At 36.9% G+C, this 123,300-nt stretch overlaps 2 protein-coding genes across 2 annotated transcripts; one reads left to right on the top strand and one right to left on the bottom strand.

Annotated features, from left to right (window-relative positions):
• The first annotated feature begins 48,766 nt into the window (after window positions 1-48,766).
• LOC101741743 (homeobox protein vab-15) lies at window positions 48,767-83,481 on the top strand. The gene is made up of 3 exons (XM_038020690.2): window positions 48,767-49,430; window positions 81,784-81,968; window positions 82,757-83,481. The coding sequence occupies exons 1-3, from the start codon at window positions 48,869-48,871 to the stop codon at window positions 83,009-83,011; spliced, it is 1,002 nt and encodes a 333-aa protein (XP_037876618.1). The 5' UTR covers window positions 48,767-48,868; the 3' UTR covers window positions 83,012-83,481.
• Window positions 83,482-119,632: 36,151 nt separating this feature from the next.
• LOC105841881 (uncharacterized) lies at window positions 119,633-120,394 on the bottom strand. Its single transcript, XM_012691611.2, has one exon. It carries the CDS (start codon window positions 120,392-120,394, stop codon window positions 119,633-119,635), a length of 762 nt encoding a protein of 253 aa, XP_012547065.2.
• Between the last annotated feature and the right edge of the window lie 2,906 nt (window positions 120,395-123,300).

The following is a 123,300-nucleotide window of genomic DNA, read 5'->3' as shown; positions in this document are numbered from 1 at the left end:
CCAAGCCGCTGCTAATAGCTGGTAATTAAATAATAGAGCCTTAGACACGTCCTTACGGATCCATCAGATCCAATAACCTTTGCATTAGACGTGAAGACGTCTAAAAGTGTAGTGTTAAAGCTGAAGAGCTTTAACACTAGGAGCAGGCTTCGGGACAAAGAGTTCGACGTGCAACCTAACCCATGAATCAACTCGCTGAGTTTCTCGCCGGATCTTCTCAGCGGGTTGCGATTCCGATCCGATAGTAGATTCATTCGCGAAGCACTGCTCCTGAGTTGTTAGGTCTCCTTCGGAGGCGCTCGGGCAGCTGTTAGCAAATCCCACCCCTCCTGGCTGAGCCTTTGCTCGCCCACCTGTCCTGGTGAAACTGGGAAGGCCTCCGGGCCACCAGTAATCCTTCAAACCTAAAAAAATTAATAATAATAATACACTCGGTCAGTGACTAACTCGCTACGCTTGAACGTATAAGTGAGATAGAAGTATCTCTCAATTTATAATTCTTATGTTTAATTCCGTATTGCCTATTATTTTATTCTTTATCATTTCGTGATGCTTTTATTGGGTATTAACGTGTACTGATTCGAATTCTGAACTTTATCTCTGGAACGATAATTCATGAAGAGATTTTTGATGTTATCTTGTCTATCTATCATAAAATTCAGTATACAAGGGATTTCGGGGGCGATAAATCGATCTAGCTACGATTTATTGCCAGAAAATGTTGTTTTATTCGTGTTTTCAATAATCAACTCTTCCCGACATCTCTTGGCGAATAATAATACTATTTTTCTTAATTGAGGGCAACTAACTGCTTTAAAGACACAACAAGATAGCGTTATCAAACAAAAAACCGAGCAAACCTTGGTCATCATCTAGTTTTCCTTACGCGAACAATTCAGTTTTATAAAATACTACTAGAAACGTTTAAGCTTGAAACTCCATATTTATCTTTAAGATTTGGCACTATAATTTATAAATATTTTTTTAACAAATACACAAAAGAAAACTCTTGCCCGAAAGTAGCGCCGTGTATTTAAAATTTCCTATATCATAACATACTTAACCTAAACTATTTCATGGATTTGACTCGTGAACATTTGTAGAAATATCCGTGGTATGAGCATATGCAAAATATCTTAACTGTCACGGGCCATTACGACTCGGTACTATTAAATTTCTTCAGATGTTTCGGGGGCGTTTGGAAGTCAACTGACCTGTGACGGGTGGCGCCATGTTTTTCTACTGTCTGTCTGATGATAATATGGAATTATCGGATTAATAAATGGATAATAATTACGTAGCTTTGGTATAGCAAATAGATTATTAAATCCTACTGGTTTTAATACCTACTGGTGGTAGGACCTTTTGTGAGTCCGCGCAGGAGGTACCACCACCCTGCCTATTTCTGCCGTGATGCAGTAATGCGTTTCGGTTTGAAGGGTTGGGTAGCCGTTGTAATACTGAGATCTTATATCTCAAGGTGGGTGGCGCATTTACGTTGTACATGTCTATGGGCTCCAGTAACCACTTAACACAAGGTGGGCTGTGAGCTCGTCCACCCATATAAGCAATAAATAAATAAAAGAAAACAATACGGCCAAATTATTCAGTATGTTGTCAGGATTGGAGGCATTGTTAATTGTATACCAATCTATACCAATTAAACACCATCATGACCTTAATAATAGTACCCTCGATAATTGCGAACAAAATGGGTATATTTAAAAAAAATGTTGACCGCGCATTATTCGATCGCATTACCATTACTCATTCATTTAGAGCCTTCGGGATACGCGACAAAAGATTAGCCGGCAGCGAGCTCAACAGCTCCAATATTTAACAAGTTCAAAGTAATATTTACGATTTATAATGCGGTACGCATTTAGGTTAGAGCATTAGGGGGTCGGACCCGAATAAATTATTATTTTTTTGTTCTAGAATTTTTATGGGTGTTTGTAAATGAGACTATAGATGTTTCTAATATCGTTAACAATTTTTACCGATTTTGACGGTATAGAAGAATACTCAGAACGCTACGGGGGTACCATCACTACATAGTATAAAACAAAGTCGCTTTCTCTGTCCCTATATCCCTATGTATGCTTAAATCTTTAGAACTACGCAACGGATTTTGATGCGGTTTTTTTTAATAGATAGAGTGATTGAAGAGGAAGGTTTATATGTATAATAACATCCATTAAATAGTGGAGAAATTAATAATAAATTACAGTTTCCGAAGCGAAGCGAGGGCGGGTCGTTAGTTGAAAATAAAACGCGAATATTATCTCCCTTGAGAAATGGGTAGGAATATTAACTAATTGCTCTTCATTGTTTGGTTAGGACTACGATATTTTATTGTACGTATTAAAATTCCTATCCGTAATTGGGTAAATTTAATCGCCTTGGTCCAAGTCCGTTCCGTTGGCGATATTTAATTTTCGCCCACAAAGGGTTGCCGCTTTATGCTAACGACGGTGTAAACTTTTTATAGCTTTTTTCGGTGGAAGCTAATCCGCTGGCGTCGTTAAGTGATTCCGCGGATTAATGGTGCTTTAATGAGGTGCCCTTATTGTGTTCGCTCGACGAAATTAAAATTACTAATATAAATTACATTTTATAAAAATATTACGATACCTTTCTTATGGATTACAAGAATGTTTCATATTTTGTCGGCGTGTTGAAATGCTCTCGTATTTTGAATTTATTTAATACGGCTTAGTTGTAGCTTAAGGACGATTAGTGGATTTTATTTGAGTAAATAAATGAACTCGTGGCTCATAAGGATTAGAGGTTATCGGAGTCTATAGAAAATCGAAAATGACGTCACGGATAGAAAAACATTTTTTTTTAGCTAGAATGTTTTCGAAAGGCTTGATCTGGTTCTGGATATTAGAACGAAGATCGAATGGTGTTAGCGGCATATGTGGGCTCCTCCCTAAAGAGTATTTAGGGATAATTATGTAACAAAACTACTATAAACGATGCGGCAATAAAAGTGGTCAAACAAATTTGTAAGATGGTATAGATGAATACTGATTATGTTACAGGCATCGAGTATGTTTTTTTTAGGAAAACGCGCTTAACACGTGCTCACTGATGACAATGAAGAAATAATATCGTTTAAATAAGACAGGTTTAAGTACCTACTCGTATAAAAAGTGCTCGCCCGAGTTGTCAACCAGATTATATATACTTTACGACAAACCGAAAGGCATGCGTTTTTTTTTTTTTTTTTAAATATTAGGGTCACACAACTGGATGAAATCTGCACACATACACATTGAACTTATTTACATAAAATAATACATTATAGAATTCACCCTTTTGGGTGTGAACACATTTTGCTTAAGAGCGTTTGTGCTTAAGATAAAAAAAAAAACAATAAAAATAAAAAATCTTAACCCTTATCATTATTAAAAGTACTTCTAGGTTTTGATCTCTCGTTGATTTTGACGTTTCGAATACTTTACAGTTTTTGGCTATTTTTTTCCTAACTAAGCTGATAGCCTTGAGAGGCTATTTCAGCGTAACCTTAACTAGTAGGTGAGCTCATGGGGCTCAAACCTGACGACGTTGCTAACACGAACCCTAGCAAGAGTCGTGCTTCGCAGAATCTACCACCGGATCGGAAACGCGACCCACTGAGAAGATCCGGCGAGAAACTCAGTGGGCTGTGTCTGTGGGTTAATTTACTCGTCGAGCCCTTCGTCGCAATCAATGAGTTCGACGAGAACGATGACTGGTGCTTGAGGTACCTAAAAGTACTGTTAGTGGATCGGGAGAATGACGTGTTAAGTTTTCGTGGTCACGGACGAAAACCGAAGAAAGCGCAAGTCATTGTCATTCACAACAGTACTTTTCTTCTGATTCAGACTCGCACTAACATTTCATTTCATACTAGCTGCTTATATACAGTAAAGTAGTGATGTGGTAGGTACAAATAAATAGTGCATAGGGAGCCGCGAACGTTTAAGTGTCTTCCTACGTTACGAATACCTTACAGTTTTCGTGGTCACGGACGAAAACCGAAGAAAGTGCAAGTAAATGTAATTCAAAACATCACTTTTCTTCTGATTCAGACTCGCACTCACATTTCATACTAGCTGCTTATATACAGTAAAGTAGTGTAGTGGTATGTATGTATGTATAAATAGCGGATAGGGAGCCGCGAACGTGTAAGTGGCTCGTTAGCGGACATGCGCCACGCTCTTGCTACATCTTAATTAAGGACAGACGGTGTACAGAACAAGGAAGGGGCGGACGAAAGTGCCCTAAACCATTTTCTGAGTATTTACGTTTTAATTTTACAGTTAAATACCTAATTGAAGTGACAACTATACGCTTAGAATTGTCTACGGCTTTCGGCGAGTCGTTGACATAATTAAAATTGCTTTTACGGTTTTCATTTCTGTAATTTTTTTATTATTTCTTTACTGGTGGTAGGACCTCTTGTGAGTCCGCACGGGTAGGTACCACCGCTGTGGTACCACTTATTTCTGCCGTGAAGCAGTAATGCGTTTCGGTTTGATGGGGTGGGGCAGCCGTTGTGACTATACTGAGACCATAGAAGTATATCTCAAGGTGTGTGGCGCATTTTACGTTGTAGATGTCTATGGGCTCCAGTAACCACTTAACACCAGGTGGGCTGTGAGCTCGTCCATACATCTAAGCAATAAAAACATATCACACGTTTCGAATACTTTACAGTTTTGGTGGTCACGCAGTTACGCAATGCTTTACAGTTTTGGTGGTGGTATTACAGTTCAAACTACTTTTGCGGTTACGGATGACTCATCCGTGACCACGAAAACTGTAATGTATTTGGAACGTCGGAAATAATAAAATGAAAATAGTAAGCTTGAGATTAGGCTTAAAGGTCAAGTTTTAATTACGAATGCGCCTCGTGGATACTGAAGGAAAAAATGCCATACAAATCCCAGTATAAGGTGGACGTTTTTTTGCAAGTTTGTATGTCATTTGTCCGTTTACTTAAGTTGAACAGTACAATTATTGTTGGAATCACAAGGTTTTTTATATATTTTTACAAAATATAAAAAAATAATCAAATTTACTCTAAAGATAAAAGCTTTTTAGCACTTCATCACGAAAGAACGTATTTTAGCAAATATTTTTTTACAGCTTATTCAACGTTATTGCGGTGCAAATATTTGTTTTTCTGTTGTTGTTTTTTTTTATTTGCTTGCGCTGGCAAACGTGTAGGTTTTAAACGTTCCTGTGAAAGGACAAGCCTCTGTTTGCAATTTTAAGTGCCTCCCGAATATTAATTATGTGGATGTCAGTGTTTTTCGTTTAAATTATCTTATAATTTTTCTTCTTGTTTAGTACCTTCTTATTTATTTATTTATATAAAAGGCATACAATACACATTAGAAGCTAAAAAAAGATACACATAAAAAACAACAAGTAAAATATCTGGTTTGTAACATAAGCCGTGTGTGCACGACTAATCAAAATTAGTAAGCTAAGTACACAATGTTCCTAATAACTAACTATAGAATAAAATAATATGATAACCAAAACTAATTCAAGTTATATGTTATGAAACTAATTCTACTTACAAAAGATACTACATAATCTATTATTATCGTAATAATAACAAAATAAATAAAAGAATCGCGTTTAGTTCATTTGTTATCGAGAAAATACGAGCTCATTGTATTTTGTGACATTCAAATAAGTCTGTTGGACTTTTAATATAATTTCAAACTGAGTCAAAGCTTAGTCTTAGCTTAGTCAAACCTTTTCATTCTTCTCTTTCTTTGATCTTTTATTTCGCTTTGATCTGATCGTTACCAAAGTTCACCAAGGTTAGAAAATTTCATCGAAATCAGTTTATTCTATACGTATATAGATTCGAACAAAAGTTCCAAGGCTTAAGGCTGCTAGAATGCAATTATCAGTCGGCTTGGGATTAGTGTTGGTTTTATTTTAACAATTTAATTATAAGGCGTAACTAACTTGCTCCCGTGCCGTCTTTTCAGTCCGTATATTGATGACCAATTAAGAGCGGTGTTCGAGCAATCTGGCCGGGTAGCCGTGAGATAAGGGTATTTGTTGGTGTCCCAGCTATACAGCCTTATGCTAATTCAGCGAGCACTGGCTGTACGACACGAGGTGGCCCGTTGCAATGAAAAAAAAAAAAACCAGAAAATTCCAAGCAATTCCATTCCAAATTTTAAAATTTCATATACCTATTTTATACAGACATAGAATAAAGTATTCTTTTAAGCATTTGTTTTCAGTGCATGCTCACAAAAAAGAACAGTAATGTAACATTCTGCACTCCTTCTCTATATTCTCTATAAGTGTGGGAAACATACTTCTCCGTCCGCGCAATTTTCGTAAAAAGGGATGCAAAGTTTTTGCTTCACGTATTAATATATAGATTTTAAGTTCGTTTATTAATTAAATTAATTCTTAGATTGCAAATCAAGATTCCTTAACGTTTTTAAGATAAAAATATACGATCTTAAAAGCAATCAACTCTAATCAACTCTAAAACTCCTATTCTAAGGAAATTTCTTTCAACATTATACTTATAATTTCGTGTTCGTGTAAAATTTATAATGATTGACAATTATCTATCTACTCGAGAAATCAATGGCTCAAAGGTATAGTCGTGGCAAAGATTTATTAGTCACCATTCGAAAGTAATCTCAGTTGAATTCACTGTGGAAAAAGCTTCGATTTTACTGCCAGATGTACAATTGTCCTTTTGTCGTTCGTCTCAATATATCTTAAATGACTCGGGAGACCGCTCCCGAGGGCGATCCTATTGTGACTGAAGGAGGCGAAGGCGCGTTCTTTATACGAAAAAAAAAAAAAAAAAATCAAAGATATTCGTTTTTGAGCCAACCGAAGTCTGCGGTTTTGTCCGAATGAAAATTGATTTTAGAACAAATTCAAATATGTGGTCGAAGTGGTTTTAATGAGGATCTGAGAGAAAAATATGTCCGGATATGTTTCAGGGCCATGTACATTATTATTTTGTATTTACTTGCTTATTTTTAGTATTTATTTGTATTTAAGTAAGTCTATCTTATATTATTTTTATTTTTCACATATGTATGTAAGTATATATTTTTATGTAAGTTTATTAAGATATAGCACCGTCCACGTTGCTTATTCCTCTCCCTGCAAGGCTGCCTGGAAGAGATCACTTTCAGCGATAAGGCCGCCAATTTATGTCACTGTTTATTATTTGTTTTTTATGCTCACTCTGTACATGTGGTGTTAAATAAAGAGTTATATTATTATTATTATTATTACATTTTTAATATATTGAATTTTGACACTTGGGAAATTGGCTCAGCTAGCCTTACGAAACTGTCATAAAAAAATTTAATGATCGTTTTATATTAAATGGTATACAGATTTTGTTGCTAGCATTTTTTGTTGTATGTTTTGAAATTTTTAAATTGAGAATCGTTTTTTTTTGGGCTGCCGTCTAAGGGACGTGTGCCGCGCATTAGCTGCCTTTGTTGAAGTTGTATTTAATGAACGCGGGATATCCTTTTGGAAATGGACTACCACGTCGGTTGGAAATTTAAATATGAGTGTGTTTCGGTGTCGACTTTTTATTTATACGCGTAAGCGGGCATTAGATCACATGACCCACCTGATGGTTGAGCGATCATTGCCATCTTAGGCACGAGAAGTAAGTTTCAATGTCATTGGAATAATAAGCCGTTTTTTTCAGCTGAGCGGGGACATATGAGATACTTGCGCCCAGAGGTACCGCATGTATGTAAGACTTCAGATGCTGGAAGTAGACCTCAGCCCCAAAGTATTCTTAGGGCCCTTACTCATTGGTGGAGGCGATCTTCGACGACCAACTACGCAGTACGCAGCACGCAAAGACGCCTTTTTTATTGCTTAGATGGTTGGTCGAGTTCACAGCCCACCTGGTGTTAAGTGGTTACTGGAGCCCATAGACATCTACAACGTACGCCACCTACCTTGATATATAAGCTATAGAACTAAACTCTACAAAATGGTTGTCTGTGTGTTTAATTAATATATGTACCCGTCTTGGCGACGCCGGTAGAATGGGGCCGGGTCAGAATCAACCTGTCAGATCGGAACACAATGCATCACTCACTGGGCTGCTTTTCAAGAGTATGACCCATACTCCTAGTGCCTGTGTCCTGATGACGTTAGCGTGTTTCTCGTTCGGTAAGGCTGGCATAGCCCTCTAAAACTACCAGCATAGGTAGGAAAAAAAGAGCGCAGCTTCAACCTCCGCAAGTCATTCTGTGACCGTCACTGAGAAGAGACTGCCTCCTGAATAATAATTAGCCTGCCATCAAGACTAGGAGATGAAAGCGACGAGAGATGCGGTAATTTGTAGGGTAGTTTACCCTTGATATAATTTATTGTCTTTGTATGCAGATGAGCATACGGTCAACCTAATGGTGGTCCAACCTGAAGTCAGCCAACAGCTAATACAAGCTATTATGCATTTTCTTAGATATCATATCTGAAATTTCATGGTTAAATGATATTATTTTCGTATAACGCACAAAATATCAAATTCTTAACGCTATTAACATACAACTAAAGCCTCTTCGAGAGAGGGGCGTAATAAATCAGGCCTAATGCTATCACCTTCGAGAACTCAACGCGATAACACAAGAGTATATTTCAAAACAGAATAACAATTAATAAAAATCCTATTAGCAGTGTTTTTATTGTCTATACTAATATTATAAAGAGGAAAGATTTGTTTGTTTGTTTGTTTCGAATAGGCTCCGAAACTACTGGACCGATTTGAAAAATTCTTTTTCCATTAGAAGCCGACATTGTCCCTGATGAACATAGGCTACATTTTTTTATTTTTTTTTATTTTTATTTTTTGTTTTCATATGTGTTTTAATGTTTCCGAAGCGAAGCGAGGGCGGGTCGCTAGTTAATAGATAAAAGTAGCAGTTAATTGAACTTTCTGCTTAGATTATGAACCCTTTTAACAGATTATTTATTTTATACTTTCGTGGTTTCTGCGGTTGTCGGGAGTCGTACACATATTTAAGCACACTTTTTGATTTATGATGATCTGAGTAATATGGGTAATATCTATGATTAATAAATAAATAAACAAATAAATCCAAACGAACTGTTTGATAATAACAATTTGTTATGTACAAGAATCGGAAGGAAAATGGAACGAAGTCGAGGATGGTAAAATAAATTTTATATTTTTTTGCAATTACCAGTCTATTGACATCGGAATAGTCGCTTGAGGACACTCGTGATAAGGAAGGAAAAGAAAAAAACTGACTATTAAAGCTTGTAACTACAGCAAAAAATCGTGAGCACTGCTATCAATAAATAATTTAAATCAACTACATAGGTATGTATTTGACGGTGTTAACACGATATTTCAAAACTCAACGAAATACATACGTTCGAAACATAACCAATAATAATAATAATAATCAACGCAAAATTAAACCGTAAACGTAGTTATGATTATAAAGTATTTCGATAACATCTAAAAAAGATAAGAATCAAATATAATACGTAATATTAGAAAATTAGTTAATACGGAAAACGCGCTCTTGATTATTGCGAGAAGATTTTTATTTAATATCTAAAAAGTTTCAGGACTCTGTTAATTTTTTATTCAAGCGACCGTGGCTTCAGTTCGCATTAATTAAACTCAAACGCATATCTAATTGCCGTATGCAAAACAGCCTTTGTACCTTCTGAGATTACTATAACAGATACGCCGTTTTCACGGATAGTTAATAGGGAGAACAGTTGAGGCGTGCTTGAGGCGTGTCAATTGCGAAATTACAAATAAGCTTATGCTAAGATTTTTTATCTATATATTAATACGTGAAGCAAAAACTTTGTATCCCTTTTTACGAAAATTGCGCGGACGGAGGAGTATGAAATTTTCCACACTTATAGAGAATATAGAGAAGAAGCGCACAATGCTAATTTTTTTTTTAAATAATGCATAAAAGATACATTAAATCAATAAAGAAAACATTACACACATATACTCTTTGTTTATTGTCAAACTTTTGTTATTTCAAGTCTGTAGTCAAATTGAGAATAGGTTAGTATTGTTTATCTTTAATATTATGAGTATTTGTCTATAGTGTAGTCTTGGCGAAATCTGTAACAATAGGACCATAATAATGTTGAAACTAATAATTTCAATTAATTATAGTCGAATTTCGACTACTGCGGGACCACTAGTAAGTATTAAATCCAACTTTTTATATATTATTTATATATTAGTATAGATTTCTTCTGTGCGTATATTTGTCACTGAATTTCTGCTAAACGGCTGGACCGATTTTAATGAAATAGGTGGATTCGAGAATGGTATAAATTTACAAATCAGCCCGGCAGAAGGCGCTGCAGTCGGTATCTATCTTATTTATCTTTCCTAGAAATAATTTATATGGCAAAACAACGTTTGCCGGGCCAGCTAGTTATTAATAATGAAAGCTAACAAAGAAGGTGTAAGTGAGCGGTCTAATTCAGTCTAATTATACTTAATGTTCGGTCGTGTGATCCCAGTGGCTGGTTCGTTCCGAGACCGAGCATTGAATGCTTTTATCGGTTATTAGCGCTTCCTGTGGGAAATTTCCGATATTCCCGACACTATATTTAATCGCACGGTAATCTAATTTTCAAAATGGGGCCCATCTGCTAAAAGCTTTTTTAAGGACCTTAAAAAAAACTTTTGGAGGCCTCGGGAGACCAGAAGGCCGGTACGTATTTTGCACAAAGAATTAGCATTGCTATCCAGCGTGGAAATGCTGCCAGCCTTCTGGGAACTCTGCCAACCGGCGGTGAGCTAACGCAGATTTTCTATTTATAAGTAGCTTTACCTAAATAATAATTATTTTTATTCATTTATTAGGTTGTTTGTATATACATTATTGAGTTACTAGTATAAAATAAATTGTTAATAATGTCGCCATAGATATAGAATTTACTAAAGATAATTTTCAAAATATATATAAATTTCGATTCTCGTTATTACGACAACTTAATATTTTATTGGGTTCTATAATCTTTACATATTACTAACTTGTAAGTATCATGGTTGTAAGAGAAAATTTAAATTGAATTTTCCACTTGTTTCTGTATGAAGCATGTTTTTTTGTATCATAAATTTTTAAGTTTGAAGTTGTCAATCTGTGTTTATGGAATTCTATGAGGAGGTCGTAGTTATGTTCAGCAGTGCTTGTACGGCTTGTGGTTGGTAGTATTGTGATGGGATTTTACGCACTTGTGGTTACTTGTGATACGGAAGCAATTATACCTACTCATTTTCATGTAACCGTGTAATTATTTTAGAATTATAATGAAATTAAATGTAACTTTTCAAACACACTGAAAAAATCATCTTTTATTCTATTTTATTAGGTACATTCGAGTCGTAACCATCATAATAATATATTGTAGTTATTTATATAAAACTATAAATACAGTTTTGTACGTGACTCGGTTTAAATTTATTTTTTATTGCTTAGAAGGGTAGACGAGCTCACGGCCCACCTGGTGTTAGTAAGTGGTTACCGAAGCCCATAGGTATCTACAACGTAAATGCCGCCACCCACCTTGAGATAAGAGTTCTAAGGTCAGTATAGTTACAACGGCTGCTCCACCCTTCAAACCGAAACGCATTACTGTTTCACGGCAGAAATAGGCAGGGTGGTGTTACCTACCCGTGCGGACTCACAAGAGGTCTTACCACCAGTAAAGTTTGTCTTAAATGAAGAATTTGTTATTTATTCACCGTGAAATGTATGTTTTTGCAAATCATGACTCACAAGCGGGACCCGTATCGGTATTCCTGTGAGAAAATTTGTAAAACAAACATTTCCCACATAACCCGTACCGGAAGATGTGGCTCGCTAATGCGGACCATTACTAGTTTGTGTGAACATCCTACAGTGGACGTTTCCTATTGGCTAGACTGTATATTTCGGCATAGACTAATACAGAATAGAATATGCTTTTTTGTATATAACATACAAAATGGGATGAGCCGTTTTCACATTTAAGTAATCATCTAATATTTACAGATTTTACAGACTCAGATTTATACTAACCTGGAATTTTTTTAAAAATCAAAATATGGAAAGAAATATTTCATGAACTACTATTTTTTAGGTTCTTAAAAGATTAAAGAAGGAAATGATAAAAAGAAAGACAGAATCGACCTTGTAAATTTCAAGTCAACTGCAGCAATTCATAAATGATATTCTATTATCAGTGTTTAGTACGATTTTTAGTTTAGATATTGTGGCGGGTAGCCATCATACAACGCAAGATATTTGACAGATGCCTGAATCTCGCTTACGACATTTTCAAGATAAAGCGCATATATACAAGTTCCAAACAACAACATTCGGACCGTCGGTCTGCCGAGCAATATCATCCGTTCGGTGGAAGATCTTCCCTTTGTCGTATATATCCCTACAAACTGGTGACCCCGACGTGATGTGAACAACGCAGCCTTCTGATTCATCATCAGCGCATCAAGAACTTCGGCTACCACAATCCCCGCATTCTCGCAGATAAAAGCAAGTCATCGACAGTCGTCCCACAGCAAGCCAGCATCGCAGCCTCAACAGGACCATCGCAGCCGACTCACCGCGCTTCCTGGCCCTACGGCACGCACCTACACTGCCTCATCGCGCAGTATTCAAGCTCAGTCTCGACTCACCGCAGACTTCAAGCAGCACTGGCGACAATCACGCAGCATTCAAGCTCAGTTTCAACTCACCGCAAACTTCGAGCAGCACTGGCACTTGCAAGCTAATCTCAGCACGGACAACGCTAACTAAAATGACACGACCTCCGGTCTCGGAGGGGAGTGATGTGGCGGGTAGCCATCATACAACGATCTCGCTTACGACATTTTCAAGATAAAGCGCATATATACAAGTTCCGAACAACAACATTCGGACCGTCGGTCTGCCGAGCAATATCATCCGCTCGGAGGAAGATCTTCCTTTCATCGTATATTCCCAAAGATACTAACATCATGAAGGCTACGAGTAAGATATTTAGAGCAGATAATTGTATCCACTATCTTTTTCGTTGATGTTAATAATAGAACTGGACGATTGTTCGATAATATCCACTATATTATGAGTGACAGTTATTTCAGGAAACTTTGAAAACATACATACTATTTTCATAGCCTAAGAGAGGAGGAAGTTTTACCACAGCATTATTTTGTAGGTGAACCGTTTTGGTGATTATTTTTTTATTATAAAGTTGTTGATGATTCCAATGAAGATTTATGTAGATCCGATCATTAGTTTTTGAGTTATCCATAATAACGCATATTGAATTGAATCCGACTAAATTGATTAGATTCTCAATTTTCTTAAGTCGCCTTTCTCTTTCGCTAAAATTTTGTATTTTTGCGAAGGTGTAAGGGTAAGGGAGGTAAGGCATATTTCGATAAAGAATGTTTAGAGCCCCACACTGTGAGTTTATTCTTAGACTAATATTTTAGGATAACTGATTTATTGCTGTATAGGCGGCTAATAATGGTTAATTAAAATTAAAGCTTGTTTGAGTAAAAGCTTAGAGTATTAATCGTACACTTACGGTCTTTTTACGCAGAAGCTAAAAATCTGAAAAACAGATGTCGATTGTATAAATTTAACCACGACAATTCTTCAATGCGTTCTTATTATTCAAACTGTAAGTCATGATTATTACACTGCAGATGCAGAAAAGTGGTACCGAACCACGTTTAGATCAGTAGTTCGCGATTGCAAATTGGTGGTAGATTCTACGAAGCACTGCTCTTGCTAGGGCTAGTGTTAGTCAAAGCAGGTTGAGTCCGTGAGCTCAGCCTACACATCAGCGCGTAGCTAGAATCGCCGCTTAGGCTACCAGCAAATAGGTAGAGAAAATAAAATGACGTACCTACTACCATTGAAATGGTCAAGTACAAAACACTGAACACCCTTGACGCGTCTATTTGAAAACATATTCTACTTCACAGTGCCGTGGGTAAACTAGGTAAATTATATTAGCAAATTGTGTTAACGAACTCCGTGAGAAATTCGTTTGGGAAATGAAGATGAATAGAAACTGTGTTTTATGTTTGTTTATTAATTGGTTAAAAGTGATTGTTGTTAATTATTGAACTCTGGTTGAGTTCCTTGTTGGAGAGCTACCTCAATCAACCTGTTCTAATTTATGCTTTTAGCAGTTTTTACACGCTTGTGACTCGGCTGACAGAGATGCCCTGATGCAGTGAAAAAGATTGTTTCTACTGATGTTTTTATTCATTCATTTTATCTTTCATCTACATAATCGTGATTGAGTAAACTAAAAATTAAAAAGTCTTGACATATTGATTGATTTAGAAGAAGAGGTAGACTTAAGAAAAAACGGATGTATTGCGTGAAAGACGATATGTGTAAGAGGGGAGTGAGCGAAGAAATGGTATATGATATAGGAGTATGGAAGGAGAAAACATGTTGCGCCGACCCCAGGTGACTGGAGGGACAGGAGAATGATGATGATTATGGTCATGTAGCATTGGAAAGGACAGACTAGACACCACTCACGTGGTCCCGCCATCTCCCATCTCGAAGTCATTTAGCACATATTTAGTTAATCCCCCACTTCCCCTCTCCCATCGTAAGTTTAGATTTTGAAATAGAATCTAGTATTTTATTCCCAAAATAATTCTTTAAATGCCACACAAAAAAAACTTTGTACCGTTTATGTGTAGGCATTAATTTTATGGTTTACAAATTTGTTATGGTTTTTTGCTTTTAGTTACTATTACGGCGCATTAATGTCTAGACTTTAATGGTTCAGGTAAACTTATAAATATATCAGACTTTATAAACTCTCAGGGTTCACACTTAGAAAAACTTTTTTTAATATTGATAAAAGAAAACTACTTTTAAAAGCAGATACTTAGATATTGGATCACTTCGAACTGATGACGATGAAACATCTGTTTTAATCGATCAGTCAAGGTAAGTTACGACAACACACCCCTCCTTCCCAATTCCTGCCCTGAATAATCCAAGCCCAATGATTCAGTCGGCCAAATAACCACCATCCAAGTCACATTACAGCTTGGGAACATCTTACACCTGTTCAGTGGTATAAGAGCACAGAGACAAAAAAGATTAATGTCATATTTTAAAACTCATAAGTGCCAACCCTAGGTGAAACTGCTAAAGATTCTACTAGAAACGTGCGCGTTCTCAGAAGGCTTATTCTAAAAAGTATATCTTTTCAAATTAATTTAATTTTTGGTATTTCTTACATTAGCAAAATTTACGCGATACATAATAATAAAGTTAATAAGCCATTCTCCATTAGTAACCGGTAATAAATGTTGATACCAAAGTAAAAATAGTTTTTTTTCCTACCTAAGCTGATTGTCTACTAGTAGGTGAGCACACGGGGATCAAACCTGACGACGTTGCTAACACGAACCCTAGCAAGAGCCGTGCTTCGCAGAATCTACCACTGGATCGGAAACGCGACCCACTGAGAAGATCCGGCGAGAAATTCAGTGGGCTGTGTCTGTGGGTTAATGTACTCGCCGAGCCCTTCGTCGCAAGCGACGGGTTCGACGAGAACGATGACCGGCGCTTGAGGTGGATCGGGAGGATCCGTAATGACCTGTTTTGGGCGACTTCGACTGTTTACCATTTGGTTCGCAGGATAGGCTATGTAGTTCCCGGCGGTCACGATGAGAGGATTCTCGTGTCGTGCCCCTTTATCGAGATGGTAAAAAAATGGATAGGAGTCGATGTAGGTATACCAAAATGTACTGTAAATGTATGATATGTATTATGTCTTTATATAACTAAACATATGAATTTCCCAATATCTATGAAACGAAAACTATATTCGCAATTTTCACAAGCTTAGATTTTTAAAATCTGTGACATTGCGTTTTATGTAAAATGTATTGCAATGTATGCAAGGCATGCAATATTCCATTACAATATTTTATTAGTTTAATTGGAGAGTTAAATATATCCAGTGGTTTTATGATTTCCAAATGTGATATTAAAATTACTTAAGGCCTTTTAAAACTATTTTATGGCTTATGAATCAAAAAGACATTCTTGTCAAGCGTGCCAATAAAATTTTATATCTCTTTTAGTTTTATCTTTTAATGCAGAATAATCCTTTAACATTGTAACTATCTTGGGACTAATCTTCGGCATTCAAGTACCGTCTAATTTGTAATTACGGCACGAGGGGCATTGATTATGTTATTAAGTTGTACGACATTGTGTAGTCATTACAGAACGCAGTTCCTAACTAAATCACTTAATGTTTAACAGCAAATAAATGAGAAATAAAAATTTATTATGTATTAAAAAAATATAATAATAAGGAAGAGATTTTGTATAAAGTTTTACGCTTTACTAATAACATTAAAATTAAACAAACATAGAAAGTTGAGGGTTGGAGTTTTTGAATTTAAAACAAAAACGTGTTTATTGCGCTTTTTAAGAACATTGTGTTCTGTATGCTTATGCAGTAAACTATTTCTTCCCTCCTGACTGAACCTTTACTCGCCCTACTATCCTGATGATACTGGAAAGGACTTCGGGTCCCCAAAAATCCTTCTTTCATAAAAAAAAGTAAGTTGTATGTGGTCGTTAATTATTGTTGATTGCATATATGAACCAGCTATATTTTCCAACATGCGTGATGATAAAAAAACTTATTTGGTATTTTTCCTTTTGTCTATTCGTAAACTATTTGTTCGAGCATCGTTTAACCGGTTTGGTTGGGTCCTAGGAACATTAGGGAGTGACAGAAATCGCCAGGGAATAGCTGTAACATTTGACGACATAAATTATTGACGTCTTCCAGTAGTGGAGAGGCATTTTAGACAAAGCAATAGTGGCAATAATGCTGTGGGTTTTTTAGTCATGTGTTGCAGTCTAGAATAACATCATCCTACCTCTTCCAGAGAGTATCGTAAGAGGGGATGGTTTCAACCAAAATAATGCTAGCTTTATCTGAGTACTAGTCAGAATATTGCTATCACCTACTGTCATTTATTAGTAGTACCTATGGATAATTACTAAGCGGGTATAATATGTTGGTTTCGTCTTTCTGGCTGTTTCCGTGACAAATTAAAGGGCAGGGCAGCCATTATCCAATACAGAAGAGACTTCGACTTAGTGTTTTAGATTGGGTAGCGGGATGTATTTGCTCCGAAATGCATTTGCTCCAAAAACCAGTTAATACTAACTAGGCAATCTTAAACTATAGGAACTATAAGGGCGGTGTTGTGAATTGAATTTTTGATCGGTCCAAAGTATCTCTTGTCAACGTTGTGCTAATACAATCGAGAATTCAATCTTATGTCTTGAGATTATGTCTTGCAGCTGAATTCAGGTTATGACGTTTACAAATGTAGGATAGGTTGTGACCTCGTCTGACCTTTTCAATGAATAAAGCCCATATAGATTTATACACCATTGTCTTGTCTTCGTTGACTGTACATCTCACGGTCACATACACGTTCTTTGTATTAGTAGTAGGGTGTCTATAGGTGTCTGGTGACTTCCTCAATAAATAAAACTAGAGATCCCGCAGTAGTCGAAATTCGACTATAATTAATTGGAATTGTAAGTTTGTACACTATTATGATTGTATTTTATACTTCTATAATCACAAATTTCGCCAAGACTACACTATAAAATGATTAACAAAGACAAACAATATTTAATCTATTCTCAATTTGATCACATACGTCAAGAACAATAGTTTGACAATCAATAGTATGCATGCGTGTGTGCGTCAAATACATGGTATGTAGTGTGTTTTCTTTATTGATTTAATGTATCTTTTATGCATTATTTTAAAAAAATATTAGCATTGTGCACTTCTTCTTTATATTCTCTATACCTAAGTGTGGAAAATTTCATACTCATCCGTCCGCGCGATTTTCGTAAAAAGGGATACAAAGTTTTTGCTTCACCTATTAATATATAGATAAAGATTTGGATCTTAGTTCACGTTTGATGTACACGATGTGTTACTTAAAATTGTAAATATTATTGTAAATATATACACAAAGGAAAACCTTTATTTAGTAAAATCTTTAAAACTGTAACTATACTTGAGACCTTAGAACTTATATCTCAAGGTGGGTGGCGCATTTGCGTTGTGGATGTCTATGGGCTCCAGTAACCACTTAATACCCGGTGTGCTGTGAGCTCTTCCACTCATCTAAGCAATAAAAAAATTATTTAGTTTAAAAAAAAATACTTTCTGAGACAGATTCACTGATCTGTCTTTCATTGAAAAAAAAGAGGAGTTCAATTTGATATAATTCAATAATACTGTTTATAATGATAATTTAAAAATGAGAGCTGTAAATGTTGCTTTCTTAATATCTTACAGAAAACCCAATTAAGTATTTTATTGTTGTTCAATCATTCTAGAATATGCCATATCTATATATTAATACGTGAAGCAAAAACTTTGTACCCCTTTTTACCAAAATTGCGCTGATGGAGGAGTATGAAATTTCCCACACTTATACAGAACATGGAGAAGGGGTGCAATGTTAATATATTTTTTAATTATGTATAAAAAATACATTAAATCAATAAAAAAAAAACATTACACACACTACCATGTATTTGACACAACACAGAATATACTCTTTATTTATTGTCAAACATTTGTTCAAATTTAGAATAGATTAATATTGTTTGTCTTTAATGTAATGTTAATTGTCTTACATAAATGTAGTCTTGGCAAAATCTGTGATTATAGAAGTACGAGTATAATAATGTTCAAAGGACAATGCCCATTTTCTATGGGCGTTTGGGCCCCTAAAAAAAGTTGTCCTGTCATGATGGTTTTAAGTTAATTTGATAGACAAAGAAATATCGTTTCATATTCAGAAAACGATTTTTATATTCTCACCCAGGTTTAAGAGAAATCTGTTTTTTTCTGCAGCCAAAATTAAGTTGTTAATTGTTTTCTTCGAAATCAATAATCGCTCTCATAATTATTTACAGTATTAAATAAGTTAATTGTGGTTAATGTTGCTAGAAATAAGCTCTTACGTACATTTTATTATTATTATATCCTCATAATAATAATAAAATGAAATGAAAATCCGGAAGCCGGCAACGATATTGTTGTTGTTGTTTTTAAATTCACCAATAAGCAGGCAAAGAGCGTAGCCTATACAGCCTAGTCTGTCGAAGTTATATATTTTTTTATGTCAATAAAAAGCCGGTGTATCTCTTTTTATTGCTTTTTGGGAGTTTTGACGTCAACTCGACGAATACCACATTGACTGAGCATGAGTTTACGCAGACCTTTTATACACAATATTACAAATACAAATAATACAAATTACACAATAAACTATTAAAAAAATATTAAAATAAAAATTCAAGTGACGCTTCACTCGGGTTGCTGCCAAAACTCTCTGATCATATATAATAAGAATAGAGTAATGGTAGGCCATTGATATTTTTACTAATGGAATCATTAATATCTAAAAATATTAAATAATTCATGGTTTTAAGTAATAATTATTATTACAATATATAAATATTGAATTGATCAAAAATAAACTAAGAAGCCTGTGAATTATAAGCATTAGCTAATTTTTTTAATTTGTTGTTCAAGTCACAAACAACTCTTTCGTTTGACAGTATATATAGGTTTGCTATAAGGCTGTATGGGCTAAGCCCTTTGCCTATTGGCGAATTTAAAAACTATGGCATGGATAGTTTTGGGATGTTATCAAACAAGTAATTTATTTTTTTGGAAAACAATGCCAGGTTGAAAGAAATGTTGATACATAAACTAAACAACGTGAAAAAATAAGGCATAGTTTTTCAAGTACAAATAGTTTTGACATAAAGTTGGCCCACTTTTGGGCATTGTCCTTTCTTTATAAATTCAAATAATTACATAAATTAAATAAAACAACATTTAAAGCCTTTACTATAGACTAAATGCGTTTCAAAATATCCATAAACGTTTTCTAAAATTCAAAAAGACAATAACTTGGATTACAGTGTAAGCGTGTTGGCGGAGCTCGCAAGCGGTCGTGACTGTTCGCTTGACGCGCACTAATGAAGCCGTAAGCTCACATTATGGCACAACTATGGAGAGAGTTTTTGTCACTTTTAAATTTTGTTTTTTTCAAGCAACCATGCCCAGCAGGAACTCTGTGTTCATTTTTTAATCACTCTCTTAGGCACATGAGCATACGGTCAACCTGATAGTTGCTCATGGACGTCAGCAATTCTGTCAGTTAAGCCTATCATTAACCCTTTATTAGTTCCAAGTAACCTGACTATGCGAGAAATCGAATTTTACAGCAAATACTGATAACCTAAATACTTACTTGAAAGAATATTATTGTGCCCTAAGCATTAGAAAAATAAAATTAGTAAATGTGCTTAGTGAAGTAAAAGTAACTCAGAAGAAACAGAAAGAGTCCCCAATGGCAATTGCAAAGCAGTGTATGTGGATGTACTGTTAGAGATATAACCCAAGGCAGGTTGATATCAGGCAGGATAAGAGGACATACTCCGCCGACCTCACACAATGTAGGATAAAGAAAAAAACACGTGTGGCACTCGGGGACTGCTGCGGTAAAGCTATTGCATAGCATTTTTTATCAATTTATGCAATTATAATTAGACAATAATAAATATTAAAACAATATTAAAATAAGACCACGCTATATTTATAAACAGTTAACAAAAGCAAAACATTAACCTTCTCCTTCACACTCATAAGCTAGACCGCGCGAGAGAGAGATGGACAGGCTTTTCATTATGCACATGCAGTGCGACGTCACGCCGCGTACTTATTCACAAAAACTACACAAGTGCAACGTGTGAATATTTGAACTTTTTAGGTTTTATTTTCATTACGGAATTTTTTGATTCGGTCGCCGCACTCACTCACGGCCGCGATAAAAGCTATGCAATAGCTCAATAAACAAAGCAATTGAAAATATTCATTCTTTGTAACTTGCCAGTAATTAGCCACACATAAATAATTGCATTAATAAAAAACTCCAATATTCCTATCGTTTTAATTTTTTCTACCGAATATAAGATATAAGTACTCAAATAAAAAAAAACTATTTATAAATATATATTCACTAATCACTTTTATTACATAGTAAATTCTATTTAAACTATCTTTCTTTAAAAATATGTTTCATTCGCAGTACCAAAGTTAACATATGTCGTCAATAGATGGCGTTGAACGTTTCCTGAATCGCGCCATCGTAATATGTAACTGTGCTATAAGAGGATGCTGATACTATTTGTCCGTTGCAGAAATAGGCAAAGACTTATGTCTTTTGAAGACAAGTCTTATTTTTAGAATCGACCTGGGCGACTGTTAATGCAGTTGCTGGAGGTGATCATAAATACTCGATTTAATAATAAAGGCAGAGTAAGGGCGACTAAGTCTTAGCCTTGTTCTTGCTCGGACACTGAACGGAGCGATCCGTACTAGGACAATTTGTCAGATGTCCTAATTCAGTCTTTTAGTACATTTAGTACAGTTTAGTACACTGAACGAATAGTGAATTATATTTTGATTTTCCTTCATAGTTCATACTTTGCAGGTTTAGGACTGTCATTCTAATCAATACCCGTTTATTTTTTTCATTAAGTTATTTAGATATTAAAATATCTGTGATATTTTTTTCTTAATGCATTATATAAGATATCGAAATTTTATAGATATTTGTCGGGTTATTTTAGAATCAGAATGGCGTATTTAAAAATCAAAATAATTACAATGATTTAATTTTCAGATAAATCATGCTTTTTTTTATTTTATTTTTTTATATTTATATTTAGTTTTGTAATATGATAGTTTTTAAGACTTATCTTTTTTTAAATCTAATAATCGTTTCTGTTCTATAAATAGTTGTTTTTTTTTAATGTTTGTTTGTACTAAAATATTACGTAGTGTACTAGATTAATGTTTAACATTTTAGTTCATTTCATTCCGGTGTCAAATTTACTGATGAAAATCTCTAAACTAATGTAAATAAAGCTAATTATGATTTAATTTTACTAGCTTGGAAATCGAGTCCTAAAAACATATTTGAAATAAAACCGTTTAAAAATTTGTTAAAAAATAAAGACAATTTCGCAAAATGTTTATACAAAATTAAAAATTAAAATAATCAGTAAATATATAAGCATAAAGTTCAAAATCGCTTGATGAATCAGAATTATCAGAGATCAAATTTGGCAAATGAATATTATCATGCGTCTCACTCTTTCATGCACCGATACCATATCGTTGCCGCTCATTCAGTCAAAATCAGTCGCGCTCGCGTTCCGTGTTTCACGTACGACAGAGTACTAAATGAACGATGTCCTAAAAAGGAAAAGGAATAGTTCGTTCCATTCAGTGTCGGGAATTTATTCCTTTTAGTACATAGTACATGTACTACACAAGCCTACTAAGTCTTGCTTCAAAAATTACAGTCATTAAAATTTCTGCTATTCACCAAAAGATGGCAAAACTAAAAAGTGTCACCGCTGTGCCGGCCGGAGTGGGGGTGTTAGGTTATTTTCGTTACGGGATTTCTGGATTCGGTCTCCACGCTCAAGGCCCGCATAGAAGCTATGCAATAGCTTAAAAAAGAAGAGGAAGATGCGAAGGAGAAACTGGTTAAGAAAAATACCGTTAGAGAGATTAGGTGACGTGGCCTATAAAAAAAAACTACCAGTGTATTCCCGATAAGCATTGCGAATATGTATAGGTACAAATCTCACAGTCTATTCTAGAAAATTAATAGTGATTGAAATACTCGAACAGTCAATGATTACTATGAATTTTGAATTAAAACGTCTTAATAGACTAACTCTATACTGTTATATAAATCCTTGAATCCATTAGTATGACGTGTATAGTTACGACATCGCATTGCATTAATATATTTGGAAATGAAATTTAAATGTACAAGTATAGATTATAGTTGATTTTTGAAAGATCGCTTGTAGAAAAGCCTGGTCCATATAAACTTCACCTGTGAGTCAAACTCTCTTTGGGTGGCACTTATTATAACTCATTAGTGCACGACATAGCACATAACCACACAAATTATACCACTTCGAGTGACCTTATGTGACCCACACCTACGGATTTATTTACACCTAAAGATCCATTTAAACGCATATTAATTGGAAACTTTCATTCGCTTATTCGTTCATTCGAAATAATTAAAAATATCCAATTTTATCTTTCACGGTTTTTATGTCCTACAGTTTAAAGAGCTGATTATATCTAGTACAGTGCTATTGAGATCACCTCAAGAAAGCGAAAAAGTGAATTATGCTAATGAAATCTAACCTTAACTGTCTTAATAATTAAATCGAGTTTTAATTAGTAACTAATTCGGTGAATAGTTTTTATTTATCCTGAGCATTAGCCAGCAGCTCGAAACGGTATTTAATGTATTAGTATCTCGCATCTTTGTCGCGCACCTGTACTTGGTGGCGATGGCAGTGACGTCATACAACGTAATATGCATATACTTTTTTAGCTGGTGGTGGGCAAGCCTTGAGATCGTTCTAAATTATACAATTAATATAATAACTGTTTCTATGAACCATCACTGTAGAGTCTCCATTACATTAAGTCTATAGCTACCCTTTCAAACAATGCTTGGACAACTTTTTGGCATGGAGACAAAAATCAGCACTCGAGAGGAGTAGAAAATGCCTTTGAAAAGTTTGATGGCTCCGTACACCTTACTTCTTTGAGAAGAGAATTGAAAAAAATCCATCTTCAGCATCGATACCATAAGAGAGATACATCGATACCATGGCTGTATATTTTGATTGATAAAAATAAATAACATTTTTGGGGGTAACAACAAAAGGAAGATCTTCCATCGAGCGGGTGATATTACTCAGTAAACCGACGGATCCATTTTTTTTCCCTGCCTAAGCTGATAGCCTTGAGAGGCTATGTCAGCATAACCCTATAAGTAGGTGAACTCTCGGGGCCCAAACCAGAAGGCGTTGCTAGCACTGGCCCTAGCAAGAGCAGTGCTTCGCAGAGTCGACGGTCCCAGGTTTTTTTTTTTTTTTTTTTTTTCCTACCTAAGCTGAGAGCCTTGAGAGGCTATGTCAGCGTAACCCTAACTTTTGTAGGTGAGCTCACGGGGCTCAAACCTGATGACGTTGCTAACACGAACCCTAGCAAGAGCCGTGCTTCGCAGAATCTACCACCGGATCGGAAACGCGACCCACTGAGAAGATCCGGCGAGAAACTCAGTGGGCTGTGTCTGAGAGTTAGTTTACTCGTCGAGCCCTTCGTCGCAAGCGACGGGTTGACGGGGCGACGACAACGGTGACCGGTGCTTGAATTACCTAAAAGCACCGTTAGTGGATCGGGAGGATCCGAGACGACGTGTTTTGGGCGACGTCGACTGCTTTCCATTCTGTCCACAGGATCGGGAATGTAGTTACCGGCGGCCACGATGAGAGGGTTCTCGTGTCGTGCCGCTTTATCGAAGTGGCGCATGGACGCCGACTGCAGATACTTACTGATGGACTCTAAGTCCAGGTCGTCATGGAGGTCGACATTCCTGACGAACCACGGGGCTCCGACGGCTATCCTGCAAAAACGGGATTGAATGACTTGGAATGATTTCAAGTGTATGCGGGCCGCGTGAGCGAACACTACACTTGCATAGGTATTGAGGGGGCGTATGCAAGTTTTGTAGAGTGTCACCTTATTTCTAAGGGACATTTTACTTCGCCTACATATCATCGGGTAGAGACGTCCTAGGATGAAGGCGGCACGATCGCGTACCGTCTTGATGTGGGGGCGGAATGTCATCCTACTGTCGAGGGTGACGCCTAAATATTTGACCTTCGGGGCCCACGGTATGGGCTGGTCGAACATCGTGATTGGGCGAACGGCGGGGGCGGAGGTGTTGACGTGCCTAGTCGGGAGGGGGATGCTCAGCGTGGTGTTCGAAGGGCGACCCCTTTTGAAGAGCACCGCTGTGCTTTTCGTGGGGTTGATGTCGATGCGCCACTTCCGGAACCACTGTCCCATGGTGGTAGCTGCGGTCTGAAGTCGTCGATGAAGCAACGCCTTCTTCCTACACGAGTAGTAGATGGCGGTGTCATCGGCGAAGAGCGCCAGATGGGTCTCCGGAGACCGGGGTATATCATTGATATACAAACTGAATAGTAACGGGGAGAGGGCGGAGCCTTGCGGGACTCCGGCTGTGACGTGACGGGGCCGGGAACGCGTTCCCTCGACTCGATATCGGAACGAACGGTTCGACAAGTAGTCTCGTATGATGAGCACGAGTCTGTCTGGCACTCCCATGTTATACAGTTTGTATATCAAACCGTTGTGCCAGACTTTGTCGAACGCCTTCGCTATATCGAAGAAGAGGGCTCCTGTCGGAATGGGGGTCCCAGGTGTTGTTCTTCGGTACTTTTATATATTATTCAACTTTATCTTGAAAATGTCGTTAGCGAGATTCAGGCATCAGTTAAATATCTGGTGTTATATGGTAGCTACCCACTACGTAGTATAAATTTGTATGCTTTTCGCAGAATGCTTTTGTTGATAGATTGCGAAACGGCCATTTCATAAGTAAAGTTCCTTTTTTTTTTATTGCTTAGATGGGTGGACGAGCTCACAGCCCACCTGGTGTTAAGTGGTTACTGGAGCCCATAGACATCCACAACGTAAATGCGCCACCCACCTTGAGATACAAGTTCTAAGGTCTCAAGTATAGTTACGACGGCTGCCCCACCCTTCAAACCGAAACGCAATACTGCTTCACGGCAGAAATAGGCAGGGTGGTGGTACCCACCCGCGCGGACTCACAAGAGGTCCTACCACCAGTAACACAAATTATAATTTTGCGGGTTTAATTTTTATTACACGATGTTATTCCTTCACCGTGGAAGTCAATCGTGAACATTTGTTGAGTACGTATTTCATTTCAAAAGTTTCTTTATGGACCGCTCAAAAATAACAAAACACATTAAAAACCTGTTTCCAATTATCGATTTTAATGCGATTTAAGTTCCTCGCGATTTATGTAGGTAGGCATTCCGAATTTGATCCCTGGGATCATCACGATTATGGAAACGAATGCGATTCGAGTCTTCCCAATGACTAGATAACATTTGACCCGAGAGGTGTGTTCTACCTGCACCTTCATGTTTTGGCATCGAGCCATTTAGATTCGACTTCCACAATTTAAGATAGAATTAACAATTATAATAGCGATATCGATATCACTGTTTGTCTGTGTTTCCTAGAAACTTACACAATAGACGCAATCCAGAAGGTAGATTTAGGGATGGTAGAGCGTATTTTAAATCTGTACGTGTAGTTCGTAGTGGCTCAGTCGATCATCCCAATTCGAAAAGACAATCGCTAGCTAGTAAAACTTAATAGTTGGAAAAACTGATGGCTACTATAACCCTCTTGTCGTATCGTTAACTACTTATCCGACCTAGGCGATAGGGTAACGCAATGCCGCCCTCGCCCTAAGCATTGCTTGTTGGATCCTCAGGTTCCACTCTCGTGGTCTGCTTCACAAGACGTCACCATTCCTCGCGTATCCCGGCCTTTCTTGTGCCCTCGTTGGCGGGCCCCTTTAGAGCTGCCTTTATTTGGTCGGTCCATCCTAACAGTGATCTGGCTCGCGGTCTTGTACCCTCTGTTATGCCTTGCACCATAAGGCGCTCAACTGAGTCGTCACCCCTTCGCAACACATGTTCAAAGAAAGTGGGAACGTGATGGAGGATAGACGCTGCTTGATGCCGAGTTCCTGTAGCATTGACTGATTCGTTCTGAACTCCGTCCACGATATTTGCAGTATTCTTCTCCAGCACCACATTTCGAGAGAGCATCTCCGCTTTTTCTCACTTTATCTCAATGTCCAACTCACAGCAACGTAAAGAAAAATGGAGAAGATGAAGAAATCGCTCTTACAATTCAAATTTTAGGGTTTTGGTGATATTTCGATTAGTCCATATTTTCTTCAGCCTCTCCGTGGCTGACCTCGAAATAGTCAACCAATACCAAACTGTGCGTAGTACGAATAGCCCCTTAAGCTACCAACGAAATAATATAAACTTCGACATTACGTCATGAGGGATTCGTCTACCTACCTTGTGCAGAAATGAATAATACAGTGGCATTTTGTAAACCGCTTCAGACAAAGTATATCGAAACAGCGGAAATATTATTATCTCGTGTAAAAAAAAAAAACATAACATTTGTTTTTTTTTTGCGGTAGGCAGCGGCTTGGCTCTGCCCCTAGCATTGCTGAAGACCATGGGCGACGGTAACCACTCACCATCAGGTGGGCCGTATGCTCGTCTGCCTACAAGGGCAATAAAAAATAAAATAAAATAAAAACAATGTTCTTTAACAATAGTTTTTATTTCGAATAATTTGTTCCTTTTTAACTATTAGAAGAAAAATCAACTTATTCTTTCATAATCACCGCACATACAGTGGTGGTACGAAAACGTACATTTCTCAAGAGCTCAAGCTTCTTCGTGGTTTGTATATTACGTTTTTTAAAAGTGGACAAGCCAAGGAATAATATCACGAATAAAATTTACTAATACGGCACACTTGTATTGTCAAAGTTATCGGGTCTCACATGAGCCGGTCTTAAAATTAAATGAAAAACAGCTTTGATTTAGGTATAGGCACGCTTATCAATAGATACGGCCTGCGGTTTTGCCTGTGTTTATTTTGAGATAGCCTAATGGATGTCCGTTAGAAGAGAGTTTACGTTATCAGTCGCGAAAAATGAAATTTGATCATTACACAGGCGTCATGTATTTTTTATTTATTTGTATTGCTTAAATTGTTGGATGATCTGATGTCTCACTCGGTGTAAAGGTGGTTGCAGATAGACATTAACAAAGTAAATACCGCGACCGACCTCAAGAGATAATATGTAGATTTCAGGTTTTACAGTACAACAGTAGCTGAATAAGTAAATTTATGTTATAATAATAAGGTATATATATAGAATTGCTGTTCGTTAGTCTCGCTAAAACTCGAGAACGGCTGGACCGATTTGGCTAATTTTGGTCTTGAATTATTTGTAGAAGTCCAGAGAAGGTTTAAAAGGTAGATAAATATGAAAATTTCTTTTATTTATTTTATACAAAAGCTTAGGTCTTTTATTTATCGATTGAGGCACTACGAAGTCTGTCGGGTCATCTTGAAAAAAAAAAATCACCAAAATGATTTCGAGCGTTTCTTCTACCAAGGGAATCCGAAGGAAAGTGCTTGTGTTATTGTTGTTGTACCTAAAAGTAATATTTATAACGCACAGACACACTTCTGTTGCCGTGTTTGAATAGTCTTGTACCGGCTAAAAGGCTCAAGCAGTTAGAATATATCAATACATTAATAAGGTGTATCAATTTAAATAATGGCACCGCGGACATAGCGCTGCTATGAATACTTAATTGGTTAATTGATTGTAAAGAATTCATTCATTATACTAAAACGCATGGTTATGGGAACGCACAAAGTGTGAACTTGAGACTTTTTTCTCAGACGTATGGAACTGATACTTTTTTTTTTATGGTGGATAGATTACTGGTGGCCCGGAGGCCTTTCCAGTTTCACCAGGACATCTGGGCGAGCAAAGCCTCAGCCAGGAGGATTGGGATTAGCTAACAACTGTCCAAGCGCCTCCAAAGGAGACCTAACAACTCAAGAGCAATTGCTTCGCGAATGAATCTACTACCGGATCGGAATCGCGACCCACTGAGAAAATCCGGCGAGAAACTCAGCGGGCTGATGCATGGGTTAGGTTGCACGTCGACCTCTTTGTCGATTTCGATGAGTACGGTTACCGGGGTTCCTAAGCCTACTCCTACTGTTAGCGCTGAAGACGTCTAATGCAAAGGTTATTGGATCTGATGGATCCGTAAGGACGTGAGGAACTGATACTACAAACATAACCCGCATTATAAATAAGGTACCTGCTGCTCTTAAATAACTCGAGGCAGTAAATAATTAAAATTATTTATACGATTTAATCTCGCGTTTTTTTATTATCATTAAATTATTGCAGATAATTTGAATACTTTACAGTTTTGGCTTAAACGGAGTCGTCCGTGTAAAAAAATGTGAGATTAAACCGTTTTTTTTTTTTTTTTTCGTTTACGATTGGTTGAAACCAAAGAAACCAGCAGAGTAAATATTTGTTAGGTGTGAGAAAGGCATTTGGAAAATGAAAAAAAGAATTGTTTTTTTTTATTTAATTTTATTAATCCATTAGGATACCTGATATCCTCCAAATCCGCGTGCGTAGTTATTTCGCGGTAGGAATAGAAGGATTAGCATTCCACGTGAACTCATAATACATAGTATGGTTTTAAAATATTCTCACCGTGACTAATTCCCTAAGTTTGGAATTGAAACCTAACAAAAACTGTTCATTGTAAAAACTTTTAAATATTTAATTTAAAAGACACGTGTGGCACTTGGAGACTGTCACGGTAAAGTTTTTTTTTTTTTTTTTTTCACGGTAAATCTATTGCATAGCATTTTTTATCAACTTATGCAATTATAATTAGACAATAATGATTTAATATTAAAACAATAATAAAATAAGACCACGCTATATTTCTAAACATTAACTAAAGCAAAACATTAACTGTCCCCTTCACACTCATAAGCTAGACCGCGCGAGAGAGAGATGGGCAGACTCTTCATGATGCGCATGCAGTGCGACGTCACGCCGCGCGCTTACTCACACACACTACACAAGCACAACGTGTGAATGTGTTGAACGCGAGCTACATGGTAGGCGGAGAGGTGTTAGGTTGTTTTCGTTACGGAATTTCTTGATTCGGTCGCCGCGCTCAAAGCCCGCGATAAAATCTATGCATTAACTTAAAAAAAAATCCTTAGCTTAGCTTAGTCAAGGATAAAAGCAGCTTAAAGATTATCTGTACGTGTCTATTTTGTTTTGATTTTGTTTTAATTTAACAACATACTTCTTTATTGAATAATTATTGACTGACAAATCGTGAATTGAACATCGTTTAGAAAAACTGTAAAGTGTTTGAAACTTCGGATATAATTAATGAAAAAAAAATGTTTTACTTACGTCTATGACTTGGAAAAGCGAAGAAAATTCTAACCATTTTCTGAGCGTAAAAATGATTTTATTTCATAGTTTACTGGTAGTGGACCTTTTGTTAGTCCGTACAGGTAGGTACCACCGCCCTTCCTATTTCTGCTATGAAGCAGTAATGCGTTTCGGTTCGAAGGGTGGGGTCAGAACTTATATCTCAAGGTGAGTGGCGCATTTAAGTTGTAGATGTCTATGGGCTCCAGTAACCACTTAACACCAGGTGGGCTGTGAACTCGTCCACCCATCTAAGCAATAAAAAAATAAAAAAAACCGCAAACAGACAATTGAATGGTATTTATTGTATATATATATATTTCTAAGTCCATATTGTAGTGGTTTTTCGTGCGGTCATCAAAGAACACGCGTCGGCGTCTAGCAGGTCACGCCGTCTCCCAGAAACTAATTGCCGTGACCGAACCAATATTTGACATCAATTAAATAACATATTTTTTAATTATTTATTCCTTTGGAATGCGCCGACACGTCTTGTTGGTTTCTTGGTTAGTATTACGGAATTTTACGCCGATAACAGTGCTTTCATTTATCCACTAAATAGTATGAGAATTCATTTTTAAAGGCGCATTTTTAATGATATTTTATATCATAAAACTTATAGAATTGGAGGCCAGACTAGCATGTATACAATGATGATTTTGGGATAACGAATATTTCCTTCAAGAATACATTTTTATTATCCTTTGATTCTTTTGATTTGTATATTTTATTTAAAAAACCAAAAAACGCATACTGAGGTATTGTAAATAATAATATTTTTTAAAATAAACTACCATACTGTCTTTTTTTGCCGCTTCTTTTAAGGCCATTTTAGACTACTGGTAGACAGGTTTGGCATTGAAGAAGAATGTAAGTTTTTGAAACTAATTAATTTGAATTTGACTACAGCTATGTTAGTCGAGTGATTAGTGACTCTGACTACTGTATTACAGGGTACCAATTCGATGCCCCGTTTGTATTCGTCAGAGAAACTTGGTCATCGGGTTACGAGTGTAATTGATTTTGGTTTGAATGTATTTTCGACAATCGCGGTAGATTCCAGCTTAGTGCCGGCGAAAACGTTAAAAAATTGGATTAAAGATTACATTAAGTCTAAGTATTCATAGGCCTAGAAGAGCATCTCTTCCTGTGAGTATCGTAAAAGGCAACTCAGAGATTTACCGGAAAATGTAATGGCTCTGAGTATTATAGACATATACATATCTACTGCGGTCCTCAATCGGCTTATATTGTTGATAGGGTGTATTGTAGGTACAGCCGTATGTGTAGGTATACCAATCTATCTATTTCTTCCGCGAATCAGTCATGCGATTCGGATTGACGAACTCATGTCTCAAAGTGATTATCGGCATTCACGTTTGGATGTCTCTAGGCAACGGAAACCATTTAGCACGAGGTGAGTCGTAATCACATTTACCTATCAACGCTATCAGCAAACAAAGCTATATTTTTCACATTATTAGTAGATTTGTTACTTACGGTAGGCAGGCAGAGGCTTGGCTCTACCTTTGGCATTGCTGTAGTCTATGAGCGACGTTAATCGCTCATCATCAGGTGGGCGTACGCTAGTCTGCTTACTAGGGCAATAATAGCTATTTGTGCAACAAGAGAGCTTTGCTCTCGTGTATCACACATAACTTTTCATCTCAGCAGTGAGAACACCATATTACTTAGGAGAAATGTAAGATAATTATAGGATAATTATAGGAGAAATGTAAGATAATTATAGAAATGAACAGGAATAGATTGAAATAACTGTTAAAAAAAGGAATTTATTACAAATATCTTTAAATTTTAGGGTGTTACGTGTTTCCGAACGTGTTTTCTTCGAGGTCAAAATCAAATTTCAAAGGGGTTTGTTTTTTTCACTTGCTTTTTTATATGCATGTGAAAGAGACAGAGCACAGTAAAATTCGAATGTTTCAAATGTATGACTGAACAATGTCAATTCGTGACACTGAAGATTGAAAAATTAAAAAGCAGCTACATGTTTGCGTAAAAGCGGCATATTTGAGTTAAAAAAAAATTACTTCATTCAAAGTAAGTAATTTCATTTGTTATCACGTATTTGTTAGCCCAACTGTGTCTATGGAAACTCTACTCAAATGGCGATTTGTACGTCACTAGCAACAACAGAAGCCCATAAGCACGGGCGCCGTTTAGCAAACACTCGAACCAACCATTCCTTTATCGGAGCCGCCGACTGCCGACAGATTAGTCGATTCTCTCACCGCTCTCTCATTACTGTTTACCCAAACGCCGAGTATAATATACGCAGGATAATCCTGACTGACATTAATTTGTTTTTACAACAATTTAATATATGAATGGAGTTAATGGCCGCCTTAAAGTGATTTCGTAATTAGAACGCGTGTGTTTATGTGTGTGTGTATGTGTGTTTTGGAACGACGTTTCTTATGGGACGATGCGGAGGGGTACCCTAACCGGGAAAAAATGTCCGTAACGTAAGATTTTTATTAGTAATACACACAGTGTACGACTTAACTTTGTAATAACGTACAAAAAATAACATATTTTTTTATCATTCATTGAACACCATCTCAGAGCGTTCGTTTGCGCAATACACTAACTCCTATGCAAACAACCGTGAATGAAGTGTACCACAATAAGTTCGCACGTTACCGACTGACCGTGGGTTGTCGCGAAACCTCCAGTTTTATTTTCTTTATACCTCGAATAGAACTTAAAATTAATATTTTTATAATAAGGAACTTCGTTCCTATCCGGTGTCCCACGACACCACACATCTTTTTTTAAAATTTTGCTGACATGAGAGAATTCTACTTGCAAAATGTTTGGTGAGCAATTGATAATTTAATTGTCAATGTATAAACCATGTGTTAAAGAAGTGTTAGGAAAAGGAAAGTTGATTTCAGTTATCGTATTCGCGATAATAGTATTTAGAAATTTTGTTGGCTAGCTGCGGCCGCTTAGACCGCGGCCTATATATCGAAGGTTGAAAAGCTATTTGTTTTAACCGACATTTCACCACATTTTGTTTTTATTGCCCTTGTAGGCAGACGAGCATACGGCCCACCTGATGGTGAGTGGTTACCGTCGCCCATGGCCTTCAGCAATGCCAGGGGCAGAGCCAAGCCGCTGCCTACCGATACGATACATTTGTCTTTGTAATTAAAGGTGCGCTTTATTTTGTATTAATTCGTATTAGCATCAACAGTTCGATGTTTTTAATTGAGCTTCAATTAAGTTTACTCCACTGAAATAGCTGAAGAAGTTTTTTTTTATGATATTTTTTCCAAATTTTAAACTTTATATTAGCTCTCTTCGCTTAAGCCAAATTTCTTTTTACATCTCGATATGGACTTCTTGAAACGGCAATAGCGTTATATTCCGTTTGTAGATTCAGCGAAACACTGTTTTTGTTATTGCTAATGTTGGCAAGTCCTCCCGGATTGAGCCCCGTGAGCTCACCTACTGGTTCGTGAGGGGGTAGGATAGCCCCTAGGCTACCAGCAATCATGTAGGGAAAAATACATTATTAGCTCATTTTCAGTGAAAATCTGGCGAAAAACGTCCTTACTCCACTTTGCAGTTAATCCTCAAGCATTCGTCTAACCATCACTCATCTTTAAAACACTTAAATTTATTATGAAACAACAATAATGACCCGTGCCCATAACTTCGTTTGACAAAGACCCCACCTGCACTACACAAAAGTAGCTAATTCACATTTTATTAGGCTCTTCAGGCGGTCAAGAATTGCACAATGAGACCACCACGATACCGGACCAAAATAACGCTTTTGTGGTCAGAAGACTAAAGGTGATTCGTTATTGCTATTCGCAGGTAACAATGGTAAATTTTGACAGGCTGTTATTAAGGAACTGGCAGCTGAGAATGGACTTTAGGCAAGGACGACATCTCAGGAGCTGTAACACAATAGGTTCAAGCACGTTTTGATAGATAGAGTATGTTTGAACAGACAAAATATACAATTCGCCAATCCTAAAGTTTAAGTGTGATGTGTGATTGTGTTTTTCTTAAGTATCTGTCGAAACTCATAGGCGAAAGTCGACCCGAATCTTGAGTTTGCTTTTGATACAAAAGATAGATATGAACGTACGTTCCATTAGCTTTCCATTATCCATATATATCCATTATCAATATCCATTAATTTGAGTGGAAATCTGTGTTCTAATTTTTTTTAATTCTACTATAGATTGTTCGAAATTTCGATCCAATTGAATATTGTCGTTCCATCAACTCTGACGATTGTCATAATCTGAGCCCACAGTTGTCCAGTGCAGGAGGTAGCCACAATCCAAACCACTGAGCCCAGCCTTCGAATCCTCCTCATCTATTTCTTGCTGGTCACCCGTCGAAGGACATCGTGTTGGACGGTTAAATTAGAGGGGACTGGGTTTTGGAGGTGAGGGGCTATTTAAAAACACTCTGCTTCATGGTTAATATAATTATATTGCAAACACTTTGTACACTATTACACCATTACAATATTTTATATTTATAAAACCCTAAGATGTTGCTCTGTCCGTGTCTAGATGACAAGTCATTGTCATCACTCGAGATGACAATTATCTGTTTGAAACTTTTAAATAAGCATTCCAATATTCTAAAACTGTAACCTTACAAGTGTTGCCTGCCATTGCTTACATATTCAAACTCCAACACATCGCACCATCTAACTAGGTGCTGCGTTTACCGGTACGCGGTTTCCACTCATGAAAGGGGTATCCAAGTTGAATTAGTACAATTCTTTTTGCGATTACATTTGGCGTTTCGTGTCTTAGCAGATTTGTACATAGCAGCCTCTGCCCACAATATCTTTCTTCTGTTTGGGCGCGGGCTTTACCATCTGAAGATCCATGCCTAATTAGACGAAACATTGACTTTTTTTTCCTACCTATGCTGATAGCCTTGAGAGGCTATTTCAGCTTCACTCTAACGTTTGTAGGTGAGCTCACGGGCTCAAACCGGAGAGTTGCTAACACTGACCCTAGCAAGAGCAGTGCTTCGTAGAATCTACCACCGGATCGGAAACGCGACCCACTGAGAATATCCGGCGAGAAACTCAGTGGGCTGTCTATGGGTTAATTCGCTCGTCGAGCCCTTCGTCGCAAGCGACGGGTTCGACGAGGACGGTGACCGGTGCTTGTGGTGCCTAAAAGAACCGTTAATGGAATCAAACATTGACAAGTGCCCAGTAAAACGTCAGAACTATAGTTGTCACATTTGACAGCTTAAACAAATCTAATAGCATAGCTAATAGCTATATTTTAGAAGAGCTTCTTCCATAGATATTACACTTAATATTTAAGACCTTCTTCAAGTACTTTTCCTATTAAGATTATGTTCACACAATTTATACTCAAAGTTTTTATCCGAAACAGCTGTAAGACGGAACTTCAAAGAACTTCAATTTCGACTATAAATCATTAGTATGCTCTTTCAATAGTTCTCGAATGCCCATTAAATGGGTAAGGTCTTGTAACATAATAGTCTTCTGTCCTAATTCATTATACCGTGAAGTTGGCGCCACGTGGTGGGTCAGAAGTGTCCTTTTATGAGTGACTTACGTAGTAAACACGAAATTTAGAGATGCCCTATTTTAGATATATTGTAAGGAATAAGAATATTTGAATAGAGCTGACCTAAGTTAACTAATATCTGTATAATAAAATTTTAAATTTGCTTTGACACATCTATGTCATATATGATCTTATAAAGTCTGTCGGAATCTTTTTAATTTTAAATTAATTTTTATAACTAAACAGAACAAATAAACCAGAAAAATACAAAACGATAAAAATGCTTTTTACCAACATCGCTCATCAGTGACCTTTATCTTGATTATTAAAAACTTCCAATCAACACGTAATTGCGTATAATATTAATCTTTATTTGCAGAGTATAATTTAAAATCTTTTTATCTTTGTTTTTATATACTTTATTTTATTTGATATACTTATATTTGCTTTAATTTTAAAAATATTTTTATTTACTAACATAGTTCTTAAGTTATTTTTAATACCCACCACACACCCTATGAGACTATAATGTCTCGAAAATATTTTTATTTAATTTATTTATTTTATATTCGAACTCACACAAAATACATTAGTCATGGATTACATCTGCTGTCTTACAGTATACTAAGTTGCTTAGCGGCATTTTGGCACAGAACAGCTACGTGTCGGCACACAATAGTCAAATTTGTTTCTAATGTACAATCTGACACGCCTACCGGACCTGTTCATGGAACTATTGTGAGTTAAACCGCTTCGTTCTATCTTATAATAGATTGTGCCTTTAAACCTCGAGTTGAATTAATCAAGTGTTTTTTAATTGCTAATACGTGTACGTGGGTTATAACCCACTCCACAGACACAGCCCACTGAGTTTCTCGCCGGATGTTCTCAGTGGGTCGCGTTTCCGATCCGGTGGTAGATTCTGCGCAGCACTGCTCTTGCTAGGGCCAGTGTTAGCAGCACCTTCGGTTTGAGCCCCGAGAGCTCACTTACCCGCTAGGGTGATATAGCTTATCAAGTCTATCGGTATAGGCAGAAAAAAAAAACCTATTCTGGGCTACCAGAGCTAAAGATATCAACACTGTAAATGCCGCCACCCACTTTGACACATGACGGCGAATACTTAATTCTATCCAACCCGTCTACGCTTCGACGACATCCGACTATTATGCGACAAAAACCGGATAGTAACTAGCACCTTCAACTACTCGGGCTGTCAATACGCCCTACCATCGGTAGCCACGCAAATCTACAATATTACATGTTACATTTTAAAAAGAGAATGTTATTTTTGGTGGGATTGCTTGTGAGTACGTGCCAAGTACGTTATTAAATTAAAATCACATAATATGACGTTGTTAATAGGGCGGCAATGTGAAAACTTATTAAATGTAAGAATCGTGGTGAGAATCCGTTAAAATCTTTTAATAAAACTTGAAACACATTTTTTTTTGTTAAAACAATTCTAGTTAGTACCTTAATCGCATTAAAAAAAAACCACGCAATTTATTTATTAAACAGGTATTTGTTAATAACAAAATTGAAGTGATAGAAATTGAGAAATTAGCGTTACATTTAAAAAACTGCAAACTTTAGTAGCTGTTGCAAATGTAAGTTTTGTTTTCTAAAATTTCGTAAATAGCTTACATGTAGTACATATACACTTACGTGCATTTCAGTTTGGAGATAATAAGTCCACAGTTAATAAATTATAATAAGATAATGCAGTGAATTAAGCCCTCACAAATAACGTATCGAATTAATGCCTTCATTTATCCGTCTATAATGATTTATATCAACGAATATGACAAAGAGCTTCGTGCCATTCTGAATATCGTACAAAAGGCTTTGCAAGCAGCAGTACTGTCATAACGAGCACGCGGCCCTCAATGGATCTCCTGCAGTAAACAGTGCAGACTCAGGTTCCAGAAATTATTATTTTTTCTGCCAATTAAGATATATATTGAAGTTGTTGTGGCCTAACACATAAGACGTCCGATGCATTTGTGTTGAGCGATGCACCGGTGTTCGAATCTCAGGCGGGTACCAATTTTTCTAATGAAATACGTAGGTACTCAACAAATGTTCACGATTGACTTCCACGGTGAAGTAATAACATCGTGTAATAAAAATGAAACCCGCAAAATCATAATTTGCGTAATTACTGGTGGTAGGACCTCTTGTGAGTCCGCGCGGGTGGGTACCACCACTCTGCCTATTTCTGCCGTGAAGCAGTAATGAGTTTCGGTTTGAAGGGTGGGGCAGCCGTTGTAACTCTATACGTGAAACCTTAGAACTTATATCTCAAGGTGGGTGGCGCATTTACGTTGTGGATGTCTATGGGCTCCAGTAACTACTTAACGCCAGGTGATTTAGCACAGATATCTTTTCTTATGCGGTCTAGCATAAGTTAGATTATATAATGAATGCACTAGTTAAGAATAATTAAGTGAAAAAGGCGATTAAAAATCAATTATTTTCCAAATAAAGATCTATAGAGTCATCGACAAATTTATATATATATTTTTTAAAACAAACGCCTGAATGCGCTTCTGTATCGGAATAAAATAGAAATGGAAGTTTTAATGATATCTTTATGTAGGTGGACTCTCGACTTTATAATGTTGATATTCACGAACCTGACAATAACTAAAGAAAATACCACTTATAGTTTCTGAACGATTCAATTAAAATGAGTCAAAGTAAAGTTTTTGAGTGGCGACCGCGTACCGGAAGACGTAGCGTAGGTAGGCCTCCCACAAAATGGATTGACCTATTGAGATTCGCGGAGTTACGCTGGATGCAGACAGCGCAGGACCGATCTTTGTGGCGGGCTTGGGGAAGACCTATGTCCAGCAGTGGCCATTTGTGGGCTGATAGATAGAGTCATCATTTTGTTAAAATCTATCATGTAATGTGGACATAATAATATTAATTTTGGATTTGAATTTTTCAACTGTCATTACAGTCGACCGTAAAAATGACGAGTAAGCCTATTTATTATATTATTAAAGGTAGGAAATTGTAAAATGAAATGTAAAAAAAAGAAATGTGATTCAGAGTCGCACAGTGTTGAAAATTTTGTTAATAATAAATAAGTATATATACATAATAGTTATTGTTGTTTTGTTTTTAAATAATATTCCTTTTTTTTGTTTCACACGCAGTACACGAGGAATAAGTTTAGGATACGACCAGATAAGAACATAAGAAAACTTCATTGTTGTCTTTTTTGTACCTTCTAAGCTTATTAAAATGAGGAATCCGTCGGAAGCTATTTTAGGTTTTCGCATGAAGAGTTAATAACGGTGATCATTATAGGAAGTACCATGATTGTACTATCCAAAATATATTTTAATATGAGACAATTTTAATTAATAAAGTAGTTTTGATGTTAATTTTGAGTTTTTGTTTTATTATTATTATTATTTGATTTTTTGTTTTTTATTATTATTATTATTATTGCTTTTGTTTTATTCCGAGATTGTGGTTATTATTTTTATTTAATTCTGGTATACTACGATATGAAATATTAATGAATGTAATATGGATGCAAAATCTGAAGTAAATGAAATACATAAATAAAATAAATAAATAAATAAATATTATAGATCCGTGAATTAGTTTATTACAAGAAAATGCTTTTCATGATTTATATTATGAAGAAATCGGTATTAAAGAACAGTTAAGGCTTCGAGCTAAATCAGAGCGAACTGAGTCGAAAGAAATCCTAATGCGATCAGCTGCTTAAGGTCGACGACATCCCGGTTCCACTGTCTCGTAACGAGCGCATCAAACTATTGTATTTTAATGATACAAGACAAAAACAAACAGATTCGCGGTGAAAGCAAATTGCTAATTAAAAGTCTTTTGTTACGATCCGCCATTTTGGAGACGCCATTAGCGAGACGGCGCGTCGTGCAGGCGTGGTCGCCGAAAAAACATCTATTTGTTCAATTCACGATCGGTATTTTAATCGATGGACGATTCGAACGTTTTTTGGGAGCACTGCCACTGTTTCAACGTATGTTAAACAAATATTCCACGAAGAGCAGACCTTTATCGTTCCAATTAAAATTTCGAACTCAAGATGGCTTCTTCGTTCCACCATTTTGTTTTGCTTTAACGTTACGAAGCGAACAAGTTTTTGTATTGATGAATATTTATACTAGGGGTCTCTTTAACATTTGATTAGGCGATTGATAATAACATTTTTAATTTATTTCAAAATTTTATTTCGCGAGTATTCATTGGTTAAAAACGATTTAATTTTATTTTATTATCTCACTATAATTATTTAGCGAAATTTCATTGGTTTCATCTTTAAAAAAATTCTAGCCTTCAGTCTGTTTATAATTGAAAACGAAAAATGATGAATGTTGCACAAAAGTATCAATAACAAATTCCACAAATACTAAAACACACCTGTGGACGATTAACACGAATGTCAAAATAGAATTTTCGAACTAAAATATTTCCTCTCCAGATCCAAATTAAGCAGAAGTCCTTTCGAAATCCGAAACTTAATACCTTTCCTAATGAACCCAAACAGGTTAGACATAAGGTCTGTTCTACCATGTTCTCTTGTAGACTGAAGATTTTGTATTATCGTTCTGCAATGTCACTTAATTGCTAGTGATGTGAGTTTAAATTAGTTATCATTGCCAACGATTCGTGTGGTGACACTTCTTTATCTACAATATAAATAAATGTGAGCATTTGTTTGCCTTCGTAAGCCATTCAACCGATTGTATATAAATGTGGTGCATTTGTTATTGGTACTACAGTGAAGGTTCATATTTGAGTCGTCTATTATCAAAGGTGGCAATCTGTGCATTTGGACAAAAATTTTTTATTGATATGTCAATACAGATTTATTTGAATATAAATCGTCTCCTTCAAAGAATACGGTTCAAAACCTGCATTAAATAAAGGTTAATAGTTAACCTGTTATTTATCTAAGATGTCGTTCCGAAGAGTTTTGTGACTGCCAATGGAATACAAAGTCAATAATTCGTTTTTCTGATTTACCAATCATTGTCCAAAAGTCAGATTGCCGCCTTTGATAATAGTCGACTCATTTGTAATAAAGAATGATTGGCGATGCGTGAATGGCTTCAAGAAATCAATAATTTTCGCAACATTAGTTATCAGATTTCACTTGTTCTAATAATGATAATTCTTTAAGTGCTAGTAATAGACACTTTTTTTTTTATATTGCCGTATAGGCAGACGAGCATACGGCCCACCTGATGTTTTTTTCTGACGCTTTATTTGAGTATTGCCTTGATTTCGCCTCGAACGTCCTACCTCTCCTAATCCCACTCTCCCAACAAATCAAAACTAATGACACTTAGGTACTTTGATTTTATTTTTATGAGGTTTCACATATACTCGTAAAAGTCAGTTGCTCTCTAATGAAAGTATGTCTCAGTGTTTCAGTTGGAATAATAAATAAAACAAAATTTTATTACAATTAGCAGTTACATTCAAATCGAATATAACCGTATCGATAAGCTTATTCAAATATTGTCGCGTCCCTATTTACCAATCGGAACTAAAATGAGGCACAAACAATTTGTAACATCTATAACGGCTCATGTTACGTTCCGTCATAAATCATAAAGTTTTATTAAAAAAAAAACCAACAAAAAAATACAAACGGCAAAGCGTCTGCTAATTGACGTGTTCCTGGTTGCATTACACTCATTAATTCTGGGGAACGCGATCATCAGATGTTCGTCACAGATTCAAAATGTATAGAAATGATTTACGCTCTTTACTGCCTGTCTCATTGTCTCTAAGAAGACATCTTACAGTATACGTAATTGTAAACTTACCTAAAATGAAATACAATAAAAGTTACTGCCAAAGATTAATGTATTAAATTTTGTGTCTATATTTTTATTTCATAGACCGAGTTCACGGCCCGCAAGGTTGTTAAGTGGTTACGGGAATTATATAGACATAGCAATATGAAGGACGCTACTTAATTGCCGCCAGATGCAAAGCTTAAGCTTCGACCAAGTAGTGTTCCAACCCTTAAAACCATTACTGCTTCGCGGCAAAAATAAGCTGAGCAATACCTAGAACTATCTGTCCTTACAGCACCTCTACCACAAGAATGTCACTACTTTTTTATACTGGGCAGATAAACCCACATGACATTATTAGAGGCTACAATAATCCACGGACATCATATCGTGGTTTCCATCGCTTTAAAACATGTCATTCAAATCTCAATTATATTGTAATAACGGCTATTCTGGTCTTTCAAATCGTTCTGTGTGATTAAGTATTTAAAGGCTATAAATAATAATATTAATAAAGAAGTAAGAAGTGCTTAAATATACAGATAAAAATTTATGACAAAAACAGTGTCGACATAAACAGTCTAGACATAAAAAAAACAATACTTCACAAGTCTACAGCTGCTTTTTCTCATTATAATCTAAAGTTATCGTAGAAGTATTGTGAGCACAGCTTAACCTATTTCCAATGTCTGAAGGTGTAGGAATAAACGTTGTGAACTCGACTTCTTAGATAAAAGAAAACATTAAAAAAGCAATCTTATTATTCACACGTATTAGACGTAAGCTGTTAGAAAAATAATTATGCCCTAAGCTTGTCTGTTCAAATTTTGAAATACACAAATAAGCCAGCTGCTAAAATTAATTTTTAAATGAGCGCATTAAGAAGATTTCTTACAGAGCAGCGGAGAAGACATATCTATATTTTCTACTCTGTGTCACCGCCCACATTACACAGTAGCAAATACAACAAACAGATTTATATATCTATTTTAATAACCTCGTTAGTATTTGGTTGGTGTTAATCGGCCACTTTATGAGTTAGATGATCTCTTTATGGTTTACGTTTTATGATAAACTGCTCTATTTTGGTTTAAGCATACTTAGGGTTCCAACCCACGGCAGTAGGGGAAGGCAGAGAAAAGAATGAGCATGAGTTAAAACTAATGAATACCAATTAAAAGGAAGCGTTTTAAAGGAGACCGTTACAGAATTTCCGGTTTATTTAATTCAATTTTTTATTTTTAAATCTTTCTATTTTACCTCCAAAGTAATCATCGATTAACATAGGACTGGATAACAGTTCTAATTCAAATGTATCTATTTTTACCTACACCTCTACCTCTCGCCTAGAAGCCTCGATGGACTATTCTGACTTCTTTGGTAGGCGAGCACATTAGGGTCAACTAAAAGTATAATTAACATTTGACCTAGCAATATCAGTGCTCCGCTGAATCTGTGGCGGTAGCCAATCATACAATACTAGATATTTGACAAATGCCTGAATCTCGCTTACGACATTTTCAAGATAAGCTTGCATATATACAAGCTCCGAACAACAACATTCGGACCGTCGGTCTACCGAGCAATATCACCCGCTCGGTGGAAGATCTTCCCTCTGTCGTATGCCTACAGAATCTACCACCGATAACGACAAAGACTTGATAATAATATAGTGAACTAAGAGTAGTCGCGTTCAAGTATTCGTCTATGAAACATGTTAAGTGCTATTAGGCTGGTAATAAGGTTCAATTTAAATAGTTTAATAGAAGTTATTTTAGACATGATCCCTATTTTTAATACCATATTTGAGTAATTGAATTTCCCTTGTGAGTCCGTTATTCATATTTTTGCTACTCAAAACGGCTTCAAAGATACTGTACTGCCTCTAAAATCGTATCTCTATTAGTATAACACATACAACGAACATGTACCTAGTGTTTAAATGTGAAAAATGTATTTGAAAATTGTTATCTCTGCCGTATTTGTAACATGTATCTATCTATATATTAATATCTACGTGAAGCAAAAACTTTGTATCCCTTTTTACGAAAATTGCGCGGACGGAGGAGTATGAAAATTTCCACACTTATAGAGAATATAGAAAAGAAGTGCACAATCCTAATATTTTTTTAAAATAATGCATAAAAGATACATTAAATCAATAAAGAAAACATTACACATACTACCATGTATTTGACACACACACGCATGCATAGGTACTACATATTTATTTATTGTCAAACTTTTGTTCTTGACGTCTGTGGTCAAATTGAGAATAGATTAAATATTGTTTGTCTTTATTAATATTTTTCTATAGTGTTGTAGTCTTGGCGTTGAAAATACAATCATAATAGTATACAAACTTACAATTCCAATTAATTATAGTCGAATTTCGACTACTACGGGATCTCTAGTTTATGTAAATTTGTGTATTAGATGTCATGTGTAGTATATTAATCTATTTATTTACGTATAAATAAATATACTTATTTATCTAGATTTATTAAGTTCCCACAAAAATTATATTGGTCAATTTATTAAAATTACATTTGACTTAGGTAAAATTTTTGAAGCTACCGTCCTCTATACCTAGTAAATAATTTCTTTCCATACGTGATTATCTGGAACAGATTGCTATAAGTGATAAGGCTGCAAATATATATTTAGTTAAGCCTTTACTGTTGTTCATTATTTGTGACGTTTCAATAAAGAGTTATTGAATTCGAAACACTTCTTTTCTGGGCATACGAGCATAGGGTCCACCTGATGGTGAGTGGTTACCGTCGCCCATGGACTTCAGCAATGCCAAGGGCAGAGCGAAGCCGCTGCCTACTAAAAACGTTATTTGTGTACAAAAAGCTTTCTCCCATTTAAAAGCGGATAATTGGTTATATTAACATTAATAGGCTTATTAATAATTAATAGACTATGCCTATTAACATAAAACATACTTCGAACTGAATATTGTTTTAGATTGATTATTTAATTCTTTTTTTTAATTAGCTTAAGTTTATTCAATGAAAAAGCCTTCTATTGTTAGTTCTATTCTATTGTTTTTACTGGTGGTAGGACATCTTGTGAGTCCGCACGGGTAGGTACCACCATCCTGCCTATTTCTGCCGTGAAGCAGTAATGCGTTTCGTGTTGAAGGGTGGGGCAGCCGTTGTAACTATACTGAGACCTTAGAACTTATATCTCAAGGTGTGTGGCGCATTTATGTTGTAGATGTCTATGGGCTCCGGTAACCACTTAACACCAGGTAGGCTGTGAGCTCGTCCGCCCAAATAAGCAATAAAAAAAAAGTTCTACATATTAACTCCGGTCTTGTGTTTTCCTGGCGACTATAAATGACTATTAAATGACTATTCTAGTGAAGCTGAAACAGCCATCCATCCCAAAAGACCCGTGAAACAGGTGCTAATTTATAATCAAATTTATTGAATACCAAACCACGGGAACTAATTCAAAATTGGAATTTACGCGAAACGTAGGGAAATAGTTGTTGTTATAGGGAAATGAGTATATAATGTACCGTAATTACCAATTCGTTCGTATATAACCAATAAATTGATTAACGTTCTAATTTTGGGCCGTTTCGATAAGCAACCGGGAATCCCGACCACGTATGTGTGTGGATGTACTGGTGCCAGATACATTAAAATGGTTTTTAATTATAAATGGTTACCATGAACATTAAAAAAATGTGAATTAAGCCATCCAGCTTGAGGCTTCATGGTGATGTGGATGTGGTGAGTTGGATGCTCCTCTCGCCGGATCTTTTCAGTGGGTCGCGTTTCCGATTCGGTTGTAGATTCGGCACGGCTCTTGCTAGGGTTAGTGTTAACAACATTGTCAGGTTTTGAGCACCGTGAGCTCATCTACCATTTAAGGTTACGCTGAAATGGCCTCTCAAGACCATCAGATTAGGTAGGGAAAAAAAGAAGAGTTGGATGCTAATTTAATTAATAACACAAATTACAATTTATCGCAGTTTTTATTTCTTCTTGGTATTGTTCTAGACGGAGTGGTCATGGTCGTCTCTTCAGGCGTTGGTGTTTAGCTTCAGAACACGCCGCCACTCTTTTATTTAAGTGGAAGTAATTCGTGAAAGTGACTTCAGTACGCATTTTATTAGAAAAACCGGTAGCTGCCCGCGGAAATCGAACACCGACACTGTCGTATCACTCGATACGAGTTCCTACACCGGGCGTCTTATCCTCTAGGCCACGATGACTTCTGTATGTTACCGTAATCAACTATAATCGCAGAGACATCAGAACATCTATTTGTGTACGCGTTTCAAATAATGCGATAACGTCTTGATTCAAATCCTGTGTGACCTCTCGCCTTGCGATTGACCTCTGTGATGAGAGGATAACGTGGCGTAATTGAAAGTTAATTTCCGTAATTATGTTTGCAGTGAGCTTGCACGGGTAGGGATGCCAATCCTGACTGATTTTGTAGCGGCCTAGTTCTCTGTGCTGGAAGCTTAAGGCAACCGTAGTAAAATAGAATGGAATATCTCAAGGTGGGTATCGTACAAGTTTCCGTCCATGCTTATAAGTCTGGAAGAAAATATAAGTTTTAGTTCTTATGGAACTTATTTTCTTAATTACCTACATTGAAATAATTCTAAGACACAATTTGTCGTGCTAATATTACTTAAAGCACAAACAATATAAGTTGCTTTCACCACTTTAAAGCTTGTCTTATCAATAGTAAATATTTTTCACGATTATATACGGAGCAGAATTGGAATGAAATGTTAATTATGTATAAATAAATAAAAACTTAACACATTTTAGTTTTTTAATAAATATGTAATCCAAATAAAAGGTCAATGCCACATAAAATCTTTGAGTTTGCTAGAATTTAACGAAACCGTTATTATTCTAAATTTATATCAACGCATTCACATACCGCATTTACGCATAAGGAAACGAATAAAATAACCTAATAATGACAAAGGAATTTTATTCTTACACCTTCGTGATAAGGCACAGAGTAATAAAATAATTATAGCAGATTTTTCTGTTCACCCCACGTAATTAACAGGGTACCCTTCCGAATACAAAATACCTATTTGAGACCAACCATAACTGGAAAGAGACAGATTTATATAATTGGACGTAAGTATGAGAAGGAAGAGGTTATTGAAGCAGGGATCCCCTAGTAACGGCATCTTGCAGTCTAAGGGCGTTGGTATAAGATGTCCCCTATTATTTGGTATTTTTAGATTGTCAATTCAACTGTAAAGTGATAAGATATACCTAGGCTATTAGATATATGTATCTCTTATTTATACTGACTAGTGATCGCCCGGTAGTCGAAATTCGAAATCGAAATTATAAGTTTCTACACTATTACGATTCTATTTTCAAACACTATTAAACTTCTATAATCATATATTTCGCCAATACTACACTATTAAAAATATTAATAAAGACAAACAATATTTAATTTATTCTCAATTTGACCACAGACGTCAAGAACGAAAGTTTGACAATAAATAAATAGTATGCATGCGTGTGTGCCTCAAATACATGGTAGCGTGTGTAATGTTTTTTTTATTGATTTAATGTATTTTTAGGCACAATTTAAAAAAAAATATTAACATTCTGCACTCCTTCTCTATATTCTCTATAAGTGTGGAAAATTTCATACTTCTCCGTCCGCGCAATTTTCGTAAAAAGGGATACAAAGTTTTTCCTTCACGTATTAATATATAGATATTTCCCGTAGCATACTCGGTATTTATCGAAAAAATGACGCTGGTAAAACACTCAACAATTTTTTTAAATTATCCTTTTTAAACTAATTATTTTCATAACAGGTATAGCGGACGGTGACCTTGAAAACTGCAAAATTTTTGAGAATATGAAAATAAAGATAATTATAAGCCCGAGATTAATATTTTAAAGTATGTTTTAATTATGTCTATGACTCGTTAAATAAGGATAAAATACTACATAGGCGTTCTGGCTTAGTGAATAGATTTTACTGAAGAATTGTAAACAGATAAGGAATGTCTACTGTAGGTACCTACTCTCACTATGCTCACTGTATGGCAAATGTAAAAGTTGTCAAGAAAATAGTGGAAAACTAATAACTGGCCTAGTGGCAGCACTAAGCTCCGCTGTCTGCCTCAAAGATTAAAATTTCAATAGAATTTGTATAATGGCTTTTACTACTTTTTGGGTTCTAGATAATCACAACCCAGACTCGAACCCAGAATCAAAATCCAAATTTTGGTGTGCGAAGGATACTGTTACTAGAAAAGGAAGATGAAGACGTGAAGTTAGTCGCTACAAAAGGCCAGCGTCGTTTTGCATTCTGACCTTCTAATTATCTTCTAATAGACAATGATAATATAATGTGTCAACGAAATAGCTGGATGTATCTAGGTATATTAAAAGTAAGAAATATACCCTGGTATACTTCACAGAAGTATCTAAGCGAAAACGTAAAATTTTGATTTATTTATCTAGCTATATTTAACCCTGACTCATTCAAGTTATAAATTAAATATCACGCATAACTATCGTTCATCAGAAATTAGGCTTAAATTGTTCTATTCATGAAAATGATTATAACCAACCCAGATTTATGTATTTAAGCGTATTGTGTTGTTGTTTTTATTATTTGTAATCTCGAGACGACGCGGGGCCTTCTTTAGGAGCCGCTCCTAATTATCATTGAAGGCGACAAAAGGTAAATCTGAGAAACGAGGATTACCCACCGCAAAATGTCAGAACGTAAATAAATCATCGTACAAATAATAGTGGGCATGTCACATTAAATCACTTAGGCTAATTTGAAACGGATCTGTAAACATCGAGTCCCGAAACCCATCGGCGCGGTGCCCCCTCGGCGCTAATCCCACAAACGTAAACTCGAGAACCGCTCAAAGGGATTTAACAAGCGGCATTCACGATTCCTCATTATATTTTTATACTTTATACCTCGGGTGGACATAAAGTGCGCGATCAAAACGCGCGAGCCCCTACAAAAGGTAATTATGTTTTGATTCCTACAAAAAAAATCGAGTATCACAAAAGAGACTAACGAGATAAGAGCGTGCTAAATCGCTCTCCCCTCGGCCCCCGCTCGGATCAAATCGGCACCGGACGGTCGATTGGACGAGAGGGACGGAGAGAGAGCGGGGCGGAGCCCTGAGGCCACGCCCGGAGCCGGCTCGAGGCTCCCCAGACCCCGTCCGCCCGCACCCACGCCAGTTAGCCTCCGACCGCGCCCGCATGCGTACACGATCCCTCGATCGCGAACTGTGACCGAATGTGATAAATGGAACTGACCAGGGTTCAATGTTAAAGAATCAAAGTTGCGAGGACAAGGAAGTTAATATGGCTATAGAGAGTGTGTCGCGGTATCCGAGCAGCCCGGTCGAGGCTACGGAACCACCGAAGCCAGCGAGAATAAGTTTCAGCGTAGCCTCGATTCTCGCCGATAATAAAGTGGACCGCGCCGAGCTCATCAGACACCACAGGACGATCCCCGAGTCTCCGCTCAGGCAGTCGCCATCAGCGCAAGTCGAGTTGCCCGGCGGTAATTACATGTCGCCGAGACCAGCTTCACAGACACCGCCCCTGAATCACAATGCATCTGCCGATGAAGATGAGCATGAAGGTTCAACAAACGATGAACATTCGATAGTCGACGTGGAAGATTCTCAGAATGGCACTCAGAGTGAAGACGAAGATAGACCGTCTGTTAGCGATAAGGGGAGATTAGTGAGGCCAATGGCTTTTAGCGCTCTAGCGGCAGCGGCGGCAGCGTACCACGGCATGGGCTGGTCTGGAGCACCTCCGGTAGTACCATCATTTGGACCTTTGTTCCAGTCGCATTTTCCTGTTGGCCATATAACAGGTTAGTTAAAATCTATCAATCTAATTATTTCTTTACTGAGCACGTTGTAATCTTTGGTTCGTCCACCGATTCGTTCGCCGGCTAGATCTTTTTTGTCATCACGTCTTGTCGTTAGTTAGTAAAGTTGTGTTCTCGTATTTCAACAAATGTTCCAAGTTATTTTTTGTTTTAGTAGTTAATTAGTTAACGTTTAATTTCTGTCCTCGAGATAATTAAGAATCGATTAAAGTTACAAAGTCAGTCTACGCGTGGACCTTTTCATTTTTAGCACCCTTCAACTTCATATTGAGTTTGTTGAGAATATTTCTTATAGTTATAGCCATAGTTATAGATCAGCTAGTTTTTACGAACATTTAATTATGCCATGATAATTTTTGATGTAGCTTGATTATGAAAGAAAAAAATTGAACTCATATTTAAACTCATAAAATTGTTTGCTAAATTATGAAATAAATAAAATATGAAAGTTGTTAATGGTAGATAAAAATAATTAATCATAAAATAATGCAATATCGTGAACACCAAAGAATAAGAAGATAATGTAGGTTTATAAGCAAGATAATGGTTGGATACTATGTATGTTGACTGAAACACGATTGGTAATTTTAGACTTACACTAAAACTATACACAAAATGAATCAAAACTAATTAAAGTTTCTTTATTTTTATCAACGGTGTTCGAAATACAAATCCGAATTCATAGGAAACCTACTGAATGTTTGAATCATACATACTCAATGAATGTCAGTTGAAGTCCTAAATCATTGTAAATACATTTATGTAAACTAGCAAAATGTTTTCCAAACACTTCATAATTATAGTAATGAATTAACCACAATTAAATAACACATTCTTTATTTACAATCAATACTTTGTTAATTAACCACTAAGTAATTAATTGTGTAGTTAAAATTAAATTAATATTCTAATAAAATATACATCCCAGCCAGACTTGAAGTACTACAGATAAGTGCATAATAAATAAATGGAAATAATTTAATATTTAATAATTTGTAAGTTTTTTTAATAATGATGGCACAAATATTACTATTCTTTGGACGAGCCAATTGGTTCTTCGCGGAGTCGTGCCTTGCTGACAAACAGTTCTGTTTCACTGTTAGCTTTAGATATTAACATAATAGAGAATCAACAGTACCTAAGCGCCCGATAATTCATCAAAATCAGGAGTATACTTTAGATGAAAACTGAATACTCTGAATGATATAGGAATACCTATATTCAGTAATAAGCGTAATGAAGCTCAAATTAAATAATGTAATGACAATAAAAACGCGAGTATAAACCGTAAAAATAGTTTTTTTTAACGGTAAATTTTTGAATATACAAAATCGGTTTTGTTGGTGAAGATCAATGGCTGTGCCATGGTTCGAATGCTCATGGGGGTGATTCAAGGATCCTGGTACTATGATGATGGAAGAACAAGACTTTTCCCGAGTAGTAGAGAGCGTTTTTTAGCAATAAAATTAATAGGTGAACAAATATATATATACTAGCTGACCCGGCAGACTTTGTAGTGCCTCAATCGATAAATAAAAGACCTAAACTTCTGTATAAAATAAACTTAAAACAAACAAAAGGAATCAGTCCGACGGGGGACACATTAAAGGAAAACAAATTTGTTATTTTTATTTAATTCCGAGCTTTTTCATATATTATTCACCTTTTAAACCTTCTCTGCACTTCCAAAAACAATTCAAGACCAAAATTAGCCAAATCGGTCCAGCCGTTCTCGAGTTTTAGCGAGACTAACGAACAGCAATTCCTTTTTTATACCTATATTATTATATACTAGCTGACCCGGCAGACTTCGTAGTGCCTCAATCGATAAATAAAAGATCTAAACTTCTGTATAAAATAAACTTAAAACAAACAAAGGAATCCGTCCGACGGGGGACAGATCAAAGGAAAAACAAAATTGTTATTTTTATTTAATTCCGAGCTTTTTCATATATTATTCACCTTTTGAACCTTCTCTGGACTTCCAAAAACAATTCAAGACCAAAATTAGCCAAATCGGTCCAGCCGTTCTCGAGTTTTAGCGAGACTAACTAACAGCAATTCCTTTTTTATACCTATATTATTATATACTAGCTGACCCGGCAGACTTCGTAGTGCCTCAATCGATAAATAAAAGATCTAAACTTCTGTATAAAATAAACTTAAAACAAACAAAAGGAATCCGTCCGACGGGGGACAGATCAAAGGAAAAACAAAATTGTTATTTTTATTTAATTCCAAGCATTTTCACATTTATCTACCTACCTTTTAAACCTTCTCTGGACTTCCACAAATAATTCAAGACCAAAATTAGCCAAATCGTTTCAGCCGTTCTCGAGTTTTAGCGAGACTTACGAACAGCAATTCATTATAATAAATAATGTCCTTCTTCAAACGAGGCTTGTGGAGAGTATTAAGCGGTAGGCAGTGGCTTGGCTCTGCCCCTGGCATTACTGAAGCCCATGGGCGACGGTAACCACTCACCATCAGGTGGGCCGTATGCACGTCTGCCTACAAGGGCAAGAAAAAAAAATTGCAACCAGAACAAAACAAATTACAATCAAATTAATTAATCCGCAGACACTCACTTGACGGAGTTGCGTGTTCAATAATTATTGATAAATGGTTACCTACAAGTAATCGCAGTTGGTATCTTATTGTGTTTTTTTAATTCTATTAAGTGCGTGGTTTGCTGGTGAGTGGGAGGTACTGGAGGGTTTAAAGGATTCTACCGCGCAACAATTCTATCTACTATGAGGTTCAGTGGCGGAATTTATGATATCTATGTACATAATTCGGTAACCACTCAATACCGGATTATCTATGGATTCGTCCGCCCAAATTCTGTCATCTATTATGAAAGTCAAATCAAGTATATGTTAAATAAAATGTGTTCATTGCGTTTAAGTATACAAACATTATGAAAATGTTGATTGGGGAATTATTAGTAATTTACAATTCAATTTTATGAAGCCAAAAAACTTATTGGATTTCAAAATATTTTTTTGTTTATAAATGAGTTAATCGATTGTTTAGTTCTTCCTTTATGTGTTTTATTGCCTAGACGGGTGAACGTGCTCACAGTCTACCTGGGCTTAAGTGGCTACCGGAACCCATATACATCCATAACGTAAATGCTGTCACCCACCCAGAGACATGAGTTCCAAATCTCACCTGTATAGTATACTAAATATCCCATCCTTTCAAAACTGAACGCATAACTACCCATGCGGACTTACTTATTACCGTACCACCAGTCTCAAAGTAAGCCATAATGTTTCAGAGTAATTACAGATTCACATTAACCTATCTATGTTTTATGCAGCTAACAACTAAGTAATAAGTGAGTTGTGAACCTCTCTAAATCCGCAGGCATAGCTAGTTAACGATATTACATGTAGGTATACCTAATGAAGACGATATGAGGCCGTCAGCGCAACAGTGGCCTAACCCACAATTCATATTCGTGCTTATGTATTGAAATTTATTTAAAACATAATAAATTTTGATGCAAAATCGGCCTATCCCTAGTTTCATCCATAGATAACAGATTACTTTGTAAACATCATTTTCGCGCGTATTTTTTTACCTACGTAGTATTGTATAGGTAAATTCGAATCTCATTATCTCCATACTAACTATGGTAAGCTTAGACCACTTTTATGTTGACGGACTCATTTAAAATATATGTATCACTTTGTATATAACGCACTAAACTAACACTAAGCTTGAATTAATAAAAAAATATTGACATTCGTTACAAGTCCTCGCTTCTAATTAAAATTTTGCTTTATTATTTATCCATTAATTATCCGGATGACAACAGTAAATTTATTTGTACAATTATGTCTCATTACCGGCGTTTGGTAACCGAGTAATATTTTTATTTATGACGTTAAATGTTTGAAACGAATTTATGAGTCTAGACCTCATTAATGTCACGCTATTGGACAATAAAAGAAGAAACAAAAATTTAATTCTGTCACGCAGCAATGGACACAATTCTCGCAGCAATTTGTGAACTTGAGAGTGAAAAGAGCAAATTTTATCCCAAATACCATTTTATCACTTTAATTACCTAATATTATTTTCGATTTTAAAAACTAATTTTAAGTAAACTAAATTGTACGTATTGTCTTATCTAGCGTTCCATTTATATTGTGGTAAATATACATTCCAACACAATTGAGAATTTGAATATGGTGTGTGATATCTGTTTATGCAAATCCGCCATCTTGTTTCCCGGATTCGGCCATCTTGTCGAGCTTCTCGTCCCATTGTTTACGATGTTCGATGGATTTGTTATTTATGTAGGCTTTGTATGGATGTTTGATCTTTACGTTTCGAAAGGGTTGTCCCGACTCTGTTGACGGCTTATAGTGCTTAGGAGTTTGTCAACAATTGTGGTAATATACTTTGTATTTGTCGTCGTGTGTTAAGAACTTTGACATTTAGAAGATTTAATAGATAGATAGGTACATAGGTTGATGTAGTTAAAATGATTGGACCGATAACATAATGTATAATTATTAGAACTAGTGGTCCGGCAGTAGTCGAAATTCGACTATAATTAATTGAAATTTTATGTTTAAACATTATTTCGGTTCTATTGTCATATTATACTTCTTTATTATAATCATAGATTTCGCCAAAAGTACACTATAGATAAATAATCTGAAAAACAATCAATTTTGATCTATTCTCAATTTGACCACAAACAATAACAAAAGTTTGACAATTGACAATAAACAAATAGTATGTTTATATGTATGTGTTGTAGCATATACATGGCAGTGTGTGTAATGCTTTTTTTATTGATTTAATGTATTTTTTAGGCATAATTTAAAAATAATTAGCATTCGGCACTTTTTCTCTATATTCTCTATAGGTAAGTGTGGAAAATTTCATACTCCTCCGTCCGCGCAATTTTCGTAAAAAGGGATACAACGTTTTTGCTTCACGTATTAATATATAGATATAATTAAATTATCTCTTACCTTGTACATACATATAATCCATAAATTTTGAACAAACTAGAGCACGATGTCACAATACACCGAGATTCAAACATTTGACCGAAAATCAATTAATAAGAGTTAAATATTTTATTATATAAATATTATAACATATCAAAGTAACCGAATTCACTTTAATAAATTATAGCTTAATTGCTCATTCTATTTGACGTCATAAGAAGAATGATGTAATTTGTCATTGTCCAAGAAACATGTTAATTTTAATGTAAGCAATTAACAGCAATGTTCTGTCTCATAATTTCTTTACCTAACACACTTGCCTCGTAGTACTTAATTCAACATTTGAAGTAAATTGCAAATATTTATTAATAAGCTTATTGCACACGTACGCGCGCTGTGTAACGTTATTAATTATTGATGTTATCGGTTCGTTAATATACTAATTGGATTTATATCCTGCCAGGAAATAATGTGTTTGTTATCCGCGTTTAAAACAGAATTAAAACAAATCATTTTGAAGTATTTAATTACAAATTCCCGGGCTCACGTGTTTCTCGCATTAAATTATGAATAAACATTTTGTGAAAAAAACATTTTTTTTTATTGCTTAGATTGGTGGACGAGCTCACAGCCCACCTGGTGTTAAGTGGTTACTGGAGCTCATAGATATCTACAACGTAAACGCGCCACCCACCTCGAGATATAATTTCTAAGGTTTCAGTATAGTTACAACGGCTATCCCACCCTTCGAACCGAAACGCATTACTGCTTCACGACGGAAATAGGCGGGGTGGTGGCACCTATCCGTGCGGACTCCCAAGAGGTCCTACCACCAGTAATTACGCAAATTATAATTTTGCGGGTTTGATTTTTATTACACGATGTTATTCCTTCACCGTGGAAGTCAATCGTGAACATTTGTTGAGTACGTATTTCATTAGAAAAATTGGTACCCGCCTGCGGGATTCGAACACCGGTGCATCGCTACACACGAATGCACCGGACGTCTTATCCTTTAGGCCACAACGACTACATTTACAATTGGATGGAGTTTAATGTCTTTACGTATTGTATCGTGAATTTTATAGGTCCACGGTGCGAGCGAGGTATTAGTTGTTATATATATATACTTCAGTTACCCAGAAAGAAAGCAGTCAGGTCCTATACAGTAGAAGGCAATTTTGTGTTTTAATGGTACACTTTGGGAATTTAGAAAGAAATACTAGTATAAGCTTCAAAACTTTACTCAGAGTCTAATAGGTTTCTGCCGAAACAAAGAAATCAAATTAAAAGTACTATATTTAGTAGTCTATATTTAGTACAGACGGCGAAAAAGTCATCGATTCTACCACGACTGGTCAGCGAATGAGCGAATCGAGGAAGAAAGAAACAATAGAAATAAATAGAATAATAAATAACAGGAAAACAATCCTGACAAACTTACCAATTAAAAATAACGCAGACAAAAAAACAAGTAACACTAAATCGTATCAAAGTCGCATCCAATCCAAAAAATAGCTCGTGTATTCACCGATAATTCGAAGCAGCGGAACGGGATGGATGTGAAAATAATTCGTGCTATTTTGACGTACCCATTGACGTAAATAAATTGAGAGCGGTGGTGCTACTGACGAAGCTACTTACTAGTTAATGTTAATGAAGGAAGAACATGTTTATCGATGATCTATCGGATTTTACACTGATTTAGAATTAAATTAAAAAAATATCAGAATAAGGATAGAATTAAAAATTCAAATTGCAATTTTAGTGAAATAACAATACTAATAATAACAATAATATACTAAAACAATAGTATGTTAAAGGTAAAAAAAAATAAGTGAATAATTTCGATCACACTGAAACAAAAACAAAACAAAAATGGAAATGTTAAATAGGCGTAGTTTATTTTAATGTTTGATGAAATTGACAAAAATAATAGGTGTCTTTAATTTCCTCGACCGGGTATCCGTAAACGGATTTCCCAGCGTTAAAAAAAAGGTGTATTTAATTTAGATTTTTATTATTGTACAGTGGGTGGTAACATTTTTTGTCCGCGCCTCTTTAGAATAGCCCTTAGGCCACAAAGATTAGGTATGGGAAAAAAATGTAATATTTTCACTATCGCATTCTTCAAAATGAAATATAAATACTTTACATATTACATAGCATGCAAAAATATGCACGAATATCAGCAAATGGCTATGTCGCACAGCTCACAGCTAAACTATGTTTTTAAATTTGAATTCGCGTGCATCGTAAACATTACCCCAGCGATACGAAGCGCGATTACCTACCGTATGTACACGCTTATTCAATTACTGCCTCAAATCGATAATGGCGTTGAACACTATTGAAAGGAAATGTTATTTAGGTATTTCGTTATGTAATTGAGACGGTTTTACGAAAGTTTTATATTCCGATACGGTTTTATAGGGACCGCCTTTAGGACTTCAAGTATTTATGCTATGCTCTATGCTGCTATGATCTATGCTAGTAAAATATGAAGTGTTATATACGTGAAAAGCGCCTTGTGACTGTGATACAACGGTAGTGAATTATATAAAACTAAAGTAAAGTCTGAAAGTCTAAAAAAGTTATTATTATCTAGCGACCCGCCCTCGCTTCGCTTCGGAAACATTATATTTTATTATTGATAGTTGAGTCCCGCGATGTTACCCGCGGTTATTGTCGTACCGCGGATGACGCTGCGGGGCGAAGCTAGTCTAAAAAAAGTAGCCTAAGTTACTCCTTATATCATCAGCTACCTATCAGTGAAAATCGCGTCAAAATCGGTTCAGCCGTTCCAGAGATTAGCCGAAACAAACATAGAGACAGACAGACAAAAATTTTAAAAAATGTTATTGGTGTATGTACCGTACATATATTCATATGCATGTAGTAAGAAGCGGTTATTTCAATATTACAAACAGACACTCAAATTTCATTTATATGTATATACCGAAACATATTTGAAATCGGTACTGAACATTAAAAAACAACAAGTTGTGTGTGTGTTTGTGTGTATGTGCTACCGACAAAACATATTTAACTAATTAATTCAAGTTGCGACAGAGGTTGAACCTAATTTTCTGGGCCCGAATAGCTCAATTGTAAAAACAAATGAATTACATTGGCAACATTGAAGAGCTCCATCGCACGCAAACTTAGTAATGACAATTCGTCACGAATACAAAAAAAAAATTACGGTTTCCAAGGGATTTCAGGTAATAGTGTACATTTGTAATAAATTTAAACGATTTATTAGCCATGTGTTGATTTAGATAAGCTTATTGTGGACATCGAAAATTCACTCCTGACAAATGACGACACGTTTTTCTTTGCATTAAACCAAGCATATAGTACGAGGGCTGCACTAAAAGTATCGGGAATGGAATATTTCCACTGTTCCTGTCATATTAAAATCTATTTAATTGAAAACTCCTTGGTTTTAAAAATCGAATACCATTTATTTATTTAAAAAAAGATTCTCGGTCTTGTCACGAGGTTTTGTCAAACTTGTTTAGTCGTTGTGAAAATGGAATTGACTCGAGAAAATTCAAGAGCGATGATATATTATGACTTTCGAAGTGGTTTAACACAAAAACAGTGTGTTGACTGGATGATTTCTGCATTTGGTGATGAAGCCCCATCCAAAACCACAATTTATCGCTGGTTTGCTGAGTTTCAACGTGGACGTGTCAAGCTCAGTAATGATCCCCGTCAAGGTCGTCCAAAAACTGCAGTCACCCAAGAAAACGTTGATGCTGTGCGTAAGCTGATTGAGGAAGATCGACATGTGACATACCGCGAAATTCGGGCAACTTTGTATGTTTTTATAGCGAAAATTAGGAAACGACCAGACTTGTTCCTGTAACCTATCAAGCGAGAGGCATTGTTACTGGTGGTAGGACCTCTTGTGAGTCCGCGCGGGTAGGTACCACCGCCCCGCCTATTTCTGTCGTGAAGCAGTAATGCGTTTCGGCTTGAAGGTTGGGGCAGCCGTTATAACTATTGCTTCGGCAAGTACCTGTGCCGCATAGACAGGGAGCCGGACGCTCGGTGCCACCACTGCGTCCACTGCGGGGAGGACACGGCGCAACACACGCTCGCCGAGTGTGTAGCTTGGGAGGAGCAGCGCCGTGTCCTCACAAATGAAGTAGGAAGCGATCTGTCGCTGCCGGCCGTAGTGCGGAGGATGGTCGGCAGCGCAGAGTCGTGGGACGCGGTGGTGTCCTTCTGCGAGGACGTGATGTCGCAGAAGGAAACTGCAGAACGGGAGAGGGAGATCTCGACTCCCTTTCCCGGCCGCAGAAGGCGCACCGGGCGCAGAACAAGGGCGGACAATGCCCTTTTCCGCCCCCCATGAATGGGTCCAGGGGCGAGGGACTTGGGAAAGCCCTCGCCCCCTATTCGATGGACCTGAGACGGAGGCGCATGCGGGTGTCGGCGCGTGCCTCTGAGGCGATGCACGGAGTAGCTGAACGCCTCACTACTCCGTGCAGGAGACGAGGCCTGGATAGACCGGGCCAGCACTGGTGTGGGGCTGCGGAAGAATTTTGGATTCCCGCGGCCCTGCGCGCACGTGTGGGTGGACACCGGGGTGGTTTTAGCCGGTAGGAGTCCGGCACGCCCCTTCGCTTTTCCCTAGGCGAAGGTAGTCCATGAGGATTTCCCCCCGAAAAAAAAAAAAAAAAAAAAAAAAAGCCGTTATAACTATACTTGAGACCTAAGAACTTATATCTCAAGGTGGGTGGCGCATTTACGTTGTAGATGTCGATGGGCTCCAGTAACCACTTAACACCAGGTGGGCTGTGAGCTCGTCCACCAATCTAAGCAATTAAAAAAAAAAGGCATCGTTTGGACTATGAACATGATTCTTCGGCTAAATTAATATCATGCCATATTTCTCTATTCACGTAATTAGATAGTTTCTTAAAGAGTAACAACTCGTGGAACAGATGATATGTTGCGGGTTTTAATAAAATATTTTTGAATCTATTGGATCTTAGAAGTTGTCCGTGAATAGATGTTTGCTGGGCACGTATTTGACTCGGTAGATTGGTGGCCTGGTGCATTTGAGCTGGTTTATTTATTTATTGCTTAGATGGGTGGATGAGCTCACAGCCCACCTGGTGTGCCTGGAGATCATAGACATCTACAACGTAAATGCGCCACCCACAAACAATGCTTTTGCATCGGTTCATACGAGTCTACCATGTTTTTTTTTTGCGAATATCAGCAGACCACCGTACGACACACCTAATGGTGATTGACCACATTAATTACCAAGCGTCTTATTCTATAAGCTTCGACGACTTCCACATCGACTATTGATAAATTATGTTATTAATAGTGAATACCGTATAGGCTTACATTGTTACAATACCTCCGCATAAATCGCTTGCTGTAAATAATGAGACGCGAACTCAGATATTGGCGTTGAATGTTTAATGAAAGGCGAATCCAGCAAATTAAATTGTCAAGAGCGCGGAGTGTTGGCAGCGCATACGCAAACATAACATAACACATCCGTTTCACGATTCGTATTAATTGACTCGCTAATCATGGTGGTGGCGCAAAAAAAAAAAAAAAAGAAAAAAATACACACACACACACACACAAAAGTCCTCAATGAACAGCTTGTCCGGACCGGTTCGGTGCGGCGATATCTCTAGAATCGCTCTCCCGACAAAAGGGGGAATGCTTTCGTCGACCACTGAAAAATAAAAGCCGTCTTTATCGCTCTATAATGGACGTCCAGTATTGGTTTTAGTTCGCGTTTAAACGCGCGTTTTCCCTATTTGTTTACGATCTAGAATAATGGTCTATTAAGAAATAAAATTGCCGATGCAAAATCGCAAATGTGCCATTGTGATTAGCAAATGAAATTGTTTTCGATCGCTTCGTTTGTTTAATTAATTTAGATTGCAGGTTTTCCGTTGTGGATTTTCTATATATAAACAACTTTATGAAATTTTTGATGGATATATTATAATACTAGCCGTACTCGCCCGCTTCGCTGGGCATTTAAAATTAACATTATTATCTATTGGTATTATTATCATTAGGGAGTCCAATATAAAAATCCTATCCATTAAGTACATGTATTTTCTACATGGATACCAAGTTTCAAGTCGATCGGATGCATGGTTCAGTAGTTATAACGGAACATCCGTAAAACCACTGTAGTTTTATATATTAGTATAGATTGCAGCGGAAACTCATCATAGAACATAAGTTATCTGACAGACGCCTGCACTAATCGCATTTTCAACATAATTTTCAATATATACAAGTCCGGACTAAACAACATTCTTATCCCTTTTTACCCTTTTATAAAAAAGGAATAGGACCTTCCTCCTACTGAGCAATTTCGCTCGTGAAAGATTTCCCCTTTATAACCTGTAAAGTGTCACAAAGATATATGATAGGATATTTATCAAAATGCGTCTCTGTTTTACGCCACGAAAGATTGATGAAAGAAACAAGTTCCATTATTATTTTGGTTTATAGTTACTGCCGTAAGTTCGGATACATTCGTGGAGTTCACAAAAAAATCTAATTTCAAAATACAATGGTAAAATCAGTGGTTATATTTTATGCGCTTATCCAAATACTGGTGGTAGGACCTCTTCTGAGTCCGCACGGGTAGGGACCACCGCCCCGCCTATTTCTGCCGTGAAGCAGGAATGCGTTTCGGTTAGAAGGGTGGGGCAGCCGTTGTAATTATTCTGAGACCTTAGAACTTATATCTCAAGGTGTGTGGCGCATTTACGTTGTATATGTCTATGGGTTGCAGTAACCACTTAACACCAGGTGGGCTGTGAGCTCGTCCACACATCTAGGCAATAAAAAAAAATACGATTACTGTTATTAAATTAAGGAAATAACGTTTGGATATATTCTTTATTCTTTATTGTACACACAGTTAATATTACAGTAATTGCGATAAGATATAAAAATGGCGAGCTTAACTCAACAATTGAGTTTGCTACCAGCTAACCGTTCTTAACGAAGGAAAGCTTTAAATGAGTGGGTAGAAGAATACAATCTAATCAATTTACAACCTAAACAATAACAAAAATAAAAAAACACTAATACATAATATATCAGACTACATATAGACATACACACATAAATAACGGACGATATTGGACGATTATTTTAATTATAGTAACCTGAAAGGCTTCATGAGCGTAAACGTAATAATAAGTCACTTCCAGTCTAATGAAAACATTTAAATCTTTGTTCGAATTAAATTCGCAATTTACCAGTCATAATACTATTCTTATTTCGCATTCAGTTACATTCTCTAATTGTAGAGTTAGCCGCGATTTTAATTACGATCGTCTAATTTACAGATTAAGCTCGAGTACAGATTATGGTTTCTAATTTACAGCTACAACATAACATTATTTTATAATTTTAGGTTTTGTATCTAGTGCAGGTTAAAATGTTTTTTTTTTGATGCATTGAAATTTGAAATATTTACGTACAAGCGGCCGGCTACGGCTCCGCTCTGGTCTTTAAAAAAATTTTCAACGATATTTGACGTTGTTTTATTTTTTAAAATAAAAGAACACTTATTGCGGCATAACTATAATAGATAGACATATGCTGTCGCGACACTTTTTCTAAATAGTAATGTGTTCTACAAAGTCGTAGTACATTATTTTATTCTATCATCAATAGTTTTCGCAGGGCACGCGATGTAAAGAATATGTTAGGTAATTTTTTTACACCTTGGGTTACATTATTGGAGTTTTAGTAAGGATGCCTAATTTTGAAAAAAAAATGAATATAGCCTATGTCACACGGGAATAGTGTAGCTTCCAAACAGTGAAAGAATTTTTCAAATCGGTTCAGTAGTTTCGGAGCCTATTCAATACAAACAAACAAACAAATCTTACCTCTTTTATAATATTAGTATAGATTAGGTACATTGACTTTCATGTTGGATTCGTAAACATGAATTACAAGCACTGAACCACTAAATTCGTCTAATTCATCTAAATAATGATATGCAATGAATAATTATTTATCGCATTCAATAGTCGGAGCTGTTGAAAATTTGTCCCCGTTACTACCGAATCTAATTAGAGGTCTAATGACATAAAACCGCGACGTACAGGCGAGCGCAAATTTAATGATAAGTACATCCATATTTGTTTATCGGTGTAAACTGGAAAGGCTTATCGTCTCGAGCGCTCTCGTTAGTGCTTGTAACCCGAGATCCTATTACCGGGCGCGAGAAACAACAAATAGTTACCTTGATGCAAACATGTTTAGGGGTCAAAATGTGGAGGCGACTTTTCAGAGGTCGTTTTTTTCGTTCTGTACTCGCACGATTGCCACTCCTAATTGGCTCGCCATCTGTTTTAATTCATTTCGCGATAGTTTTACAAGTATTTTATTGACTCGTGGCTCCGCCTGGCGGTCCGGAGACGTAACGAAGCGATTAATCGATTGGTCTTGCGTGCGAGTCACTCGAGCCGGATGCCGCGATATATTGAGCGAATAAATCGATCGCTTATACGAGCTTTGAGCAAATATTTCATTAGTGAAGTTTTATTGTTTCATATACACACATAGCTGCAGTGCATTTCCTTGATTATATAATACGTTTTTAATATTGTCCTGAGATTGTAAATCTTATTTTTATATGTGTAAGTGCTAGTTTTCTGGTAACTTCTAATTTGAAGGCGTTCCTAATCGGTTTGTCCAATTGTTTTCATGGCTGACAGCAGAACATACATGTATATTTTGAAATTCTACTGAATTATTATTTCATAACACTTTGGGAGGTCTGAGTAAGATGCAATATGTGACACTTAGTTCGTCAACACAAAGTTTAAAATTGCGTAAAATGTCGTACGTTTAGAGATAAGTCCAGTAGCGTCTTCAGTGACGCGTGCTGCCATCTCTTGGACGATGACACTAAATAATAAATCATAAGATAAGATCAGAGGCAAAGATTATACGGTATCGAGTCACATCACGCCAGCCGTGCTTCCTGTACCGGCAAATTAGTAAAACACCTACAAACAACATTTTAGTGGAGAAAAAACGTGTAGCTCTTATCGAGAAAGGCATAGAGTTCGCATTTGTACGATCGATGTTCAGAAACAGCAAAGTGCGCGGTGTAGACGCATATTTTTAGTATTCGCAGAAACATTGAAGCTAAAAGTTAAAGTCGGCGCTTGAACGACTTGAGACAATGAACAAGAGCGCAACGCTACTAATGTTTATGCGTCTAGTTAAAGTTTAATTTCGACCCGGAATAAGACAACATATAGAGCTGATAAAAGTAAATGAAAAATTAATATTCGATAGTTTTTTTAAATAACGTATGACGTTAATATTATTTACGGTTTTCGTGAGTCGTAAACATTATTAAAACATTTTTTTTTTAATTGTCAGAGTCGTCCTTTACCACGAAAACTCTTAAGAATTCGAAACATTGGAATTAATATAATGACAATGATAAACGCTAAATAAAAATGTTAAATTAATTACCTATTATATACATGAATATTTTTGCATTTTGGTTGTAGTATCAGTCAAAGTAGCATCATCTCATCTCTTCGCGTGGGCGTTATAAATAGGACAACTAGAAAATTCACCGGCGTTTCTCCGGCATTCTTTGAATATTATACCACTAGGATTACTACTACTACTACGACTACTAACACTACTACTGCTACTACTATGACCACTAATACGACTACTACTACTACTACGGCTACTAATACTACTACTACTACTAAGGACTACTGCTACTACTACTTACTACTACTACTACATTACTACAAGTAATAGTACTAGCATGCTGAGATCACGAACCCGCATTTACTGGTAGTAAAGCGTATTTTAAGCCTATTTATGGCACGAAGTCATGTTTCTCGGTTTGAAAGGTGCCACAAAGGTGCCAGGTTTTACTAGTATGCTGAGACTAGTATCTCTATAGAAAAGTTCAAGTTTTATATTTCAAGGTGGATGACGACACTGTGATGCCTATAGACTCCGATGAGCATTTTACAAAAAAAGAAGAATGATCAAGCTTGGTATTTATAATTAATATTCTATTCAGCATAAGATTATCAGTGACGTTGGATAGACGCGTTGGCGTCTCCATAAAAGCGAAATAGCTTTACTAAACTTAGGCACTATAAGTTAGTTGACCCCGCTTTCATAATAAATATAAGCAATCTAAGCATCATCGCGGAACATAAATGTCTAAGTATTCTGAGAAATATTCTAAATATCTTGTCTGGACACATTATGTGAATTGAATTTAACAAAACTCAAATAATGGATTCTTAAAGGTTTTAATCTTGTCGATCTAAGGTTAGTTCCTTAGAAGATTTTTTTTATTTCTTTATTTTTTTCTTCCTTTTTTATTGTTTTATTTCTTGCTTTTATTTCTTAAATAGCCTTCTTGATGCTTAAATTAGAATCACAAAATAGAGTTCGGATTTGTCATGCATGACCACAGAGGTATGATATTGGAAGCGAACGCACCCAATACTTATGGGTATGTTACTAAATAAACGATTATAAGGCTATGTATGCACGAGCAGGTTGACAATCTATAAGTAATACAATAGCGCGTTTGAGCGTAACCTAAAAAAAAGTTACGTAATTTGCCAAAACTGACGCTCTCATTAATAACAGGTTATCGCATCTAATTTGTAACGTGCTATATTTGAAAGTTGTTTTTCTTTTTTTTTTCTTTTTTATTCGTGCCCAGTCTTTTTCGTTCGAATTTCAAATGCAAATGCACGTGACCTCGACCCTGTGACCAATTAGGCACAGCCATTAAAATTTCGGCGGCCCGACCCTTTCCGTTGCATTCCTTCACGAAAACGAAAAGTTTCTTTTTTTTTTTTAAATACTTCAATTTGCAAAAAACACGGTAGCCCCTTTGTCAATAAAACACCGAATTTTTAATTACTTATTTCGTTTTCATCCACGTCCGGTTTGTAACATAAAATTTGGTGTAGAGTTAAGCAAGCATTAGAGCATGCAGACAACCATTGACCGAAAATAATAATTATATATGAGAAATCGATTTATAAAAAAAACACAATGCATTTTAATAAGAAAGTTTTTTTTTTTAAATCATTTCTTTTTATTGTACCGATGGGTGAATAAGATGACGGTCCATCTGATGTTAAGAGCCCAGAGGCAAGACAAGGTGAATGCTACCTTAAGAGCCGAGGTAGAGGTCTAAATTGTGTTGTATAAAGGTTATTGTTAAATCGAAAAGCATGTTTGCTCCGCGACAGAAATAAGCACGATAGTGGTAATAGTGGTATCTGCATATGCGAACTTAATCTATCCACTATGCGGCCTACTACCAGTAAATGTTGGTTAGCGCTGGATTAACACTCAGAAAACCCTGTGAATCTCTTACCCGCTTTTTACTATACCCACGGGAAACGTGGTGGTACTATTCAAGGCCACTGAATTCTCTTACTGATTTGTCCACTAAATAACCGGTAATTCAACTATGAGTAATTTAATAACCTGTTAATCCTACGAATGGGTTTCTCTTTGAAACTAAGCTTATAAATAAATATTTGCACTAAATTTGATATATGTATCATTGTCATCGTCATCATCAGCATAGTAGCCCACTGCTGGACATAGGCCTTTCTTAGTACACTCCAGCTCTTACCAGCCATCCTGCATAGATAGTCATTCCACTAAGCATGATATGATAGGTACCATCGCCCTGCCTATTTCCACCGTGAAACAGTAATGCGTTTCGAATTGAAGGGTGGGGCAGCAGTTGTGACTATACTGAGATCTTAGAAATCATATCTCAAGGTAGGTGGCGCCATTTACGTTGTAGATGTCTATGGGCTCCGGTAACCACTTAACACCAGGTGGGCTGTGAGCTCATCCACCCCACTATGCAATAATTTTTTTTAATGATAGTTAGAAAATAATTCCAGTCATCTTCATATCCTTAGAGGTATAACGCGTCGATCAGTTCTCAACTTTGAGCATTCAACTAATCTTAGATCAGAAAATCGGAATATTATTTGCAGCACGTCTGAAATAGCTAAAGAAAAGTACACCGTTTTACACTTTACCTAAACAATTCATTATAATTATTAATTATAATAGTAATAAACTGGTTAGATTATGAACAGATAGGTCAATAAATTTTCATACGCTTATTAAAATATAAAAAACATTTATTATAATATAACATAATTTATAATTTTTTGATTATAATTTTTTTTTTAATTGCAGCTAATTTTGTTATTAATAGATGTCGAGCGATGAAATATTTATGACTTTAATGATGTTTTCGAACTTGTTCTTGTACGACTTTTTCGCCGTAAACATGAATATTTAATTCGCTCATTAATTATAAATATTAAGGAAGTAAAAGCTATTATAGGAGCTTAATGTTCGAAAAGGTTACAATTAGATATGAGATTTTTTTGTTATTTCGCACTAATTGCGAAATATAATTTTCAATTAATTTTTGTTTAGAATCGTATTATTATGGTAATTAGATTTGACTAATCTGATCTTTCCGTAGTTGATTTTAATTTTACTATAACATACATTACAAAAATAACAGTACATCCATAAACTCGTTTTCATTGGTAATTAAAACTTTTTATTGTTGGATTAGGCATTGTCAATCGGATGGAATATAAAAAGAGGTTTGAATCGAACATAAAAAGATAATTCAACTAACAATCGCTGTCATGAAAAATATCGATTAAATGCCTCGACTAGTATACTGAGGATCGATATTGTACAAGTATAATCGATGTTGCATTGTATCGTTATGTAGGTGGGCAGCACGTGGGAGTCCTACGGGACGCCCCGTTGAGATCGGCGCACGCATATTAACATGTTCATTTATTAATAAATAATATAGATCTTGTTACATTGAGACACGATCTAATTTAATTAACATACTTTGTTTTTAATTGTTAAATGCTACTTAGAAGCACGAGATAACTCACTTTACATACTTTGGTTTTTATTACATTTCATTAAGTTATGTTTAAAGAAAGGACACACGTATTTTTAATATAAAAATCATAATCCAAACGATGGGTGAGAAAGAACAACTATCGATTGTTATTGTGTTGTTTTTATAAGCAACTAGTGTAGGGAGTCCAACACTCATATAAATATAAGCCTATCCATTAAGTACATGTATTTTCTACATGGATACCAAGTTTCAAGTCAATAGGATGCATGGTTTAGTAGTTATAACGGAACATCCGTAAAAATCACTGTAGATTTATATATTAATATGGATTTAACGTCGTATTCTATCAAATTCAAAAATAAAATAATATATTATATAATTTCATTTCTATATGCTTAATAGTACTATGGTTACTGAAGACAAGTTGAATGCGATCTATGGTCGGAGCGGTACCGGCCTCAAACGGTTATAAAGCGGTATGCCCACTGAGAGCCGGTCAAGTGCGTGCCTTTGTGCCAAAAAAGGTAATCGTTACAAATTTATTTATAAATCGGATAGGTCTATTAATCGATATTATCCGGCTGAAATCCTTGAACGTTTTACCAGTAAATTCAGTCGTGAACAAACTTTTATTAAGCTAGTAAATTTTTACGAATTGTTCAATTAGAGATAATAACTCATATGATAACTACGGGATGTTTAAAAAATATGTTGTTAATGTAAACTACTGCTATGTACTAAGGGTAAAATGGTAATAATAGGAGTGATGGGAGAGATGTGCTCCGCACTAAACGCTTCACTTTGCCCCTTTTAGCCTTTTCATGAGCTCTGTCTCATGCGAGGTTTGGATGCTGGTTGTTGAGCGACAGGAGGTTTTAGTCGGTTCGACTCCGACATGCCCCGCCCTCCATCCCCAGTGAAGGGCAGAAGTCAAGCGATTTCCTCCTGACAAAAAAAAAAGGTGTAATAATAGGTTATTTACTAGGTAATATGTCACTATATACCATGTGACATACTGTATACTACATAATACTTCATACCGTACTCTGTAGTACTTTAAAAAGTACTATCGCCTTGCTTTATTTTCTTGTTTCTCTTCTACAATTGTTTATGGTAACTTTTATATTCTAAAGTTTCTTTTGAATGATTTTTTTTATGTATGACGGTTAAATAAATACTCTGATCTTGTGTGCAACTCTCTTTATAATTCCGTTAATTAATATAGTGCGAGAACACGATTAAAACGAATTAACTCAACGAAACTAATGAAAAAAATTATATTAATTAACATAAATTATGTATCCTACATCATCTTGCGCTGTAAAATGTTTTTGTGTCAATTTTGGTTTTTTTATTAATGTTCTACGTTTGAGAACCGTGTTCGTTCAATGGGGGAATTTGGGGGAGAGGTTGCAGATATTAAAGTCGTCGTGGCCTCCTCCTCGCGTCGTTTCCTCACTGCTGAGGGTCGTGACCATTATAATTCGACATGATTTTACTCCTTGTGATGTCCCGCCAGCGCCTCCGATCATTGGCCGCATGAAGGGCGTCGTGGAATGGGATCTCTAGTGTGGTGCGGATTTGGTTGAACCACCTTGTTGGACTGCGCCCGCGCGGTCTCTTTCCCTCGATCTTCCCTGTCACGAATAGTCTTTCTAAGCTATCCGGTGTTTTCCGAGCAATATGACCGAAGTACTCGAGTGCGCGGCGAAGGCAGAGTGTGGACAGTCTAGTCTTGATCTGCAGTTGATCTAAGATAGACTGATTGCTTCTCTTCGCTGTCCAAGGTATCCGGAGCATTCTTCTCTAGCACCACATCTCAAAAGCATCCACGCGTTTGCGATCAGCTGCTTTAAGGGTCCAGGTCTCCGTTCCGTATATAAAAATGGAAAAGACCAGAGTGAGCACCAGTTTTGTCTTTGTTTTCTGGGTAATGTTATGGTCCTTCCAGATTTTACCGAGCTGGGTCATGGCTCCCTTTGCCATTCCAATACGCCGTCGTACTTCAAGTTCGCTGGATCCAGTATTGTTAATGTTGGAGCCTAGGTAAATAAAGTTGTCAACAAGCTCAAGGTTTAGTGTTCCACTAAGCTCCAACTTTTTTGTGCGATCAATGACCATGATCTTAGTTTTGGATCTGTTGATGGCGAGTCCCATCTCCAACCCTATCTGCTCCATCCTGTTCAGAAGCTCTGTCATCTCTGCTTCTGTTGTGGCAAGCAGAGTGGTGTCATCTGCGTAGCGCAGGTTCGTCACTTTGACACCACCTATGGTTATGCCTCCATCCCAGTTTTCTAGGGTCTTGCGCATGATGTATTCGCCGTATATATTAAATAGAATGGGTGACAGAATACACCCCTGGCGAACTCCTCTTCTGAAATTAAACGGGTTTGACGTAGCCTAAAGGATAAGATGTCTGGTGTACTAGTACATGGCGATGCGACTGTGCCTATGTTCAAATCTCGTTGGCAGCTGCCTTTTTTTTATGAAATACTTAGCACGTGTTCACGAATGACTTCCACAATAGATATATAATCACTATGGAGACAAGAGTCGAGGATAAAGTTGTAGTAAAATTTAGGTAAAGGACTCTATTATGTCGGTACTAAAGCAATGGAGGAGAATTCAGATATGTATGAATATTTTTTTTAGATTAATCGTGTAAAAAAAATTAATTGAGGAAGATGGACAAATCAAATATGACAATAAAAAACGCGAGATTAAGCCATAAAAGTAGGTTTAATATTTTAGTTTCATCTAACAGTTTTTAATAGTTCACTATTTATTATTATTTTTTTTACTTATCTTCTTGTACTTGTACAAGTACTTCTTATCATAGTCCAAGAAAATATAATTGATGAACTTTAATTCTATAAAGGTCAATCATACTTACAAGTCTTCCAACGGAGTCAGATAAATAAAAATGTTTCATGTGGCTATTGTTAATAAATTTCGAAAACGTTAAGTACTCTAAAAGCTGCTTCTGCGTTTCCGTTTGCGTGTAAGTACTGGCAACAACAAAAGTCACGCTCCTAATTATAGAAGCATTCCCAATCAATTACCGCGCACGCGCAACAAGAACGTCGCAACATTATGCACTCGCCTGTACCGTCAGAACGAAAGTTCGGATATATTTTAATAAATTTATTTTTGGTATAATTAATATGATCAGTATTAATACTCAGAATAATTAAATGTTACGAAATTATTCCAGTGTAAGGTCATTGTCAAATAAGTCAATCAATAATATTAATATATTTAATGTAGGAATAATATATATTTTTTTTAACTTCTTTAATAAGCATATTAACAATTTGGTAATATTTTTTTATTAGATTGTATTTTCCTTTGTGTTTTGATTGGTTTGTCCGTGAAAGTTTTCAAGATTTACGATTAATTTAATTGCATTTAAATTTTAATGTCATAAATTCCAATCGTAAAAATTTTATGGTCATTTTTTATTTTAATCTTCGCTAACTGGTTGAGTCGTTGATATTTAGACATCGTTTCGCCATAAGTTATCAATGTTTTGAGTGTATTCCGTTTCACAAAACGCATATTGTGTAGGGCGATATAAATTTTATAAATCATATCCTCTGATTTATGATTAATTAGATCAGTAATAATTACAGATGAAGAACAGCAAATTCTAAATTAATTATTGATTCTTGATTTTAGTTCATATTCACAGTACCTTGTAAGTACAACTTTGTGCCCGAAATATTTCAACATACCATAAGACAAGGCACAGAAGTAAAATAAAAAGTTTTGTATTTATTTTGAATGTTAATCAATTTTTTAATATTACACGAAAAAAAAACAAAAAAAGTATCAATTTGGTTTAAATCTAAAAATATATATTATCTATGGCTACATCGAACGTCAAAAGTTCAGCGACCCGTGTCATAACCTAACAAAATAACTGATTAGCATTAAATCATAAAGTAATATAGATACAAACGTTTAACTGGCATTCAAACGTTGTCAACCGTTGGCGCTGAGCCAAAATACTAATGCTCTATTGAATATAATAGCTATTTGTATGTGACTGTACATTGACATATACATACTTCTCTGCTGTTCTCTTAATAGATCATTTGGTATTGGAGTCACTAAAAAAGCGGTTATAGTTAAAAATATTTTATGTAGAATTTTATTTTCTACGTTTTTGTGGTGTGTAAAAGACGTGTGTTAATCTTGTTTAACAAATTTAACAGCGCTTGCAAAACAATGTGTGAGGAAATTCTAAAACGTACTGGCTGATAGGTGCGTTGTAGCAGTAACTAAAATAGGCCTTCGAAGCTGCCGATAAATAAATGTGGAAAAAACTAAGCAATGTTCTTGAGTAGTAGGGATGATACCCGCCTTGATGTCATACTGGTGCAAATCAAGAGATTAATCTTTGTTGATTACAGAATTAAAGTAGAAAAAGTCTAAATTTTGACAATATTTACTTACTTAGAAGAATCGTGTTCTTAAGAGCCTACTAATCGACTTTTTCTTATAAACATAATTGTACTAACATTACCTTTAGTAGTTACCTTAAATTTCAGCATTTTTTTTCCTACCTATGCTGATAGCCTTGAGAGCCTATTCAGCGTTGCCCTAGTGTGTAGGCGAGCCCTCGGGGCTCAAACCGGAGGTGTTGCTAGCACTAGCCCTGGCAAGAGCAACGCTTCGCAGAATCTACCACCGGATCGGAGTAGCGACACACTGAGAAGATCCGGCGAGAAACTCAGTGGGCTTAACTTGCTTAATACTTGGAGGCAAAATTCGACTACAAATCTTTTAAAAAAATGTGTGATATTATAAAATATAACAGGGGAGTGTTAAAATATCCTAATCAGATGTGGTCGGCTCCAAAACATCGTACTTTGGATTGAACAATTAATGGACATATGTACTGGAGATCCACATGTGAATTATTATTTAGTACTTATCACACTTAACATATCTATGCTGGAACATCAGAAATAAAGCGACTTAACGAATAGAACAGGAAATCGAACATAAAAAATGAACACAAACTCCTTTATGTTCGAATTTAAAACGCACATCCGCATGTTCTATGGCTCGCTATTTTATGAGCAGTCGATCGTCGTGGCTGATGAATGGCTTCACTTGAACGTCTTGTTTGATCACCAGATAAATATCCCGGAGGACTCTCAGAGAATCCGGGAACGCCTGTTAATGGGCCGACCATAACGTGCTTTTGTATTTTTATACCGAACAAATTTATAGAGTTTTAAACGTTAACGTAATATTGTCACTAATATTACGAAGCTATTATCTTTTATGTGTATCGTTATAAGCGAATTGCGGCGGGAACGGCTAAAGAGCGGTTAGTTTTTAAATGTTTTTTTTTAATTGTTTATATACCTACCGAACGATTTTGCGTATCGGCACATTTCGCTACCAAACGAAATACCGAAGCTCTTTTTTTGATTTACGGTAAATCTTATGTTTCGATAAAATTTGATATTTTCTTGACCAAATCGAATATTGAGACAGCGCGAAGCGAACATCAGTGGGGACGCGAGGAATGCCCGCCTCACTTGTACAGACAACAAAAATGTCAAGCACAAGGTACCCGTTTAAAATATTGGAATGAATGACATACCACGCCTCGAACGATTAATGGTTCGCCGCTTACAAAAAGCAAACATTCTCATTAATATATCAACTGTCTTTTTAGCGGCATCGTGAGGTGTTAGGTAGCGTACACAGAAACAACACTTTTACTATAATATTTAAATGTGTTGCTTGAAAAAATATCGCTAATACCACCTTCAACAATAATAATTAAAATTCATAATGTTTAAATTTAAATATGTCTAAAGTTGGTATTAAATTAATTTTCGAATTTATGAAGTTATTGTCTTATGTTAGGCAGATCAATAGATAATAGGTTGGTAACACTGTTAATCTATTAAAGTCTATCAAAGGCGTTTTTAAACAAAAATCACTCGTGATTCTATAGGAACAGTTTCGCAAAGTATATTCACGAATGGAATATTTATAAAACAAACGTTTCTTCGTAATAACTCACCCCGTTGACGGTTTTGTTTGAAAAAGAAAAACGACAAAATCCTACAATGGAAGCGTTTGAATGCGCTTAAAACGTCGCGTATTTCTTTCGTCGCTCAGTGCGAGTCAAAACACGAACATAACTCAGTAACATCTGTAGCCGATATCTTTTCTACAATTAAGATGTGAACTAAACAGTCGCTTTCGTGTATCCCCCAAAAGAAAGCAATTTAGCTACTGAACTTTTAAAGGAATGCAGACGTGCGATACACGACTATTGGGTGCCGTTTAATTTGACGTTGCCAAGGATTTGAAAACAACATTCCAGCATAAGAGCATGCTGAAATATTGTTTTCAAATCTGGAATTTCATACTGGAATATAGTTTCAATTATTAAAAAATCGGTTGTCTGTAAAGTCGGTTTACTGACGATAGTTGAACGTGACAACGTCATAAGAAAATACTGATGGAATGGTTTCCTTTTTCAAAAGAAAATTTTAATTTTATTTGTTTGATAGATATTTTGTATGGACAATTGCCACTACATTCACTTTTCACTGAACTTCATACTTGACGAAAACATGTAAATGTATTATTGTATAGCAGCTGTCCACGCGGATGCATCGCTCACTCAAGTAGGAGAGAGACAGATGTCGAACGCTGCCGAACGCAGAGGCCGATTGTGCCTCTTTGTCGCTCGTTGCGCGCTCTCGCTTGCACTTCAAGCCTTAAATGGAACGCCTCAATGAGTCATGTTTTTCGTGCATGCAGCCGGTTCCATCGAATTATAAGACGTTGTTACGTCAAAAATTAAATTTGTTTCTAATTCATTGAGATAGGTAGGCGTGTGTTCATGGCACAATTCGTGTTAAGCTATTACTATTATAGAACAATGTGAATGCACGTCCTTTGATATATCATGATAAGATCGAACTGCCAATTAATTTGTTTGAACTTCCAAGCGTGAGTCATAATTGATTTAAGCACTTTTATTTCTAACAGGATTCAGTTCAATGATATTTATTTGTATTAAATATTAGATCAAAGAAGCAGAATATAATTAGAAACCTAAATTATTAAATCGCATACAATAAAGACATTTTTACCCTTCAAATCGTTGATTAATGACCGGTAATTAGAGCGACAAGGACAAATAGTTATGCGACTATAAGAATAGACTGTGCCAAATTTTAAAGCTTAAAAATTTTTAAAGACAATGTTTTTTATAATTCCGGATTGCGTTAATAATTCGATTATTAGCTGGATAGATTATTGTTATTACAATCCTTTGTCTATACTTAACAGTATGGACTGTAATTGATAGTCGTGGATTTGTTTTTTTTACGAAGGGATTTAGCACGACCAAGTCGTTTTGATTTGAAGACCGGATTTGAATCGGAACTTCTTGCGAAAGGTCAACATTGTAGTAAAGACAGTTTGAATTAATTTTCGAATGAGATCCAATAATTAGGTATAGAAAATCATAGGCTCTCGCGTTAGTTCTAGCGGTCTGGATATTGTTAACATACATATTATTATATTCTTTTCAGTTACCGTAAATTTGATTCGTCTCCCTTAAATGTATTGTTTTATCATTTCATTTAAAATTCCTTGTAATCTTAATAATGTACTCTTCTAATAATAAAGTATATAATAATATGTTCTCTTTAGTTAAGTATTTTTAACATTATAGTATTGCTTTATAGATATCAATATTTTATGTTTATATTTATGTAATTTAATACTTACTTACTTTATTTATTATAGAAACTAGGCCCTTAGCTTTCGAATAAAATCGCAATTAACTGCTTAAACTGCAAGCTCGACACTGACAGTAATGGCATTGTGAGAAGCCGATTTCCATTTTGAAATAACGTGGAAGAAGAATAACTAGAGACTGCTATAACGCGAATTATTATTAATAATATTTATTACAATGTTTTAGAATACGTCTTATACAAAATATGCAGCAGCAAAGTTCTTTTTGATTTATTTCATTTTAAATTAGGCATCCACTATTGGGAATTTTGTTTTTTTTTTTTTTATTTACGAATTATACAACCTACTAAATAGATTACTCTAAGCGAAAACACATTCTCATAAATAAATTCAAATGTCACTCGATATATTTTATGAACTTCACTACGACAACCCTTTCAAATATTTTAATGACGCCCAAAACCGCGGCTAAAAAGCAGCTCGTGTGCATCACCACTTAGTTTTATTTCCGTCCTCGGTGCGTCTTGCGTTAACACGACATTAATACGTGCATTTAAACTTTTTCAACTGTCACATAATTTATTTTTTTATTTTGAGTTTTTTTAAGCCATTAGCTATTAAGGAGCTAAATGTTTGACATTAGGATCATTACGAACTCGTTTTTAGGCGCCCCGCTTATAAACCGACTGAATTTTGATGGGCGCAATTTATTAAAATACGTTCTAGTGTTAATAATAAATTTTTCATTTAGTTTTTTCCCCTACCTATTCGCTGGTAGTCTAGGGGGATATTCCGAATACGCCCGGACTGGTAAGTGAGCTCACAGGCTCAACCTGATAGAATTTGCTAACACTAGCCCTAGCAAGAGCAGTGCTTCGCAGAATCTACCACCGGATCGGAATCGCGACCTATTGAGAAGATCCGGCGAGAAACTCAGTGGGCTGTGTCTATGGGTTAGTCCGTCGAACTCTGACGGTGGACCGGTGCTTGAGGTATGAGGTATCCGACAAGAAATGTTTTCATTTAGTAATTAGAATGTGGTATAAAATAACACTATGACGTCACAATCTTACCCGGATTATAATAATATGCTTATATCTTATTATATTTTAATTAGCGGTCGTAATAATTAGTATATAGTGTTGTGGATAGTTTGTTCTGGTGAAATGTTCCAATCGTTTCTTAATAAAAATTAGTGATATTTTACATATCACATGATCACACATTGCTGATACTCATAAATCTCGTAAACGAATGACTGTCATGTTCTCTTGAGTCGCGTTTTGACAAGTTACAATGACATTTGCATAATTCAACCGAAAACGTCAGTTGGACGGTTTTAAATTATGACGTACATTTCGACAATTTATAATCGTCAAGAATAATAATAAATTTTGGGAGCACGCGAAAAAGTGTCTGTGTTTGGTGGGTGTTTTGTTGATAAAACACATTGACGCATTAAAATATTAGGTAATTAATGTGGGAAATCTTGAGAGACGTCACCGTAGGAAACGCTGTTATGAGCAGAATAGTAAATATTCCACACGTCCTTACGGATCCATCAGATCCAATAACGCTTGCATTAGACACCTTTAGCTCTAACACTAGGAGTAGGGACCCCGGTAACCGTGCTCGTCGAACTCGGCAGAGAGTTCGACGTCCAACCTAACCTAAACATCAGCTCGCTGAGTTTCTCACCGGATCGTTTCAGCGGGTCGCGATTCCGATCCGGTAGTAGATTCATTCGCAAAGCAGCTATTCTTGAGTTGTTAGGTCTCCCTTGAAGGCGCTCGGGTAGCTGTTAGCATATCCCACCCCTCCTGGCTGAGCCCTTGTCGCCCACCTGCCCTGATAAAATTGGAGAGGCCACCAATAACCTCTCAAACATAAAAAAAGTAAATATTCGGCAATCGTATCCAGTTGATCTGCTTATAAATAAGTCTTGATTTAGGTAAAATTTGTAATTTTCAGTTTTAGTATTCCAAATGGAACATGGATAGATAAATTAGTTTCACAGTTAAGTGAGAATAATTTTTTTTAATGTAAGGGATATTTTTGTTTCTTAATAACAATAGTTCCAACAAAAATAATTAGGTAAGGATGTCTTTAATTCTGAGAGACAGTAAGCAAACAGAATGCCATCTTAAATTCTTATAATAAAGGCAGACCTGTTTTCTAATAATTGAAGACATAAGTGGATGAAGCTGTTAAATACCATTTTAAAGATTTTTGAGTCTTTACATTGAGATATAAACCTCACCTCTGGTGTTACATATACTATATTAGACCTTAAAACTCTGGGTTTAAAGGCTATTTTTAGAAATTACATGTGATGAAGGAGTTACGTACGTAGAAATGTACAAGTAACAAAATTAACAAATTGTATCATATCCCCTTCATCCACTCTTATCTTCAATTATATCAAGGAATTCTTCATTTTGTATTTCGATCACAGAAACTCCATTGGTCTTTTTAACGTAAATATTTAAAAAAAAAACCCAATCATTACGGTAGTTCGAAATTTAAACACTTTCTCTCAGTGATAAACTGTCATGTGTCAAGATGACAGTTTATAGCCAGTTCCAAGCCACCTATATTAATACGTTTTTCTCATGTGACTTAATAATCTGTCACATACACGTGTTGAGCTGTCAATCAGCGCCTATAAACATTAATTAGGACTTATGTGGCAATTAGTTGATTGTAATGTAGGACAGTCTATAAAATTAAAACGACCTGTCATAAATATTCACAAGTCTTCATTTTATTAATAATAAATTACCATTTTAAATTGAAACGTGGCTTTGACGGAGATCACAAAAGTTGTGGTTCAAAATAAATTAGCTTTTAGTTTTTTTTTTTTTGAAATTCCGACGATTTAGTAATTTAATACTTCGAAATTTATTAGTTTATCGCGAATTCATTTATTGTTGTCGTTATTTTGAAAATTTGATGATAACGTACCTAATTATTGTAAATACGGAAAATTCTCTGGCACCTAGGTTTTATATAGCATTCAATATATAATAGTTAAAATACATTATAAACCATTTTTTTTTATTCGCTTAGATCGGTGGGCGAGCTCACAGCCCACCTGATGTTAAGTGGTTACTGGAGCCCATAGACATCTACAACGTAATTGTGCCATCTTGAGATATAAGTTCTAAGATCTCAGTATAGTTACAACGGCTGTCCCACCCTACAAACCGAAACGTATTACTGCTTCACGGCAGAAATAGGCAGGATGGTGGTACCTACCCGCGCGGACTCACAAGAGGTCCTACCACCAGTAAGAAGTTCCAAGTTCCTTGTTTGTCCATGAACTATTTTCTTTTGAATTCAGAATATGTTGCACACTTTTTTTTATTCTATTCCGATCCTATTATAACTCAATTTTAGAATATGATTCTTTTTATCAATTCAAGTTTGATTCGCTTTTTCTGTGTCATTGACTACATTTAACTTTCTACAATTTCGCTTTAAGATACGGTAGCATTCATAAATATATTTAATCATCTAAGCCACTTAACTTAAATTCTCACATCTTGAAACAAATTGTCGCCATAAATATTGATTCCGTTTGAATTATTTATAAAAAAAAAAAAAAAATCGAGACTTCGTTCGAGACTTAAAATCTCGATAATTAACGTTATCGATTATTCGCATCGGCTAAGCGTGGGCGTCAACCGATTTCTAACCAGCTGCATTGATAAGCATCAAGTGTTTGCGTATTTTTTTTTTTTTATTATTATTTGTCTTACGCTCCTGGTGTTCAAAGGGTTTTTTTTACGAGAAAACCTAAAATGGGTATTAATATTATATGGGTATTCATATTATGGGTATTAATATTAACATTAATTAATAGATTATTTGGCTTACGCTCTTCATGTTCAAAGGGTTTTTTTACGAGAAAACCTAAAATGGGTATTAATATTATATTGGTATTAATACTAATTAGTAGATTATTTTATTATTTGGCTTACGCTCCTGGTGTTCAAAGGGTTTTTTTTATGAGAAAACCTAAAATGGGTATATAAACTTAAACTTAGCGCGACTTATTTTGATGAATCCTTTACGAACCTCTGTTATTCTATGAAATCTATTGAACGGATAGTCAGTAAAGATTTTAATAAATCAAACTTAAATTTGTAAGATAATCTTACTCATCGAATCCTATTTATTAAATTGTTATACTTACTATCTACCTATAAATAAAGCATAATCGATTTTTAAATCATTCGTTTCCTGCTTCTTTTATTCTGGATTTTATTACCGTATTCACGGTATCGAGTATCGGGACATTCCTATCGACGACGCCCGTTCTTTGTATTGAGATGTATCGTTTTGTTTTAATTCAGTCTTCTGCTATGACCGTCGTATTTTATATACAGGGTGTATACAAAAGACGAAGCCGAAACGTTAATAAAATATTAGCGCAGAGCTGGCCTAGCACACATAAGCTTAATTTTTTTTTATTGCCCTTGTAGGCAAACGAGCATACGGCCCACCTGATGGTTAGTAGTTACCGTCGCCCATGGACTTCAGCAATGCCAGGAGCAGAGCCAAGCCGCTGCCTACCGCTTAATACTCTCCACAAGCCTCTTTTGAAGAAGGACATAAAGTGAAATTATTCATTAGGAGAAGTGAAATTTTTCGTAATGTATCAAGCTTAGGTAATAGTTGAAACCTAATGAAAACGCGTAACCGATAGATTATGATGTGAAAAATCTTCATAAGTCCTGGTATGCATCCACATTTCGTTCGAAGTGGTTTTTCTTTCTATCTATCTGCATATTAAAATCTCTTAATACCAGTGTCAAATAAATAAATTTCAAGGCTAAGCCTCAAAGTATAACGATTAAAAACTTACATTCAAATATTATTTCGATCGAATCAACACGTGAATGCGCACAAATATGAACTCAATAGGTTTATTTTCTAAGAAAACGTACCTATTTAACGCCCTTATCTCTAAACTATGTCGTACAATTAAGATCTTTCTATAAAGATTGTTTCTAACTTTATGATCCCACTATCATGGTATTTTATGCGTGTTTCAGCTTAGCTGACTATCTCACAATCTTATCTGCTATTCAAATAAATCATTATGTTTTATGTTTTCTATAGAAAAGTAACGTAGCGTTGATTCGTAATAATTATAGACGTTTTGAATTAGTATTTCCGTGGGACGTTGTCTCTATAAATATAAAAATGAATTGCCGTTCGTTAGTCTCGCTAAAACTCGAGAACGGCCGGACCGATTTGGCTAATTTTGATCTTGAATTGTTTTTGGAAGTCCAGAGAAGGTTTAAAAGGTAGATAAATATGAAAATGCTGGGAATTAAATAAAAATAACATATTTGTTTTTCCTTTGATGTGTTTCCCCCGTCGGAAGGATTCCTTTTGTTTGCTTTAAGTTTATTTTATGCTTCCGCGTCAGCTAGTTCGAAATAAAAGTGACAGTTTAAGTTGTGATTTAAAAGTAAAGAGTATTGTTAATGGTCTTGGTTTGTTAGTTAATGTTGGAATCTGGCCCGCTTTGATTTGTCTTTTATCCAACCGCTGCCAAATTTCACACAGGATTAACCGCTAGAGCAATCTGAAGATTTCCTGAAAGTTTCATGGAAATCGGACCTACTGTTTCGGGCTCTGTAGGGAACATACACACACAAATCGACTTTTTTTAATAGACTAGCCGTACTCGCCCGCTTCGCTAGGCATTTAAAATTAACATTATTATTTATTGTTATTATTATTAGAGAGTCCAACACTCATATAAATATTAGCCTATCCATTAAGTACGTGTACTTTCTACATGGATACCAATTTTCAAGTCAATCGGACGCATGGTTCAGTAGTTTTAACGGAACATCCGTAAAAATCACTGTAGATTTATATATTAGTATAGATAGATAGATTCGAAGTCAAATAGTACCTAATAAAGTTAAATAGTACATCAATACAATAGTATCCTGTTAAATTTTCAAACAGAAAATAAATAATGCGAAATATTTTTGATAGTCCAAATCAATATGAAGAAATTACATATTAGTAAAATTAACAACGTATACTACTATAATACAAACCGAATGTAATTAATTCAACTAGAGGTCCCGCAGTAGTCGAAATTCGACTATACTTAATTGGAATTGTAAGTTTGTACACGATTATGATTGTATTTTATACTTCTATAATCACAAATTTCGCCAAGGCTACACTATAAAAAATATTAACAAAGACAAACAATATTTAATCTATTCTCAATTTGACAACAGACGCCAAGAACAAAAGTTTGAAAATAAATAGTATGCATGCGTGTATGCGTCAAATACATGGTATGTAGTGTGTGTAATGCTTTTTTTATTGATTTAATGTATCTTTTATGCAAAATATTAGCATTGTGCACTTCTTCTCTATATTTTCTATAAGTGTGGACAATTTCATACTCCTTCGTCCGCGCAATTTTCGTAAAAAGGGATACAAAGTTTTTGCTTCACGTATTAATATATAGATAGAACCCTCAGAAACGTCAAGCGATGCGCACCATTTAGTTAGATATGCGATTATAAGCCTTATTTTAAGGCGAATTCCAAAACTTCCGATCTCACAGTAAACAAGCTATATTAAATACGTTTTCCTTTCACAGACGCGAACGGAGAGCCGGCCAAGTTGAAGTGCAACTTAAGAAAGCACAAACCGAATCGGAAACCTCGAACGCCCTTCACCGCGCAACAACTAAGGGACCTGGAGAGCAAGTTCGAGAAGAAACAGTATCTGAGTATCGCAGAGCGAGCTGAGTTCTCATCGTTATTGGGCCTCTCTGAGACACAGGTTAGACTTTGAAAGTAATACTATTGTGGACTTTTTGGCGGGAACGCGAGGAGTGAAGTTGCGTGATTTGTTTTATTTTGTCTGTTTAGTGTTTTTTCAGGTTTAAATGTGTATTAAGGGTGGTTTATTAGCTGTTTAATATCTGTGAAAGTGCACAAATGTGGGAAAATGAAACAAAGCCGCTGGACGTAACTTCTCGGGATCCTCCAAAAAGTCCACTTAAAAAATCTCAGTAAATGACCACCATTTTACTGAGCTGACCCGGCAGACTTCGTAGTGCCTCAATCGATAAATAAAAGACCTAAACTTTTGTATAAAATAAATTTAAAACAAACAAAAGGTATCCGTCCAGCGGGGGACACATCAAAGGAAAAACAAAATTGTTATTTTTATGTAATTCCAAGCATTTTCATATTTATCTACCTTTTAAATCTTCTCTGGACTTCCACGAATAATTCAAGACCAAAATTAGCCAAATCGGTTCAGCCGTTCTCGAGTTTTAGCGAGACTTACGAACAGCAATTCATTTTGATATATATAGATAGATAAACATCGAATTGTGGCAATGTGAAAATCACAAATTAAATTGAATTAAATAAAAAAAAATCGTTCGCTATCCCGTCACGTCATAATTAAAATAAATTAATGACGGTAATAAACATATAACCTAGTGACGTTTAACGATAACGCCCAATTAAAAATAGCAACTGTCGCCTAACCGTTAATTAATTAGCAATTAATTCGTCTATTAGCATACAGATGTCTGACCTAAATTTCGATTTCAACAGGTGAAGATCTGGTTCCAAAATCGCCGGGCGAAGGCGAAGCGAATGCAGGAGGCGGAGATCGAGAAAATCAAAATGGCCCAGTATTCGAGGCATCCACATCCTCTGTACCCTCCCCACCCCGCGCTGCACCAGTTCTTCCATCCGCACGCCCTGCTGCAAGGAAGGCCGATGACCTCCATGGGTCTGCCTCCCCATCTAGCCATGGTCCAGCCACCGGTCAACGGAACTCCGTCACCAAACACCCAACGACAGTGAACTTAGGCAAAATCAAAATAATGAATTTAAATTAGAAATACGACAGCGAATGTAAAATTTGTAAATTAAAAAAGAAATAGAAGTGGACGGTAATTTTTTTTATCAAAGTCAAATTATTATGTATCATTTTGTTCTCATTATTGTAAATAAATCGTATTAAAGAGTAAATTACAACAATCAACATTCAATACATTTTAATAATAAACGGACCTTGTAAATTATAATGTAAATATAGGATTAATAATAATCACAAGTAGCTTATAAGTTTCATATGTATTGATAATAATATGTTAACCATGTATTTTGCCAAATTTTTTATCATTGTAATATAAAATGTCTTTAAAATTCGTTCATTTTTCTTTTGTTTTCAGATATATTATATTTTTGTAAATATAATTAATTAAGTAAGAAATAATTAGCTTGTAGATTCATACTATTCCTGAGGTTAAATAAATTTTATTTCAATTTAATTGATTGTTTTGATTTGGCATATAGATTAAACTAGCTTTTGACCGCGACTCCGTCCGCGTGGAATAGTTACTTTGGCATAACGCTAAATTTTACCCGCAACTTCATTTACGTAGAAAGTGAAAATATTTTTGAATTATAGAATGTTAAGAAGTTATATAAACCTCTATTTTGAAACATTCTTTATTGGTGCTCCCTTTGTATTAGTCTTAGAGTGATGTTATATAGCCTATAGCCTTCCTCAATAAATGGGCTATCTAACACTGAAATAATTTTTCAAATCGGACCAGTAGTTCCTGAGATTAGCGCGTTCAAACAAACAAACAGCTTTATAATATTAGTATAGATTTACCTATTCCCCATCATTCTGCAGGTTTTGCATCTGGTCTCTAGTTTTAGTGCTTACTGTGAGACCGCTCGGGTTGGCATCACCACCCTGTCTGATTCGACTGATATGCGTTCATTTTGAACGGTAAAATAACCATATTACATTGACACTTTGATTGATGTTGTCACTGGGTGGGTCACACGATGGCATCTATTTATTTTATAGGACTGTAAGGTAGTCTAAATGAGTGCAGTAGAATGGCCTCGAACAGAGAGAGATGGCGCGATGTCGTGAGACGCATCAAGTCTGCCCCTTCCAACACTACATGACGATCACGACCACTCTGTCAAGAGTGACACGATTGAGAAGAAGAAAAAGAAGGTAGTCTCATTCCCAATCCTGCGGACCGAATGGTAAACAGTCAAAGTCGCCCAAAACACGTCATTTCGGATCCTCCCGATCCACTAACGGTGCTTTTAGGCACCCCAAGCACCGGTCATCGTTCTCGTCTAGCCCGTCGCTTGTGACGAAGGGCTCAGCAAGTAAATTAACCCACAGACACAGCCCACTGAGTTTCTCACTGGATCTTCTCAGTGGGTCGCGTTTCCGATCCGGCGGTAGATTCTGCGAAGCACGGCTCTCGCTAGGGTTCGTGTTAGCAACAACGTTAGGTTTGAGCCCCGTGAGCTCACCTATTCGCCCGGTTGCGCTGATATAGTCTCTCAAGACCATCAGCTTAGATAGGAAAAAAAAACGAAATGAAGAAAGTACTAAAGTTCCAGGTGGTCGGGCCGGCTTATTTATCGACAACACAGACTTTAATATGCAAGATCGTTATAAGTAAATCGAAATCGAGCATTAAAGGGCTATCTGCATACGTTGACGTAGATTAGGAGTCGAGATCTAATTTCACCTGGTGTTAGACCGTCCATAACAAATTTTTAGGTTAATGTCGTGTAATACAAAATGCAGATACATTCAAAATAAAGATTAATACTTAATAAAAGCTATATAATTTATCTGTAACTGGGTCACATTCGTTTTTATGTTAATTTGGGCTGCAAAGATATATGAGCGAGTTCACGGCCCAACTAGTTTTAAGAGGTTCTCGACCATTGCCGCTGCATTTATGTTTGCCGCCAAATTTTACTTTGGACATTATTATCAAACTTTTTTTTCACAGCGTATTAAGTGGGTAGTAATTATAAGTAATTAAACCACCTTTGACTTTTTTCTTTATGTAGCTTAAAATTTTAAAATCGTTAATAGTGTAACGTTAGAATAAAATTTGAGGATTACTGCCCTAGATTTAACAGAATGAATAATTGTGCAGGAGGAAAATTACAATGACACTAACACTACTAATAATTGAGGCCATCAGCGCAAGGTTACCATAGTCAGTATGGAGGCAATTAGGTTTGAATTTTCATGAATTTGAATTTGAGTAAGCAAAAAAAACAATACGCGCAAAAATAATGCTTACAAAGCTGTTATCTATGGGTGAAATTATGGATAGGCCGGTTTTGCATCAAAATTTATTATATTTTAAATAAATTCGAATGAATATACGTCATATAAGTTTGAATATAAAAAAAATGTGGGTTAGGCCACTTTTACGCTGATGGCCTCAATTGAAAACGACAATACTACACTGCATACTTCCTATTCACTCTATTATATATCTAAAAAGAATAGCAAAAATAGAAAAAAAAAAACAGTACGAGTATATCCGGTTGTGAAATGCACTATCTTAAAGTTCCAACAAACAATAATACTATGATAATTGGGCAATTAGGTTTGAATTTTCATGAATTTAAATTTGAGTAAGCAAAAAAACAATACGCGCAAAAATAATGCTTACAAAGCTATCTGTTATCTATGGGTGAAACTATGGATAGGCCGGTTTTGCATCAAAATTTATTATATTTTAAATAAATTCGAATATACGTCATATAAGTTTGAATATAAAAAAAATTGTGGGTTAGGCCACTTATGCCTCTAGCGCGCTGCCGTGGAGTGATTAGAGCGACCGGTCGACGGTGTATCGCGTCCCGACCCGGCAGGCTGGTTCTGGTCCAGCGGGGTATTCCGGGACACCAGCGGCACCGTCTGGGCGGCCCGACGGGCTGCCGTACCGAAACGGCCGACGTTTCAGAGCCTTCGATTCGCCTCGAAGGCTCCGTCGGCTGGGCGTCCTTGGGGTGAGCCGCGCCGTCTGGTTGTAGTGTTGACCGCGGTAGCCCCCCTACCTCATCCGGGTTCTGACCTCGGAGGGGATCGGACGTCGGGTGTAAGAGTGCAGGGGAGTCGTTTAGTGGGTGGGTCCTAAAATCCTTGGGCCCGCGGTCTGCTCACAACACCGTGCAGGTCGTTGAGTCTCACATACCCCGCGCGCCCCTTTTGCGCGGGGACCTCGTAGGAGGTTCGGCCCTCTACCCGAAAAAAAAAAAAAAAAAGGCCACTTATGCGCTGATGGCCTCAATTGAAAACGACAATACTACAGTACATATTTCCTATTCACTCTAATATGTTATCTAAAAAGAATAGCTAAAATAGAAAGAAAAAAAAAAACAGTACGAATATATCCGGTTGTCAAATGCACTATCTTAAAGTTCCAACAAACAATAATACGATAATAATTGTCGTCAATTGAGTGTGGAGCGCTAATTTAAATATATCCATTAAAGTTAATTGCCCGATAGAGGACGGGTCAGGTCAAACGATACGTGATCTACGTAACGTACACAAATACATATGTATATATTCAAAATCTAATTAAAGAACACGCTGTATACGAAAGACAGTGTAAACTTTTTGAGTAAAACAGTCGAAGCATGATGAATTTGAGGCAGACAATACGCAAGCTGATTTTTTTTTATTGCTTAGATGGGTGGACGAGCTCACAGCCCACCAGGTGTTAAGTGGTTACTGGGGCCCATAGACATCCACAACGTAAATGCGCCACCCACCTTGAGATACAAGTTCTAAGGTCTCAAGTATAGTTACGACAGCTGCCCCACCTTTCAAACCGAAACGCATTACTGCTTCACGGCAGAAATAAGCGGGGCGGTGGTACCTACCCGTGCGGACTCACAGGAAGTCCTACCACCAGGTGGGCTGTGAGCTGGTCCACCCATCTAAGCAATAAAAAAGAGAAAAAACTTTAGCAGAATAAAACCTTGCCGGTGATGTATTGCCATTTGTCAATATACTTGTCGCTAACGGTCTAAAGAGAATTAACGATTTTCTGGTGATTCTGTCAGTAAGTACAGAGTATACCTGATCTCCTATCGTCACAAACAAAAATGGTAATGCTACTGCCTTTTCGTTCATTCACCGTTCATTCCTGAAATAGTTTAAAAATCAGTTTGTACTATTAGACTCCCACATAATGATATTAGGGAGTTTTTCATTCTGCATGAAGGCAGGTCAATATATATCTCAGTTAATGGTAAGATTTCATAGTTGCTTATCGACGCCGATAAGAACTTTAATCATCGTAAATTTGGACATTGTCTTTGCCTATGTTGTCACGGTATAGATACAAGTTAAATAATAGCTGTCCTTAATTATGATCCCACTTAAGCACTGTCATTTATTTACAAAATGTTGAAATTGTCTGCGAAATAACTGTTAAGCAACAAATGAGTAGGATAAAAACCAAAGTAGATTGTTAAATGCCGATCGACATGAGACGTTTTTCTGTTTTACTGTACGGAAGAGGACATGAAGAAGTTTAATGTCAGAGAGACGATGCGGTTCCATTCATTCATCCATCCATTCATTCATTCATTCATTAAATCATTCATTCGTTCCTTCATTCATTCATTAAATATAACATTTAATTTCAGTATATGCAAGTAATCTAAGAACCACTTCGTATCCTTTGGAGTTTAGAGCATAAAGCTCGTACAAAAATTATACCAATCTAGCAAAAAATAATTAAAACATTTGCACAATAAAAGAGCATACTGTACATAATTGAATTTGTTAACAATTACTTTATTTTGTTTTCTGCTTCATAACTACATAAAATACTCATTAAAATTAATGGCATGTGATTTACCTACAACGAAGTTTCTTAACATTGATAACAAAATTTGGACACGCAATTATTTACGATATACATTTAAATTTACTATTAAAATGTATGTACTGTTAAAGATATTTTGCATTTTATTCAGAGGCGAGCTTGAGAAAATCGGCTTACGGCTTAGTTCGTTTCCAAATGATTCTTGTCCACCTGATGGTTGTCCGGAAGAGATCGCTTTTAGCGATAAGACCGCCAATTGTACTTTTTTTGTTTTTAATGTATCGCACTGTTTATTTGTTTTTTGGTGTACAATAAAGAATACTCTCTCTCTCTCTCTTACTGTTTCTACCTGACATTCGGACTATAACTACAAGCACCTTAACTTTTATTCATTTATTGCTTAGGTGGCTGGACGAGCTCACGGCCTACCGGATATTAAGTGGTTACCGGAGCCCATAGACATAATTAAACAATAGCAACATAATAAAGAACGTAAATGCCCCCACCCTACCTTGAGATCTCAGTTTTTACATTACAACAGCTGCCCCACCATTCGAACCGAAACGCACTACTGCTTCACGGCAGAGATAGGCAAGGTGGTGGTACCTACCCGTGCGGACTCATAACACGTCCTACTACCAGTATCACGCAAATTACAATTAAATAATCTTACGCAAATTATAATGTCGTAAGACATTAGTCCGAAGGCTCAGTTAACACTAATTAACGCTGTATCTAAACTTTAAACTAGAACGCATCCAAAAATTGAATTGTTGTAAAAGGGTATTGTCACTAACAAGTAACACCCAGCCTTTATATGAGCACATTAAGGAGCCTAGCATACGTCCCATGGTGATGTGTGGTCACCGTTGCTTACGAAAATCAGCAGGTACGACCACTGTCAAAGGCTGTCTAGTATTAAAATTTTCTTTAAGATCTAGTATGGAGAATACATTATTGCGCTCAGAACGATCTACGATGGTGAATTCTAGAGGAGCATTGACGTGGCATAAAAGACCTCTGAAGACGTATTATGAATGAATGCAAGAACAAATTCAACTCCAGAGCTGCGGTGATAAAAAGGAGATACATTCCCAGAATATTTCCCAATAGCGAATTTTAGCTACCATACTTATACAGTATGAAGGGTATGCTCTTTTTATTGCCTTTGTAGACAGACGAGCATACGGCCCACCTGATAAGTGGTTACCGTAGCTCATGGATGTCAGCAATGCCAAGGCCAACTCGCTCCCTACCATTGAATAGTTTCCGCAAGCCTCGTTTGAAAAAGGACATTTGTCATAGCGCTCTGGGAAACAATGTAGATACGCTTTAAAAACTACACAGGGATGATGTTGCGTTTGTTTAAAAGTTTAACTATTGTTACGCCTTTTTTTATCTACCTTTTTTTTATTGCTCAGATGGGTGGACGAGCACACAGCCCACCTGGTGTTAAGTGGTTGCTGGAGCCCATAGATATCCACAACGTAAATGCTCCACCCACCTTGAGATATAAGTTATAAGATCTCCTGTTGTTAATGGTGTTTTTTTTTTCCACCTAAGCTGATAGCCTTGAGAGGCTATATCAGCGCAGCCTTAACTAGTAGGTGAGCTCACGGGGCTAGAACATGGTGACGTTGCTAACATGAACCCTAGCAAGAGCCGTGCCTCGCAGAATCTACCACCGGATCGGAAACGCGACCCACTGAGAAGGCCCGGCGAAAAACTCAGTGGGCTATGTCTGAGGGTTAATTTACTCGTCAAGCCCTTCGTTGCAAGCGACGGGTTCGACGAGCACGATGACCGGTGCTTGAGGTACCTGAAAGCACCTAATGGTGTTAATAAGTGAACACTTGCTAGATATAGTATAGTAGTCAGTAACAAATAAACATAAACGCATCGCATCAATACAATTAAGCTCTAAAAATAATTGCAATCACGTCCACCTTAATTTACGGGTGGCCGTCGGAATGATTGTCAGCTTGCAATAAAAATAAGTTGGCAATATGACAAATAGCTAGCACCGATCTTGGATGTAGCATTCGTGGTATTTCTCTGGCGCATGCCTCGGTTGCATCTAATAGGCGTGCCTTCTTTAGCTGAAACGCGCTCAGTAATAGTAAGAACGGTATGGCAACATAAATTTAGTAATGAAGATTATTAATTTAAAACCATTGATTAAGTTGCTGATAAATATGACAATAACAATGTTAGCATGTTGCTGTAGCCTTGTTGCAAACAGGATACAATTTTACTACGACTTACGCTGTAATGTGCTGTTTTCTTCGATTTTTCTCCTAACATTTCTCCTAGACCTTTCTAGTTAAGGTCGTTGCCATTCACTCTACTACCGACTACTACTGCGAAGTGGTACTGTTTGGTGATTGGACGTACCGGAATCAATTTGCGGCTTCGTATGGTGGTCTAAGTCCCTCGAGGGCGAGTTTCTCGCTGGATCTTCGCAGTGGGACGCGATTCCGATCCAGTGGTAGAGTCTGCGATGCACTGCTCTTGCTAGATTTAGTGTTATCAAATTATAGTGTAGCTAGAATAATCTTTTAGGCTATCATCGAATAGGCAAAAAAAAAACTAATATTTAAAAAAAAGAAAAATACATGCCCGCTGAGTTTCTTGCCAGTTCTTCTCAGGACGGAGGCTAGTTTTTGTGAATTGACGGTAGTTCTTTTTGTCGTTCGACAAGGATGTACTTTTATTGATTTAATTTGATTTGTTGAGGGACAAAAGAAGATCCAAGAGACCGATCTACAGGTGCCTTACGAATGAGAGAAAAACCAATGCTCAAGCATTTCCTGTACTTGTATAATTGCGAACTAACATAAACCAAATAATGATTTTGAAAATTCGTACTTCATTTAGCTTACTGTGCATTTACAACGTGGCGTACACTTTAAAACTTTCGTCTCGGCTCACTAAGACCGCAAACCGAGTCTCTGTGCCCTGAAAACGAACAAACACGCTACATTAAATTGATTAATATATGTGATTACCAACTCAAGAACCGATGCGGTTTTCACTATAAACATCCAAACAAAAGAGACCTGTTATCGAAAGTCGAAAACACAACGATAGAGGTCTTGTTTTTATGGTCGAATAAAATATCCAATGACCTAAGACTCATAATTACAAGAGCAAAAGCTCTTAAGTAAGGTCAAAATATTATGGACGTTAATAAATGAGTAAGTTATTTTTTAATTAGAAAGTAATTGCGCGCATACATTTGTTACTTAGATTAATTTGTTGGCAATGTACCGTCCCGATTGCTTCTGTAACGTGTTGAATAGAATTAGAGGACGTTGGATTGTGTTTTAATGTCGGTGACGTGAGGAGTGATTTGAATGAACCGTTAGTTAATTGATTAGCATCTACGCAGTTTAGATGACTTTGTTACGGTAGAATAGCTATTTAAGAACCTAGTAAATACGTTAAAATAACCTCTCGATACCCCCTCGCTCTCACATATCGAGGCGTCAGTGTGCCGTATCTCGCTGACGGGACACCAGCCGATCGTCATCGCATCCGTTTATCTCCCCCCGGACAAGCCCCTTCTGAGCAGTGACACCGAGTCACTGTTCGGCATGGGAGACTCCGTCATCCTGGCAGGCGATTTAAATTGCCACCACACTAGGTGGAACTGCCACAGTTCAAACATAAACGGTAGGCGTCTCGACGCGTTTATAGATGACCTTACCTTTGAAGTAGTCGGTCCCCCAACTCCAACATGTTATCCGTATAACATCGCGCTCCGTCCGAGCACTATAGACCTGGCACTGCTGAGGAACGTAACTCTGCGCTTGCGTTCCATCGAAGCAATGTCAGAGCTCGACTCAGACCACCGACCTGTCGTTATGCAGCTCGGTCGCCCCCACAACCCAGTCACAGCTACGAGGACCATGGTGGACTGGAAGAAGCTGGGCAAATGCTTAGCCGATGCCGCTCCACCAATCCTCCCCTGCGGCCCGGATTCAACTCCATCCCCCGAGGACACAGTCGAATCCATAAACATCATCACGGATCACATCTCTTCCGCGATCATAAGATCCTCAAAAGAAGTCGATGTGGAGGATAGCTTCCACCGCATCAGACTGTCCCCCGAACTTAGGAACCTCCTAAGAGTTAGAAACGCGGCAATCCGGGCCTACGATCAACTTCCCACGCACTCAAACCGGATTCGGATGCGTCGTCTACAGCGGGATGTAAAATCTCGCCTAAGCGACGCCCGAAATGAGAATTGGGATAGTTACTTAGAAGGACTCGCGCCCTCTCATCAAGCATACTGGCGACTAGCAAGGACTCTCAAGTCCGAAACTACCGCTACTATGCCTCCTCTCGTACGCCCTTCAGGCCAACCACCGGCTTTCGATGACGATGACAAGGCAGAGTTGCTGGCCGATGCACTGCAAGAGCAGTGCACCACCAGCACTCAATACGCGGACCCCGAACACACCGAGGCAGTCGACAGGGAGGTCGAGCGCAGAGCTTCCCTGCCACCCTCGGACGCGTTACCCCCCATTACCTCTGACGAAGTTAGAGAAGTAATAGATAACCTTCAACCTAAGAAGGCACCCGGCTCCGACGGCATCCGCAACCGCGCGTTAAAACTCTTACCAGTCCAACTGATAACAATGTTGGCTACCATCTTAAATGCCGCTATGACGCACTGCATCTTTCCGGCGGTATGGAAAGAAGCGGACGTTATCGGTATACACAAGCCGGGCAAACCGAATAATGAAACCGCTAGTTACCGACCGATTAGTCTCCTCCCAGCGATAGGCAAAATTTACGAACGGCTCCTTCGGAAACGCCTCTGGGACTTCGTTACCGCGAATAAAATTCTAATAGACGAGCAGTTTGGATTCCGCGCCAAACACTCGTGCGTACAACAAGTGCACCGCCTCACGGAGCACATCTTAATAGGGCTAAATAGGCGTAAACAAATCCCGACCGGCGCCCTCTTCTTCGATGTAGCGAAGGCGTTCGACAAAGTCTGGCACAACGGTTTGATCTACAAACTGTACAACATGGGAGTGCCAGACAGACTCGTGCTCATCATACGAGACTTCTTGTCGAACCGTTCGTTTCGATATCGAGTAGAGGGAACTCGTTCTCGTCCCCGTCATCTGACTGCCGGAGTCCCGCAAGGCTCCGCACTCTCCCCGTTACTATTTAGTTTGTATATCAACGATATACCCCGGTCTCCGGAGACCCATCTAGCGCTCTTCGCCGATGACACGGCTATCTACTACTCGTGTAGGAAGATGTCGTTGCTTCATCGGCGACTCCAGACCGCAGTAACCACCATGGGACAGTGGTTCCGGAAGTGGCGAATAGACATTAACCCCACGAAAAGCACAGCGGTGCTATTCAAAAGGGGTCGCCCTCCGAATACCACTTCGAGCACCCCACTCCCCAATAGGCGCGTAAACACCTCCGCCGTTAGCCCCATCACTCTCTTTGACCAGCCCATACCGTGGGCCCCGAAGGTCAAATACCTAGGCGTCACCCTCGACAGAGGGATGACATTCCGTCCCCACGTAAAAACGGTACGCGATCGCGCCGCGTTTATACTAGGACGACTCTACCCAATGCTTTGTAGACGAAGCAAACTGTCCCTCCGTAACAAGGTAACCCTCTACAAAACTTGCATACGCCCCGTCATGACGTATGCAAGCGTAGTGTTCGCTCACGCGGCCCGCACCAACTTGAAACCCCTTCAGGTAATACAATCCCGATTCTGCAGGATAGCCGTCGGAGCACCATGGTTCCAGAGGAACGTGGACCTCCACGATGACCTGGAGCTCGACCCCGTCAGTAAGTATCTACAGTCGGCATCGCTGCGCCACTTTGAGAAGGCGGCACGACATGAGAACCCTCTTGTCGTGGCCGCCGGAAACTACATACCCGATCCTGTAGACCGTTTGGTAAACCGTCGACGTCGCCCAAAGCACGTCATCACGGATCCTCCTGATCCATTAACGGTGCTTTTAGGCAATACAAGCACCGGTCACCGTCCTCGCCGAACCCGTCGCTTGCGACGAAGGGCTCGACGAGTGAATTAACCCACAGACACAGCCCACTGAGTTTCTCGCCGGATCTTCTCAGTGGGTCGCGCTTCCGATCCGGTGGTAGATTCTGCGAAGCACTGCTCTTGCTAGGGCGGTGTTAGCAATTCTCCGGTTTGAGCCCCGCGAGCTCACCTACACAAGCTAGGGTACGCTGAAATAGCCTCTCAAGGCTATCAGCATAGGTAGGAAAAAAAAAACAAAAAAAAAAACAAAGTTAAAATAATTGAAAACGAAAATGTCAATGCATATAGCTTATGTGAACGTACTGTTGTGTGCTGAAAGCGATGGAGGTGACAAAGGCATATTCTAATAATATATTGCATATTCCGTATATGCCCCATTGCATATTGGCCGTCCATGATGGTCTGGAAAGTTTATATATCAAAATAACAATAACGTTAGCGAAAGAGGATAACCGATTCAGATTCGGAAAATATGTGGATTTCAATTCGTATAGTTTTTTTTTTTTTTTTTTTTTATTGCCGTTGTAGGCAGACGAGCATACGGCCCACCTGATGGTGAGTGGTTACCGTCGCCCATGGACTTCAGCAATGCCAGGGGCAGAGCCAAGCCGCTGCCTACCGCTTAATACTCTCCACAAGCCTCGTTTGAAGAAGGACATGTCATAGCGCTCGGGAAACACCGTGGAGGGGAGCTCATTCCATAGCCGGATGGTACGTGGCAAAAAAGATCTCTGGAAACGCACTGTGGATGACTGCAGTGGCTCCAGGTAGTATGGATGAACTCTACTCCGGTGGCGGGCGGTGCGATGGTAAAAACGAGATGCCGGTATCATCTCGAACAATTCCTCAGAGCACTCCCCATGGAACATACGGTACAGAATACAGAGGGAACCGAAGTCCCTCCGCAGACCCAGAGGCTCCAAACGATCCGTGAGAATGGGATTCGTGGGAAGTTCGGTCTATAATTTAATTATAAAATAATCTGTGTTTTTCGACTTTAGAATAACAAATATTAAGGTAGGCACATTGAGAATGCTCTATTAATTACGATAAATACTTTTTAGCACACTCTCCTCAATTACTAATTCGTTGTTGAAGATTTACTCTTCTATTATTCTTCTTCTTCTATTACGCTTCTGACTGTATTTTATAAATTAAATCCTAAAAGGTATCTTTAGATTCTCAGATACGTGACTCGTCCATCGCTTGGAACTTCATTTGCTTACACCCTAAAGACTGTTAAGCCTTTACTACTTAGCTCTTTTCCTAGCTATTCGTCCCACATGATGGTGGGGTCAGCATACCTTATTCTACTCCTCCATTTCGCTCTGTCTTCGACATCCTCGACTTAAATTTTTTATTCCCTCTTCTCATTCAGCCCTACATCTTTCCACCTTGTCTTGGGTCTTTCTCTAGGTCTCCGATCGGGAATGTCGAGCTGTAGTGCCAAATTTATGACGTAGTCTGGGGATCTGGTTTTTACATAGCAAATTACTTTTACTAACTCAAAATCTTTTCCCTTTTTTTTCGGCCTTTTATCACTTTGTGGTTTCTGAAAATTAACAAAATCCTTCATTAAATAATAAAATATAGGATAGGTAATATATTACTGCCATCTACAGGAGCAATTACAAACTAATCGAAGCAAAGCCTTCCGTGGCCGACGCCCGTAAACATTTTGTCGAGTACTTGAGTTTTTTATCTATAATTAGGTAATTTATGTGTATTATCTATGGTCACTGATATACGTATTGACGTTGACATTTTAGTGTTGTGCTAACTACCTTCATTTTTTCTATAAAAAAACATTCGTAGACTTTTACGTTTTATATTACACAGAATCTGTAAAGTATTCCAAACATTGGGAATAATATTGATGATAGTCAAAAAAGCCAGACTAAATCGTAAAAGTGGTTTTAATTATCAATATAATGTTTAAGAGAAGCCCGATGACACAGTACGTGCGATGGATCATTTAGCGGTTATTAAAACGCATATAAATGTACTCATTAATTCAGAAGCATCTTCCATTCATCGTAACGTTATCAAGTTTTATCAGCAAGACATTCTTCAATCACATAAAATTAATGTCGGAGCTAATTTATTGACTATAATCATTACAATAATTATATTGTTACAATCGTTGCTCCGTTAAAACGAACGTTAAGATAACTTTGTGATGCTGCAGTATATTTAATTAAATAACATTCTAGAATTATTACTAAATTATTTAAATTCAAATAGGTAACTTGATGCTCTTAATTATTTTGTATAATTAAGAATTTTGTTTCTAGTTTTTTTTTTCTTCTAGATTTCTAAAAATAAATTATTGATTTGGATTATTAAATTTTAGTTTGATATCTCTTTTGATTTGTTTAAAAGAGTGAATTGATCTTAGAATATTTTTGCGATGATCGTCGATGTTGTGTTTTTGGGTTTTTCAAACAAATTAGCGTATTTCTCTTTTAATTCCTAACATTACTTTTAAATGAGAAAGACAATTTAGCAATGTGCTTCTTCGTTCACGGCCACAGACCGTTATAAGTATTGATTTTATTATCGGATGATTAATTATTTTATACTTACTGATAGGTGAAGCCAGTATAACACCTTGAGGTTATTTTTTATTTTTTATTGGTGCACAAAACAAATTACAACCAAACAAATTATAAGTTTAAATGTTTAACATAACAATCTGGATTGCAATTCAAAACAGGTGCATACAGAATTTTTTTTACAACTGAACAGATGCCTAAATACCATGTATACATACTCACATACGCTCACACTCACACACACACACAACAGCAGTAGATAGGGAGGAAAAAATTACACTGCGAAGCGAGATCATATTGACCACCACAGAGCTTTTCTCGCGTTGAGAATAATAATGTGTAATGTTTTCCCATTTTCTCTTAGTTACCTAATTTATTAGTTGACAAAAAAATTTTTGTGTGGAAACTAACGACATCTTGTAGCAGATGCCCCTAGACTTATATATTGTTAAAGTTAAGGCATTTAATAATTGTATAACTAAACACAAAATAAAAAAAATATAAATCATACAAGTCTTTATTTGTTATAGACAAATTGATTAAATTTGTAGTTTCCGAAAATCTACAAAATTCTTCATTAAAAATAAAATATAGGATAGGTAATATGTTAATGCCATCTACAGGAGCAATGAGATACTAATTGAAGCGAGGCCATCTAGTGGCCGACGCCCGTAAACATTTTTGTTGAGTGCTTAATATGCTTATCTATAACTAATTTATGTGTATTATCTATGGTGGCGAATTGTAAGCGAAGAGTGTTCGGTGATTAATTCAATCTCATAACACCTAGAAAATAAGATTGCTATTGGCTTGCGATAAAGCACGCGCAGTGAACACGACTAAAGCTAGTGCTTAAAATAAATTAAGATTAATAAAACGAAAACTAAATATTTGTGTTCGAATTTATTTATCAAAGGTCAGATATAATTAAGATGTGAAGTAATTAACGCTAATTTATAGTATATGTTTCAAGCTCAATTCAATTAGGCTGAGGCTATAAAAGCACTAATTTACGTAATATACTTGGAACTCGGTAGCGCAAAATCTATAAAATACATAAATGTACCCTGAGTTTTTACTGTTACTGCTAATTTGTAACCTAGAACAACGGAATAAGTCCACATAACAATACAGCTTAGTCTTTAACCTGAGGTCTTAAGTGTTTTAGCGGCCATTATGTTGAATGTATAGGCTTCGGTACTCCTGATAGACTGAACGGGTGTAACAAATTTAGTTAGTAATAACAAATAATGTGTCTGTGCGTTCAAGGACATATTATCAACAAATATATACCTATTATTTTTCGTCGTCGTCGTGGCCTAAAAGATAAGACGTCCGGTGCATTCGTGTTGAAGCGATGCACCGCTGTTCGAATCCCGCAGGCGGGTACCAATTTTTCTAATGAAATACGTACTCAACAAATGTTCACGATTGACTTCCACGGTGAAGGAATAAGGTACCACCGCCCTGCTTATTTCTGCCGTGAAGCAGTAATGCGTTTCGGTTTGAGGGTGGGGCAGCCGTTTTAACTATACTGAGACCTTAGAACTTGTATCTCAAGGTGGGTGGCGCGTCTTCGTTGTAGATGTCTATGGGCTCCAGTAACCACTTAACACCAGGTGGGCTGTGAGCTCGTCCACCCATCTAAGAAATAAAAAAAAACATATATATATATATATTTAACAACGTCGTATAGAAACGAGACTGTCGACGATTTGCTACCAGAAGGTTCTTGGTTACTTTGGTCACATTGCTCGACGGCCACCAGACAACCTTGAAAGATTGATTGTGGTGGGCAAGGTAGAAGGGAAAAGACCCACCGGCCGGCCACCAAACCGTTGGTCGGATCGGATAGCTGCGCTCACTGGACTCTCTGTTGCGAACGCCCTGAGAGAAGCCGAAAACCGAAGCAAATGGAAGCTGATGGTACAAAGAGCCACGAAGGGCTTTCAGGGACACGACCTTCAGCAATGGAGTATTCGACTAAGAAGAAGATACCTATTATTTATCCATATTTTTTATTTACCACATTTCGTTACAGTACTGACTCGGTGGTGCAGTAGTTAGCGCTACTGACAGTCGTGCCGAGGATCGTGGGTTCGATTCCCACGTCGGGATAACATTTGTGTAATGTTTGTTTGCTCTTTGTCTGGTTTTTTATTATCTATATGTATATGTATACATTCAAATGTAGATAAGCTTTTTTTTATGATTGAAGTATTACTGGTGGCCTTTCTATTTGTAAGTCAGTGGTACCCATAACCGTTTTTTTTTTTTTTTATTGCCCTTGTAGGCAGACGAGCATACGGCCCACCTGATGGTGAGTGGTTACCGTTGCCCATGGACTTCAGCAATGCCAGGGGCAGAGCCAAGCCGCTGCCTACTGCTTAATACTCTCCACAAGCCTCGTTTGAAGAAGGACATGTCATAGCGCTCGGGAAACACCGTGGAGGGGAGCTCATTCCATAGCCGGATGTTACGTGGCAAAAAAGATCTCTGGAAACGCACTGTGGATGACCGCAGTGGCTCCAGGTAGTACGGATGAACTCTACTCCGATGGCGGGCGGTGCGATGGTAAAAACGAGATGCCGGTATCATCTCGAACAATTCCTCAGAGCACAGGGAACACAGGGAATCCTAAATTGGAACCGGATGGACCGTGCGTGATTTGTTCCCAGTTCTTTGTTTGTTAAATATATGTTTTAGAGCAATACTAGAATGACTGATCTAAGCGTAATTCTAATGAAAGTCAACAACAAATACGAATATGTATTTGATCGGTTGTTGAAAGTAAAGCTGCTTTCTGACTATGCAATACTATAGTGCCATATAGTATAGCAGCATATACTTAGCCAATAATATAATATAGTACAGAATGAACGTGTCCATAACAATGTATGGCGCGCGATATTGTTGTGTTCTGAGCTTTATACTATATGCTATCATATTAGGTATAGCGTAGTCTAAAAGCGGCTTAAGTAACTTATGTTATCTCGTAAAGAACATTCACTGCCACAAATTTTAATTACATTCATAAACGATTACTCTTACAACTGCATTGGTGTTCGGTATCATATGGTATTTTAGTTTGGCCTTTAAAACCTGACTGTTATCAATCAAGTTATTTGTGGTATTCGATTTTAGTTTGGCCTTTAAAACCTGACTGTTATCAATCAAGTTATTTGTGAAGGACAACAGTAATAGCAACTAACATTTTATCTTTTTACTACTACTTCTTTTGAGGTTTTTAGTAAAAAATATTTGTGAAGTACTTACACAGAAATCAATATTCATCTAAAATACGAAAATTTCTCGAATTATTTAGATCAGTATCTGTTTATTTCAATTATACTAGAATCCGATAGAAACCGTACAATAAAGAAGTCACAACTTGACAAAAGGCAATGAGTGATACTGAGTGTTTTATAGCTTCCCGTGGACAGATAAACTGGCTATTTTAGTATAAATGAATGAACGGCTTGTATTGAATGATTGCTCTACTATTAATGAATTTTAATTAAAGTAAGCGTCTAAGTATCAAATCTGTTGAATGGAAGCCTTGAGTTAGGAATAGACTAGACATTGGATAGAATATTATATAATACAAGCGGCCAGCTCCGGCTCCGCTCGGGTCTTTAACAAACATTTCAACAATATTTGAAGCTTAATTTTTTTAGATAAAATAACACTTATTGCGGCATAATTATAATAGTTAAACATATGCTGTCGCGACACTTTTTGTAAATAATAGTATGTTCTACAAAGTCATAGTACATTATTTTATTCTGTCATCAATATTTTTCGCAGGGCACACGATCTAAAGAATATTTTAGGTAATTTTTTTACGCCTTGGGTTACATTATTGGGGTTTTAGTAAGGATCCCTAATTTTTTTCAAAAAAGATTATAGCCTATGTCACTCGAGAATAGTGTATCTTCCAAACAGTGAAAGAATTTTTCAAATCGGTTCAGTAGTTTCGGAGCCTATTCAATACAAATAAACAAACAAATATTTCCTCTTTATATTAGTATAGATAATGATTGAATAGACATAGCTTAGAAAGACTATTCTAGACAGGGAAGATCGAGGGAAAGAGACCGCGCGGGCGCAGTCCGACAAGGTGGTTCGACCAAATCCGCACCACACTAGAGACACACGACGCCCTTCATGCGGTCAATAATCGGAGGCGCTGGCGGGACATTACAAGGAGTAAAATCATGTCGAATTATAATGGTCACGGCCCTCAGCAGTGAGGAAACGACGCGAGGAGGGGGAGAGACATTGGATTAACGATGACTTTGTTTCTCGAATTATTCATTTAGCAACTTCTTATATACCTTATCTGAATATTTGGGAAGAGAGTTTTAGCGATACGTGCCTTGTGAAGGGGGGAGCTTATTCCAAAGTCGGTCAATACGGAAACCTGACTTCTCTGACCCTGCTCAGGTTATGTGGTTCCGTGAGAATTGAATTATCGATGATTTAAACGGATTCTGTGTCGAGTCGAAAGCATGATTGCTTTGCACTAAAAATGTCAGCTGGGTTTTACCTATGTAATCTACGAATATACTTAAGTACGCAAACACATAACAGCTAAAAATTATATTCACTTCTGTTTATCTAGCGATTTTCTTTTCCCATTTCTTTGTCGAGTCTGGCTGTTATTAATTAAAAAAAAAAATTGGAAAATATCTATCTATGTATATAAAAATCAATTGCCGTTCGTTAGTCTCGCTAAAACTCGAGAACGGCTGGACCGATTTGGTTAACTTTGGTCTTGAATTATTTGCGGAAGTCCAGAGAAGGTTTAAAAGGTAGATAAATATGAAAATGCTTGGAATTAAATAAAAACAACCATTTTGTTTTTCCTTTGATGTGTCCCCCGTCGGATGGATTCCTTTTGTTTGTTTTAAGTTTATTTTATACAAAAGTTTAGGTCTTTTATTTCTTGATTGAGGCACTACGAAGTCTACCGGGCCAGCTAGTTGAAAATATTTTCTTCAAAGCTTAAAAAACAAACCGTAAGAAAATAAATTCATAACACAACAAATGAATGTAAATATTGAAGTTTCTTGATTATTAATTTCAATCACCGCCCGAACACTAGTATCAATGTCACACGAAACTTCGGTCACAACGGATTAAAATGTTTAATAAGGCTTAATAACAGTTCTCCGTGTATTATGGTCGGGGAATTTTGAAACAGATTTAAAAATGTAATAAGCTCAATCCGATCTGCCGATGGTCATTAAGCGCCCGTATTAACATTTGATGTGTGATTTTATTAAATAACGCTCCCATAATACCTTCTACTAGTAAAATTCATAAATATTGTCCGCTGTACGTGAATTATGCATGCAGTTTAATGATGTCGGTTTTTGACTATTAAATTGGAACTTTTAAATTTTATTAGGGAAATTTAAAAGGCTCGGCACGTCCGAATGAGGTGTACACGCGGTTCCTTTGTGCAATCGAAAACGAACGGTGATCGCGTTAGAAAATACGAGGTCTCATTACAAGCGACTAGTGTAGCGGAGCGGATTGTATCTATTTTGTATATATATATATTTAATCAAGTGTTTTGAAGTGAAAACTTCTTTAGAATTGTTGTGATTTCTAACCGGATGCAACGGAAAAAACGACAGGTAAGAGACACAAATACAAAAATGTGTAGGATGAAGCCAGCAAAGAATGAGACAGAAATATACATACTATTTAATACAGCGCCATCTGTGAGATTTTTTAATACTAACGTGTGTATGAAAGCTCTTGTAGTGAATTTTAATTTAGGATTATACGTGAAATTAAAATATCAATTCACAGAGGGCGCTACCTTACAATTATTTACTAATGACAAAAATTTACATATACTTAAGACGTTTAGGATAATTGTATTTTAATTTTGGAAGGTTTCACTTCTACCACGTGTGAATTGCACACATGTTTTTATTGCCCTTGTAGGCAGACGAGCATACGGCCCACCTGGTGGTGAGGGGTTACCGTCGTCCATGGACTTCAGTAATGCCAGGGGCAGAGCCAAGCCGCTGCCTACCGGGCCAAGCCGCTGCCTACCGAGCCAAGCCGCTCAGCCAAGCAGTGTACATAGTTAATCAGAATTGAGAGGGCACTGCGTTTCTTAGTGATTTTTGTGTGGTTTAAATGCATCTATGAATCGGTGCTAAAGTACTAACCATATCAAAAGTTGGAGGTTTGGGAATACGAAAAGAAAATACAGAAATATCAGAAGCGTAAAAGCATGATTTTGTGAAAATTACTTTTTGTTTTGTCTTTTTCTTAGGATCTCGATTTCTGCACTAATTATTTTAATTAAATATTCAAATAATTCTGGTTCTAAAATGGCTGATTAAATATTTAAAATAAATCGGAACGTACTATAATATGGAAATTTTAAAATCACTAATATTCTTACGAGACTTAATGGCCTTTTAATACAGGTGGTTTTTTTTTAATTACTTAGTGACAATTCGTGATGCGACATTTGAAAAACATATCCTAGAATACTTTTTTATCAATAGACAGACGAGCATATGACCCACAAGATGACGAGTGATGGTTGGGGCTCATAGACGTTAGCAATGTAATGACACAGCAAAGCTGCTGCCTAAAAGCCATTTCATATTTCACAAACATTTTTTGCTAAGCGCAACAACTAAACATGTTTGTTATGTAAACGGTAAATTGTTTATTCTATGTATATATTATTTTCTATAATAATGTATTATATATAGTACACCGCAACCTACCTGCTATATTTTTATATTTTCCAGAATTTCTATAAATTAAACGGTTGTCTGTAAGAGATCGGTTTTAGCGATAAGACCGCCTATTATATAAATGTATCTGCTTTTTTTGATTGTTTTTTGAATGTAAATTTTGTTTTGGTGTGCACAAAGTGTATTCTCTCTCTCTCTCTCTCTCTCTCTCTCTCTCTCTATTCCAGTCTAAAAAATGTTTGATAGTAAAATTTACCATTAATTATTTCTCGCCTAATAAACGCTACCCGCTATCGGCAGAACCTTAGATCGACTGGTCAATATACAGGCAATCAAATTCACTATGGAGGGTTAAACCGATATTGGGCCTCAAACAAACATAAAAACGGATAGTAAACTTTTACGAGCCACGGTTTAGTGGCCAACGTGAACTATTAGATTTTGGAGGTAAAGTTATTTTAAACATATTCAACAAACTTACGTAATAACACGTATAGAACTCGTAAAGTGTTCTGCCTTTGTTAGGCAAATAATCTTGGCACATAATTTATACTTCATTATTATTTTAATTACGTACATATACCCCGCATATTTTATTACGTATAAATAAACAAGAAATGTTTATTTATACGAATAATCTCGATACAGATAAAGTAAGCTAGGATTTTGTACAGTGTCATGTATGCCGGAAATATGTGGGATATTAAACGGAGATAAAATATCATACCCAGATCTCGAATACCAAAATACCTTATAGAGATATCATCATCATCATCATCATCATCATCATCAGCCTATAGCAGTCCACTGCTGGACATAGGCCTCTCCAATTGCTCGCCACTGAGCACGATCCTCGGCTTCTCTCATCCAGTTCCTGCCAGCCACCCTGCACAGATCATCGCTTCACCGAGCCTGAGGGCGTCCTGCACTGCGTTTTCCAGTTCACGGTCTCCACTCAAGAACGCGTTTACCCCAACGGTTAAGGTAAAAGCTCCTAATACGGCGGTAGTCAAAATCGCTTCCTATTACGGTGGTATTTCTATTTTCGAGATTTATTCTTGTTTTATTCAGTTTAAGCTCACCAAAACGGAATCTATTTATTCTAAATCTATCACTTAATAACTTAACTGACGTTTTCAAGTGTAGCATATAAACAAAACTACAAGATCTATCAGTTTGTATCACGGCATCAACGTGAGAGGAGTTTCCATACAAACGCGGAACAAAAAAATAAGTACACTAATATTTAGAAATTAAGTTTTTTGTATTAATAAGTCGTTCAACTTTGTTAATGTGTTATTTATAGCATTTTCCTACTATTATACTTACTTTTTAAATAGCTTGTTTCATATATGTAACTAATTTTTTACTCAAAAAATAAGAAACAAAATACCGCCGTAATACGGTACGAATTTTATAGATTAATCCTAATACGGTGGTATAACTCCGAAATAGGGAATATACTGGGCATATTTAATTGTTTATAACTTTCAATTTATTAAGTTATTGAATTAGTTTCAAGTTTAGTTGGAATAATTATTAATCTTGTAAATTAGAAACCATATTCTGCGGTATGTATTATTCATTAAAAATCTAGTTAAATATGAAAACTGTCGAGTGCAAAATGTTGGTTTCTTAGAAGGGGTAAAAATAGGAAGGTGTATTTTAATTAATCACAAATCATTTATTTTGTATAACTGTTAACTTGAGTTTTACACATCTGGGCCAAAAAACTGTTATCGTTTGATTAAGTATTTACTTTCTTTGTTTATCGAAATTTTGATGGGTCAGAATTAGGATTAAAAAAATACGAGTAGTTTTCCTATTACGGTGGTAGTTATTTCCAGGTAACTCTGTGTTAGGTTCTATGATCTTCTATTACGGTCATATTCATAGAACATAAAATTACAAGTTTTAGGATTCCATAGAAATAATAGAAAGGTTATTTATTTATACTTATTTTACACAAAAAGATAATACAATAAAAACAGATGTAAGGAATGTCTAAATACTATTTACAAAGGCGAGCTTAACTCTTCATGAGTTTTCTTCCAGCAAACCCTTTTCAGAGAGAAATACGATGTATAAGAGGGGAATAGTGTACAAGTGAAAGGTTATTAAAATATATTAAATACAGTGGATTTCATTAATAACGACCTCGGTTATAGCGACGTCAAACTTACGTCCCTTGAATGTAAAGCATACTTTCGTAAGAAATTCATTCGGTAAGAGCGACTTTGGATACTATAGCGTCAATTTCGGGTATAGCGATTTGTTTTTATGAACCATTTATGACAGATTCCCAGAAATCCCGTACGGATATTTCTTTTTTTTTTTTTTTTTTTATGATTGAAAGTTTACTGGTGGCCCGAAGGCCTTTCCAGTTTCACCAGGACAGGTGGGCGAGCAAAGGCTCAGCCGAGAGGGGTGGGATTTGCTAACAACTGCCCGAGCGCCTCCGAAGGAGACCTAACAACTCAAGAGCAATTGTTTCGCGAATGAATCTACTACCGGATCGGAATCGCGACCCGCTGAGAAGATCCGGCGAGAAACTCAGCGGGCTGATGCATGGGTTAGGTTGCACGTCGACCTCTTTGTCGAGTTCGACGAGTACGGTTACCGGGGTCCCTAAGCCTGCCCCTAGTATTAGAGCTGAAGGCATCTAATGCAAAGGTTATTGGATCTGATGGATCCGTAAGGACGTGTCTAGGGCGTCGACGGTGACTGGCTCCTGCATGATCAGGATTCGGGGAGTAGTCAGCGGCGGCAACGATAAGGCGATTATCATGACGCATAGCCTTATCGAAGTATCGTTCCGACGCTGACTTCATGTATTTCCGAATTGATTCGAGGCCCAGGTCGTCGTGTAGGTCAACGTTCCTCACGAACCACGGAGCCCCGACAGCTAACCTGCAAAAGCGGGATTGTAGGGATTGGAGGGTGTCTATGTGTGTGCGGGCCGCGTGAGCGAACACCACACTCGCGTAAGTCATGACGGGCCTTATGCAAGTTTTGTAAAGTGTCACCTTGTTCCGAAGGGACATTTTACTCCGCTTACAGATCATGGGGTAGAGTCTACCGAGAATAAACGCGGCACGGTCACGGACTGATTTTATATGCGGGCGGAATGTCATCGATGCATCCAGGGTAACGCCCAGGTACTTGACCTTCCTGGCCCAGGGTATGGGTTGTCTAAAGAGAGTAATCGGGGGTGACGGATATTTCTATTGAGTCGGTAAAGGCACAAAGACTCATTCATAAAACTATTAAACTTTCTTATCTTTTGTTTACATTCACAGATGGTCAAGCAAATGCTCTGTTTCTTTGTTCCTAAGCAGTCCTCAATAAATTTACCATTAAGTAATTCTATTTTGTTCATCTTAAATATGTATAGCTCTATTCAGACAGCAGTGGCAGCGGCCGCCGCATCAGCCACCGAACAGTTTTATCCTTTCAAGCGATACTGCTCTATAAAACAATGTAGATAAAGTTTAAAATTCTTTCAAAGCTGAAAGTGCTCTTCGCACCTTTTTTTCTCCTACCAATGCTGATAGCCTTGACAGGCTATTTCAGCTTCCCCTTGATGTGTAGACGATCTCATGGGGCTCAAACCGGGAGTGTTGCTAACACTGACCCTACGAAGAGCAGTGCTTCGAAGAATCTACCACTGGATCGGAAACGCGACCAACTGAGAAGATCCGGTGAGAAACTCAGTGGGCTGCGTCTATAGGTTGATTTCTTCTTCGAGTTCTTCATCGCAAGCGACGGGTTCGGCGAGGACGGTAACCGGTGCTTGAGGTACCTAAAAGCACCGTTAATGGATCGGGAAGATCCCTAATGACGTGCTTAGGGCGACGTCGACTGTTTACCATTCGGTCCACAAGATCGGGTAGGCCTTCGCATCGCTGCCGGCCGTTGCCACCGATGTCTGAATTGAGCCGAAAACTTCACTTACCTTAAGTTTACCATTAAGTTTAAGTCTAAAAAACCTTAGTTACTCCTTATATCATCAGCTATCTATTAGTGAAAGTCTCATCAGAATCGGTCCAGTCTTTCCAGAGATTAGCCGGAACAAACAGACAGACAGACAAAAATTGTAAAAAATGTTATTTTGGTGTATGTACCGTATATATATTTATATGCATGTGGTAAAAAGCGGTTATTTCAATATTATAAACAGACACTCAAATTTTATTTATGTGTATACATTCGAAATTCCCTAGAATTCTCATGTTAAAATACAATCGAAAACACTTTTAAACGCGGTAAAAATGTACTCTCCTTTCCGAGCCAACCTGTGTGAATGCACTACATTTGTATTATAAATTTCATTAAAAGTGGTCAATTAATGCAAAACTTACAATTTAAGTTCTTCACATTTATATTATTTACTTAATAAATATTATATGTTCGGAACATAATAAATATAATTTCTGACCCTCTGTATTAGGAACCGTCTACCGCAGTAATAGGCTCTGACCTCAATCATACCTCCGTATTAGGGAAAATCAACCCGGCTATTTAAAACATTTTTTAAAATAAGTAATTTCTAGAAAAGAAACATAGACTCAACAGTAATACGAAATTTAAATTCCATTTTTGACGATGAAAATTTTTTCCACCTTTAAAAATACTTACAAATGCTTATTTTTCTTTCTTACTTTCAAATTTTGCGAAATACCTCCGTAATAGGTGCTTTTACCTTATCGGTTGTCCGGCTAATATGGCCAGCCCATTGCCACTAATTCGCTGTGCTATGTCTATAACTTGGGTTCTCTGTCGGATCATCTCGTTACGGATTCGATCTTTCAGAGAAAATCCAAGCATAGCCCTCTCCATAGCTCGCTGAGCAACTTTAAACTTGTGGACCAGCCCAACCGTGAGTGTCCACGTTTCCGCTCCGTATGTCATGACAGGCAGGACGCACTGATTAAAGACTTTCGTCTTTAGACTCTGTTGAAATACCGAAATATATACCGACTGCGAATCGAATCTGGACTCGATGGATACAATAATTAGGCTCGCTTCTTTCGCTATACGCTTATCGAGGCAATCGAAATGAAAATTTAAATATACTTCACTTATAATGAGATTCATATAATGAGGATACTCATATAATGAGGATACTCATATAATGAGGACACTCATATAATGAGGATACTCATATAATGAGATTCTCCGGAACTTCTCGCTTGAACGTCGGAATCTCCTTTGGAGGCGCTCGGATAGCTGTTAGCAAATCCCACCACACATGGCTGAGTCTTTGCTCGCTCACCTGCCCTGGTAAAGGCCTCCGGGTCACCAGTAATCTCTCAAACATAAAAAAGTCGGAATTGCGTTCGGGCTAAGCCGGGAGAGTTAAGCTGATCGTGGTCCTCGCGCGCCACCTAACTTACGTTCGGGTTCTACCCTTGAGCCCACGGTCCGCTCCCAAAATCTGCGGACTGTCCAGTCCCACATACCCCGCAAGGCGTGCGCGGGACTTCGTAAGAGGTTAGGCCTCGACCAGAGATAAAAGTGGGCACTTCTAGACAGCTAGCTTGAAGTATTGAAGTATTATATATGTAATCATGATATAATATTAAGTATTATATATTCACACCGACTGTACACCGCTCCGCATCAATCAGGTAAACGAAAAGTCTAAAAGGATGTGTATACCTATCAGCGAAAAAGCCCCAACGGCGAAAACAAAAAAATAATGTGTTTATCACAAAAATAAACACAAAACTATCCGATGCATAAATTATATCGTAATGACTCTAACTGATATATATATTTTTGTTTTTAAGAATATTTTATTTATTATACTTTACGTACTTACGTACGTTGCGTGCTGTCATCGTGTCATCGTCCCTGGTCCCGAATGAAAAGCCAGCCAGCATTGTACTGGCTGATTCGGGATCGAAATTATGGTGAAAGTCAGACAAAGTTAGCTGAGTTACATGAGCTCACCTACCTGTCAGCGTGTAGCTGGAATAGCCCCATAGGCTACCAGCAAATAATGTCTATAATCGTTTGGCTTGCCAATCCTGCTTCAAAGCTACGCGGTGGGAATGATAGAATGGTTATAAATCATGCGAACCATGAATGTGTTCTTAAAGTGGTATTCATGTCATAGTCTGAGAACTTAAGCAAACGAACCGAAAATTCCTTAACTCGTCCGTGTCTTTAAAAGTAAATAATATTTAAAAAAAAACTAACAAAATACGCTTTTATAGAAAATCCAACTAAAAAGTAGAAAATAAATTTTATTTAAAAATAGTGTAAGAAAAAAAAATATTGTAAAAAAAGCGTGGGGTGCTTTTGAGGATATTATCAAAATAACCCTTTACTTATATCTGTTCATAAAATATTTATAAATACTTGTAAGCTTGAGGGTAGACATTATTTTGTTAAACACCAAGTAAAAGGAGATCACTTTTTGATTCCTGATTTAATCAACAATATGATAACTTAATTCACTTTCACTTATCCAATCTTTAACCAGTACGTACAACAGTCACTGAATCACACAACGTAACAACGTAGTAAGTGCACCGGGCAAACGCAGTCGAACGAATGTTCATTTCAAGGCACGTTCCGCCTTTTTATACTAGCCGGCGCAGCTGGCTTATGAGTCACTTCTGTTGCAGCTGTTGTTTACGAGTGGAACGACACGGCCGGCGCACCTTGCTTGTGTGAGTCACTCCTATTGCACGTGCTATATAACATAAATATCGTTAACGCCGTCACGGCCATACTGACGTGCGCTCGTCCTCGTGCGCGCATTCTTATGTCTGTGAACAACAAACGTGTTCGTTCATCCTGACATTAACGGATGCTACTTAAAACGTGGTCTATGATATTAACAATCTAGTAGGGTTCGGTTCGCATAATTCTTCAGAAAATCCTATACTGGCTATAAATAACCTTCAGACTGCTTACATACCTGGGCCAGTTCATTTAAAACTCTTCAGGTATGTAAGTATGTCCCTTTTAACTTAGACCGGAATTGTTATCCCTTCAGTTTTTCGAACTGGACCGGATAATGCTAGACCGAATCGCAATCCCTGTAGTTAATTGTTGTGGCTAATCTGGATGAAAATCCCTATAGCCAAGCCATTGGACCGGACAGACCCTTCAATGACTTCACACTTTCTTTTTTTTTTTTTTTTTTCTCTTTTTTTTTGCTAGTCCGGATTAACATCTCTCTAGCCACATACAATTCTCTTTTTTTTTCTCCTTTTTTTTTAATCTGCATGTACGGTAGCTTTTGTTAAAACATTTCTTAAACCAGAACATTTATACGGAATTTCTTCAGAAATAGTGCGAGACCGACCATCGTTTTCTACATTTCCAACACCTGCACCTGAGGTGCCTGAGCTTACAGACATTGTATCACTACCCACAGACTATGTTTGCTGTATCGCTATTTGCGGACAAAAATGTCGCTTCTATTGTCAGTGATAGAGTCGTCATCATTAAGATCAGTTTCATGAACAAGATTAATTAACCCATCTGTGTACGCCGTCACGTCATCGTCACTATAATTTTCAGAAATTTCTAGTAGGCCTGACGGGCCTCGAGGTATTTCACGTAAGTTTTCATGGGGAAATTTGTACACTCTATTAGAATTATTTACATGTCTCAATTTATACCTATCGTTTTCCATAACTGCAGTAATGTTGAAGGGACCTTTACATTTTCGGTCAACTTACGAAAACAAAATCCCCAGCGGAAAAAAGTTTGACTTTAGCTTTGCCTCGACTAAACCAAGGGATTATCACTCTGTTGAAACTTTAGATATTTCAAGTGAACTACCCTGAACGGTAAACATCTATTCTATTGGAGTAAACCCTGTTACTTGACAACGTGTACTATTAAGGGCGAGTTGAATATCCCCTAACTGCTCTTGCCATGATTGGTCCGAGTTACTTTCAGATCAAAGAGTGACTTGTTCATGAAACCTCTTACCATTGAATAAATTACTATGGCTTTGTTTTATAAGACTACATTCTGACCCTCAATGGAACATAAAGGGGAAGCCAAAACCACTTATCTGTAACACACTGAAGCTCTGGAACACACGTTGACGTCTCTGGTTGCACCTGCCACAGCACCTGGAGCAGTGTCGTTTTTCTTCTTGTAGCGCATGGAACACCCAGAAGCTACATGAATCGCATCACCGCACACGTAACAGCTGACTTGCAGGCGAGAGCCGGGCGCCCACGGATGAGGAGGTTGTTCAGGTTTTGCTGGAATATCGAAAAAAGTTTGAGAGCAGTATCTGTCGCAACACCCTTCGGCACGATGCCCAGGTTTTCCGCAGAAATGGCAGCTTCCACGGAAAAAAACTTCGAGAGCGTTTTGGTTCTTTATCAGGATCTTCGTTTTTTCTTTTGAGGGTAAAGCCACGTAATGTGTGAAATAGACGATTTTTTGTGGTAATAATGACAGAGTTCAATTCCCGACGGATTCTTTCATCACACTGCGACAGTATTGATATAACAAATCCGGTGGCTATTTGTTCTGGCACATTAGCGTCCGGAATCTTCTTTATAAGTTGCCATAGCCGGATACCGGCTTCAGCTGGTCCCTTTTTGCTTTCCATTTCAAATTTAATAACCAGGTCGAAGTGGTCTTGCATCATTAGATAATTTTGTCAGCATCTCTTTAATAGTAGACCAGGATATCTTACCAGGCTGTATTTTTGTGAGGCAAGTAGCAGCTCGAGCCTTAAGCGAATGTGTGAGAGTCAAAATTAAATCGACACCATCCAATACTTCAACTACTTTAAACGGCCCTTTAAACTTCGTATCTAATTTCGTTTGATTATGCTCTTCGTATTAATGTGTGGACGAGCTCACAGCCCACCTTGTGTTAAGTGGTTACTGGAACCCATAGACATCCACAGCGTAAACGCACCACACACCTTGAGATAGAAGTTCTAAGGTCTCAGTATAGTTACAACCGCTGCCCCACCCTTCAAACCGAAATACACCACTGCTTCACGGTAGAAATAGGCAGGGTGATGGTACCCGTGTGGTCGATGGCACTATACGGAGCACCCGTCTGGTGCCACGTCCTTACCCACGAGAACGTTGCCGCGCTGCGACGCCGGCAGCGCGCGATCGCAGTTATTCAATGATACCTCACAGTCTCCTACGAGGCGGCGCGCCCTAGCGCAAGTGCAGCCGGAGCGCGGGGGCTCCAATATCGGCAGTCCGTGCTGGAGGCGTGATCTCGTCGTTTGGCGGACCCGTCGGCCGGCCTCCGTACCGTCGAGGCGATCTGCCCGGTTCTCGCGGACTGGGAGGGCCGCGACCGCGGAAGTCTCACCTCCGGCTACCTGTGCAGACTCACAAGACATTTTACCACCATGCAAACTTCTTACCGCAACAAATCTTACCAGTCACCACGCAAACTACAATTTTACGGGTTCCACCTCTCTTACACGATGTTACTCCCACACTGAGGAAGCCAACCGCGAACACTTGTCAAGCACGCACAAGCACGCACTTCACCGGAAAAACCTGCATCCGCCAGCGGAACCCGAACACCGCCGCATCGCCAGACACGAACGCACCGGACGTCTTATCTTACAGGTCACGACGACTTCAGATGTGTCAATTTTTTGTTCCCCACGGAAACTTGCTTGCTTTCTTGTTTGCTTGCTTGCTTGCTGGAGCCCGAAGTCATCGAACGTGTAGTGTTATTGGTATTGAATCGAGTAGATTCTAAAATTTCAGCGACAATTCACAGTCTCATGTCCTGGTTTACTGTACTAGTGCCATGTAACTCTAGCAGTAGTCATTGGCTTAAAAACGATTCGTGTCGGAACTACCCACTCGTCATGACAGATCCATTATTGCGATCGAAGTTTCACTTGAGATTTGCACTTGCCTTAATTTCTTGCAATAGCTTGTTACGTGTTGTATTTCCGTTAGTAAATGCCATGTGATGAAGTCGACAGTCAAACTGGGCAACATGAGCCAGAACGTAAGATGTGACGATTTCTTCGTGGCTCAGATCTTCCATCGAGGTAACAGAGACGTTATTACACGACTTACGTATGCTGCATTCACGCTCTTGTGGCGTACCACTACTAGTATTCTGATCTGCATCATGTTTTTTTTTGCTGTACTTCGAACATGTTCAAACACGTCACGCCAGTGAGAGTAGAGTCCTGATCTCACTTCTGATGTAAGCTTGAGGGTAGACATTATTTTGTTAAACACCAAGTAAAAGGAGGTCACTTTTTGATTCCTGATTTAATCAACAATATGATAACTTAATTCACTTTCACTTATCCAATCTTTAACCAGTACGTACAACAGTCACTGAATCACACAACGTAACAACGTAGTAAGTGCACCGGGCAAACGCAGTCGAACGAATGTTCATTTCAAGGCACGTTCCGCCTTTTTATACTAGCCGGCGCAGCTGGCTTATGAGTCACTTCTGTTGCAGCTGTTGTTTACGAGTGGAACGACACGGCCGGCGCACCTTGCTTGTGTGAGTCACTCCTATTGCACGTGCTATATAACATAAATATCGTTAACGCCGTCATACTGATACCAGGCAAAAGCGTATTTTGTTAGTTTTTGTTAAACTAATATTTATTTTTCACTTTTTAGTTCCATTTCTTTTTTTTTTTTTTTGAATTGTCATCGGTCCTTAATAAGTATACCAAATTTCGAGTTAATCCGACATTTTGAGCAAAATCATGTTCAAAGATTCCGTTACAAACATACATATTATACTAACATACATACGTCTGAAGTTAATAAGAGCGTATTAAAAGTAAGACATACACGAAACACACTGTCAGACATGACGTCATCAGTGACATATTTAAGATTAAATAATTTTAATAAGTCTCACGGTGTGCGTATCTGAAGATACTAAAGCACTAAGACCGAACCTAATTAAGAATTTATCTGGTTGTACGCGAACGTCACGCAAGTACTTGTTGCCCACCCATATAAAATACGTTTTCTAGTAAAACGCCGCCTCATTATACCAATTAACTGAGAGAAATATAACCCAAAAACGTTATCTGCCGAAAATTAAGGGTAAGACCTCAAATTACCAAATCGAACGCCACGTTCGTTAAGAATCGGAAATGATGTTTTTTTTATTTTTATTAATTAACGTTTTTCGTTTATTTAATCTGTGCACGTATTAACCTAACCTAACCTAAAAAACCTGCTTTAATGGTCCTCCTCCTGCGTGCGTCGTATTCCTCAGTGCGTGACCTTTACGGAGCACTTTTGTTAGGACTATGTTCCTCCATTCACTCCTGTCCTCCGCGCAGTGGATAGCGACATTGATGTTTGATTCCAAAGTCATCTTAATCTGATCGGACCAGCGCATAGGACTACGCCCCATAGGACTCTTTCCTTCCACTTTGCCGGTGATGATGGTATTGTACTTTAATGGTATTCTACTTTAAATGTAATTTACTTTAATATTGTTTGGATAATAAATGAAAGTCTCATTTATATTTCACTGACTGCTTTGGTGTACTTTTAAAAATCATGTTTGGTACATAAAAAGCCTGAAATGCGAATGTCGGTTTGGGGCTATTTGCTCAGAATTCTTGTGGTCCAATCATTTTGATGTGTGCATGATAAAGACCAAACTCTCTGGGTCTTTGGTGAATTCTGGCTGTTAATTAGCCAAAATACCTGTTTGGAATCAAGCTCTAATTATTGTCTGTTGGCCAACGGACACTTTTGTCATTCTTTTTTATTATTAATAAGTCTAAGCTGTGTTTTTAGGGTTACATTGTTTAATTTAAAAAAAACACACAAATCGTTAATTTTCGTCAGGATTTCTCTCAGCAACTCAATTGATCCACAATAATTGAAACTAATAAGATTTGTCCCAAGGTGCTTGGCGGCTTCACTCTGTTGATGTCTATGGGCTCCGGTAACCATTTAACATTAAATGATCCGTGAGCTTGTCTACCCATCTGAGCAATAAAAACTATTTCTATATACTAAGTAATATGTCAACATTTTTGAACACATCGTGTAAGCCATGTAAGGTCGCCATATTACCCGTATGAAGAGACTACATTCGTGTTCAAATATCACAACAGGTATCATATTTATTAATATGTACGTATTTAACACGTGTTCAAATATACTTACAAATATCTACGGACTCCGGTGATCATTTAATCCGAGATCAGGCATGACTTTGTCAACCCGTCTATGCAATAAACGAAAAAATGGTTATGTCACTAATGATACATAAATAGAATTAGGTATATTATACAATTTGAAAGAAAGGAGAAGGCTACAAAAGATCATGAATATTTCAGTTAAGATCACATATATTTTATTAAAGCTTAAAGAAGACAAATTGAAGTAGCCAGTTATATGTATTTGTATTATGAAAATCAAATTTATTACTACTGCGAACTGTAAAATTTCACTCACGTTCAACCTTCCCCTTAAGACGGCAACTCCAAAGTGTCGTTTCGTTTTATTCAATATAAAGTTTTATCGCCGAATCTACATATATATTTATTTTTATGTCTTTATTCGGCTTTTTTCCGGTAGCAGTTAATAGTTTAAAGCTATTAATGTTAATTTAAAATTCAATCGTTTATCTCGCATTAGTTTTATGAACTATAAAGCTGGTTCGGATACAATTTGTAAACGAAATCTCGGACCCTCTCTCAGCTTTATTGATGTCTTATTTTGTTTATGTGCCGGGTTTTTTTTTTACCGAATGTTTATATTGGTCGATGATTTAAACTAAAGGAAAAGTTGAAATAACGGACGCAATTTGTCGGCTGTAAACAAATTAGTTGTGTGGAAATAAACGTTGTTTTAATGTGTGAACGAATATAGAGAACGAATAACGCTTTTACTGTGTGGCTTGTTCGTTTTTTGTGTAGACAATAAAGCAGTTCTGTGATGTTTTGTTTAAATTATATAACGGTGAGATAACTTAATTAACAATGCTTTTTCACTGCGAAGATATAGCCGTTTAGTTTCAGTCAACAGACTGGATAATTTTTTTCTATATGAATTAATTTTAATGGATTAGCCAAAACTCATAGACATCATAACGTGAATGCCATAATCCGCTTTGAGACATGAGGTCGAAACGGCTGTCGTGCCAATCAAGGCAGACTGCTTGCTTTGTGGCAGCGACAGTAATATTGGTGGCTTACCCGCGCAGACTTATAAAACACCAATTTTTTTTTATTGCCCTTGTAGGCAGACGAGCGCACGGCCCAATTGATGGTGAGTGGTTACCGTCGCCCATGGACTTCAGCAATCCCAGGGGCAGAGCCAAGCCGCTGCCTACCGTTCAATGCTATCTCTGTAAGTGCACATCTGCCGTTTTAATTTATAAAATATAATAATAATAATAATAATAATAGCCTTTATTCAGACAGTATTTCATGTACATATCTTAATTTCTTTTTGTTAACATATTTATTTTTATGTATTTTATATATCAAAGTCTTATCTATATCCTTAACTATTTAGCATCGATAACCCCGTCTGTTTGTCATTTATTGACAAAGGCCTCCTCCAACCTTTTCCATTCCTCTCTGTCTTTGGCAGTTCTTGTCCATAAACCTCCTGCTACGGCTTTAATATCATCCACCCACCTTCTGGATGGTCTACCTCTTTTCCTCTTCATATGACTTGTGAACCAATTCATTATTGATTTTGACCATTTATCTTTGTCTCTAATTATGTGACCTGACCATCTCCACTTTAGCTTTTTTATTGTTGTAGTGACATGTTTTGTTTTTGTGTATTCCTTTATAGTATCCACTCTTATTCTGTCAGATAGTCTTTTCCCCATCATACTTCTTTCCATGGAGTTTTGGCAAGTTTCCAGCTTTTTAATATTTGCTTTGGTGAGTGCCCAAGTTTGGCAGCCGTATGTGAGTACAGGGAGTATGCTGACATCAAAGAGTTTCCGTTTAATGCCTATACTGATACCACCACTCTTCATGACCTCCTTCAAGCTCCAAAACTGTTTCCAGGCATTTCCCACGCGCCTGTCTATCTCTTTTGTGGTCTGATCAGCCAGAGCGATTACCTGGCCTAAATATATGTACTCCTTGACATATTCTAGTGGATTGTTATTCACCAGTATAGGTTCTTCCTTACCATTGGTCATAACCTTGGTCTTTAATGTATTCATGACCAATCCCACCTTGCCACTTTCTCTTACAAGATCATCTAGCATCGCCTGTAGCCCATTACTTGATGATGATAGGATTATTAGATCATCAGCAAATCTGAGATGTGATAAATTTTCACCGTTAATGGATAGTCCACATGTCGCCCAATCTAATTGTCGAAAGACGTCTTCCAAAACTGCAGTGAAAAGTTTTGGTGATAAGGGATCGCCCTGGCGTACGCCTCTTTCCATTTTGATCTCTTTGCCTTCTTTTTCCAATTTTATTTTCGCCTTACTGTTTGAGTAGATATTTTTAAGGATCCTGATATATTTATGTTCAACCCCTTGGTTTTTGAGTGCATTCCAGATTTTTTCGTGTTCGATTGTATCAAATGCTTTACTGTAGTCCACAAAACTACAGTAGAAAGTTAAGTTATGTTCTTTACCTTTTTCGAACAATTGTTTGATGACATGAATATGGTCTAAGGTTGAATAGCCACTCCTGAAACCCGCCTGCTCTCTGGGTTGATTTTCATCCAAAATATTACTTATTCTACTGAGTATTACTTTTGCAAAGATTTTATATATATTTGACATTAGACTTATAGGCCTATAATTATTGATGTTGTTTTTGTCTCCTTTTTTATGTAAAAGTACTATGGATGATGTTGTCCACTGGTAAGGTATCGTCTCAGTTTGTAAGACTTGGTTGAAAATATGTTTAAGAATTGGAATTAGGTGATTTTTATTGAGAATTAGGAACTCATTGCTTATGCCATCTGACCCTGGAGCTTTATCAGGTTTTTGAGTTCTCACAGCTTTTTCTATTTCTTCGTGCATTATATCCGGTAATTCACTTCCATCTGTTAAGAATGATGTTTCTGCAGTAATTTGGCTTGAATATAATTCTTGAAAGAATCGTGTAGCTATTGATAATATTTCAGGGCGTCGTTTTTCGTTTTTATTATTTTTATTTAATAAGTGTGGTATCCAATCTCGTTTTTCCAGTAGTAATTTAACTGCTTTTTTGGTGCCTCCAGTTCTTTTTATACATTTTTCAAGTTGTTCCAATCTATATCTCTGACGGTCTTTTCTCATGTGTGTTTTAATTACTTTACTAATTTTGGCTATTTCGTTTCTTATCGTTTTCGTCTTTTCTAAGTTAGATATAAGGTCTGCTCTATTTCTTAACAGTTCTTTAGTTTTGTTAGATACCCAATCTCTCTTGTTGATTTTGTTTTCTAATTTGCCTTTATTGTATAGAAGTTCTTGGAATTTATTGTATTTAATTTGTATGTCTAGGTCCTTTGTTTTTTCTATAAATTGCTCGAGCTTTCCTTTTAGTGAATCGGTATTATCTAATGTTCCGGTGTTGGCGTGCTTTATTTTGAAGGGTCTATTTTGCTTGAGTGCGTTTGTTTGTAACTTAGCTCTTACCATCCTATGATTGCTGTTAAAGTTAATATTGTTTAAAGTTCTACAGTCTCGGAAGTCTTTACTTTTGTTTGTTAGTATAAAATCTATTTCATTTTTATGGCGGCCATCTGGGGATGTCCATGTCCATCTGTTGTTCTCACGTTTTCTATATAAGGTGTTTAATATTTTTAAGTTATTTTCGTAAGCAAGTAGTAAGAGTTTCTCCCCATTTCTTGTTCTTTTGCCTGAGCAATATGGGCCTAATATTATTTGTTCTCCATCTGCTCTTGCCCCCGTTCTTTCATTGAAGTCTCCCATAACTACTAAGTTGTTATGTGAGCGACTCTTTATTGTGTCTTGTAAAATGGAGTAAAAGGTATCAATTTCTGTTTCACTTGCTTGTTCTATTGGGGAATAGACTTGTATAATCGACCACTTTTCGTTCTTTGGAGGTAGTTTTATGTTGAGTATTACAATACGCTCTGTGACACCAATGAACTCTTCAATGAAAGGTTTTAGTTCATGTTTGATTAGAAATCCTGTTCCATATAGGCCTGGTGTTTCCCCTTTATAGTAAAATATAAAATGCCCATGATCTTCTATACTCTCGCCCATGCGTCGGACTTCACTCAGGCCCAGTATTGACCACTTAATTTTTCCTAAAGCCAGCATTAATTCTGATAGGCTCTCATTAGTTCTTAAGGATAACGTATTTAAAGTTGCTATGTGTATGTAGTCTTCTATGTGGCGATGTTTTTTAGGAGGAATGTTTGGTTGTGCGATGGTTGAAGGGTAATAGTCTTCTTCCCCCACGGTGACTGGCCGGATTGGGGTGCTTTTATAAAAAGTTGTTTTTGTTGATGTTGTGTTATTTTGGTTCCGGGTGTCGGTGCTATTTACAAGTTTTTTGGTAGTTCCGATAGTGAAGCAGATCTTCCTCTTTCAACATAGTTAAGGATATTAGGTCTTAGTATATCTTTTCCTGTAGTTTTGGTCCCTGTGTTGCTTTGTGTCTTGAGTACAGCAGTTTTCTTTTGATTTGAAGAGTTTGGCGAGCCTGACTCTTCTCTTTTTCGTTTTTCTGTGTTGTTGTCTCTGGTTTTCTTTATTACTAATTTATCATATTTTATGAACGCAACATTTCCTTTCTTCTTTTCTTCTTCTACTTGTATCTGCAGTTGCTTGCGTTTTTCTAGCACTTCTTTGGTATAGTCTTCTTTGATATATGTTCCTTGCGGAAGATTTGACTTATTTCGCAATATCAAGTGCTTTTTCCAAAGTGTTGTAATAGTGACTACGACTGGGCGGTTTTTGTTGTTGACCTGTTTTCCAATTCTGTATATTTTACTGATTTCATTACTATCCAGCTGTGTTCCCGAGTCCACTATGAGATCCTTTATGCAGTCTACAAGCTCACATTCAGTTTTTCCTATTTCTTCTATCCCAAAAAATACTAGATTGTTTTTCCGTTTTTCATCTTTCAAAAACTTCACTTCCGTTTCTAGTTCAGTAATTTTGGCTTTGAGTATACTATTTTCCTTCATGATAAGTTTCATCTTTTCATCAAGCGCTTCCATTACATTTTTCGTTACAGAAGTTGTAATAACAAGTGTTTGATTGTTGAGTTTCTTATCTAGTATTTCTATTAATTTTTCCATATTTTTTTCCTCCATTTTATGGGTTTTTTTTTTTGGGAACACTGTGTTTTGTTTGGCAACACTGAATCGCGTTTAGTGCTCACTGTATTTTGGTTGGTAGCCCTGTTGTGAATGTCACTTGTTGTGTCAGTTTTTGTTGTGATTGTAATATGTTGCTCACTTCACTTCAATGACTTAATAGTTTTTAGGTTATAGTTTAATTGTATTTGTTGTATACTTTTTCACAAAACGTTGGTTTCCACTGACTTTTTATATTAATTCCTTTTGTTTGTGTTTTCTTCAACACTATTAGATAGAAATACGGTTGAATGCACTGGTTTTTGCAAAGAGTTCGATAAATATTTACGGAGATCGTTAACGTACGTCTAAACTGTTCGATAACCGGAAGTTACATTCCAAGTTACATTTATAAAATGCTTTGTTTAAATTATTTCAAGTAGCAGTAGCATCAATAAATGGTATAAATATTTAAATTTAGTTAAGTAAATAGCTTATACTACTAAAGTATACTAGTGAAAACGCGATCATATTATTATGGTAATAGAATTGTTATTGAATAAATTACTAAAGGCCTCGTGAGATAGTTACCTACTCAGTTTTTTTTTCTCCTTACCTGTTTGCTAATAGTCTAAGACTTGCTGGGGTTATTCTAACTTTTCGCGGACGAGTAAGTGAGTTCACGGTCTCAACCTGAGAGAATTTGCTTACACTAGCCCTAACAAGAACAGTGCTGCGCAGAATCTACCAGCGGGTCGGAATTTCGACCCACTGAGAAGATTTGGCGACCCAAGCGACGGTGGCTTTGCGTTGCCCCGTCGCTTGGGTCGGATATGGCCACTCAGTGTATTTGGACTGAACGATGCGACCATGCGGAGATACAATCATACTGGCAGTTACTAATTGTTCCGTAGTAATGTACCTATTATGTTTTCACGAACTTCAATTTGTTGATATCCACAACGACCGAGTATACAAGTATGTACCTTGTCAACAAAATTGATTTGAAAAATTCCTAATACTCACTAAAGGTGACAAGTTAATCTTTCGTACTGTGCGCGTGGCGATTGAAATAAATAAATAAACCTTAATTTTAATATAGAACCTTGGAGTCCCTTTGTCGTGAAGATGAAATTCCTAATCAAACAAGCAGTCAAACCCTTAGATATTCTTAGTTCTTTCTTTATGCAGAGAAATGCAATCAATAAACTTTTTTTTTTTTAAATAGACGTCAGTTAACACAAGACCCAAATTTCAATGAAAACCATAGTCGTCGGTGACCACAGAAACTGCGCAATATTCTGAAATATTGGATTAAAAAGAAAGAGATTAAATCGTTATAGATTTTTTTATTAGATTTCATAATCCTATTTCTTCCGCTAAAAGAACATGTGTTCCATTTTTTGGATTACGCAGAACATTCTGTATTTACAATGCAACTTACTCATCTTCAGAGATGGGTGGATTATCCACGTTATGAATGGACTGGGGTAAGCACTTAACATTGGGTGAGGTTCGAACTGAACGGTTCAAGGTAAAAAGCATGGGGGTTTCAAGTTAATTTACGATCTTCAAGTAAGTAAACCTGTCTACTTTCAGCTTACGTCTATCGACACATCTGTTTGTCCACCTGTCTGTCAGTTGAAGTGATAAGTTTTGGAAATACAAAAATTCTCAAAAAGTATACAAATTCTGTAGTATAAGTACTTATTGTCTCGAATATAAGGAGCATAGTGTCGTAATTTACAAAAAATAATTGCTGACGGCTTTTGGCTGGACATACTTAGAGTTCACAGAACTAGTTGGCTTATTTTTGCCGCGAAGAATTTATGCGTTCTAAATTTATGCTTATTATTTAACTGGTAAATAATGCAATTAAGTTTTCGAACTTTTATCCCAAAGGTCTAATTATGGTTATTTTAAATTATAGCTGTTGTTCCTTGCAGACGACGCGTGACTTTTAGAGGATAAGAAATAACAAAAAAAGTACCTCTCTTTATTTTATTTAGTGTTAACGAGTGGTTATATTCATAGCTTATGCATTTAGCTAGCATTATGATACTAAATGAAAGACTTGAAACTAGGAATTCACTCTTTTTCTTCGGACCTTCTACCAATATCCACACCTAAGATGGCGCGCGGAATATGTGGAACTCAGTGGTCGAAGATAATAAATCCTAGTTCCGAAAATGGTAGAGTACCACTTCCTAAATAACTCCCTTGCATTCTCATTCGATGTCTGCGGACAGAAACCGGGTAAGGGCTACCGCGGTTAACACTACAACCATAATCGTTGCCTATGAGCCTATAAAGGTCCTTCGAAATAGCCTAGTTAAGGAAAACTGGAAAACTGTCGAGTTTCCTATACATTACATTCTACCTCAGAAGGGCAATTTAACACACCTTAACGCAAACTTAGACTAATATCTCTCTCCCTCCCCAGAGGGACCACTGAAAGCATTGCAAAGAATTTGCTTCACGTGAACAAAAAAAAAAAAAAACACCGCCAACTAGGCCATAGTATGTTGTTTTACGAATATTTACCACCAATGTACCGCTTTATAATTCAAGAGTACGTATTATTTTAATCTAGAACTACCTACAATTCCTATTCTCAATCCTTTACTACAATTTTACTACAAAATTACAATGCACGCGGTCAGACTGTGGGATTTAAGATTAATTTAAGTCTAATGTTTAGACATTAGACTAAACTAATTAGATAAAACCTTAGACTTAAATTAGTTTAAAACCTTAGACTTACATTAGTTTAAGTCTAAGGTTTTATCAGAGACTGTGGAATTCGTGTGGAATTCGAGTTTGCAAGTCTGTTTCTGTTTTTTTAAATATAAGGTCAAACAACTCTATCTCTCATCATCCGAATGATCATTGTTCTATACTCTTCGTAT

The sequence above is a fragment of the Bombyx mori genome, chromosome 26 (genome assembly GCF_030269925.1).
Source record: "Bombyx mori chromosome 26, ASM3026992v2".
Taxonomy (NCBI): Eukaryota; Metazoa; Arthropoda; class Insecta; order Lepidoptera; family Bombycidae; genus Bombyx; species Bombyx mori.
This window is presented reverse-complemented; position numbering and strand designations above follow the sequence as displayed.

What these genes read in the sequence shown, in the direction of transcription:
- LOC101741743 (XM_038020690.2), top strand. Translation starts at nt 48,869, where the DNA reads ATGTTAAAGAATCAAAGTTGCGAGGACAAGGAAGTTAATATGGCTATA. An exon ending in TCCTGTTGGCCATATAACAG is followed by an intron (nt 49,431 to 81,783) that starts GTTAGTTAAAAT and finishes TTCCTTTCACAG; the next exon opens with ACGCGAACGGAGAGCCGGCC. An exon ending in TGGGCCTCTCTGAGACACAG is followed by an intron (nt 81,969 to 82,756) that starts GTTAGACTTTGA and finishes CGATTTCAACAG; the next exon opens with GTGAAGATCTGGTTCCAAAA.
- LOC105841881 (XM_012691611.2), bottom strand. Translation starts at nt 120,394, where the DNA reads ATGGAAAAATTAATAGAAATACTAGATAAGAAACTCAACAATCAAACA.